The following is a 144,179-nucleotide window of genomic DNA, read 5'->3' on the forward strand; positions in this document are numbered from 1 at the left end:
AAACATCTTTTTAAAAAAGATTTTATTTAGAGAGTAAGGGGAGGGGCAGAGGGAGAATCTCAAGCAGACTCCCTGCTGAGTGGGGCTCGGATCCCAGGACCCTGAGATCGTGACCTGAGGGAAAATCAAGGGTCAGCTGTTAACTGCTGAGCCCCCAGGGCCCCAAACAGCACTTGTTTTTAGCACCCAAAGACAGTATTTTGCTGAGATTTCTTGGTCACCTGTTCCTCCTCCTACTTGTATTTCAACCTCTGCTCCTTTTGTCCCTGTCCTGCTCAATTTTGGTCTCCTTCTCACCAGTTTCTCTTCTCTGGGAGACCCCATCCCAGAAGCCTTGGCCAACTCTGCAGATCAGTTCCAACAGCTCATGTGGCCTGGGCCAGCCAGTTCCTTCAGACCCTCCTTGCACTCACCCACCGCGGGAATCAGATTTCCTAGCTCCAACCGGGTTTCTCTAACGTTCTGTTCCCGGGTCCAGTCGATGCCCTATGGCCTCCCGCTGCTTTTCCATCTTGTGGACTGTGGTTGTCGGTGGCTCGTCTTCACCCACGTATATTCTGCGATTTACGGAGAGTGTCACCCAGATTTGTGGTAGTGCTGGTCCCAGGTTTTTGACTTTGTTATCCAGTTGCTGTTACATGGGGATTCAGAGACGCGAACTATGGCCTTGTTGCCGTCTTCCCCTCCTCCTGTACTGTTTTTGGAGGTTTTCGGCAGTTCCATTTTCAGACTCAGCTTGAGCCCCTGGCTTGCAGGAAGCTGCATGTCTCCACTTACCAAGCCCATCTAAACGTCTGCTTCCTGTTGGCTTCTACCACTGCAGAACTGATCATTTCTTTGCTAAACCGCTTATCACTTAACCATCTGCTTCCTTGCCTGCTGTCTCTTCCTCTGTTAACCTTTATGGGTTTATACGGTTTTATTCCTTTTCTGTCATTTAAGTGGCATTTAAGTGGGCGAAGAGATAAACATTTGTAGACAATGTTTGAGTCACATTCTTAATTTGTTCTAGAACAGGAAACATTCATAGAGAGCTCGAATTTGCTTATGTTCTTTGGGTCTTTTTCAGATTGGCTTTTAATTCTTTTACAACTTTTATGCTGTTTCTTATAACTTAGGTTTTTTGTTCCATTCTGATTCTTTATCCAAGAGTCCTCTATTGTCTTATTTAAAAATTAAAATTCTCCGGATCCCTTTACTTTATCCTCTGTATCTCAGGTCACGCCTTTGTGTCCTGCCAGATCCATCCTTCCTTACCTCCCACTTTCCCCCAATATTTACTTGCACGGCCGGTTCTCTTTCCAGGTACCCACCTATGTCTTTGCAGAGTGTACAGATCACAGACCCTGATGCTTTAGGATCCTACATCAACACGTAAGATTCTAGTTAAGGGATTTTCAGTCCACACTTTAAAAAAGACATAGTAGAAAAACAAGGCTATTTTGAAGTTTAAGAATATTAACAATATAAGTAGTTCCTTTCACAGGATATTGAAAGCAGTTTTCCTTCACTGTCAATCCATAACCCACGCAAACCTTCAGGGGTAACAGAGCACTGTCCCAGGTTGGCAATGATCTTTAACCCTTCCAGCTACCCCTCCCATGCCAGCAACTTTATTTTCAGTTCAACGCTGAAAGAGACAGGAAAGGCAGGGGGTAAAATTTAAACCTTGAGAAATACAGTGATACCCTCCAGGATAAAAATGATTACAGAATTGTGGGCTTTTCATTTACCATCCTTACATGTGACAACATGACAGAAATCTTTAGAGGAGATTTTTATAAATTCCAGAGGACTTGCCCAGAACATCAAAACTTCCAAAAACCATCAAAAATAAAATGATTTCTCTACTTAGCTTCTTACGAAAATATAAAAAGCTAAACAAAAGAAATAATTACATAGTTAATATATAAAATGTACTCTATTTAAAAAATGGCGTATGTCTACGAATTAATCTTTCAGTCTGGTAATCGCTGATTCCCAAACAGCACTTCAAATTGATATTCTCTTGCAGGCAACAGCCTCCCAGCTGCCTGCATTTATTGGAATATTGCTCTCTGAACACGCAGGCATTCAGATTTGTTAAATATATCCTCTTCTGCTTCTGGAGTTAGCTGGATGTTATCTTTGACTGGCGACAGGGGATCTGGCTTCTTACAAGAAGGAAGCTTTTCAGAATCTCTGCAAAATATAATAAAAGGAATTGGTGTTTTTAGGGTACTAATTACTAGAGAATAATCTACCTAGACTGAAGAAAGGAATATGGAGAGCATAAGACCTTTCAGTTTGTCTTAATTTAATATGTGACGCATTCAGGGTCTCCTCTGAGTATCGCTATAAAATTTGAGTTTTGCTTCTTAGTTCCCCTTCCTGCTCCCTGAATCACCTTTCAAGGTAGGTGCAAGGCCACTACTAAATGTGTTCTGGCTAGGCAGAATGATTCCAGTAAAGAAACTTAAGTTCCTTTCTCCTTCGCACCCTTCTCAAGTCTGGCTAAGCATGAACGTTAAGTGAAACACAGGGAAGGTTTAAGCCCTATCTTTTACTCCTCCCTCTTCCAACTTATTTTTTGCCTTGAAAGGAGCTTAAGTCTATAAAAATTCATCCTGTTATGAAGAGAACATAGGTAATTCTATCTCCAGTCAACAAAAATCCAAGTAAGTCTTATTTTCTAAAAGGCATTTAGGAATACAATTTCTCTTCAGTAGCAGCTCTCAAAGTGTGGCCCACAGGCCGCTAAAAACTCCCAAGACCCCCTTTCAGGGAGTTTACAAGATTAAAACTATTTCATAATAACATTTAGGCTTTATCTGCCTTTTCCACTGTGCCGACATGTGTACTGATGATCCGAAAGCAAAACTGAATCAAAGCGACTGGCACTCGGCATGAATCAGGACACCAGCCCCAAACCACACGAGAAATACTGGCAGCAGCTGTGTTCCCCAGTTCCAGGTACGTGCAGTCCCACTAAGAACGAGCAGGGTGATGGGTAGTGTGGGGGCACGTGTTGTGATGAGCGCTGGGTGTTACCCGTAACTAATGAAGCTCTGAACGCTACATCAAACAGTGGCTAACCGAACATACAAAGAAAAAAAGTTCTTGATGAAGTAGTAAAAATCATTAATTTTAATTAAACCTCAACCTTCTTGACTTCTTAGTACTGTATGACAAAATGGGAAACACAACATGAGGCACTCAAAAAAAAACCCCCACAACAAAAAACCGTGGTTATTCAAAGTTAGGTATCCGGCAAAGGGCTTTGTTCTCTAAAATGAACAAAGAGGGCACCTGTGTGGCTCAGTAGGTGGAGTCTGCCTTTGGCTCAGGTCATGATCTCAGGGTTCTGAGATCGAGCCTTGCATCAGGCTCCCTGCCCAGCAGGCAGTCTGCTTCTCCCTCTGCCCCTTCTGCCATGCACATGCTCTTGCTCTCTCTCTCTCAAATAAATAAATAAATAAATAAATAAATAAATAAATAAATAAATAAATAATTGTGCCCAGCACTTATCTACAAAGTGTTTCTGCTCATACCATCTCATCTGATTGTGGCAACATTTCTATTAGGTAAGGTTTAATCCCACCACCCATGTAACCTTCCTTTCCTCTATTCTTAGCATATTTATTTGCTCTATGGAGAAGAACGGGAGAATAAATTATAAGTTGTAGCTACTCTGAGACTAATTTTACAATTTAACAGAAGGAAGTGCTGTGTGGCTCAAGGAAGGCAGATATACAGAGGGTCAGCTCTTTTAAAACAGTGTCTGCCCCATACATTAGAAATCTGGCACGATCATCATATATGCTCAGTGATTTTCCCCATTTCAGAAGTGATGATTCAGGGAGAAAAATTGCTTTAAATCAAGAAATATGATACAGCATTATCTTCCCACCTTCACATCTAAAACAACTTTATTCTCATTACAATCCTGAGACCCTCAAAAGGAAGGCAGGCAAGACACTTAGGCCAGAAAAGGTCACTTAACTATAGAACCCAAAGACAGATCAAGGACTGAGGATTTTTAGTTTGCCATCTTTTCACTAAATGAAGGCATAGACAATGAAGTTAAATATACTTAAAAAGAGTCAGCTAAAGAGAATATACGAAAATAATTCTCTTAGGGTAAGAGAAATCATAATCGACTCCTATGAAAACAGAAAGAATTGGGAAAAATTGAAAGAAATTACAAAAAAACAATAATTTATCCTTAGAACAAGTAACAAGGAAACTCACTTTTTAAATCCAAAATTTTTCCAGAGCTCATTGATTTTTATCTGTAATCCTGGCCTGTTCTCTGCATTATGATGATTTCTCTTCTGGATGCTCGATGGCTTCTTGCTGAGCCCACTGACTCGGGCAGGAACCAGAGGCTTGATCTTGGTTGTAGAAAGACTGTCCATAGAACTAGATTTATACAGCCCAGGAACCTGAAGAGTAAATGCCCCTTTTAATACTGTTCTGTTCAAGGAAGGACCTTTAGTTAATTTCGAATTACTCTCTCCACATTAAAATAGAAAAATAACCAATAAGCAATATATAAATTTTTTTTTCACTTAATATTGTTGATTCTACTTAATAATGTATCTTGGAAAATTCTCCTTTTCACACGTAGAAGTGAATTTTTTTTGAGTAGGTTGTTCAAACAGATGTCTATCGACATCGTGCTTCCTCTACCCCAGGGTTGATTTTTATCCTGTGGGAAATACGGAGCCCTCAACGTTTTGTTGTTGTTCTTTAGGATAGTAAGAGTGAGGCATATACAACAAGGCTTTCAAATTGATGAAATTGCCAGGCGAGGGATAAAGAACAGGAATAGCCACACGTGAAAGATGCCATCTTGTCTGAGGGTATTGGTGAGGGGGAAAAGGAGTGAGCGAGAAATAATACAGAGACAGAAGCATTAGAATTCGGATAGGTACAGACGTGTTTTTCTTTACCTCCCGCAGAAGAAGGATTGAGCTGGCAGTCATAGAGAAAAAGGACCTTAAGATTCTGAAACTAAATGACAAAGAGAATAATATAATCTTAGGTAGCAGATGAAAATAAAAAATGTTCTGAGAAGAACTGGTTTGAGGTATTATAACAACAACAACAAAGGTGAATTTCATTTTAGATATTAAAGATGGATATTAGGGAGCATGACGGAAGGTCCATCTGGGGAGTTTTCACCAAAACAGAAGTGACAGTTAAAACCCTGACAAAAACTTCTGAGAGCAAGAATAATAATAATGGTAATAATAATGAAATGACAGTTTAAGGTCTAGACATAACTTCTTTTGGGAAAGTACGTTCTACATATCCAGTCCTGTCACTGCAAGTAATTCTGGTATCTTTCCCGACTTCTTACTATGATTATACAAACATACACAGTGCGCATGAGCACACGAGTACTGTGAATACTTAAGCAAAAACACTGCACCATACATACTGCTTCCTGTTCTGCCTCTTTACTTAGAAAAAACATGGATACCTTTCCAAGGCAGTGTAGGTCTGAAAAGGCCTTTATACTCAAAGATTTAAAAAAGAGTCTTATATTTACATATTCTACACCTAAATCTTTAATATATTTAGGATTTATATTTTTGTAGCATCAGGTGGGGACCTCTTTCAAATTTTAAAAAAGTTCTTATGCTATTAGAAAAATAATCTGTTCACTATGGAAAAGTAGGAGAAAACAAAGAAAAAAATTCACCTGTATTCCCACCACCCAAGAGCTAAAACCAATTATGTATTTACTAATTCGTTCCCTTATTTTTAGATATTTAGGCTGTTCGCAATTTTCCACTACTGTAACCAATGCAGGATTAAGTATTCATGTACTTAAACTCTCATTATTTCCTTAGACTCGAGTTCTAGAATGCACTGACTGGGTTGAATTATTTAAACCTGTTCAAACTGCTCTTCTGAAATGGCAGAGCAATTTATACACAATTAATTTGAGAATATTTTCTCACTCTACACTCATAAAAATGAGTACAATTAAAATTAAGAATATTTTGTGACAATCTGAGAGGTAAGAAATTATATTTCATTATTTTAATTTGCATTAATTGATTAGTTATGAGGGCCACACACGCTTTTATATATTCATCAACCATTTGTACTTGGTCTTTTGTACTGTTTATATCCCTTGTGAATTTTTGAGTTAGAAATGAGCATTTTCATATTAACGGGCAAGAACATTTAATATAACACATAAAATATGCTTTAACTTGTGAGCTTTCACTATGCAGTCAATGGAAATATTTATATATTTTTTGATTAAAAAAAAACAACAAAAACCTGGCTTTTTGGATATACAGTTTCTAAAAGGTCTTTTGGCAACATATATCAAAGCTTTAAATCATATGGACCAGTAATACCAGTCCATGGAATTCATCCCTATGAAACCATCAAAAATGGTATGCAAATCCTCAGCCACAAGATCTTGGATGCAGTAGTGTCAGCTACAGTAGAACATGTTAGGGTAAATGACAAACGTACGGGAATTTGCTAAATTCATACAATGGCATGTTGCCCAGTCATTAGAAGTAATCTGCGGAAGCACATGGGAAAAAGATCTTTATCCTGCAAGAGAAGATAAGGGTTTCACAACTTCACCACCTACAATCAGGCATAAACATGGCCCTAACAGGATTGAAAGTAGACGTTACTCCTGTAAATAAAAATGCAGGCATTTTAGTTTTTAATTTTGTTGATATTTCTCAGTTTCTGGTAATAAACAGACACTGCTTCTGAGTTAGAAAAAATTAAGTATTTGTTTTACCTTGTTTCCTAGAAGTGTGTCTTTTTTCAAAAGCTGAGATAAACGTAGCTTGGATTCCGGATTACCTTGATTATCGAGTGACTTCATACTGCAGTCAGATTCCTAGATTCCCCCAGATTAAAAAAAAAATTAGATTTTGACTGTGGATTCTTTATGACAACAAACCCATATTCAACAAAACGTGAAACAAGTAAAACAAGAGAATCAGTATAAATAAAAATGCAATTTCTCAGAAAAATATAAAACATTAAGTACATGAGGGGTGCCTGGGTGGCTCAGTGGGTTAAGCCTCTGCCTTCAGCTCAGGTCATGATCTCAGGATCCTGGAATCGAGCCCCAAGTCGGGCTCTCTGCTCAGCGGGGAGCCTGCTTCCCCCTCTCTCTCTGCCTGCTTGTGATCTCCCTCTCTCTCTCTGCCAAATAAACAAATAAATAATCTTTTAAAAAACCAAAACATGAAGTAGATGAAAATAAAACGAATCTAAGTGGAAATGGTGTTTGCCAGCTTACCTCAAGTTTCCTGTAGCTAAAGCAAGATGCTTTTAGCTTTTTAGGAAATTGTATAAAATAAACGCTCTGTTTAAATTTGAAAGCTTTCCTAACCCTTTCAGGAGCCTCTCCAAATGCTGACTCAAGGAAGACAAATCTCCTACTGTAATGTTATTGGTTTACCCAATCCTGGTTGATAGTTTTTATAAATTACTAGTAACAAAAAGTTGAGCCAGTGTGGTCACATCTTTTAATTGTGTAACGTGTTCAACATTAAAGAAAAAAAAAGGGGGGGATCTGCTTTGAAGAAGCAGAGTAATACTGTGCCAAATGTAGTTACTTTTCCCAGTGACCTTGAGATCTCACCTCTGGCTATCCCATCATGTAGAGCTTTTCTACAGATAGAATAATCTGGCTTCCCACAAAAGTCACATAAAAAAGGACAATGAAGGAAGATTCAGAAGACTTTACATTCTATATTCAAGAGAATTAAAAAAAAATTATCTTGGGATTCTTTGCAGTATTATACACTTAAAAATAATTCCAAAATGAAAAATACTTCATTAACTGGCTTGTAACCTTAGGAAACTCATTCCTTGCTCATACCTAACAGTTGTGGTGACTCTGGGATAAATCATTTCTTTTTCTTCCTTTTTATAGATTTTTTTTTTTTGACAGACAGATCACAAGTAGGCAGAGAGGCAGGCAAAGAGAGAGGGAGAAGCAGGCTCCCCGCTGAGCAGAGAGCCCGATGTGATCATGAGATCATGGACCCAGAGATCATGACCTGAGCCGAAGGCAGAGGCTTTAACCACTGAGCCACCCAGGCGCCCCTCTTTCTTCTTTTTAAGCGTAGTCTACATGTCAGTTTAGGGTGTTAAATTTCTTAAAATAAAGGTCATGAGTAAGGTCCTAAGATTAATTCACCTCAAATAGGGTCAATGGACTCAATACACACCGAATCTATGGTTGTTGCTTTTCATAGTCAACTACCAACGGAAGGCTCCACTAGAGAAATATTTTCTTCAGAGCCGTCCAGTAAAAACTATTGTTAAAAATGAAGCCCAATAGTATTGTGGCTTTCTGAAAGATTTTCTGACTCAGAGAAAGATTTATAATTTTATGTTACCCGTTAATGTTATCCTAACAGTTTACTACATCTAGTGGCGAGAGAGAAAAAGTGGTTATCCAGAAGTCAGAAACGTGGAAGCCCAGCCCGTAGCCCGTGAGCTGGGAAGGTTTCTCGGCAAAACACGGTGAAAAGCTTACGAAGTGAAGAAGACGGGAGAAAAGGAGTAAGAACAAACGGAGAGAGCTCAGCAGAGCTGAGAATATTCTCGTAAACAGCTGGGGATGTGTTTAGGAAAGACGTTCAAGACACAGCCGCTGTGGGGGCACGCATGGGTGTGAAGCACAAAATGAAAACGATGGTCTTAAAATGGGGGCTTATACGAAAAAGAAACAGGGGCTTCCGGACCAGTACGGCCGAACTGAAGCTGAAGCGAGGGAAAGGAGAAAGAAAAGCCCACGTCTCAAAAGCCAGCCCGACTCCTCCAAACTCAAACATCCCATGCAATAGATTTTGGATTCCATAGTATTAACTGATTTCTGCTTTCCCCAAGTGGAAACAATTGGTTTTAAGTTAGCTTTTTTTCTTCAGTTTGAGTCCAATACAACTCGCGTCTCCTTTGGGAACTTGAATAAAATATTCTCCTTTGGATAAACACAAGCTATCCTGATTTATTAGATACTCGCCCCGTTCGGGATTCTCCAAACCCTGTCAAGTAGCACCGTGGCTGTGACCGTTCTTAGAACTTGGTGATCGGAGCCGGTGAGGAACGAAGGAAGTATGGTACACCGCTAAGTCTAAGGGGACTCAGATGAAAAGGAAACTATCATTTTAAGACAGAACATCACTGGGACTTATGAGTAGTACTTACTTCAAGTTTTGATTTAGGTCAGACTAAAGGATGTATTTTTTTTTTAGTATTTTATTTATTTATTTGACAGACAGAGATCACAAGTAGGCAGGGAGGCAGAGAGAGAGAGGAGGAAGCAGGCTCCCCGTGGAGCAGAGAGCCCAATGCGGGGCTCGATCCCAGGACCCTGAGATCATGACCTGAGCTGAAGGCAGAGGCTTTAACCCACTGAGCCACCCAGGCGCCCCTAAAAGATATTTTTTAAATAAGAAAAAAACGTGCAAGAATAAGAGTAAATGAAAACACATCTCTAATACTCAAGCTACAGATGAACCCCAGCACATTAAGAAGGCCATTTCCTTATAAGGTTTCAAATGTTATCTGAATGTGAGAGTATATTAAGGAATTAAATACCAGATTTATTATAGTGTGTCCTTCTGCTTACGTCTTAACTGCACACAGCTTGAGATAACCTATCGATGGAGCACACAGTGACTCCAGAAATACAGGGTGAGAGTAAACGTGCAAGAGTTTAAAATATGAACATCCAGAGAAGGCCTTAAGATGAACAGAATGTGAACTTTCTACCAGCAAGATCTAGAATAAAAAATTCAGACAGCCAATTATTTCTAAAATAGGCAACACTTCCCCAATGATCTGATTAACACCCTACTTTCTCTTACACACGGATTTGAAAACGAACGCTTTATAACGTGACTTACCTCTGAATCCGAATCCTTACTAGAAGGCTGAGAAAGTTTTGACGCATTTACACCACGTGGTGAGAATTCTGCGCTTTCCCGAGACTGCGGAGAGCACCCCGCGGGCCGTAAGGGAAGGGCTTCATCACCTGACCCATCGCACTGTAACTGCGACCCAGGGGACACTTCCCTCTGGCCAGGCGGAGCGGTGGGGGGATCGGTCCTCCTCCGGAACCGCTGCAGCGCTGCGCTTGGAGAGGGGCTTGGAGTTCGTGAAAAGTCCCCAAGACTTCCAGACCAACTGAAACAATTTCTGAGTGTCCCCAGAGTGGGTGGTGAAATGGTCCTGGTGAACCTGCTGGTCTCAGGAGACTGAGACTCCCTGTCAGTCGTCCCAGCTCCGCTGTCTGCCGTCGGACCACCTGAGCTAAGGGCTCCGTCCGACCCAGCCAGGGCCCGGCCATCTACACGCTCTGACTCACTTCCTGCCGCCTCCTCTGGGACGGCGCTTTCCTCCAGGCACTCGCTGCTTGCTTCCACGGATACACAGTCGACAGAATCCGGAGAACTGCAAAAAAACCTACCAGAAAAAACAACAGAAAGAACCTATAAATATTTTAGAGCTTTCTCACAAAGGTGATTAAGATTCAGAAAATGAAAACTGGCCTAGATTCTTTAAGAAAAATCAAATAAACATAATTTGGGACGCCTGGGTGGCTCAGTTGGTTAAGCAGCTGCCTTCAGCTCGGGTCATGATCCCAGCGTCCTGGGATCAAGTCCCACATCGGGCTCCTTGCTCAGTGGGGAGCCTGCTTCTCCCTCTGCCTCTGCCTAACACTCTGTCTGCCTGTGCTCGATCTCTCTCTCTGACAAATAAATAAAATCTTTAAAAAAAAAAAAAGAAAAATCTCATAAACATAATTTCATAAATAAAGACAAAACAGATCTTGAAAGCTTAAATTTCGGTTATATGAACATTCACACATTTAGGAATTTATTTACACAATGAATTTGTAGATAGGATTTCCTAAAAGCAGTCATCTCTACATATGTGTACTTGGAACTTGCATATTTCTTCTATACCTAATTGTCACATAGGTCTTTCCCCTCGAACCTTTATTTAATAAACTCCCAGACAGACTAGCAGCTCCCCGAGGACAGGTACCATCCACAGCATCTACACTAGTGGCTAACACGTGGCTGACAGTCAAATATTTGAATAGTTACAGAAATATGCAACGGAGGGGAACAATTTACAACTACTGTCTCTTACTTTGTAAAACAAAATGAAAGAAATTAGCTACTTATTCTTTTTTTTTTAAAGATTTTATTTATTTGTCAGAGAGAGAGAGCAAGAGTGAGCACAGGCAGATAGAATGGCAGGCAGAGACAGAGGGAGAAGCAGGCTCCCTGCTGAACAAGGAGCCCGATGTGGGACTCGATCCCAGGACGCTGGGATCATGACCTGAGCCGAAGGCAGCCGCTTAACCAACTGAGCCACCCAGGCGTCCCTACTTATTCTTTATCTTAGCTTATTTCCTAGTAGCAAATCATCTGGGAACTTGTAGTAGTACGTACTCTACCAGCTTTTAAAATAAATACTCTATAAATTTACACTAGTGTAAATACAGAGTTATGACTTTCACATCTATCATACAATTCTGTATTAATAAGAGGTATTCCTTAGTGTGACAGCTTTAAAAAATCACTTATAAACATTCCAATGTAAAAGAAAGAACAATATCATTATGGAGAAGATGTACTTGGAGAATTCTGAGGTTAAAAAGGAAATTCTCAGGGGTGCCTGTGTGGCTCAGTCAGTTAAGCGACTGCCTTCGGCTCAGGTCATGATCCCAAGGTTCTGGGATTGAGACTTGCATCGGCTCCTTGCTCAGAAGGGAGCCCATTTCTCCCTCTGCCTGCTGCTCCCCTTTTGTGCTCAGCACCCCCTCTCTTTCTGACAAAATCTTAAAAAAAAAAAAGGAAATTCCCAGAGTATATGATCAGATAAATATAAAACCTAAAGAGAATTTACCTCCTTATAAGCATTAGTTCAAATCCAAAATGATAAACAATATTTACTACATGCTGGAGAGAAAAAAATCCTCTCCATCCTTTATCAAATCCCCAGCCGAGGTGTGGGTACAAGCCAGGAAGGAAGCGGGCCATGGCTAGTCACGTTAAGCACAAAACAGAAGCTTCCAGGTCTGAGCACATAATTCATTTTTAAGTAAATCAGAAGCTCTGTGATATCCAAACAGTCTTCCAGATAGGATTTCATGGGTAAGAGAAGTTATAGTGACAGTGTCCAATGTTATAAAATTACTCAGCTAGAAATTTAAAAATTAAAACCCAGAACCTCTCCCACATCATGGCTACTTCTTCCCAATTAGCCTACAGTGTTGCTTAATGGATATTTCTATTTCTAGGTCTCAAAAGATAAAACGGCATGGTCCTAGGATAAGTATCTATTTCCTAAAGAAGAGTTAAAGCAGAATTCCAAAAATGCAGATGGGATGGAGACAACCTTTGGCATATTTAATAGCTCCTATTGCATTACATTAATGTGGCAGGTAATATTAAATGTAAATCACATTACAGAGTGGGTGATGATAAATTCTCGCATATATATATTAGGGACGGGGCACTGTGTCAGGTGCTTGATATAGTTCTGCTGGTCTCCAGAAGAGCCTCCAGTATCTGATCGTTCATATTTTATAAAGAAGCTCAGGGTAATTCACACCCCTCAACTAATTCAGTGACACAGTGAGAATTCACATCCAGGCCAATAAGACTGTTTGCTCCTTTTGACCCAACTCGCTGAGGAAGACTAGGAAACTCTGTCGCCGGTACTAACTGTACTAACTATACCCCCCAGGAAAGTGGTTTAATCTCGCAGAGCCTCAAGGTCATAACCCAAAATAGAGAAAATAATAGTGACCCTGAATATCTTATAATTTTGCCATGAGGAATAAGAAAGTATATTAAACAACTTCATAAATTAGCTAAAAAACTAATTTAATCATATCTAATCATATCTAGTTACTAGATGTTGCTATACCACCAGGTCAGAAACTTCTACATCAGGGGGCGCCTGGATGGCTCAGTCATTAAGCAGCTGCCTTTGGCTTGGGTCATGATCCCAGGATCCTGAGATCGAGGCCGGCATTGGGCTCCCTGCTCAGCAGGAAGCCTGTTTCTCCCTCCCACCCCCCCTACTAGTGTTCCCTCTCTTGCTGTCTCTGTCAATTAAATAAATAAAAATCTTTGGGGCACCTGGGTGGCTCAGTCGTTGGGCATCTGCCTTCGGCTCAGGTCATGATCTCAGAATCCTGGGATCGAGCCCCACATCAGGCTCCCTGCTCGGCAGGAGGCCTGCTTTCCCTCTCCTAGTACCCCCTGCTTGTGTACCCTCTGTCACTGTCTTTCTGTCAAATAAATAAAATCTTTAAAATAAATAAATAAAAATCTTAAAAAATAAATAAACATTCTATATCAAAGACTTACAATTATTATATCACAGGAAACTGATGGAGAAAAAAAATGCATTTCTCCAAGGATCTCTTCACAATTTATCAGTGACACATCTACCTAAACTATAGAGAGTGGACGCAAGCCGCTTTGCATGGATATCCCAGAGTAAGCTTGTGTGGTGACCAGGCCAGTCATGTGGACATAAGCAAACATGGCCCTCATCAGCTGTCCTCAGAGAAGAGCTGGACATCGAGGGACAGAAAAGGGAAATTTTATTTTCATCCACGTGGAAAAATGAAACGCAAGTTCCAGGGATTTCTGCAAGTGAGGAGAGCCAGCTTTCCAGAATGCAGTAACTGGCCTGTTTCAAGCCGCCTTCTCCATCACTGCAGCCTCCTTTCTCAAGATTCCGCTGGTAATAAGCACCTTCAACGAGAGGGACTAGAAAAGGACTAGAAAAGGCCGAATCAGAATGATCATTTAACCAGGATGGGAGTGTTTCCTTGCAAAGGCCTGATGGGAGCCGGGTCTGAAACGCCACCTACAGTGAGGTTCAGCGATGACCGACGGTTGATTCCTTCGCAACCCTCTCCCACGGTCACAGTTAGACTGGCCGCAGCCTGGCGGAAGAACACATCCGTTCTCGGTCTTTCAGAGGAGTTCAGGGGCTGATCAGCTTTCTCTAATGGCCACTAGGTCAGGCCCAAGTAACTTCTGACACTGCAACTTCCTGCTGCTCGGTGTGGTTCCCATCCCCGCCACAGAGGAAGAGCTATTCCCTGTGTGTTTACCAGCCGTCAGGTACTGTTTTAGGCACATTTATGTAGAGTCAAAATGTAATCCTTTCGATGGCCCTGAGGTTGTCCTAACTGTTGGACCCATTTTTCAAGCACCCGGAAATTAACCTGCCTTTGTCAAACATCTCAAATCCAGGTGGTCCAACCCCAGGGTCCCAACTCCTGAGCCCTGCATTACACCGACTCTGAAATCTCATTGCCACTCACAGGGACTACAGAACAGCCGAACTGATCTTCCTGCTCCCCTTTAGGCCTTGTAGAAGCCATCCTTCACGGCACACTTGGAACGGTCTATCACAGACAGGAATCGAATCAGACCCCTCCCCGGATTAAAACCCTCCAAACAGCTCCTCTCACCTCTAAAAAGCCTAGAAGTTCTTTGGCCTGGCTTACAGACCTTCCACGAACTGGCCACCCATTTCGGCTCCGTCAGCGTCCTTTGGCAGACTTCCATTCTGGCCAGAGCAGAAACAGGAGCGGCCCCCACGCTCCATGCCTCTGCCCACGGGAAGGTAGAGGCTCCGATCTTTGTAATGGCACCTGACACCTGTCCCTTCCTGCTGACCTTTCCAACCACACTATCGGCTTCTCAACAAATACTCTCACTTTGTAAGCCAATGCCCAGTATAGTATTAGGTTCTCAATTAACATGAGAACTTCAGTGTCTGTATTTGAGTGTATCTGTAGAACTATGCTGGGGGCGCCCGGACGGCTCGATCCGTGGAGCCTCTTGACTCTTGGTTGTCAGCTCAGGTCATGAACTCAGGCTCCCTGCTCAGTGGGGTTCTGCCTGGGAGTCTCACTTTCCCCTCCCTCTGCCCTTCCCCCCAACTCGCATTTTCTCCCTCTCTCTCTAAAATAAATAAAGCTTAGGGGCGCCTGGGTGGCTCAGTGGGTTAAGCCGCTGCCTTCGGCTCAGGTCATGATCTCAGGGTCCTGGGATCGAGTCCCGCATTGGGCTCTCTGCTCAGCAGGGAGCCTGCTTCCCCCTCTCTCTCTGCTTGCCTCTCTGTCTACTTGTGATCTCTGTCTGTCAAATCAATAAATAAAAATCTTAAAAAATAAATAAATAAAAAATAAAATAAATAAAGCTTAAAAAAAAAAAAACCAAAAAACTACTCTGGCAAATTGTTTTTTAGCTTAAAAAAAAAACCCAGTAGAAACAAAAAGGCAAAGGACCCTCGAAAACCACAGTTTTTCTCATGCGAACTAGAAGTTACAATTCTTATTATCTTACAATTCTTATTATCTCTTAGTATGAAGAGATGTTCAAGAGACCAGAGGTGCATTTCAGTCCGGACTCGGACGACACGTGACACAACCAGGACAAGGCCGAAGCCGGGCTCCACACACACAACCCAGATTTGGCATTTCTGTAAGACAACAGGAATCAGGACCAATGGAGTAGGTGACACAACAGACACACAACACCACGTAGATGAACTGCACCTGCTTCTGGTCCCCGGGACCACAACGGCTCCACTGTCTTCATTTTTCCTCCGTAAAAATGCCGCAAATTTATTTCTTGTTGCAGGTGCTGCGCTCCCGTTTTTTCTAACGGTACTTCCATTCGTCAGGTCGGGCGGGAGCATTTCTGAAGGGTTCAAGGATTTAGGATCTTCATCATTATTTCTCTTGGTCTTCTTCGTCAAGGAAAGGGAATACTGACTCAATAGGTCGTCTTCTGACAGCTCTTCTAAATAAAAACAAAATGGTCTGTAAATCCTTGTTCCGTGGGGAGACGCAGCCTTGACGTTCTAGTCCACACCTCACGGTCCCAAGGACGGAGTCTTACTAACGATGTAGCCCAAAGGAGATACGAGAATGAGTCAAAAAGAACAAAACAAATCCCTTGGCTGTGTTTTACAATTTCACAGATTAGTTAACACTTAATGTCAATTCTTTGTATGATTTAATGTGAAATTACTGAAACCAAAATTTCAGGATACAATCGATTCTGTAAGTCTATACACTTCTGATACTAAAGGCTTCATTTTGATTAAAAAAAATTTAAGGCAATTTATATGTCGATGTATGATTTCCTGTTCGAATTTTCAAAAGCTCCAACACAACCAGCAGCCACTTGCAGACACAACCGCTACATTACGGCCTTGGAAGTGTACGTGGCTGTCACGTGGTGAAGTAATCTGTGCTCTAGTTCGGACCCTCATTACCTTGCTTGAAATCAGTCCCCCTACAACTAATTTTCAGCCTGAACAGCTCCCCTTCACGTGGGCGTGAGTGCTCACTGCCCTTGGAGATCAGTAAAATGGCTGGGGTACCAAATACTACAGACAAGAAGAAGATCCCTTAAATTTAAAAATACAGATTTTTAAGAAGATAAAAATTTGATTTTGTTTATAAAAGTCTTAATTTGTTTATTATGCAGAGAATTGTGAGCCCTTAGGGAAGAACAAACATAAACATTGCAGGATCCTTGGCCAGGTTTCTCCAAGAAGCAGCCCACCAAGCTAACCGCATTTTCCTTCTGTGATAAGGCTGTTAGACTAGTATTTGGGGGAATTCCATGGGTTTAGATGTGGAGCAGCACACTTCGGTGTCTCTCATATTATCCTAGTGGACAAGGTGGAGCAAAGTAACAGGATATTAGTTTCGTGGAACTGCAGCAAATTGAAGTGCCCAGAAAGACCACAGGCGACTAGCACTGCGAACGGCCTGGAATCGAGCCTAAGTGTGCTCAATGTCCGTACCTTAAACATGACATAAGCAAACACGTTTTATTCATAACTCTGAGGAACCAGAAGTCATACTTCTCTCATTTCCAGGGGATACAGATAATGCCCATCTATTAGTAGACAACACAAAGATTTTTTCAAGAAGGGTAGAACAATTATAACGAACTGAATACATTAGTAGAGATGATTTAATCTACATTTAAGTTTAAAAATATAACTGTACCTGCCTTAACAACAACTAGTGGATTTTGATCATAAACTCAGTAAATGCCAGCAAAATAACAGGACTGTTAACAAAAGTTATCTTAGTTTGCAATAATACAAGCATAGTCCCGGGTGCAGGCTGAAATAGTGACCCAATTCTAAATATTTACTGTGCTCTATGGGAAGAAGACTGCATTTCAACAACCACTCACTGTAACAGTCAAACAATTACGAAAACCTGTATTGTACCCAAGCCACAACCAGGGTAGGTAAGCAACTTTTAGCTTGGAAAAGAAATTCAGGACAGTCACATGGCGTCTCTAAATCCACAAAGGGCTGTCAAATAAAAGAGGGAAAAAGCTTACTGCTTTATTTTGTGTTTGTGTGTGAGCTCAGGGCACAAAAGCCATTGATAGGTGACAGTTATAACAAAGCAGACTGTGACATAGAGGACTGAGAGATAAGGAGCTCTCTACGTAAAATGAACAGCTTATCCTAGTGGGAACAGAAGGGATGAAACAAATGTGCCACTGTACTTGCTGCACCAGGCGCTTTGGTGTGTTACTGCACACAGCGTATACGAACATTTGTGAATAAGGCAGTACAGTTCCCATTGCGGAAGAGAAACAAAGATCCAGAGATATCACCAGGGAAAGATTTACGCTCATAAGGAATCAATACATTTTGACAAAACATGAATAATCTATGCCTAAATTTGAAAAATGAAAGCATGAACTAGAAGATTTACAAAGGGTTTGTTTTGTTTTGTTGTTAGACTTTCATTCATTCACGTCTGAAGGAAAGATGAGAGAAGGAACCAGATTACATAGTCTTTTTACTTCTTCTTCTTCCTTTTTTTTTTTTTTTTTTAAGATTTTGTCTATTTGACAGAGAGAGACACAGCGGGAGAGGGAACAAAAGCAAGGCAAGTGGGAGGGAGAAGCAGGCTTCCCGCTGAGCGGAGAGCCCTACATGCGGCTCCAGCCCAGGACCGTGGGATCACAACCCGAGCTGAGGGCAGACGTCTAATGACTGAGCCACACAGACGGCCCTAGTCTTTCTACTTCTACACATCTTCTGTGAAAAAAATAAAACACCTTCCCCCAATACTTAGTATTCCACATGCAGAGCTTCTGTTCAACATTGTACTGGAGGTTCCAGAAGACGAGAAGAAATAAGAGGGGAGGAAATGAACAAATACAAAAAGAACGAGCAAATAAGTGGCATCTAGACTGGACAAGCAGAGGCACAACTCTCTCTATGTGCAGGTGACTTGATTGCAGAATCCTGTGGAGTCTGAGGAAAACACGATGAACTAACACGTGGATTTACAAGGCTGCCAAATAGGACATTAAAATACAAAAATCAATCCTACAGTTGACCTTTGAACAACAGGAGAGTTTAGGGCTGACCCCCTCCAGAGTCAGAAGTCTGTGTCTGTAACTTTTCGCTCTCTAAAAACTTAACAACTTGGGGCACCTGGGTGGTTCAGTGGATTAAAGCCTCTGCCCTCGGCTCAGGTCATGATCCCAGGGTCCTGGGATCGAGCCCCACATCGGGCTCTCTGCTCAGCAGGGAGCCTGCTTCCTCCTCTCTGCCTGCCTCTCTGCCTACTTGTGATCTCTGTCTGTCAAATAAATAAATAAAATCTTAAAAAAAAAAAGTGGATAAAAACTTAACGACTACTGGCCTACTGCCGACCACAAGACTTACTGACCACAGAGACAGCCAAGGAACACATATTCTGTATGTTATATGAGTCATACACCATATTCTTATAACAAAGTGATCTAGAGAAAAGAAATCATTAAGAAAATCATAAAGAGAAAATGTATTTACTGCCCCATATTTAGGAAAAAAATTTCATATATAAGAGGACCTACACAGTTCAAACCCTTGTCGTTCAAGAGTCAACTGGGTTTCTAGCAATGAGTAATTAGAAATCAAAATTTAAAATATCATTTGCAGTAGCAGCAAAAATCTGACACACAGGGATAAATTGGACATTACATGTGTGTAAGACACTAAAAACTGCACAGAACTGAACAAAATGAGAGAAGACAGAGATCAGCAAACTCAATCTTAGTAAGAAGCCAATTCTCCCCAAACTGATCTACAGATTCAACTAAATTCCAATCAACAACTCAAAAAACTTTATTTTTTTTTTCAATTGACAAGCTGATTCTAAAATTTGTATGGAATCATGAAAAACAGAGAGTAGCCAAAACAGCTTTGCAAAAAAAGAACAAACTCATACTTAGAGTACACGTAGACTTATTTTATTTAATTCCAAGATTTACTATAAAGCTACGATAATTAAGACCGTGCTCTGGCATAAAGACAGCAAGAGAGCCATGATACAGAATGACAGAGTCCAAAGCAGACTCACACATATATGTGGTCAAGGTCAACTGATTGTCACCAAACATGCCAAGGCTACTCAAAGGGGAGAGGACAATCCTTTAACAAATGGTGGAACAAGTGGATTGTCATATACAAAAAAAGTGAACCTTGGTCCTTACCTCACACCATATAAAAGAAATTAATCCAAAATGAATCAAAGGCCTAAATCTAAGAGCTAAAACTACAGAAGTTCTAGGAAAAAAAAAAAAACTTAGTGACCTTGGGTTTGGCAAAGATTTCTTAAATGTGAGCAACACTCACTAATATTTCAAAATATGTACAGCAAGCAGAAATACATACCATTTCTTGGTCTCTTCACAATGGATGACTTCCTTGGAAGATTTAACCCTTTAATACTGATCACTTGTTCAATGCCCACAGTACTTGGATTCTCCTTCAATCTTGTAGCATTTGAAACAACATCCAGCTCCAGTCTAGGGCAATAATTCCTATGCCAAATGCTATTAAAATTAGACGACTTTTGACATGCTTTGTCATTCCAACTCTGACTTCTTGACTGGGCAGGCTAAAATAGTAAAAACGGAAAGGATTACTTGAAGAAGGAAAATAGCCAAATCATTCCCCTATCAACATAAATCATAAGTAAATAATTTACTTTTTTGAGCAATTTCTGATGAAATATCTGTTCTCTAATGAGCAATTTCTGATGAAATATCTGTTCTCTAATAACATTTTCTACTTTTCCATTAAATGTGTCTTGTACTCCTGGGTCTGTTTCTTTTCTAATGAAGGCCAAGTGAATTGTTAGCTTATTTCTAAGAAATAAAAGGTGAATCTTCTGAAGATGAACAGTGCAAGAAGTGAAAATACACTTGGAGAAAAATAGCCAGAAAAAATACTTTTAAAATGTGAGTATTATTTCGAAACACAATAGCCACCAGTTTAATAGGAATCTGGAAATCAGCCTCAAAACAGGCACTCACCCTTTACAAAGCACCTGAAGGTCAAAGCCGTAAAATTTTTTATTTAAAGCAGGCAACCATCCCATCTCTAAAACCTCGCTGAATTTAAACCAAAGCAATCTAATTTATTTTTTAAAAGATTTATTTGAGAGAGAGAGTGCACACATGCGTGCTCATAGAGGGAGAGTGAAAGGGAGAAGCTGACTCCCTGCTGAGCAGAGAGCCTGATGTGGGGCTCGATCCAAGGACCCAGAGATCATGACCTAGGCAGAAGGCAGACTGACTAAGCCACTCAGGCGCTCCTAAAATGATCTAATTTAAAACTCTAGTTTCTATTTGATCCATATTTGGTGCCATCTTTAGTGGACAACATTAACAAACAGAAAGCTACTTGGGTCAACACTGAGTCTTGCATAAAACCTTCTCTGAGAATTAATTATTGCCAATAAGCACTGGTAAGCAATCATTCTTAATGCTAATATAAGTTATTTTCAATTACAACAAATTTTGGATGACAATGATCTATTAAGATGATAGCAATGATATTCTAATAGGGCAGAGAGGCAATGGGAAAAATTAGCAAAGGTATAAAAAATGTTGGTACTTAGGGCATGATTCCACTTGACAAAAATCCCACCTACACTTGGAATCTTTATCGAAGCCTCTCACTTAAAGAAAGGATTAAAAAAAAATTAAAACAAGGTGATATTATTCAGGATACACTCTGAGAATTAACAAGGAAGGTAATTTAGAATATTTGAGTGAATGGTTATAAAAAAGAGCTTAAGCATAATAGCTCATGGCATTAGATCCTACTGATGGTTTTACTGGAAAAAAGAAATAGTCAAGTAGAAAACCAGCCTGGGAAGACTAAATTTTAGATAAACAAAAAAAATTAGTTTGGTACAATAAATGGTTCCTACAAAAATTTCTCTGTAAAAGGATGGCCATCTTAGTGAGCCATAACATTCTCCTTAATATCTAGACATATTTAACACAACCAACTATTTTAGAGTTTCTGAGACAAAGGGGCTAGCTTAAGAATCATTCCTGATGAAATTATAATCATAGCAGTAAGTCAAATGTGTAAAGAAGATTGCAGAGTAAACACTTTCCAGTCCCCTTCCTTTGATTACCATCTCCCAAAAACAATAAGCAGACAAATTTCATCTGCAGTAAAATTAGGATATCTGTATGGTCCAAACCATGTGAAGACAGGGTACAGAGAGAATTTTTAAGAACTTAGCAGGAAATCAAGCCCAAGTGTCTGCAGAAAAGAATCCCAAAGGGGAGTCAATCTCTCCTACACAATCATGAGAAAAGTTCGGGGATTTAAGGCACCAGGTACCAGGGAAGCCCCACATGAGGGAGGGCTAAGACAAGGATTATTTGACTTCATGGCCCTTATCTTCCATCTGACCTACCCAGAAACAGCAGGCAGCTCAGAAGATGGGAAAATCCATTTGTCTAAAAAGACAGAGATCAAATAAAAGCACCCCCCAAACCCACATTCCCTAACCTCCTCTCAAAATGCAAACTGCCGTGTATACCCGTGCTAAGTAGAAACCGGAGGATCCCTTTATGGAAAAATGGAACTGTGCAGAGAAAACAAGATCAAGCCAGCTTGTTGGCAACCAGATGACCCAAGAGTAAAGCCCAAGATTATAAGCCCGGCTTGCCCACACAAATCTCCAGCAGCTCCGAGCGTCTCTCAAATAGGAAGAACCAGACAAGAAGCTTCGGATGTTGAAGTCTTCACCATGAAACAGAAAAGGCCAAAACAAGTTGAAAAAAGCCAATTCAAAGCAAACAGAGAATACAAAAGACAGAACATGTGCAAGAAATCGTAATTGATATTCTCAGAGAAATCCATGACATAGAATCTTTTTTTTAAAGCACAATTAAAGAAAGCACCCTTAGATAAGAAGATGATAGTAGAAAAAAATTCAACAGAATTTTCAGCAAGACAGAAATGTCCTGAGCTGCCCAATATGGTTAGCCCCTCGTAAGGTGGCCAGTGCAACAGAAGAAATAAAATTCAAATATTATTCAATGTTGTGCTCACTTCAGCAGCACACATACTAAATATTATTCAATGTGAAATATTTTAAATAGCCACATGTAGCTACTGGCTACTATGCTGGGGAGTACAAAGTTGGAAGACAAACATTTCCCAGAGAAAACACAAGACAGACATGAATAAGACAGAAAAAGTCAAAGACTAGGAAATCTAACATCTAATTAAGAGAGAAGTTCTAGAAAGAGAAAACAAAAGAGAAAAGAGCAACCTGAGCACAAGGTTTCCAAGATTTGAGTTGATGAACAGAAGGTTCTTTCCGAGTATCTTTAGGGATTTGTGCTCTCTTGCTAGCCCGGATTGTTTCAGCTGTCGGTAATGATTTCTTTTCAATGTTCAACTGGTCCTGCTTTCTCACTGGCCAGCTTCTCCAGGCCCACCTTGTCTTCTTTCTCAAGGAACTCTGCTTCCTTCACATAGTGAACACGAGGACACTCTTGGGCCAGCCATAATTAGCCACTCACTCCGCGCACGTTGATCGCTTCAGCCTGGAATGACTCATCTAGCTCATCCTGAAAATCCCCACTGATCTTTGCAAACCCAGGACACCAGTTTCCCTACAAAGAGACAGAGCTTGGCCTGGGATCAGAGCTCCCCTATTTATCAAATGTGTGATCTGGGCATGTTACCTAATCTCCCTCTCATTTCCTCCTCTGTAAAATGGGAATAATAGTGCTGACCTCACAGGCTTGTTGAATAGTACATGAGTGACTACGCGCAAGCTGCTGAGAACAGCACTGAGAATGGGGGTGCCTGGGGGACTCTCTCAGTTGAGTATCTGACTTGGACTCAGATCGTGATCTCAGGGTCCTGGGACGAAGCCCTGCACTGTGCTCCCTACTCAGGGGGAGTCTGCTTGTCCCTCTGCCCCTTGCTCTGCTCATGTTCTCTCAAATAAATAAAATCTTAAAAAAAAAAAGAAAAAAAAGCATTTCTAATGCAGTAAGTGCCCAGTAAATGTTTGCTATTATTACTATGAAGCTCTCTTCCCTTAGTGGAAGTTATGTACTTTCCCCCCCACCCCCACTTTTTTCCTGGAGCCTAGAATACATCTCTATGGCAGAAATTTCCACATTTCTATATATATAAAACCACATCTCCCTCTCCTAGGCAATGAGCACCTGAGAAAGAATTATATTTTAGTTTTCTTTATATTCGAGAGCAATAGCTAACCTATGCTTGTTAAAGTGCTTAACAAATGCTCAGTCAAGAACTGAACTAGTGAGCAAAGGGAGAAAAGACCCAATTCGAGTGACGAGAAAGAAGAAACTATCACTCGGAAGAACTAAAAGCAGCAAAAGGACTTAGCGAGGAAAGAGAAGCCCAAGTTTATTTCCAAGTTTTCTAGTCTGAGAATCGGAGAGGTCATGTAACTGCTATCCATTCCTTCAACAAATAGACGTGGCAAACATACTATAGCAGTGAAGCTCACAAAGCCCTTGCCTTTATAAAAGTTATATTCTGCTGGGAAGGATCACAGAGTGAACTACGGAAACACACCTTAGGCAGAAGTAAGTGCTGAAAAGGAGAAAAGTCACTAAGGAAAGCTGATCAGGAATGACGGGACTGTGGACAGATTTAAAGTTATAGGAAATCACTTATGTACAGATCTAAGAAACATTCAGAACTATGTGGCTGTTACTAGAGATTAGGTTAAAGATGTGCGAGTTCTCTGCGTAAATAAGGCAAAGTCATCAGCACTTACTTAAGGAATACATCGGAGCAGAAAAGAGTAGAGTCCAAGGAAGGAAAGAATGGTGGGGGAGTGCGTCAGGAGGGATATATGCAACTGGGAAAAATTAGAACAGGAAAGGGCTGAGACACAGCTCAGGGCCGATGCACTAATATTTGTGCAATGCTCGTGAGTGTGCAAGAAAACAGCGTTTACTTCCCGTGTTTCTAGGTTTGAACCTTCAACTGCGCCAAATGTCAGAGGTGAAAGGGTGGGAGACAAGAAGAAAGGCATCAGATGCTTGTAGAGTCAGACAAAATGTTCATGTCTAAAGGCCTGGTGATAGATCATGTGGTTGCTTAATTTAAGGAAATTGACCAATATACCTATGTTCTTAGATAATTTCTCTAGCATCAAGTTGTTTTAAACCCACACTCCACATTCTGGGACACAGAAATGCTTAGTTTATATTAAATGAAGATTTGCCTTTAGTCATAGTTCCTTGGGCGCTAGGGCGGCTCAGTCGGTTAAGCACTTGCCTTCAGCTCGGGTCATGATCTCAAGAGTCCCAGGATCGAGCCCCGCATCAGACTCCCTGCTCAGCATGGGTTCTGCTTTTCCCTCTCCCTCTGCTCCTCCCCCTGCTCAAGCTCTCTCTCTCACTCTCTAACAAATTAACTAAAAATCTTCAAGTCATAGTTCCTGAGACATAACTAAAATGTGCTCTTTAAAAGTGAAGTCATGGGGCGCCTGGGTGGCTCAGTGGGTTAAGCCTCTGCCTCTGGCTCAGGTCATGATCTCAGGGTCCTGGGATCCAGCCCCGCATCAGGCTCTCTGCTTAGCGGGGAGCCTGCTTCCCTCTCTCTGCCTGCCTCTTGGTCTACTTGTGATCTCTCTCTCTGTCAAATAAATAAATAAAATCTTTCAAAATAAATAAATAAAAATAAATAAAATAAAAGTGAAGTAATTAAAAAAAAAAGTCCTTAAAATGTTACCATAGCAGTGTCTGGATTGTAGTCATCAATCTGTTCAAAAGTGTTTATATCTTTATTTCCAAGGGCTATTTGAAGAGCTATGGAATCATCAAAATACCTAGGTTGGTAAGATTAAGGAAAAATGCCTTTATTGACAACTGAATAGTAATGTGTAAGATCGAAAAGTGTAGTCTAGGGACATCTGGATGGCTCAGTTGATTAAGGGACTGCCTTCAGCTCAGGTCATGGTCGCAGGGTCCTGGGATGGAGTCCTGCATTGGGCTCCCTGCTCAGTGGGAAGCCTGCTTCTCCCTCTCCCACTCTCCCTGCTTGTGTTCCCTCTCTTACTGTGTTTCTGTCAAATAAATAAATAAAATAAATTAAAAAAAAAAAAAAAAGTGTATTCTATTGTCACTGCGGGGACTGGCTATTTTTGGAAGCAAAGCCCCAAGTCACAGACTTCCTTCCAAGGGGGAAAGAGAGGGAATCCTCAGCTGGCGTGCTCACACATCCGCAGTGCCCTCCTGGGAAGTGGAGCTTGCTGGCCAAGAAGTGCCACCTTTGGAATGTGTAACTTCAGTGACTGACTCAGTGTGTGTTTCAGTCAAGGCATCCTAAGAAATGAGCACATTATAATGGATGAGCCACAGGTTTAAAAACAAATGGTGCTCTGAATTTGCACCAGCACAGTAACTAAAATGAACAAAACATAAGCTTCACTGTATTAAAAAAAAAAAAAAAAAGGGCAAAAACAATTTGTAGGCTTTTTACTCAGTGCCTCACTAAAAATATCACCATAAAAATATGGAAGTGCAAAATTCTACTATTCTGGTTCAGAAAGGATACCGCCCAGCGTAGCTTAGTGTTTCAGGATCAATGTTGTCTTCGTAAGCATTCAGAGGGAGGAGTTTCCTTTTGATGGGATCAAAAACTAGCTGATAAAGGAAGGTATTGTTGGCTCGAATAAATCCTTTGATGTAATCTTCTGGTACTATTATATTCATCTTAAGATAGTGTCCGATTTTCTTGATGACCTAATAATGGACGTAAAAATATTTACTGGTTATCTGCAAATACGAAATTGGGAATGCAGCGTCACCAAGATCAAATCGTTCACATTATAGGAGGCTGGGCAGTCACAGTATCTATTCATTACATCTGTACCGAAAGCCTCTACTAGCAAGCATGGCCATTTCATATCACTAAAAACTATCTCTGTAACAGTATTTTCCTTGATTTCTCTATAATTAACCCGAAGAATGAACCTGTCAGTTACACACCCAGTTTACATTCCCAGGTGTGACATTAAGACACATTCCTTGCCCTCAAAGTCCCGTTCATCCAAAAAGCAAAATACAAACATACAAAACCTGAGAATTAAAAATGAAGCCAACATTCTAACTTTGGTTAGAGTCACGGATGACTAAAGCTGGTAGTGGTTTAAACACTTCCTCACACACTCAAGCGGAGAGCTGGAGAGCGGAGTCTGGCCCTCGAGCCACTGCTGGTCAGTGCCCGTGGCTCCCTTCCCGGCTCTGCCGCTACCTCTCCTGAGGATCACCCGAGCAGAGCGTGGCTCGGTGGCAAAATGAGCTTCTTCAACATATGCTAGGTTTTTTTTTCTTTTCTTTTCTTTCTTTTTTTTTTGAAGGTAAAGATATCAGAGAAGCGACAGAGTGGTGATGCAGGAGCCTCGGTTTTCCGGAGGACACGGACACGTGCTACTGCGTCAGAGGCAGTAGAGAAGAAACGTGGCGGTCTTCTATCAAGCCATGTGAAAGAGATTTACATAAATGTGCAATTCCAGTCATAATTTTCGCCTTTTCAGAAGACAGGGCTCCGTTTCATTAAAATATCCTATATATGCTAACATGTAATGAATTTATTATTTATTATTTTTAAAGCGACATGTAATGAATTTATTATTTATTATTTTTAAAGCGAATTTATTATTCGCTTTAAAATAGCCAACATTTTATCGGTTTGAATTTGTTATAGCAGCAGCTATAACCCATTTAACAAAAATGTTGCCACCAAGAGATTCGAGTTGAGTGTAAAGGGATCCCGACACCAAAAAATTTGAGAACCACTACTACAGAGAACAGCACAGAAATGGGAAGACTACACATTTTAACATTAATTCTATCTAGGACATTTTGTTCTTAAATCTCTTGATATTGGTCTTCATTTTAAAAAGTTGCCAAAAGCAAAATTCTAGTGTTTTAGTCATTTTGTCCTTTTGAGGACACAATATGGGTTATCGACAGGATAAAATATTTAAAATTTATATTCTGAAGTGGTCACCTAGGATGTAAGAAATGCTCCAGAAGTTCAACAGGACAGTGGGTGACTCACTCTTACCTTCACGATGTCTGGATTATTGGCTAATCTTAGCACTTTGCAGGCCTTCGCTAAGCCGATCCCACGCAATGAGGAGAGGTAGTCACAGCCCGAGAGAATGCACATATAGCGGAACTTCTCTTCTGTGAACACGTCCCCAAGCTGTCTGCACATGCCCAGCCGCGCCTGATCAATCTCTAGTCCATTTCCAAACTGATCCATTTTTAAAATCACCTTCAAAAGGAAGGGAAATTTTTAACACTTATAAGGCTCATTTTAATGTTTCATTATCCAATCCACTGTGATATTCCTAAGAATTCTTTCTTGTTCTTTATCATCGTACTGAGAGAGAAGAGAGATAGGCAAGCCAGATAATTAGTGTGAAATCTGCAAATAAGTTAAACTGAAGCATAGACGATGACAGAGAAGGTCGTGTGCCTGGACTCCCTTGTTCTGACTCTGGGAGAAAGAATGCCCTTTCTGCACCTCTTACCTCTGACACCCAGGGTTGTCATGGCAATCAAACAGCAATTCATACAAAAATCCCTTTTTCTTATCCTTAAAGTAATACATGTTCATCGTAAGAAATTTGGAGAACACGGAAATTCAGGAAGAAGAAAACAGAAGTTGCCTGACATTTCTCATCTGTCACTGTCACCCAGCATTAACCCTTTGACAGATCCTTCTAGACATCTATGAAATATACAGATGATATAAACGACATTGGCAGTAACAAAAATGAGATCATTTTGTGGTTTTGTATCTTAATTCCCCCATTACAATATCGTGATAACATTTTCCATTGAACAGTTTTATACATAATTCTAACTGCAAAGCATCTGGTTGGATAAGTTATTTAACTCACCTAATTGAAAAATGTAAAGCATATACGTTATAGCAAAAATAAGAATAAGTCTGGGGCGCCTGGGTGGCTCAGTGGGTTGAGCCTCTGCCTTCGGCTCAGGTCATGATCTCAGGATCATGGGATCGAGCCCCGCATCAGGCTCTCTGCTCAGCAGGGAGCCTGCTTCCCCCTCTCTCTCTGCCTGCCTCTCTGCCTTACTTGTGATTTCTGTCAAGTAAATAAATAAAAATCCTAAAAAAAAAAAAAAAAAAAAAAAGTATACTCTCTACTGAAGAACTTGGGATAAAACAACAAAACCTTCTAACCTTAAGGGCTTATTCTGAAAAAGTGTCCATATTACACAAATGTCAAGCAGCAAAAACTTCATTTTAAATAAAATAATTATTAGCATCATAAGTAGAGGTTAACGGCAAGTGCTAAATAAAATAGTACTTCCTGGAGAGGAAAAACCTCATTTCCTCACTTTACACCACTGCCAACTGCACAGAAAAGCAGCATATAGTAGCTGGGAGTCAAGTACCTTTTTACAGCCGAAAGCGAGGAGGTCAGAGTCCTCTGTGATTATAGCTTGTACAATACCAGCTTTGTTAAGATAGGCCAGCTGCGCGTCTGCTTCGTACGGAGCCACGAGACAGTCTACTCCCTGGGACCGAGCAGCCTGCCAGAGAGGGTCGGAGTCAATCTCCAGCACGGCATCTAGAAAGCACTCGACAACTTCCCATCTCATCACCAGCCCACATGTACTTGCTCATGATATTTTCAGAAATCATTTCCTTCGGTGTAAGTTTTTCTACTTCAAGGCCTAGCACATGTTGAACTAATCATACAGCCACAATGCTACAATCATATAGCCATCTTTTTTAAAAAATCAATGTATAGGAGAAAATACTGCTGTACATTCAGAGGAAGAAAAACAATTACAAGCCAGAAACTTAATTATTTCAAACAGTAGAAAGCTTGCATCTTAAGATGCCTAGGCTCTGAAAGCTTACAGGACATTTGTTTGGAGCTCTGGATATATTTTCCCCGTAAAAACATTTTCTTTTCAGACTACAAAAGTCTATACTACACTGTTTTGATAAAACTACAAATCACTGGGCGCCTGGGTGGCTCATTGGGTTAAGCCTCTGCCTTCGGCTCAGGTCATGATCTCAGGGTCATGGGATCAAGTCCCGCATCAGGAGGGACATCAGCAGGGAGCCTGTTTCTCCCCCTCTCTCTGCCTACTTGTGATCTCTGTCTGTCAAATAAATAAATAAATAAATAAATATTTTAAAAAAACAAAAACAAAAAAAACCCCCTACAAATCACGTATTTATTTTCCCATGTTTACTAAGCCATTTGAACAGAAGCCTGAAGCAGGGGACCTGTGGGCTGGGGCTGCCAGCCGTGCAAAGATCTACGGTGGTAAGAAGCTTCCATGCAGAAGCAGGCTGAGGAGACTAGGGGTCTGAGAGGTCCTGAGCCAGTGAGGCTGGTCTGACAGATCCCATGGCCATCAGGAGTGAGGGTGTTAAGTGTTGACGACTACATGGCAGCGGGATAAGGCTGGCCCTCCAAGAACCATCCCTTCCCTCTCTACAGAAGAAGGTGCCCACCGAGCTCAAATACCTAAAAGGGAGGGCATCCCTTAGTCCTCAGGATTTCTCCCTTGGAGACTGTTGGACTCCTTTGCTCTGTTGAAAGACGCTGCTCTCTTCCTTCTGAGACTGGCACTTCCTTCAAGTTAGGCCTAGAATAATCTCCCTCCCTTTGCTTTCTTGCTCCCCCATCAGTAAATGACTCATAATTAGTTTTGATGAACTTAGCCATGTTACTTTGGCTTTCTCATTTGGCTTACTTTAATAACTTCGTGGGCCATCACATGTGTGATATTGACAGAACGGGTAAAACATTCTCTGGCTTCTGAGACTTTGCCCTCACGAAGAAGCTGCTTTCCCTTAAGAAGATTGGCTTGTCGTCTTCTGCAAGGGGAAAAAAATATCAAGAGGCTGACTCAAGAAACCATAATAAAACGGTAATTCAAGAAATTTTCCTGGGCAGGGGGGTGCAAGTTTGACTCATCTGATAGTGTTTACCAGGTCCCTGAGAACATGAACCCAGATCTTCTGGGCTTCTAGGTAAAAGGAACATAAGTGATTTATAATATACAGGTACACAAGCTTATCCTCAGACTTCCACAGAAATGCTTTATGTCGAAAGAAAATGGAGTAACTAAGACACTTAAGAAAATGTGAATCAAGGCTTTCACACCATCAAAACGAACTTTCAGGCATAAAGATGTCCAGTTATCAACATATGAAGAACTTGAGAAATACTTCCTGTGAGCTTGTGGGATCTACTAGAACTAATTTCAGAAAAACCCAAAGTAACATCTGCGTAAGAACGCTCTATAACAATCAAGAATGTGGTAATCTGTAGAACTAATACTAAATACGGTTAAACAGGGAGACAGTGACAGCACACATTCTGACAATACAGTACTACTAATTTTAAAATGGGAAGAGAGGAAGAAAGAAAGACATTTTAACTGTTTTCAATAATTGTATTGGTAATGGTAGTATCAGTATTTTATTCTTTTGTTGTTTGAATCTATTGTTGAGTGTAACAAAATACTTATTTTGGGATAAGACAAATGAGTCATTATTAGATACTGTAACTTCATCGCCCCTGTGTCCTTGAAAATAAAGTTCTCCATATGGAAGAAAGGAGATAAAGATGCACCACAGCCGTGAGTTGAACCAGAAGAATCAGTCAGAACCCACGAGGTTTTGATCTTTAAGTAAGTGCACGCACACACAAACACACACATTCCCTAGTCCCACTTTTAGACGGGGCTCCACAGATGAAGAGACCTGGAGAAAAGGATTTTAAGTGCCTCTCTCAATGGCACAGGGAAAGCTGATTCTACAAAGACAAAAAGAGTTCATGGGTCAGAGATATATAGTTGTAACTTTTTGTTGTTGTTGTTTTTTTTGCCGTTTTTGAGCTTAGCAAGAGAAAATAATAATCTGAAATTAGAATTAAGAACATGGCGTGGGATACCCAGATGGGATCTGGTTTGGCTTAGTCCCTTAGCCATACTAGCTTGGAACTGTCACCTACCCTTTTGGAACTAACCTAGAACCTACTAACTTTTTATTAAGAGTATATTTAGTAAACTGTCTTTATAATAGAATGTGGGCTCAGACAATTTCAGATATACCTTTGCAAATAAAATTTTTAAAGTTCTGGCTTTAAGAATCAGAGCCTCCAGGGGCAACTGGGTGGCTTAGTTGTTAAGTGTTTGCCTTTGGCTCAAGTCATGATCCCAGGGTCCTGGAATCAAGCCCAGTATCAGGCTCCCTGCTCAGCAGGAAGCCTGCTTCTCCCTCTCCCACTCCCCCGCTTGTGTTCCTTCTCTCGCTGTGCCTCCCTCTGCCTCTCTTCCTCCACTCAAGTACACATGTTCTCTCAAATAAATAAATCTTAAAACACACACACATACACACATACACACACAGTAATGTGTTCTTTTTAAGTGGCAAACCTAAAAAAACCAATGATGTAGTAAAGCTGAATAAATAAAAATACAGTAATGTAGTATGAATGTAGTAACGGTGAATAAATTAAAAAAAAGTAGAAACAGAAAAGTTATGGGTATGCTAATATCAGAATAGACTTTAGGAAAAAAAAAAGCATAACTAGAGATTAAAAGAGTCACTACGTATTGTTTCAGTTACCACAAAAATGTAACTAATTCTAAACTTGAATGCAACCAATAAAATCACTTCAAAATAAACAAAAGTGGACAGAACTAGAAGGTAAAAATGACAAATCCAGTACCAAATTTTAACATACTATTCTTGGTAATTTATGACACAAAACAGTAAAGATACAGATTTGAACACCATAATCAATAAGCTTGACTGACTGGTTTATATACAATCTTCCTCTTAATAACTGGAGAATACACATTCCTTTCCAGCACACATGGAACATTTAAAGAAATTTGTTCAAGTACTAGGCTATAAAGCAAGCCTCAACAAATTAAAATTTAAAAAAAACTGGTATACAGACTACAGCATCAGACCTTAATGCAATTAAATTAGAGAGTGAATAGAGAATCAACTTACTCTCTTCTAGACTTTTCCACTTCCTTTTTAGAAGGTAAAGTACATCCATCAAACACAAGAATGGGCTTGATCCCATGAGAGAGCAACATATTTACAAATTTCATACAAAATCCTACATACCTGTGAAAATAGAGAAAAATGCATTTAGGTGCAGGACACCTTGTAAGGTAATACTCTTGCTTTTTTTTTTTAAAGTTTTTATTTATTTATGTGAGAGAGCACGAGAGGGAGACTGTCCATGGAGCTGGGAGCCCAATGAGGGACTCAGATCCCAGAACTCTGGGATCATGACCTGAGCCGAAGGCAGTAGCTTAACCAACTGAGACCCCCAGGCGCCCCTACTCTTGCTCTTTTTAAAACCAGATGAGACAGATTATGAAAAGAGGAAGTTTTTATTATTCATTTTTTTTTTTTTTAGCAAATGCTTTCACAGGAAATAAAAACTCTAATTTAGACTTGGGTTCAAATCCTGCCTTGGATCCTATGGTCTGTGACAGCTGGTGAGTTATTTGACGCTGTAAATCCTGCTTTTATCTGCAGATGAAAAGGCTTTGACATCTCTTCCAGTTCTGATATTTTGTGCTTCCAAATCTTGCCCTTTTCCCCTATATATATATACATATTTTTTTGCTTCGAAAAATTTCCAATCTACTGAAAATTTGAAAGAATGGTACAATAAATATCGGATTCCTCCAACAATACATGATCGCACCCGAGGTACTTAAAATCAATAAAATATCATCCAATATACAGTGTATATTAAACTTTGTCCAAGTGCCCGGTATTTCTTAAAACCAGCGGTGTCCTGGTAAAGGTTTAACAGCCAGTTCCAGGGGAAGGGGCGCCTGCTCCCTAGCATTTGTCAATTTCCCTGACACGAATATGTTACAATGGTGAATAAACCACCAACGTGGGGTCACCAAAGGCTGGACGGAGAGAAGGTGTTATACAGCAAACTCGCATGAGCTGGCTCCAGCACAACGTTGCTCATCACCCCACCACCCCAACAGTCTAGGGTCCAGACAAGGATCTGTAGCACGTTTTATTCCAGCAACGCAATTAACAAAAAGAGCCACATTACAACTTCCCTCATTTAGAAAGAAAAGGATTCTTTAACTAACAGAAATAGACATAATATTAAAAGATAATCTTTTAAAGCACATACACTCATCTTAATGCAAGACTCATTGTGTGGTCCTTCTTTTTATTTGTAAACCAGCAGCAACAGACACGAATTGGTCTACAGAATAGTGACTTTGTGCTAATTCTGGGCCTACTAGTGAAGTATCATGTAAAAAGCAGGGGAAAGCCAATACAAAACCATAATAAATCTCAAAGGAAATTCACATATTTTTTTCACCAGACAGAACCCAAACATCAGACCCCTGTTGCCGAAATCTTTCCAGGTCAGCGTATTAGATCTATCTCGTTCCTTATAATGGTCATAACGGCTTATCATACACTTATCCCAATTTTCTCACCTTTTCTGGTTAATATCCCCATCCAAAGGTGGATAAGAAAGAAAAAGTAAACTGTATCAAATGTGACTTATTAGTTGCTGTGAGGAAAAAAAAAAAAATTAAAGTCCACAGTACTTTGTAGGAAGTCCTGAAGCTTTTTAGTTCAATAAATTACTACAGAGCAGGTCTGGGGAATGCATCAATGACATTTCTAATAAAGGATGTTTTCCGTATTTTGCACAATTCTTCCAATTAATCAAATCTCAGAATCCCCAAGATTACAAAAAACTAGAGAAAGTTCTTCCCCTGTGAAGAGCTATTTAAAGAAACACTACAGGTAGGGGCGCCTGGGTGGCTCAGTGGGTTAAGCCGCTGCCTTCGGCTCGGGTCATGATCTCAGGGTCCTGGGATCGAGTCCCGCATCGGGCTCTCTGCTCAGCGGGGAGCCTGCTTCCTCCTCTCTCTCTCTATCTGCCTCTCCGTCTACTTGTGATCTGTGTCTGTCAAATAAATAAATAAAATCTTAAAAAAAAAAATAAAAAAAAAAACCACTACAGGTAGAATGAAAAACTTGCAGTCTTCAGCTACCTGCAGTTACTCAAATTCAGTGGCAGAAAAGACATGGACTTTAAAAAAAAAAAAAAAAAAAATGAAACCAGCAGATGGAGTGGCAGCAGGGCCCGGACTCCTTCAGATCCCACATGTACTGTCTGGTCCAGGTCACGTCTGGTCAAATTAATTGGAGAAGAATAAAAGCCCGAAACATTCACCATTCAATAAAGCCTTTCCCTCTTTCCTCCAGGAAACAAACAGCATTAATACATTTTACCTATTTTTCATTGTGATTAAGTAAGTCACATTAAGGATCTGGGAGCCTTTCCTCTAGGAGATAAATTACATATTGCAAAAAAGAAAATTCACAATAGTGATCACATAGCTCTGGTAAATCTCTGCTCTGAAATTATACTTGCTTCTTTTTCTAATGTTTCTATATTAGAAAATAGAGAAGATATTAGTCCATGGAACTTGCCTCAGATGAGGTCACAGTTGTGACTGGATATCAGCAAGACCCACCACTCTAGGCCCCAAGTACAGTAAAGGGGAGTCAGAACATCTCGTCCTTTTGAAGCAAATGTTTGTTTTGCAAACAGGGCTCAGTTTCTTAGGTAAAAAATAAAAGACACAGTCCTTGGTTTTTGTCTCTCGGTGTCTTGATACTACATCCTAGAATGAAGTTGTTCCTGATTTGGCAATGTCGTCAGTTTCACTTCTTGATAAACCAGGCACTGAATGAAAATGATCCCAATATAAGTCTGATTCTTAGTTGGCAAAGAATTAATACGAGGTCCCAACTTACTTATCAGTAGGTTCACCTTTGGCTAGTTTCTCAGCACAAGCAATAGCTCCTTTGTGAAGCCAGCAATACGTATCCACAGCTACTACCTGTCCTTTATACTTCCTCACGTGGATGGGTTCAGAAGCTTCCTTGATAAACTGCAGTAGTCCGTGTATCCCCATAGCGCCAACTATGTGATGTGAGAGGAGAAAGGAAAAACAGCAATATTTAGACCAAAATACATTTACTCAAAAGTTTGAGAAAAATAAGAAAAAGAGCTTGGAAATGGATAGAGCAACTGTTACTGCTTGATATTTGAGAATCACTGCTCTTCAATACGTTAACTGGGCTCCTCTCTGCCTGGAAGTTCCAGTCCACGGGATTTATGCTAATGTCAACTGACAGTTCCACAATGGTTTATTCTTTCCAAGTGCTTTCCCCCTTGGAATCCAGACGTGCATTCTAAGCCTAGGCACACAGCAAGTGCTAAAAGCACTGGAATCTCTCTCTCTCCAGAAAGGCATTGTTAAGATCTATGTCCTTCTAGCCAGGAAGAAGCCTGGAAGTCCTTCTTTACAGAAATTCTGGAGCTGGCTCACGCCTTTCTGAAGCACTACTGCTGACCCTTTGAACAAGGAGGGGGTTGTATGCTTCCACCCCCACCAGCAGAAAATCCATATATGATTTGTGACTCCCCCAAAACTTAACTATTAATAGCCAGAAGCTTACCAATTTCATAAACTCGGTTAACACATATTTTGTACGTTATGTGTATTATACACTGTATTCTTTAAACAAAGTAAGCCAGAGAGAGAAGAAAATGGCATTAAGAAAATCACAAGGAAAATACATTTATAGTACTGTACTGCATTAGTTGAAAAAAAAATCCACGAATCCGTGGATTCTAACCTCACAGTTCTAACCCCTGTGGTTCAAGGGTCAGCCCCACTCCTCAAGATAAAAAGTAAAAGCAATGGGGCTGAACAGCTGCTTAGCATTTCATAACATAAACCCCTCCCAGCAAAAATTAAGTGGGGGGGGCGGGGCGGAGACAAGAAAGAACAGGTAAGAAGTCAGCCTCACCTGGATACTGTATCAAAGCTCTGAGCTCTAGGACAGCAGCGCATTCGCCAGGTCCTGGAGCCAGGTGGGGGGTTCTGGCTCTTAAATACCGCGGGTAACTCGCATGCACGTGTTCTCAAGCCACAGCTGGAGAAAGGCAATTAGCCTCCTACCTCTCAGATAATGCCTCTAAAAAGAGTTTCCTTCCCCTTCGAGGGAAACTGACGTAGTACACACCTTGGGAAACGTCTCCTCTAAGCTAGGTAAATACGCTCGCCTAAACGTCTCCTCTTCAGCGGAGCGGAATGACCCGGGGCCACACGGCGGGCATCATCTCAGGGCGCCTGCCCGCCACACGCTAGGTACGACCACACCGGCGACCTCCCCGCTTCACTCCTGTCCACCGGCCGTGCACGAGTGTCCCGCAAGCCCATTCCAGGAGACAGGTTTCCTTTCGCCTGCAAGACATCAAGAAGAAAATTCGCTTTTCCTCATTTAAGAGTCGGCGCTGCACGGGAAAACGGGGCTGCTAGCTTGGGCAGCAGCCCTGCAGGAGTCCGGCGGGCGGGAGCCTGCGCCCGCGGACCGTCCCGCGCTCGGGGCAGCCTCGGCCGGGCCTGCAGCGCGACTCGGAATCCTGCGGCGGGGGCGGGAAGACCCCGCCGGACCCCCTCCTCCCGGTCCCGGGCGACCAGAGTCCCGAGGGGACGCCACCCTGGGCCCACGCGCAGCCCGCTCCGCTCCCTTCCCGGGAACGGTTCTCCCCGTCCGCTGCAGCGCGGGTGAGCACAGGGTCCGAAACTGCTCCCGACGCCCCCAGCTCACCTGGGCCAGAGCGCCCCAGGCGGGCGGCGCCGAACACCGGGAGCCGGGTGGCAACCGCGCACCGAGGGCTTTTCAATTTGCGCGGGAGAGCCCGAGGTCCCGCCCCAGCGGAAGTGACTCCAGAGCGCCCTCCGCGACGCCGGCTCCGCTTCTCGCGACCTCCGCTTCCGGGACCTGAGTCCCGCTCCTCGCCGGACGCCATGGTGGCCGCGGCTCTGCGACGCCTGCCGCCGCACCTGCCTGCATACCGCGCGGCCTTCGGAAGGCGCCGGCGGAGCTGGAGCAGCTGGCCCACGGGAAACGGCGCCCGGAAGTTGGTCGTTTTCGCTCTCGCCGGGGCTGCTGGGAGTTGTAGTTCTCCGCTGAAGGCGGCCTCAAGTCAGGGCTGCGGTGGTTTAAGGAGCGCCATCGCGCGTTTGTGTGGGTTTTTTAAAACAACCTGAAAGATCACTACTGCAAATTAGTCCCTTAGTCACTGCGGTGTGCACTTGACCCCAAGGCTCTCCAGAGACCCCTGCGCGGCGGGCTTCAGGGAAACAGAAGGTACGGCTTGAGTTATAATATTCTATGGACCCTTCCCGGAGACTTTGGGAGGGGAGAGGGGCGGTTAGTAAGGAATTCAGCTAGGAAGTGACAGAGTCGCTCCTGGACCCCACTCGTGAGCCTTCCTCTCTGCGGGGCCTCATCTTTGTCCCAGAAAGGCTTGAACAAAACACTTAAGTAGCTCCCAGCAGCTCAAGGCCACATCCCCAGGATGCCCTTGGCCACCTTTAACGTGCCTGCCTGATGAACCTCAAGGCTGCGACAGAAGTTACTTTGACCCAGCCAACACCCGATGGCAGGGTCTTGTCTCCCAGAGTCTGTAGGATGGTAGGAGCCCGTCTTCTGCACTCGCTGGTTCACGCTCCCAGGTGACATTCCCTTCTTTTTGTCAGTTTCACCTCCTTGAATCGGCTGAGCCTTCATTCCGCCCCTGCCGCTCCGCCATTCCCTCTCTAAAACAACCCTCCCCCTGCCCACCTCAGTACAAACCAGTTAAGAGCAGGACTGGTGTTCCCTGTTGCAATAGTGTATCACTGATTAAAACTGTCCTTACCGCTTTACCTAGCGTCCACCTTCATTCATCTTTGACCTAAATGGGGTCGGAGGGGGCAGGCTTTGTAGCCAAATAATGAGAATGAGCCCTATGGTGCACAGACTTGAAAGACGTTTCAGACTCTGGTGGTCACAGGGGTGAGGCTTCCTGTCCTCAAGATGCTCTAGACCTTGTATCTGTCCTCTTTCCTTAAGGATATTGTGATAAAGAAATTTGGGGAAGAACCTCAGACCAGACCAGGGAGTGTGTTCTGGGCCCAGGGATGAGCAGGAATGATGACTCCTACTCAAAGTGCTGAAGGGAAAGAAGCTTGTTTAAAAAAAAAAAAAATGCTCCCCATTTCACGATCTGTACGTTTCTCTTATGCTTCTTTTAAAGTCTTTTCATGATTGGTTTAACATCTATCAAAACACATTTTACCTTAGAAATTGTTGGAACAGTGCCACTCTTGGGTTCTGTGCTCAATGGGTATAGGGCTGCCTCCTCCCCAGGTCTGGTCGTTAGAGCTGAGGCTAGCAGAGCTATCTTCCCTTGTGCTTCCAACGGCGATGGGTAGACCGCACCCTGGGCCAGCTTGGAACTGACCACAGGGTTCGGTGTGGGACAGTTCCCAACTGCAGGAGGGGAAAGAGGATCTTAAGTGTGGGCGAGGCGTGTGTGTAGAAAACTGTTCTTATACTCATTGGACTGCCCAGCTGTGGTCCAACCAAGAATCTGCCACATTTGGGGTTCTTAGGAAGGAACCCAGACCTTGGAAAGATGCCCAGTTCCATGGAATCCGTCATGAAGCGAACACAGGAGGTTGCTGTGCTACGAACAGTCCATACCTTTACTGCTAATTTGACTCTCAAGTGTCAGACTGGATTCTCTGCTGCAGCATTTGAAGCCTGGAATTTTAGAAAACACCAGTTACATTTTACTGAACAGAATCTTTTGACTTTTTGGGAGGATAGAACCATTTGAGTCAATTCAGGCACTGACATGTGTTAGGTGTCCCTGTCATACGAGGTGGTATGTGGAACACAAAGAAATTGTCCCTGTCCTCAAGCAAGTTAGGCTCTGATTATACAGGTAAAACATGTATCCTTTAAAAAGTCAAAGAACAAATCATGGTGGTGTGTTGTTAAATTCTGCAATGAGTGGTACAGCCCCGAAGTTCTTAGCTGAAGACTATTTTTTGAAGTTTTCCCTAAATGCACCCAAACAACCTACAATGACCCCTTCACCCTGACATATCTCATGTTCTGTATTTTAATCGATTTTGTCCCTAGATTTAGCAAATACAGACCCAGTTAAATTTGAATTTCAAACAAGCCAAAGATACATTTTTAGTATGTCTAGGCAATACTTGGGACATACTAAAAAAAAATCCATGTTTATCTGAAATTCAAATTTGACTTGGTATTCTGTATTTTTATCTGGAAACCTTACCTTGGGGGCAAGGATTAAGTCTCCTAATTTTCATATCCCTGATGTTTAGCTCTGGTGCTGATAAAAAAATGTCAGAATTTGTGGACTAACAAATGAATGTCTTAGGTACAGCACTATGCATTCTAGATTTTTCTGGGCAGCTCTGATTTTTAATTTGTTGAAAGGTCATGCAATCCCAGTTTTAATTTGGAAAATACTACCTCTGTGGTTATGGAGTCAAGTTTTCTAAAATGCAGAACAGGGGTGATCATTCAGGGCCCTTCTGGGATGCCCCTCCACCTTTGTCTGATTTCAGGCAGGGTGTTAGAGCAACAGCTGAAGAGCATGTGCCCCCCCGAACCCGCACACTTAGACAAAAATAAGCATTTTCCAAGAAAAGAGGTGGAAACGGGTTCTTTTTCTTGGCAGGATGGGAGGCTTTTGCTCAACACCAAATTTCCTTCCATGCCATGGAGACCTGGAACCGGGAATGACCTGAAGTGCTGGGAAGGTCAGCGTTCTTTGTCATAGAGTTGCGGGGACCGCGTTTTCACTTCACTTCTCTGTTGAGCTCCACACGAACGTGTGAGAAGCAGGATGCTTACCGTGTAAGGGTGAAGAGGATAAGCAACAGTGTGGTTGTTGTATAGACATGGAACTGATGAGGGGAACAAAGGCCAAAAAAAAACCCAAAAGAGTCACTTAAATTAAAATCTCCTTCCAGCTTGCAGCCCAGAGACAGATCCCTGAAACACTCAGAATGTGACCTTCCTCAAGGAATTTTTGGCTGCCTGAGGGCCTTTATGTTTAAAAGGAACCTTATCTTTTTTTTTTTTAAGTTATTTATTTATTTATTTATTTATTTATTTATTTATTTGACGGATAGAGATCACAAGTAGGCAGAAGTAGGCAGAGAGTCAGACAAAGAGAGAGGAGGAAGCAGGCTCCCTGCTGAGCAGAGAGCCCGATGTGGGACTCGATCCCAGGACCCCGGGATCATGACCTGGGCCGAAGGCAGAGGCTTAACCCACTGAGCCACCCAGGCGCCCTAAAAGGAACCTTATCTTGGTAGCAGCTGGACCCTCAAAGTCCGGAAAGCCTCGCTTCCTTGAAGACTTGCCCATTCCTAACCCCTACGAATTAAAAAGTCTGCAGTGAGTCACTCCTCATTCCTTGATAACGCTTCCTGCCTACAGGTTCTGTCCGTGAGTAGGGAAGAGGTGAAGGGATAGACAGGAGGGATAGGAGGACCCTGACTCACCTGACTAGGCTCGGAAACTATTCCCGGAGAGGCTGAGACAGAGCTAAACAAGAGCTAAGGGAACAAACCAAGATGGCGGGAGAGTCTCAAGGCCACACGCTTCCCAGTCAGTTCTCAGTAAGACTGTCACTAAAAGCCCTCAGTGGCAGCCCATTTGGGACCCTTCTCACCCTACAGAGCTTTTTCTTTCCTTTCTGTTCTTACCTTCACTTACTAAACTTTCACTTCACTTCACTCTTTTGGGTCTGTGAGAGTCTCTCTTCGACTCCGTGAGACAAGAAGCTTACTGTCCTGCAACAGAAAAGAATGGTCATCAAGGGCTCTAGTTTGCTGACTGAGGAACTTATTTTTAGGTGTCCGTTTTTATAGCCCAATCTGATTTATTTTTACTTCCATTTAATTGTTTTAAATTTTTTTTTTAATTTTTATTTTTTAAAGATTTTTATTTATTTATTTGACAGAGAGAGATCACAGGTAGGCAGAGAGGCAGGCAGAGAGAGAGGAAGGGCGGGGGGAAGCAGGCTCCCCGCTGAGCAGAGAGCCCGATGGGGAACTCGATCCCAGGACCCTGAGATCATGACCTGAGCCGAAGGCAGCGGCTTAACCCACTGAGCCACCCAGGCGCCCCCATAATTGTTTTAAATTATTTTAATTGACTGACTTGTTTTCATTGCATTTTTAGTTACTTCTGTTATGGCAAGTGATACTTACGAAAGTTGCTTTTTAAAAAAAATAAGTTAAAAAATGAGTCAATTTAAAGAAAACCTATTAATAACAGGACAGATGTTTCTCCTTTGTGGCAAATATGAGTAAATGGAGTTTCCCAAACATCTTTAAAATACCCCTCAGCTTTTGTCCCATCTCTCTGCTTCCCTTATGGTAAAATGTCTTGACAGAACTGTCTGGGGCGGGGCGGGCGGGGGAAGAATTGTTTGTTTTTGCTTTCTCAAATTCCTCCATTCATTATTGTGTATTTTTTAATTAATGTATAATATACACAGAAAGATGAACAAATGCTAAGCCAATTATCCCAAAATAAACATAACATGTTACCCCCACCCAGCCCTCCCAGAAGACCTTCACTGGTTACTCACCCAGGTTACTCACTCATCTCAAAGCTTCTAGTTTTTGCTTTTGTTTTGTTTTAATTAGAAAAACCAAAGCTGAGAAGATGCAATCCCCTTTCCTGGTGAGCTTGAGATCAGTCCTACCATAGATAAAAATAGATGTGGCTTTTTTTGACTTGAGTGGGAAGTTGTGGCTCACAATAAGATGGCAGGATAATAGTTCCAAGGTGGTAAGCTGATGGAGGACACTCTTTCACCAGACAGCTCAAAGGGACACTGCCATTGAGAAACTCAGTGAAATTCAACCTGAAACACGAAGCAGATGTCAATATATCAATGGAGTGAGGAGAACAAACCAGTACCAGCCTGCTTAGTGAGGAGAAATGCAAGATGGAGAGGCTGGGCTTGAACAAAGGAGTCACACTGATTACGAGGGGACGAGTGGTCCTTGTGTTGAGAGAGCCAGACTGTGCACGAAGCAGCTGCTCTCAGAATGAAAGAATAATGAATTCGTGTCCACTTCCTGGTCTTTCCGCCTCCGGGGCACTTACTCAGCCAGCAATTCTATTTTCAGAAGCAGAGGATAAACACAGGCTTTAATCTCACCATTTAAAATCTAATAAATATTTTTACCAAACATCTGTGGCCAATTTTCCCATTGTTCTTTTGTACTTCTACAAGCATATTTTATCTCCGTAGCTGTCGTCTGCTGTTCCTTACGTAACACCTCGCTTGGTTAAGAGCTTAGGCTCGGGACCTATATTACCTGGATTCCCATCTGGTCTGTGCCACCCGTGAGCTATTAATCAGCCGACTTAGGGAAAATGTCCTCGTCTCCTTATTTTTCAGTTTATCTGAAGCTGGGGTGGGTAATAGATCTAACAGGATTGCGAAGATTAAGTGAGATGTTGTATGTAAAGCAAATACAATGTCTCAATATTGGTTAAGTGAAAAAAAAGAAGCCCACGACATTTAATAGTGTGTAGTGATCTATACCGGGCCGAGAGCTTTCACACATATTTTTTATTTGGTCTTCACTGTCACTTAGCGAGAGTTCAGGTTTGTGATTTTCACAAAAAGGAAGGTTTTTAGCTCCGTTCAAGGGCTCACATAATAGCATAGAACAAATGGTAGAGTCAGAATATTTTATCTAAGAAGACATTTTCCTCCTTAACTTAATGGCTTTTTACAGCATTATGCTACTTCCCTTTAAAACGAAATTGCTGTTCTCTTTGTAGTTGATTTGGCCAACTTCATTCATAACGGAAGAATCAAAATGAGAGCCCAGGTCTCCTCCTGCACAACTCATCTGAACCTCAGCTTCCCCTCAAGAACTCCTCAGAAGGAATTGAATTGGTGAAATAAAAATTGTTCGTGTGCATATTATCACCCATTTCTGGAAACCTGCCGAGACCTAAAAGACTACTTAGTTAGGTAAGGAATGGAAATTGAAATTCACTGTGCAGAAGTCTTTTTGGTGCAAATGACAGAGACCCAACTTAAACTAGCTCTTGTAAAAAGGGACTTTATTCCCTCTGTTATGGGTTGAATTCTATCCCCCTCAAAAAAGATGATGTTGAAGCTCTAACTCCCAGTATCTCAGAATGTGACCATATTTGGAGATGGGATTATTACAGGGATAATTAAGTTAAAATGAGGTCATTAGGGTGGGATATCACCACTGTGACTGAGGTCCTTATGGAAAGGGGAATGTGGATACAGAGATGTGTATAGAGGGAAGACAATGTCAGAGACACTGGAGAAGCTGGCCGTCTACAAGCCAGGGGGAGAGCCCTGGACACATCCCTCCCTCACAGCCCTCAGAAGGAACCAACCTGCCAACACCTGGATCTTGGACTTCTATTTTCTGGAACTGTGAGATAATACATTTCTATTGTTTAAGCCATTTGGTATGTGGTTCTTTGTTGCAGGAGCCCTGGCAAAGTGGTGCACACTCTTATACCTGGAAAGTTCAGGGGTAGGATTTAAGCAGGGGTGGATCTAAGAGAACAAACGATATCACCAACACTTGACATGAAGTGTTTGTAGACAGGCCGTGTCGTGGGGGCCATCTTGGCAGCTCAAAAGTTAGTATCTAATCACTTTCCACTGGACGAGGGAGCCTTTTCTCAACTGCTTCAGCAAAAGGCCCAGGACAAGGGTTTACTGGCTCTAATCTACCCGGCTTTGGTTATGCCCGAGCCTAGAAAGCAGGGTTGGGAGAAGAGGCATGCCGTCTCAGCGCCACTGAAATCACATGAGCTAAGCGCGGTAAAAGGTGACTTCCAAAAGCGAAATTAATTGATGTTACCGGGAGAAGGAGGGCTAGAGCGCTCAGGAGGCCTGTGTCGCCACACGCACCTGCCTGTGTCAAGCACCTTGCCTAACTGTCCTCTCCATGGCACTAGTTAAGAAACTGAGGCTGAAGGCATCAAGACCTGTTGGCAGAGCTCAATATTTCCAGATGGTTGCAGAGTGTTTACAACGTGTAAGACACGCTCTTAGCTAAGGAGTATGAAGGCAAGGACATGTATTGTCCTTGTGCCCATGGTGCTTAGAGACCAGTGGGGAGATAGACCAAAACGCTGAACGTCTTTCTGTAAAATAAAAGGGACAGAATCAATAGGAAGCAGGAACGTAGGACTATGAAAATCATTAAATCCGCCCAGGCAGGGAGAGGGAGGGGGTCCAGTATAGCAGGTGGGTTGGGAAAGGTCCTACTCACACTTGTCAAAAAAGTCTCACTACGCTTGTGCCAGGTTAATCCGTCAGAGCACTGGGAGGCGGCGATATTATTAAACCTTGCAGAGCCTGGTACCTGGAGAGTATTTATTAAGTACTTATGGAATGAGTGAGGGGAAGAATGAAGTGGGTCTTATTTGAAGAAGCTTTATCAGTTCTGAGTCTTCACCTCTGTGTACATTCCCGGGGTCACCTGTTCATCACATCCAGGCTTTCCTTCCTGCTCACTTCCATTCGTTCTGCAAACAGAGGACTCAAAGCTCTGAAGTTTGCACTGTCCTTTCCTCTGAGTCTTGGACAACTTTCTTCAGTTCTTTTTACCTACTGTATAATGAATCGTCTCCCCTAGAACATTGTTTTCCAAACATTTGCTTTATTTAGCTTTCAAAAGCACCTCAGCAGAACATGCTATAGCTCCCTACTGCTCTGCCTGATTAGTTTTCAGAAGTAAAAAATGTGGTGACTTTATAAAATATGTAGGCCTTCATAAATCTTTGGGTATCTCTCTGGGTGATATATATTTTTCATTTCTGTTCTGCTGATTCTCGATGATTAAATTTCCACAAAGACACAAAGAAGGGTATCTGACTTGTCCCCACACTGATGCCCTCCCAGCCTCCTTGCTTTTTCCTGCCCTACCTTCAGGGATCACTCTTTCCCCCTGAGGTAGGTGCTCACTGCCCTCATACCTTCATGAGAAGAAGCTACTGAGAAGGCTCAGTAGGACCATGCCCACCACCACAGCTGATGATCCCAATGACCATTCCAGAAGGAAATTTGAATTCATTGACTTTCAGTGATTATTTAGGGGTTGGGTTCCTTCTCTATGCACACCACCTACAGCTGGTCTCCAGGCTGAGGTATTTTTGCTCAGTGGGGACTAGATCCTCTGCTATGGAGGCTTGGCTCAAGAATTGTGTCAGTCATAGTGTACCCAGCCCATTCCACTGGGAGTCTGTCTCCATTCGACGTGGACTAACGTTTTCTGCTTCGAAATTCCTATAAGGCAGTGTAGAGTCTACAAATATTTTTGGGAAAAGCATTTCTGGGTTGGCATAACCCAGATGTCATACCCTGATCTCCGTGCCATTGTATCTTTATCAGCCTATCTTCATTAGTTCTTCAAGTGATATAAATACTTCCTCTGAAACTTTGAATTTTCAGGTCTCTCTGTAAGTGATACTGGTGAAATGCTGCTAGTAGCTTTCTAGAAATTATCAGACCACCCGAGAAATCCCTTTTCAGTGGAAACTGTAATGATTCAAAGCACCTTTTGTTTGAAAAGGGCACTGACTTTATCTATCAAATCTTCTCGGGTTGGGTGACTTTTTGATCATGACTGTGAGTGGACCGCAGACCATCTGCTCCCTCTGTTTTACTCGGCACATCCCGTCTCCTCTAAATGAGCTGGTTTATGGCAGGGGTCCTAATGCACCACAAGTCCTGCTCATCTCCCCCCCGCCCCACCATACTGTATATTTTGTATTTCGATCTGGCTCCTAAAGAATAACAACTACGGAAATGCTCCTGGCAATTACCTTGTCATCCTTGGGTAGAATTTCTGCTTAGACCAGATGTCCTGTCCTTCTTCCTCAGATTACCTGTTCGTGACAAGTCAAGATGTCCTTGTGCTTCTTAAATAAATGTGTATTTTCTCATTATAATAGAAATACACATTTTTGTACTGCATATTTTATAGTGACCCTAGGTAAACACAGAAATGTATGGAGAAGGAAACAAAAGCCCCCAGGAAGACTGAAATCCGACTATTCAGAGGTAACTACTGTTACCAGTCTATGTCTTTCTGGCACTGTATATATATATATGTATATATAGTCTCAAGTTCTTCTCATATGTTATCTCATGGGCATTTTCCTGTGAAGTATTTTTGAAAATATCATATTCTATATTTCTTCATTATGGATGAATCATTATGATTGAATTGTTTACCTATCATTGGATGTTTAGCTTGTTTTTATCTTTCCTTGTAGATGGTGGACGTAGTTACATCTTTATCCTCTTATCCCACGACCTCCTTGGAATAAATTCCTTGGAGAGGAATTGCAGGGCTTGATTATCTTGATCTTATTGTCCTTGATGTTTATGGACTGCTCTTCTGCAAATGATTAGCAATTTAAACCACCAGTTCTTTAAAGGGCCTCTTCTAATGTTTCCCCAGCAATGTAGGGTATTTTCATTAAGAGACATTTTGACCACGTGCGAGGTGAAAGATGATATTACACTCTTCCTTTCCATTTTATTTATTTGACTGCTAAGAAGTTGAATATCAAGTCTTGTACGCCTTTTCCTTTTTTTTTGCATTTATTTTATATGCTCACTCATGATGCCCTCTGCTTATTTTTTCTACTAGATTGTTCAAGTTTTCTTTTCTTTTTCTTGTCTTTCTTTTATTGATGTTGGACCTCAAATGTAGAGAGTTGAGGTAATGATATTCCTTTTTTCATGCACATTGCTCCCTTTCATCCCATCTCACTGCCTCTCCCCACACCTGAGAGAGGCAAGCTTCCTGGTGTATTTGTTCATATGCATTGTGAAATACATACTATTGTAGGCATGTATTTCAGATTGATATAAATCAAGTGGTATTAATATTACATTTACTTAGCACAATTTTAAGGATCACCTGTGTTGCTCTGTGTGTATCTAGTACTTTACTTCTAACTGCTGCAGAGTACTGCATGATGGGTGGATATGGGTGTACTCAGCAGGAGGGGAATTGCTCGGTGCTACCGGACGTGACCTACTGCCCACTGCTCCTCAGATGGCTATTCCAGTCTGAATTCCCACCAGCAGTGCACAAAAACTCCTAAACCCCTACATTCTTCCCATACTTACTGGTCACTTTAACAGGTAAGAGTAGTTATTACTGGGGCGCCTGGGTGCCTCAGTGGGTTAAAGCCTCTGCCCTCGGCTCGGGTCATGATCCCATGGTCCTGTGATCGAGCCCCGCATTGGGCTCTCTGCTCAGCGGGGAGCCTGCTTCCTCCTCTCTCTCTGCCTGCCTCTCTGCCCACTTGTGATCTCTGTCTGTCAAATAAATAAATAAAATCTTTAAAAAAAAAAGAGTAGTTATTATTTTACTGTGCATGTCTCCGATTGCTAATGAATTTGAGTATCTCGGTCTGGGTTTTCTCTTGACTAATCACGGACTTTATGCAGTTTTTAAATGTTTTCAGGTTTACTTGGGTTCTTTATAGATATATAAAGATATATGAGTCTCTTCCATGTTTTGCTCTACTTGTACATCATGTTTGTTAGCCGTGTTTCCTCCAGTTTATTTTAATTTTGTTCGTGCTATTTTATACACTCGTCTTAAATTTAGTGGATAGTCAGATCTATTAATGGTATTATGTGATTTCATCCAATATATCTGTGATATTTGGCAAAGTAATTGTTTCTCTTCTGCACTAACAACCTCTTCTACTGTGTTCTTCCCAATACGTCAGCCAGTTGTTTCAAAACGTGTGTTGTCACTTTTGATCCACTAGGGGCCAACACTTCCTTGAAAGAAACTGATGTCCTATCCTAAAACTCATCCTTTTCTCTCTGGAAGGGGGGGGCGGGAGAGTAGTTAAAATAAGCCTTATGTAAAAATAAGTAATTTCCATTTAAATTAAATGACTGGAAATTATATAAAAGAGTCTAAGTAAAATGAAAAGGCTACCAAAGACATAAAAAGAATTCTGAGGTTTTTTAAGTGGGAAAAAACAAAAATAAAAACAAAAACAAAAAACAAAAACCCCAAAAATACAAATAAAGCAGTTAAATTTTATAAGAAATTAACTCAGAAGAAAATTTTAGTTTTAAAATAAAAATAAAAATGTTCCAGCTTCTATTCAAAGTCTACATTAGTTGTTAGTAAATAAGAGGTAGGTAACAAGAAATAGCAGTAATGACTTTTTCTACTTTTCTCTCCCTCTTTGTTCTGAAAGGCCAGGAGGTGGGGCTCTCCCGCCCTCCATATTCTCTTGGCTCCTACACAAATAACCAAGTGGAAAACTATTCTCAAACTAAATAAATCAGTTGTCTTAATTCAAATGAGGCAATCTGTACAAAAGATCCATGCTGACCTTAAAGCAGTCATTGAAAATTGCTTCCTCTCTGAGCCCCATTAAAATTCTTAAATCATGTTTATGACACAGAAGTAGACAAATCCACAAAGGGAGGAAAGGAGGAAGAGAAGACGGAAGGAAGTTGGTTGCATTTATACACACTAACAATAAACTATTCCAGAGGGAAATTAAGAACACAGTCCCATTTACAATAGCATAAAAAAGAACAAAAGACTTGGGAATAAACAAGGAGGTGAGATACACTAAGAAGTAGAAAACACTGATGAAAAAACCAAATGAATAAACAAAGAAAAGGCAGAATCAAACCTATAAACACAGAGAACAATCTGATGGTGAGAGTTTGGGCAAAATGCATGCAGGGAAGTGGGAGAGAGAGGCTTCCAGTTACAGAAGGAGTAAGTCATGGGAATAAAAGGCACAGTACACATGCCTTTTACAGTCAATGATAATGTAAAAGTGGTGTATTGAGACAGGTGGTAGCTACCCTGTGGTGAAGGCAGCATAGTGTATAAGCTTGTTGAATCACTGCTTTGTGCACTTGAAACTAATGTAACTTTGCGTGTCAACTATACTAAAAAAAAGAAAAAGAAAAATATAAAACACTGATGAAAGAAATTAAAGCAGACAAATAAATTGAAAGACTTCATGTGTTGGAAAAATTAATACTTAAAAGGTCCAAACTACCCGAAGAAATCTACAGATTCATTGCAATCTATCAAAATCCCAATGGTACTTTTCACAGATGTGGATTAAGAACAACCCTAAAATTCATATGGAACTGTAAGACACTGAATAGCCAAAATAATTTGAGACAAAAGAACAAAGCTGGAAGCCTCACACTTTCTGATTTGAAAAATATAGTAGAAGGTTATAGTAACTCAAAAAGTATGGTGCTGATGTGAAGACAGACATGTAGATCAACGGAACTGAATAGGGAGTGCAGAGGTAAATGCTCATATATACAGTCAACTGATCTACAAGAAGGTCAGACCACACAATGGTGAGAAGATAGTCTCTCAACAAATAGTGTTGGTAAGATTCGATTTCTATAAGCAAAAAATCAAAGCGGTCCATACACCAAATCAATTCAAAATGGATTAAAGACTTAAATGTAAGACCTGATACCATAGAATTCCTTAAAGAAAACACAAAGGGAAGACTTCTTGACAATTATTTTCTGGTTGACACCAAAGGCACAGGCAACAAAACCAAAACAATCAATGGAGACTACAAACTAAAAAGCTTCTTCACAGCAAAGGAAACAATCAACAGAGTGAGATGTGTTCTACGGGATGAGAGAAAATATTTGTGAACCATCTATCTGATAAATCTGATAATTTGTTTCATAACAAATATGTAAGAATCTCTTATAATTCAATAGGAAAAAACAAATGACCTGATTAAAATATGGCCAAAGGGCTCAAATAGACATTTCTCCATCAAGACATACAAATGGCCAGCAGGTATATGAAAAGGGGCTCAACATCACTGATCTTCAGGGAAATGCAGATCTAAACCATCATGAGACCATCACTGTTTGGATGGCTATTGCCAAAAAAACAAAAACAAAACAAAACAAAAAAAAGACAAATGTTAGCAAGGGTGTGAAAAAACTGGAACCTTATATACTTTTCCATAGAATAGTGCAGCCACTGTGAAAAACAGTATGGAGTTTCCTCAACAAATTAAAGATAGAACTTCTGTATGATCTAGCAATCCCACTTTTGGGTATATATCCCAAAGAACTGAACTACCCCATGGCTGAAATTTTTTCACTGACATTTTAAAATAGGGTTAAAAATTTTAATATAGATCTTGCATGTTTATTGTTAAATGTATCCCTAAGAAGTTAATATTTTAATTGTTGTTGTATATTTCTGGTATCTATTAGTTGTTGTTTGTGCACTGGAAAACTATTGATTTTTTTTGCATTAATTTTGTACCTAAGACAACTTACCAAATTTTCTTCTTGTTTATAATGACTTTTAAGTTAACCCTCTTGGGTTTTCCAGGTATATTGAAAAAACATGTGAGAACAATACATTTCAATTTGATTGTCTTCATTTCCAAAGAACAAAGTAAAAATTTACAAAAAAAAGGAAAACTATGTAACTTTTTGTTGTACATAGAACCATTACTGATGGAATAAACATCTGGGATACAGAGTAGAAGTTAGGTCTATCTTAAAATAATTGGTGCGGAGGCGGTGTGGAGAGAAAGAGAGGGAGAGAGGGAGAGAATTTACCCAGAAAAAAAATGAGTAAGCTCTTGGCAGTGATTAAGAAAATTAGGAAGCCTACCTAATAGCAAAATATGTATAATAAACATGAACAGTAACGGACTTTAGTATCTGTCAAATCTGTTATATCATGGCATCTACATTGAACTTTAAGGCCAAATTCTCCTTAATACTGTGAGTAACATGGTCAGGTCACGTGGCATGTCCTTCAGCCTGCAATAGCAGTAGCTAACGAAAAGTGGGGACCTCTGTCTCCTTTTCTGGTGACAAAGGTGCAACTAATGGACAGTGATGACCCTGACCTGCTTCTTCTTTTTCCCCAGCCAGAGATGAAAGAATTCCCACTGACTCTTAATCAAAGGAAGGGGGAGAGAAAGGATGCGAGAGCACCACTGGATTTAGAGACTCAGTAATGGACTGTTAGCAAAAGATGACAGCCCTCTCGCTGTTATCAGAAGGGGAACACCGAGTGTCTCATCCCTTGTGAGAAGAGTCTGCTTTCGGATGGGGCAGTTACTCACTCTTTTACAGGCTCTTCCTGACTTTGTTGCCTTCCTTTAAGCTGGTATCTCTGCGCTGGCTAGCAGCCTGCTTCCTCCTTGCCAAAAAATTATTTTGGATTCGATTCATGGTTTGCCTAATTTTTTTTTTACACTTTAAAGGAATTGGATACTCTCTTTGTGTGCTAAATAAATTTTATGTGCATTTAAGTATTCTCAGACAGTTCAGTAAATTCTACAGACCTCTTTTTATAAAGACATAACCAACTTGACTGAGAAACAGAAGACAGACCCTGATTATGGAGTTTCCGTTACATGAATGAGATTATATGTTTCATGACACAAATGGGCTCATCTGCTGACTTGTGCACATTAACAGTCCGGTTTGACTTTGGATGTCAGTACATATAAAGGTAACTCACTCTTTTAATGACTTATAATCATGCACTGTATGCAGGTACTACAAGTGAATGGACCAATTCTTTATCAGTGGTAATTTGGGTGGTTCTGGCAAAAATTCATTGCATTTTATACACCAGCCTTTAACCCGTGGTAGCCTGAATGAGAATGAGGACAGTTATACCAGAATCCTGGCTTTGCCCACAGCAGGAGGACTTCCTAGTGGACCAGTGTTCGCTTTGTAGCAGTGGAGCCAAATGAGAGCTGCCAAGCATTGGAAGCTGTGATTAGGGCTGTGATGTTTGGATATGATGGCATTGGTGGGTGGTGTGGCATGAGGCAAGGCCATGAGAGGAGCCACAGAAGTTGGCCTGGTATGTTCCAGTTCCCTGGCTTAGTAACTGCAGCACTGGACAGAAATGACAGTGGCATTTTCATAATCCCGTAATCCCATAATCTCAAAATGGTGGCACGAATGCTGGTCTTACTGACAGTATTTTATATATAAAAAAAGAATTATATGGTGCCATCATATTCCATACTTTGTCATCAGAAACCAATGAATGTGAGAGAGAGCCAAGGACTGTTTGTTCCTGTGTCCTTCCAGCCTAAATATTCTAGAAAAGGTAAACTGGGAAGAAGTTAAAAATTATCCCACAAGAGAATCATCTGTTTCTCAGAAAACAGGTTTGGTGCTCTCAGGAAAGAAAGGGAAAAACGCTAACCTACAGCTTCTTCATCTTTTCTTCCCCCCTCGCCCTACGCCTTCCCTCCCACTCCATTTTCCGCACAGTCCCTTCCTAAGTCTTGATGCTCCCCCTCACCACCGTTCAAATTCCATCAGGGACTTCTGGAAACTGAGCCCAAACTAGCTCTGGGAAATAAAAGGCTCTGAGAACAAAAAAATGCTCACTTCACTAGTAATTTAGAAAATTGGAATTAATACAACCAAAGGGTACTTTGAACAGGCTTTAGAAGCGAAGTGATGTAGTGAGAAAGCTTTCTAGCAAGTCACCTCTATTTATTTATTTACTTATTTAATCTGTTTATTGTTTACAAATTTTATTTATTTATTTGAGAGCAAGGGCGGGGGCAGAGGGAGAGGGAGAAGGAGGCTCCCCACTGAGCAGGGAGCTGGACGAGGAGCTCCATCCCAGGACCCTGGGATCATGACCTGAGCCAAAGGCAGACACTTAACTGACTGAGCCACCTGGGTGCCCCCAAGTCATCTCTATTTAATATAAAATGTAAATGCAGTATAGAACTCTCTGGATATATCTCATAATGTACATACTTCAGAATTTAGGATTTTGAAATACTGAAATAAGGGTGCTACACTTGGAAAAATACCACTAAATACTTGAATTTCCAAAAATAGCATGATATTCTGGCACACCAGAATACAGTTGACTACTGAACAATATGGGGACTGGAGTGCCAACCTCCATGAAGTTGGTAATTCATGTAAAACTTTTGACTCTCCTAAAACTGAACTACTAACAGCCTACTGTTGACCAGAAGCCTTACTGATCACATGAACAGTTAATCAACACTGAGTTTGTATGTTCTATGTATTATATGCTGTATTCTTACAATAAATTAAGTTAGAGGGAAGAAAATGTTATTAAAATCATAAGGAAGAGAAAATACATTTACAGAATGATACTATATTTAGCAAAAAAAAAATTCTGTGTATAGTTGGGACCTACAGAGTTCAAACTCGTGTTGCTCAAGGGCCAACTGAACTCCATCATTTGGAATGATCCTAATGGTCAAGGCTGAAAAAACTGAACAAGGAGGCAAAATACCAGGATAGGATACCAAACCGATAATTAGAACCAAGCCATGGAACTAGGTGAAGTAACACCGTACAACAAAGTGGGCCTGAATTTGGAGCCAACAGACTGAGGCTCCATGCTGGGACTCTTACTTATTGAAGCTGTTGGGTTTTGGACAAGTTCCTTCATCCCACTGGGCCTTAACTTTTTTCATCAGTGCAACATGCACAGTAACTCTGCTCTTCCTCTTCCACAGTGCTGCTGTGACCTAACAGATAATACTGGGAACAAAAACCATAAAAATAAGACCTCAGGCTCTAAGGATGGAATCGTTCTTTATTTCAACATTTTAACATTGGGAAAGAAACAACATGGTACGATTTTGCTCTCAAACTGCCTGAAGTTGACTCCTTTCTTGAATGTTCTCTTATTTTTATGTAGATGTAAATCGAGAGGAAATTTTGCATTACAGGATAAGTTTCCTTCCTCACTAACAAGATTAGCTGGTACTTTTTATGAATATGTGTAATTTTTAGCTATTGTTATCTCCATTCAAAGTGATGTATCCTGAATGAAAAAAGCTGTTTACACCGTCCTGGTTTGGAGGGCCAGATTTGTTTGGTCTGTACATGCAGGATCGTCTCCCTATTATTTTAAAGTGAACCTCAGATAGCATATTTATAGAACCTTTGAATTTGATGTTTGATTAGAACCATCTTTGATTCCTGCATATCTGTCGGCCTTATGTCCTGTGGCTGAGCTGGTCTTGAAGCTTCATTGGGCATGAAAGCCTTTGGCAGATTGCTTGCTTGGAAAGGGAGCTTGGCTCCTTCCTGGCAATCATCCTGTGCTGTCTTTGTTTGGTCCTTCCTTGTTCCTGCTCGCTCTGCCCATCTTTGAATTCTGGTTCACTCAGCCTTCAAGTCCCTAGTTGGTATTTGTTGCCACTGAGCTGGGTTCTCACTACCCCCCCAGGGGTAATTGGTTTGTTGCTCTTCCAAGCTTTCCTGCCTTTGGCTTCCTCAGTCAGTTCTCACCTAGTTCTAACCCCTCAAGCCCCATCCCTGGCAGCACTGGTTCACTGCCAGCTCCAGTAAGGTGAGAAAAGGACATGGATAACATGTGACAGCTTTCTCGCATGTTGGGGTGGTGCTTCTCCTTCACCTGGTTCCTTAAAGTATTCTCCAATGGAGCTCTTCCAGGAAGAACTGGCCAGTCCTAATTTCCATGGTTTAATCATAAAAACTACCGGGAGGAATATGGTAAGTATCCCATTTTGTGTTAAATGCGGTCATCAGGCCACCATCTTGTTTTTGGCTTTACGATCCTCCCAGTTTTCTACCGCACCCTCTTTAGGTCAGCAGCTCTTTCTCTTGATTTGAACTGTTCTGATTCTGGTTCCACACCAAGTGACACTCCAACACCAGGTGGGTGTCCTATAATTCAACTCTATTCTGACACTAGCTATCTGGAGAGTGTCCAATCCCGCAGACTGATGGCTCAGCCCCAGAAGACTTCAGATGCCAAACTGCAGGTCCAGATTCTGTGCTTCTGACCAACTATAAACCAGTGGCTCCCATGAGCCCCTCCTCAGTTTTGTTAAAAAACGAAATTCAACCAAGTAGATTTGAAGATCAAATTGGCTTTATTCAGTGATTCATGAATTGGGCAGGATCCCATCTCACAAGCAAAGGAAAGCTCCAAGAAGCTGTACAAAAAGGAAGTTTTCCAAAGACGGAGAAGGGCAAGAAAAAGGAATTTATTAGCAAGGAATGCAGTTTTAGGCAAGCATGCCCCTTCCTAGACTAGACTAGAAGGGGTCAATCAGATTACCTACTAGTGTTGACGAGGAAATTCCAGTTTGGCTGGTTAAAGGTTATCTTCCTGGAGTCAGGGTAGGGGGGTGGAGGGAGGGGGTTGTTGAAACCCCAGTTAAGTTATATATTAAGTCTTAATTTACTGACTTAACACCATTTTGGGCCTGTACTTTTCTAACAGGTTCCATTATTTGCTAAAATGCCTCACAGAACTCGGAAACGTTTTGTTTACTAGAAAATCAGTTTGTTGAATATATAATCCAGGACATGACTCAGGATATAGGATGTAATTCAGAAAGAGCCAGGTGCAAGAGATGCGCAAGGCAAGGTGTGGGGAAGAGGTGTGGTGCTTCCACGTCCTCTCTGAGCAAATCGTTCTCCCCAGATCTCGTGTTTTCCAGCCTGGAAGCACTCAGAAACCCAAACTTCAGGGTCTTTATGGAAGCTGCATTACTCGGGCGTGACTGATGAAATCACTGGCCCATGTGTCTGAACTCAGTCTCCAACTGAAAGTCAGGGGTGGGAGGGACTGAAAGCCGCAACCTTTCAGTCACGTGGTAGGTTCCTCTGGTAACCAGCCCCTCCCCCCATCCTCAGGGGACCCGGGAACCTTCCAAATTAGCATAACAAAAACACTTCCATAGGGCTGGTCTCTTAGGCAATTGCAAGAATTTTGGAAAACTGGGTGCTGGAACAGGGATAAAAACCAAGAAAGTACTTGTTACTGTATCACAGTATCATGGATTTCAGAATCCATGCAGCTGTCTTTCCTCCGCAAGGATGAGAAGGAACCCGGGAGCACATTCCCAGCAGCAAGGCTGGAAGAGAAGTTGGATAATGCTGGGCAGGCAGCGTTCAGAAAGGCCCTCAAGGACACCCAGCTTCTCTGTCTGTGGATCCTCTCCCACGTGCGTGAGTGACCTCCGGATGTAGTAAATGATGCTGGAGGGAAGGAAGGCTCCTATTTCCAGCTGCACCGGTGGGGCTGTTTTCACTTTGGAACCAACCATTAGCCCAAAGACTGTTCAGTCCTAGATCCCTTGTGGAGCTTAGGCCCACAGGAAAACAAAACGGTCGGAAGGCCCAGCCCCGGTTTAAAACAGCTCGTGGTAGGTCCTGTTCTTCTAGGGGGTCTGTGACCATGCAGGGTGTGGCTGCACGGAGCGCGGGTAGCCTGAACACAAAATTGGGAGGTCTGTAGGTTGAGCTCCAGCTCTCCCCTTCCATTCAGTTGGTCCTAATCCATTCTGCTTGTTCTTTTAATTTCTTCACTTCTGACATGCAGGCAGTGATTAAGCCCCAGGAAGGTATTAGAACACATGCAGGAATAAACTTCCCGCGCGTGACTATTTGCCTGTCTCTCCCAGCGCCCCCTCAGTCCCAGGTTTAGATGCTCTTCTGAAGAGCTCCCCTCAGCAGAAGCTGCTCCTATCCCAGGATCTAGAGTCTCAGAACTCGAACTGGTGAAGGACAAGCACGTTATCGATTACCCGAGCTGTTTTTATTTATCTTTTTGCTATTTCAAGCAATGAGGGAAATGTCAGAAGGAAGGACATGGAAAAAAAGCAAGACAGTTTCTAGGATGTGAGCTTTGTTGGTTTGTTTTCCTTCTGGTTAGATTGCTTGTGTTTATTTTGGCAAAGGGCAGCACGGAAGGAGAACAAGGATGGGGAAATATCGGAAACCATTTTGTATATAACACTGGCAAGATAAGAACAAAGCGGGGTGAATGCTAAGAGAAATAAAACTGAAAAACATAAACACACACACATATCTATATCCATCATCTCTATACATACAAATTATACATTAAGTAACTATATATGTGTAATATAAATTTTGCTAAGCAGTTTCACAGGCACCATGTAATCTGATATGCATAAAAACACTATGAAGTTTGTACTACTGTAAATTCACTTTAGAGACAGGTGGAGTCTCACATAGAGATCTCAAAGAACTTGGTCCAAAGCATGTTTGTGTGGAGCCTGGATTTTAACACGTGGGGGGCTAATTCCAGAACTTAAGTTCTTTACCACGGAAATAAGTCTGAGTTAGTTCTGTGAGTTAGGAAGAGCAGGCACTTACAGTTTCTTTGAGGATACACTGCCACTCAAGATAAGTGTGGGTGGCCAGTGTGATCTTTAGACGGGAGTAGATCCAGACGGTGACTCACCTCCAGAGACAGTCCTGGAACCCCAGGTCAAAAACATATTCTGGGTCTGGGCTGAACTGGCCTGGCATTTTGAAAAGAAGAGGAATTCTATTTACTGTAATGTTTGATGGACAATCACATGATTATCGCCTGTACAGGGGAGCTGGAGGCATATATATTTTTTTTCTATTGTTCTGACTTCTGATCTGGTTTTGCAAATATTATATGCAACATTTCTATCATTCTGCTATTATATTCAGAAGAACATAAATAGTAAAATTAATGAAATCCCTTAACTATTGGTTCAGCATATAATTTTTGCCCAAGATTGTTCTAATAAAAAAAATCCTTGTAGCAGAAACCTTTTATTTTTGTTTTCTCCCCAACATGTTAATCTCCTTTTATTCATGAATGATTAAGTCAGTATGACAGGAAAATAATATTTCCAGGCAGTGAACAGAAATGCAGAAATTGAATTTACTAGCCAAGCACCAAATCTGAGTCATTATACCACAAATAAATTGTGTGTATGCCTGAGCAATGCATTAACTTGTCCTGACAGCATAAGACATTTTAAGGAAATGTTAGGGACTTTTAGTTTATTTCTATTCATTGAAAAATCTTATTTAGGCACCTATGCCTCTGAGCTTTTCTTGCAGTCTACAGCCTTTTATGTAGGAAAATAATTCCAAAAGTAGATATGACATTTCTTTTAAAATCAAGTGCTTCTTCAAACATATTGCCATAATAAAAATAGTAAGTAGTGCAGATGGTATAGGGCTGTAAACTAAAACTTATTTTGACTTAGATGCCACATGCAATCATCTATCTTTTGACAATATAAAACGGGGACTAGCTGCATAAATTCGAATCCTTTTTGTTGGTCCCTTTTACGTCCCTTCCTCTGTTATTTCCAAATACTGGTGACCTTGTATGTATTGGTCTCTACCTGCCTTTAACGTGGTGTGCGTTTCCTATAAAAACTGGATAATGGGGGCGCCTGGGTGGCTCAGTGGGTTAAGCCTCTGCCTTCGGCTCAGGTCATGACCCCAGGGTCCTGGGACCGAGCCCCGCATCGGGCTCTCTGCTCAGCGGGGTGCCTGCTTCCCTTCCTCGCTCTCTCCCTGCCTCTCCGCTTACTTGCGATCTCTGTCAAATAAATAAATAAAATCTTCAGAAAAAATTGGATAATGGCTTTCATTCAGCTTAAAAGTAAGTATTTCTTCCCGTCTTCCCCGCCCCCCCATGACGGCTGTCACTCCGCGTACAGGCGTCCCTTCGTCAGAACCCGCAGGATTCCCGAGCCCCTGGGGCACCGTCCTGACTGCCGGCCTAGCCCCGCGGGCACGTCAGTGCCTGTCCGCGTCCGTCTGCGGCATCTCCGGGGCAGTGAGGACCGTAGAGCGCATCTCCTCTGTTCCCAGGCATCTCTGGTGTTTCTACAGGACACCGGTGGAGCGAACTGACGCCCCTTCCGTCCCTTACCTCGCACTGTCGTCCACGTGAACACCTGCGTCTCGGGCGCCCCGCGGCTTAGGCGGTTGAGCGCCGGCCTTCGGCTCAGGCGATGATCCCCGCATCCGGGCATGGCCAGACGGGCTCCCTGCTCTGCGGCGCCGCTTCCCCGCCTCCCTCTCGCTCTGCCCCCCGCTGTCCCGACTCGTGACCCTCTCTCTGTCACACAATAAATAAAGTCTTAAAAAAACCCTGGTATCTCAAAGAACAATATACAGGTAGGCCAGCTCCTAAATAGGTAAATTAAAATGGGGGGGCACAGGGGTGCCTGGCTGGGTCGGTCGGGAGAGCTTCGACCGGAAGGTTCCAGACCTGTTCTTCCAACCCGCACTCCTGAGGGCTTGTCACCGCGCGGCCAGGCGCCGCCGGGGTTTTCGCCGCCTCTTCCGTGTGCTGTAGCACGCGCACCCGCGGCGCTCACATGTGCACGCGCACGCACGCACGTACTGCCATCACGCATGCGCGCGTGCACACGCACACAGAGCATTCACGTGTACGCGCGCGCCTCACGCCCCCCTCGCCTACCTACCTTTTTGTGCCTTATCTTTCCTTTATAGCCTTTTGAAGTATGAGATTATCTGACAGCCTCATCTTCACAGATGTATTCACGGCGAAGGATGAAAGGCGGTCAGGGCACAGGTCCGTTTGAACATTCTGGCATCCAGAAACAATTTTTTTTTAAAGATTTTATTTATTTATTTGACAGAGATCACAAGTAGGCAGAGCCGGAAGCCGGCTCCCCGCCTAGCAGAGAGCCCTATGCGGGGCTCCATCCAGGACCTTGAGACCATGACCTGAGCGGAAGGCAAAGGCCTCAACCCACTGAGCCACTCAGGCGCCCCCAGAAACAATGTTTTTATTGGATGACCCAGCGGGGCGCCCCACAAATGCCTCTATAGAGCCAGTCCTTTTCTCAAGCTGTAGGTGGGGTTGGAAATCTGGATTTGGGAATGATATGCTTGATTGGATAGTGGAAGACCAGCTTTGACAAACACTGCACACATTTACAGAAAGGATTGATTTGAGGGATGAAACTGCTCACGGCCCGCACCATTAACATGTAACTTGACTGAGACCTTCCTGTCTTGGCCTGAATCATCTGGCAGGGAATCATTTCAACAGTTGATTTTGCTGACCAAGAGCGTATTCTCAGTTGTCATGAGATGTCTGTCCTTCCTTTTGGGGTAGGGGAAACCGATGGGGGTTCAAATTCCAGACCCCAAAGTCTGCGTGTCATAGTCCTTAGGCTCGGAACCCACTTTCCAGATTACATGAGCAAACCCACAATCCACTCAGGACGACCCCCAGCAATACCTCTGCTTGAACACCATTCTGCCAAGCAAAGGCTGGGATGTATGAGCAAGAATTATTTCATCCCAGGCACGTAGAGCCAAATGAATCAACCTCTGCTCTCTTGGATAGAATTTGTGGCTGTCAGTCAGCAGCCTGCTCCCCTGGCCAGGATAAACATTAACAAATTGTCTTTTCCAGGTTCTGTCTGTGTGCTAATGTGCCTGTATAGAAGTTATGGTTACATAAAAAAGAAGAAGAAGAAGAAGAAGAAGAAGAAGAAGAAGAAGAAGAAGAAGAAGAAGAAGAAGAAGTAGTAGTAGTTATGGTTACATTATTTCATTTGCTCATCAAACTTAAAAATGCCTATTACATATTTCTCCTGTTTCCTGTGTTTCCAAATATGAAACGTTTATGTTTTCCATTATTACATTTTCAAATCTAGAATTACTGGTTTGAATACAGTTACTAGTTCTGGGTAGGTACCTATGTAAATTTCAGTTGGCATGCACATATTTATTTCAAGGTTAGTAAATACATTATATGCTCTTATTAAATCCTTTTTGATTTTTGCTTAGGACAAAAGGAAGGGGAGGGAATGCCTGTACCCGGTTGTTACCATGCTGGGCACCTTCCACTCCAGCTTCTGTGGGGGATTCTGGTTGAAGAAATACGTGAGAAAACCAAATCCTGCAAAGGTGGAACAATGGGCCCTGTCACACAGCTAGGAAAAGAGCCAATCAGCAATTGAAACCAGCTCTACCCGATTCTCTGCTGGCTGTCCTGCCTGGGGCTTCCTTTCCGGATGCTTTGTTCCCATGTAGTCTCCCCACTGTGCTCAGAGTTTTGGGGATAATCTCTGTCCAGCAGTTCCTTTAGTGATGTGAATGGCAGCTCTACCTACCTTGATCCCCCTCCCCCACCAAAACAAAAACAAGAGAAAAAGAACCCACTCTGTCTACCTTGTCTGCCCCTCACTCTGCGGCCCCCTTGCTTTCTCTCCCTTTCCAGCAAAGCAGCTGGAAGGGGTTGCCCTCGCTCTGCTCTCTCTGCTGCCCCCCACCCTTGCTCCACACCCACCTTGCTTCTGCCTGCACCTCTCCACGGTAGAAGGTCTCCAAATTCCTCTTAGTTCTCAGAACGTACAGCACAACTTTCAGCTCTTAAATTCTCTGACCTTTGAAAGTGTACAGTGTTGACCAGTCGTTCCTTCCTGAAACCCTCTCCTTCCTCATAGACAAACAGTAGAGCCGTTTTGCCTTCTGGTTCTCCTCCCCTTGACATCTACCCCTGCCTCCGCTCACTCCCAGTCTCTTTAACTTCCTCTTGTCTCACTTGCTCCTTTCATGGGGGAGATGCTTAGTGGTCTCTGCCTTTTTGCTTTCCCTACTTCTCCTTTCTCTATGCATTTGATATTTTTTTTTCCCCTGTGAAGTCTTATCGATGCCATGGCCTCAGCTCTCAAATACATGTCTTCAGTCCCAGACTTTCCTTGTAAAGTACTCACTGGGCATCTCCCAGGGTGTGTCTCAAGACACTACAGGCTTCTCTCCCCTCTCTCCCCATTGCCTTAGTCAGTAGACCCCTGGCCCTCAAACAGTTGGTTGCTCTGTACTTGGTGACAGTGTAATACCTTTAGATTTCTCTTTTATCACTTGATGTATTATAATTATTTATTTATGCATCTGTTCCTTCTGTGGTTGATTAGCAATGAAAGAACTTATCTTCAATGCTTAGAATAGTTTCTTCCATTTTTAGCACACTTTCTGGCCAAAAGTAGGGGCTTAGGAAACATTTTGTTGAATAAATGACTAAAACAGCAGATACGCCTTTACAGACTCAACTGAATCATTCTGCAAAAAATCTGGAAGCACAAGACTGCCTCTTGTTTTCTGTGATCTATACAGATAACCCGAATTCCCGAGATTAAAATGCAGACCATTTTTGTTGAATATTCTAAGCATGTCTCTGAAGAACACTCCTCAGTTCTTGGCAAGAGTTGGTTTTAGTATCTCACCCATCATAAAAAGTTATGTAATCTTAGCTTTGACTGTGATGACTTCATACCGAAACCCACCAGAACACAGTAGAACATTCTAACTCAGATCCATCGGTTCCGTCACAGTGCCCAGATGTCCTGATCATGAGGCTTCATTGCATAGACATCCCCCAGCCTTGCCCACCACATCACCTTCCTTTTCTTTCTCAATCCTCGGTCCATGCTTATAACTATGCACAGCAGATTTGCCTCAGCATCCCTCTGGAAAGTTAGAAAGTTCTTGAGGTTTTAGGTGTATCCACGAGAAGTTATTTCGACTGAATATTTCTTGACCTTGTATTTCAAAGAAGTCTAAAGCTACTAAAGAGATGTTTTTCTCAGTCTCACACAGAATAAAACTGAATTGGACAGGGTCTGACTGAGCAGGTATTTCTGACTGTAGTTCGTCTATAAGCAATAATGAAGCTCCTAGAGTGAGCAGGGCATTGCATTAGGCACAGTGGGTAATAAAATGAAGAAAACATATGCCTCCTGTTTTTAAAGCTGTCTGTACGCTGACTCGTTTAGAAATTGATCGCCAGTTATGTAATGTTCTGAGTTAGTCTTAACAACCTAAACCAGTCTGTACATCACAATCACTTTGGTATACTTAAAATAATAAGAATGCCTTGACTCCACATTAGACACAACCAAGTCAATGTTTTTAGGGGATTAAGCCCGAAATCTGTATTGGTTTTTGCTTTATTTTGTTCTTTAAAGATTTTATTTTTAAGTATTCTCTGCACATAACGTGGGGCTTATGGGTCTCGAACTCACAACCCCGAGATCAAGAGTCACATGTTCGGGGTGCCTGGGTGGCTCAGTGGGTTAAAGCCTCTGCCTTCAGCTCAGGTCATGTTCCCAGGGTCCTCTGATTGAGCCCCACATCGGGCTTTCTGCTCAACAGGGAGCCTGCTTCCTCCTCTCTCTCTGCCTGCCTCTCTGCCTACTTGTGATTTCTGTCCGTCAAATAAATAAATAAAATCTTAAAAAAACAAAACAAAGAGTCGCATGTTCTTTGGACTGAGCCAGCCGGGCACACCTGTATTTTTTTTTTTTAATTTATCAGCAGATTGTAATGCAGCCAGTGGGCTAGGTTTGAGAAACCACTGGCCCATATTTCACCCAAGTAAAACTCCATTGAAATGTCTGCATGAGGATATAACTGGAAGAGCCATGTTAATTGGCCTCTTCATTTTTAGTGACACAATTTTCAGAAACTCAGGCAAATTTTTAGCTTTATAATGTTGTAAAGTGAAAGCTCAGAGAAAGGAAAAATGTAAGTCCATTTTTTTTTTCCCCAAGTGAAATGTCTGCATTTTTCTCTTATGTGACCTCTATATAATTTACTTGTCATGCTGGAATGGTTCATGATTCAGCTTTGCTAATCAGTGCTAATAGGAAGAGCATCTGGCATATTGGAACGGAATTAGTTATGGCAATCATGAAATTCAAATCAAACAACAAATATTAGCAAGTGCTAGCTATGTGCCAGGCAGAGCGTACAAATCACAGATCACTCTTAAAATATCTTAAAAATAGATGAAATGAGCTACTAAGTAAAGGCAGACTATGGGAAAATACTAAGTAACAGTGATTTCTAAGGAGTAGCATAATACCAGGGGGATTGTTATAATAACCCTTCTGAGTCAATCAAGGCAAATTAAATTGAATCCTGTAGTGTTAGAGTTAATGCCATCAATGCTGGTGTTATTCATTTCGTATCTTTAATATACATCAAAATGGAATTCCAGGATCTTCTCAGGTTACATACATTTAGCAGGGTGGGTATTCTTTAGTTTCCCGTCCTTAGGAAGGTCAATTTACTAATTTTTAAGACAGCTAAAAGAATATAGAGGATGGAATGGGAGTTGGAGGGAAGTGTGAGAGTATCCTGACCCATGACAAGTGACTTAGAAGCAGGAACTGAATTACTCCTTTGGCAGAGATGTGGGGTAGGGGAAGAGAAAGCAAAATAGTGAATGAGGTTGGTTTCGGTAGAAGTCAAGTGTGCAGGGAAATGGGGAAGATGTCTTTAGAGGAAGGTAGAAGACAATTACATTTGGAACCCACATGGCATAGTAGGCTGACATTCTAGAACTAGAAAGATTGCTTTACGGTGAGCAGGGAACCAGACAGGGGCTCAATCCCAGGATCCTGGGAACATGACCTGAGCCTAAGCCAGACTCTTAACTGATTGAGCTACCCAGGCGCCCAAGAGGAGCATGTTAACAAAAAAGAAGGTTTTATCAGTTACAACAAATGTCATTCATGCCCCAAGTTCTGTTTTTGGTGGGCTTTGCTTTGGGTTTTGGTTTTTGGCTTGTCGTGATTTTAGTAAGAAAAAAGGAAAGGGTTTTAATTCTTACTTCTTTTCTCTTTCCCCTGGATGCCTATTTATGTGGCAGGATCTAAGGTATTCTCTACAGTTCTAGAGGTTTTGTGAGTCCCATTTCGGGAGGAGGCACCCTCATTTGCACAAGCGTTGGCCACTGACATTGGATTTGCAAGTAGACTGCTTTATTCTGGTTGTGCTGCATGAAACACTGGTCAGCTTTGGGAGAAGGAACTTAACTACTCACCAGCAGAACATCACAGAGACAGACAAAATCAATTCATAAAAGAGAACTAGAGTCTGAGAAAGACATTTGGAAATAAATTTTGTGCTTTTTTATTCTCTAAACAATTATAAAATTCATGTATATGTGTATGTAATTCAGCTGCTTTCGACCTCATCCCATGAAAAGGCTAAATTAATTTATAAAAATACATACCATACAAAAGGTTACCATAAATTACTTAGGCAATCTGGGCCAGAGGACTCCTTGTGCAAGAACATAAATAAGACGTAATCATGTTAAAACAGTTGCTAGGGAAGGATACAGATCTGGCTGTAAACGTTCTAAGCCATCAGAGAAGAAACAATGTTTGCTTACTGAACTCTGGTGTTCTGAGATCAAAGCCGATGAGTTCTCTGGACAAAGCACAGCCTTCCCTCATCCTGAGACCCGAGAGAGCGCTCTCTCTGAGTCTTTGGACGTGTGAGCTGGGGATGCTGGTATCATCTCTGTGTGGCTGTGATGAGTACAACAGAGACTTCCATTTGGCTGTTTAACACAGTGTCCCTCCATTTCGGTCCAAGAAAGTCAAAGTGCCATTCAGTACAAGCAATTCAATGAACGGACAAATAAGGTAACCCGAGTAGGCAGCTTTCAAACAGAATGATAGGATACGAGGGACAAAAGGTGTATTTGAATTGCCTTTCACATATATGGATGGGTGGACTCTTGCTGGGAGGCCCCTCAGCACCAGGCACAGTAAGCACAGGAGGTCTGACCATCGTTCAGTAGTTCTTAAGACATGGAGAGGTAAGCAGGACAGCAAACGCTTTTACTTTCCAGTGAAGACGATCTAGGATTGGGAAGGTTAATTTATCTGATGTCACACAGCTGGACTCTCTCTCTCTCTCTTTTTTTAAAGATTTTATTTCTTTACTTTATTTCTTTACTTTATTTCTTTACAGCTGGGGGGTAGGGGCAGAGGGAGAGGAAGAAGCAGGTTCTCTGCTGAGCAGGGAGCCCAAGGAGGGCTGGATCCCAGGATTCTGGGATTATGACCTGATCGGAAGGCAGATGCTTAACCGACTGAGCCACCCAGGCGTCCCCACAAGCTGCACTCAGAACAGTGACCTCCTGATTCCAAGCCCAGTGCTTTCCGCACTACATTCAACAAGTTCTTACAGGGGACCTGCTCTAGGCCGGCACTGTTCTAGAGCTTGGGGACACAGTAAGTCATGTTACCAGATTCCCTATTGTTGGAGGGGGGAGGAGTAACAGATACTAAAAAAACAAGCAAATGGATATTTTCAATGGGGTGCTAAGCGCTACAGAGAACAGTAAGGAAGACAGACAGCCAGAGCAGAGGGGAGGATGCGAGGAGGGAAGGTGCCGCGGGAAATGAGAATCCTCCAAAAAGAACTTTTTAAAGGTGACGTTTGAGCGGAGACCTGAAGGAAGTGAAGGGCCTGGAGAGGAAAATATTTTCCTATGACGCCAGATATGGTGGCTAAGGTATACAACCCTGTTTTTTGATACTCGGGTATATATTTTTAGACTTATTTTTTTTCCCCATTTAAAAATTGCCCTTGGTGGGACGCCTGGGTGGCTCAGTTGGTTAAGCAGCTGCCTTCGGCTCAGGTCATGATCCCAGCGTCCTGGGATCGAGTCCCACATCGGGCTCCTTGCCCGGCAGGGAGCCTGCTTCTCCCTCTGCCTCTGCCTGCCATTCTGTCTGCCTGTGCTCGCTCTCTCTCCCTCTCTCTCTGACAAATAAATAAAATCTTAAAAAATATATATATATATAAAAAATTGCCCTTGGTGATTATGATCACATTAGTAATTATTATGAGGTGTTCCCAGCTTGGTGGGAGTAAAATCTGCTAGACTGAAATAAATCTAATTATGTCATCCTAAAATGCGGTAAGACATTGCCCAAAATATCCTGGCCACACGCAGCATCAAAACCGGGCTGAATCGGAGAGCAGATGGAATTTCAAGATATTACGGAGCAAAGATAGCCAGAATTTTATGGCCAAGATTGTATCTTCCACAATGAATGAGTCCAAGGATCCATTTCAATTGGATTTTAAAAAGTACAAAACTTCCCTAATCTCAGAAAGTTTGCAGTTGAGTTTAGATGAAAACAAGTGAACGAACAAAGCCACCGAAACACACACAAGTTAATTAAATAATAGCGATTGGCATAGAGCTGAGGCGGGCTTCAGTGGGAGTTGGTAGACTCTTGGACCCTCTGTGGAAAACCCAGCATCTGGAACTGCTCAGGTCCATATTTCTTTCTCATTTTGCCCCACATTGGAGCGTCATAGCCCTTATTCTGTAACCTTGCATGGTGCCATTAGATGGACCGACTCTGTGATAAAGTCACTTCCTTTAGTCTCAGAAACCTTCCCCTTGTCCTCCATTTCCCAGTTCAGTACTTCTCAGCTCTGGCTGCAGCTGAGGGGAAGTCATCGGGGAGGTGAAGCCAAGACCAAGCCAATGACAGCAAGAACGAGACCTGGGTCCCTCGAGCAGATTGAAATGTTCACTCTTAACCCCTTTCCCTCATTGGCTTGTTTTCTGCTGCTGTAATGGTTTAAAACAACACAAATTCATTAACTTACCGTTCTGCAGCCCAAACGCCTGAGGTGGATCTCACAAGGCTAACATCAAAGGTGTCAGCAGGACTGTGTTCTAGAAGCTTCAGGGAGAGTCTGTTTTCCTGCCTTTTCCAGCTTCAGAAGCAGCCTGCCTTCCTGGGCTTCCATCTCCAAAGCACATCATTCCAACCTCTCCTTTTGTTGTCACATCTCATTTGACTTTCACCCTCTTGCCTCCTTTGCGTAAGGACTTTTGTGGTTACTCCGTGCTCACCTAGATAATCCAGGATAAACTCCCCATCCTAGAATCTTTAAATAACCATGTCTGCAAAGTCCCTTTTGCCATGAAGGTGACATAGTCACAGATTCTGGGGGTCAGAATGTGGACACACCTGGGGGGAATTTTTCTGTCTCTCCCACTTCCCCCGCAAGTCTTATATTATGAAAGCTCCCCTAGCGAGTCCATGAGAACAACTGCCCTCGTTTATTTGCAGGATCTCTACAGTTTTTACATTTTTCTAACCAATGATGGGAGAGAGCATAACAGTGATAATAACAAAAGCAATAGTAAGAATAACAATAATAGAAACAGTTTAAATAATGCTTCCTGTGGGTGGGGCTCTGAGCCTTTCCCGAATATTAACCCCCTTAATCCTCACAAACCCTCTGAAGCAGGTACTGTTCGAATCTTGAAATGGGTGACATGACGACTCGGAGTCACCAAGGAGGAGACTGAGGATAATTTTATCTTTAGATAATGGGCAAAGTTTGCAGTGGCAAGGTGGGGGAAGGACCGCCCCTCATTCTTAGGTCAGCTTTGTTTGGAATTCTGGAATTGGGTCCATGCCTTCACTCCAGGCTTGGTTGGGCATGAATTTATAAGATCTTTGGTTGTCACATTCCTCTTTGTGTTTCATTGAAAAAGCTATCTCATTGTCCCAAGAAGCCATAACTACTGAAAAGTGAGTTTGGTGTTGCGAGTAATCGAGGCTGATGTATAAGAATGATAGAAAACAGGACAGGAGTTCCTAGTTCAAGGAAGACAGACTTCAGGGAGAGCTGGTTGTCGTGTAGGTCTTAAGGGTGGCTAAGATTCAGAAAAGTGAAAAGAAGGGTAGAATTTGCTCCAGATCCGAAGAAGAGATGCATAATGTGAAACATGGTTCTCACTATCCCGACTTCCTCTATCTAAACTTTAGAGAAGTTGGAAGTTCATCGAGAGCTACAATTTTTGCCTTGCCCCAAACTTAGCTATCATGGAAATATCTTCATACAGGTATTACAGTGTGAATCCCGAGACTGACCAATATTACTTATCTCTCATTCCTGCTGACCTTCACCCCCCAAATCCCAGCCATTCTGGTCACCTATCCTCGTTTATCCTTTATCCTAGTTCTGTTTTGGGCTTCCTCTCTCCTGGCTTGTCCCCATACTCCTGCCCTACTTGCTAGTCCTTTCCACCAGGCTTGCCAGCTTCTCCATTCAGTTGCAAACGACTCCATTCTCTTAGTACAGCCCAAGGTCAGATGGTGACAAGGACACATTCTAGTCCCCCCTCTTTCTTTTTCAAAATCATTCTTCCTTTACCTTCGTACAAAATGAACTTCTGCCTCAAGTTCTTTTCATTCAAATTCATTTCCACTATCTTCCTGGGTGTCTTTTATATATTGGAAATGTATTTAGTGCACAATGTTTGAATTTCCTGATCTCAGTTTTAATGAACTTTACCTCCACTTTCTTCCAGTTGTCTTTCCCTAGGGTCATTCACTAGACTTCAGCATCTGGATTTGTTCTGCTTCTATAATCTAAATCTTCATTAACCCACTCTGACCAGACCACAACCTACAATGAACTTAGTCACTCCTACTTTTCAATATGCTTTGAAAGTATTAAGTGGTCCGTGGCCACAAACTTTCCTTGGGTTATCGGTACTCTGCTAGCTTCACCATCTTCTTGACCAGCCTCCATACGGTGGTTCACCATAAAATACCACCTTGCCATTTCACCGAATCGCTTGACCCTTGTCCTTCCTTTGTGTTCATTCTCTAAATCCCCCGTCAGACCACAGAGCTTCCCATCTCTGCAAGAGCTTTAGAGAAGATCCCATGACTGTAGTTTGGAACTATTGCCATTTCATATTTTGAACAACTCAGTTAGACCTTCAATGCTACCTGGCATTCTCTTACATTCTTCATCAGTATCCAAGTTTCCTTATTCCTTTTCAACCACTCACTAAAGCCCCTGCTTCAGTTTCACTACTGGTTCTGATTGGCTAATGATTTGGGCCTGGGAATCAAAATTTGATTCTTCTCCATTTCTGAAGATGTGACTTTGGGCAAATTAATTTCTCTAAGCCTCTGTGTTCTCCTACATAAATTTACTTTTAAAAATATATTTATTTTAATTTAAATTTTAGGGAATAAACATACCGTGCAATATGGATTTCTGGAGTAGAATTCAGGGATTCATCACTTACAGTGCTCATCATAGCAGGTGCCTTCCTTAATACCCATCACCCATCTAGCCCTCCATCAACCCTAAGTTTGTTTGCTATCCTCAAGTCTCTTACAGCTTGTTTGTCTCTTCCCTTTTTTCCCCCTTTCCCCCTCTCCATATGGTCATCTGTTTTCTTTCTTAAATGCCACATGAGTGAGGGGTCATATGATAGCTGTCTTTCTCTGACTGACTTCTTCGCTCAGCATAATATACTCAAGCTCCATCCACGTCATAGAAATGCCAAGACTTCATTCTTTTTAATGGGTGAGTAATATTCTGTAGTATATATATATATATATATATATATATATATATATGTGATATATACCACATCTTCTTTATCCATTCATCATTAGATGGACATTTGGGCTCTCTCCGTAGTTTGGTTATTGTTGATAATGCTGTAAATATTGGGGTGCATGTATCCCTTAGAATCTGCATGTTACTTCTATGTAAATTTAGATACTAATAGCATTACTGTATTACAAGAACTCAATGAGAAAATCTATGTCTAATGCTTAACATGGGACTGATAGATAATAAATATTAAATGTATGTTAGTTTTTAATCATTATTCTTCGGGGAAGCTGAGATAAATTGGCAGGAACTCCCTTAACTTTTCTTCCATGATGACTACTATTTCATCTCTGTACCTACTCATTGTTTCCCATCACAGCAGAAGATAAATACTGCCTCTGGTCTAAGGCAAATTTTCCTTTAACAAATATCACAGATACCTCTGATCACAGATCAGATATCTTCACAGATTATCTTCAGTTTTTCTCTTCTGGCCACCCTACTTTCACAGCCAAAAATATATTGTTTTGGAAAACTGATACAGACAAGATATTTCAAAATTCTCAGAACCACAAGGAAGCTGAGTAAAAACATCACCAGCTAACACAAAGGGCTTCCTTCCCATCATTTTCTTTGAAGTCATTGCCAAATTTCACACCACTGATAACTTCTTCCTTGAAAGTCTTGGCTTCTGCGTTCAATTCTCTTCTGATTCTTCTTCTCTAAGAAAGTCTTTCTTTGCCTCTTAATACTGATATTCCTGGGTGCCTGTGTGGCTCAGTGGGTTAAGCCTCTGCCTTCAGCTTAGGTCATGATCTCAGGGTTCTGGGATTGAGTCCCACGTCAGGCTCTCTGCTCAGAGGACAGCATGCTTCTCCCCCGCCATCTGCCTGCCTCTCTGACTACTTGTGATCTCTCTCTGTTAAACAAATAAATAAAATCTTTAAAAAAACCCGATATTCCTTGGAGTTCTGTCTTTAGTTCCCTTGTCTTTTCATCTTATACAGTTTCTCTGATTGACCTTCTCAACACTTACTGATGTGCTTAACACTAAAGCTCCTGATTCCCAAACCTCCCTCTCTCAGAAGAACTCTACCAAATCACGAAACTCTGGAAATACATGAAACTCTGGAAATTAATGAATTCAAAGTAGAATGTGTTTAACACTACAAGGCAGGTTCAGGGGGCAAAAAGTTCTATGCAAGCCAGAGAGAAGGGATATCATTTCTGGTGTGGTCAAGCACAGGGAAAGGATTTATGGAGGAGGTAAATTACCCAAGCCTTGAAATATGGTACTGTTTTGATAACTGGAGATATTTGGTGGCCAGGAGCAAGAGAAAAGGAAAATAAGGGCAAGTTTAGAGCCCACTGGGAAGTGGTGAGTAGCCTGGATTGCCTAAAATTTAGCATGTAGGTAAGACTGAATATTTAGTTTGGGGCTAGACCTGGCCGTGTAGTATTTCTCAAGTTGTTAATGAATGCCCATGAGTTGTGAATGGTGTCTTGGAGAGTTCTATCATTAAAGTAATAATACTTTATATTTCAATTTCCATTTTTAAAAAAGATTTATTTATTTGAGAGAGTACAAAAGTGGGAGGGACAGAGGGAGAGAAGGAGAGAGAATCTCAAGCAGACTCTATGCTGAGTGGGGAGCCCAATGTGGGGCTCTGTCTCACCACCCCAAGATGGTGACCTGAGCCAAAACCAAGAGTCAGGCGCTCAACCGACTGAATCACCAGGCCCCCTCAGTTTCCTATTTTTAAAAGTTAGCAGTTTAATACTTTCTATATTTCTCTTCTTCAAAATAGGATGATTTAAGAGCTTCTGAGTATATATAGTATAGACATGTAATGTTTTGTGAAGGTCACATTGGTTTGGCAAGGATCTCATAAGCTTTTAACATTTTCATATTTTGTTGAATTTATACTCATAATGGATATCGGTTGAAGGCAGGAATTATAACAAATGTCGATGTTGAAATACAATGAAGCAATGAAGACATTAACATTTAATTCAGTAAATGTCCTCAAGGTCATAACTAAATTCACATATTACATCCATTTATCAACATTCTTAAATAGCACATCAATATGTCTCTAGCATTTCAAAGTAGAATTAAAGGAGAAAAAACTTAGTGGTGTTTATAAATATTTTGGCTTCCTTCTTGTTAGAAAGAAGACCCATACACACCTATGATAATGTATTATTTTCAGAGAAGAACCTGTAATTAGCATCCCAAGCCCTTTTCTCATAGCTCATTATTTAGAAATGAGACAACAATTATTAAAAGAAACCATTTTTTTAATGTGTAAGTGCAATAATTCTAAACAAGTCCTGATAGCAGTTTTGGTCTATTTTGGTTGTAATATGTAATTTAATTATTTTTTAAACTTTTCTTGTGAAATATAGCATAACTATAGAAAATTGGTCTAAAGATCGATGGAAAGCTCACATTATCACCACAAGTCAAAAAATAAAATGTTCCTGGCACCCAGGAAGCCTCTCTCATGATCTTATGGAATCAATCCAGGTTCCATTACAGAAAATGATGAAGATTGCTCTAGAATATAGGATTTATCCTTACACAACTGTGGACGCTGGGTGAACAGTTTATATACAACTGTTGCCTCTGGTTCTGAAGGCAGCAAAGCAGATAGTCTGGCCCAGGAGTTGAAGAAGCTGAAGGAGGTTTGGGGTCATGGTAGGAGTGCAGGACTGCTCCATGTGCACCTCTGTCAGTAGGACCAAGGTGAACCAGGAAATCAGGGACAATATGAACTAAATGCAACCATACCTGGTACTCTGAACCACATTTTGTGCATAAATATATATATATATATATATATATATATATATATATATGGTTACTGCTTCACTTTTGCCTTCCATATTGTGCTCGAGTTCAGACAGCCCACTCTAACTTAAAATGATAGAATGGAAAATTCTGGAAAAAGTAGTGCAGATAAGCTAAGTTGACCCAATACAAATTCCCTCCATACCCTCCCGATAAGTACACTTTCCCTCTTACTAAAAGGTAACCAACTATCCTGATTCTTATAGCAGTCACTTCCTTGCATCTCTTTTTTTTTCTTTTTAATTTACAAACTATAATTCATACCTAAAACACTATAGTTCTTTCTTGTTTTTGGTCTTTAGATTTATTCAAGTGGAATCCTATACCTTATGTAAATTTGTGTGTGGCTTCTGCTCAACATTATTATTTGTGCGATTCATCCCTGTTTTGGGTATAGCTATAGTTTATTCATTTTTATTGTGTTTTATTATATGAATACGTATGACAAATTTATTTATCCATTCCACCATGAAAAATATTTGGATTGTTTCCAGTATGGGGATATTGTAAGTAACAGGGCTTTGGACACTCATTTACATGTCGGAGTACTTGCACACATATTTCTGTGGGGAATATAGACCTAAGAGTAGAATTTCTGAGTCATGGAATGTGCATTTGTTCAATGATAATAGATACCAAGTTGTTTTCCAAAGTGACTGAACCAATTGAGACTTCCACTTCTTCCACTAGAAGTATGTAAGAGTTCTTGATGTTGCCTATCTTTGCCAGTACTTGGCATTGTTAGTTCTTTTAATTTTTGCCATTCTGGGGTTTGCATAGAAATATCTAAAGTGGTTTTGGTTAGCATTACCTTAATTACTAGGGAGATCAAGTACTCTTTCACACATGTATTGACTATCTGGATATCCTCTTTTATGAAATGTCAGCTTGTGTCTTGCCTATTCTACTGGAATATCTGTATTTTTGTTATTGATTTGTTGGTGTTCTTCATATATTCTTGATGAAATTCTTTTCTTATATGTGATACTAATCTCAGCCATTCTGTGGCTTGCTGTTTTACTGTCTTAAAGTGTGTTTGGTGAGGGGCACCTGGGTAGCTTAGTCAGTTGGGCGTCTGCCTTTTTGGCTCGGGTCATGGTCCTGGGGTCCTGGGATCGAGCCCTACATCGGGCTCCCTCCTGGGTGGGGAGTCTGCTTCTCCCTCTCCCTCTGCTCCTCCCCCTCCTTGGGCTCTCTCTCTCTTTCAAATAAAATAAAAATTTTTTTAAAAAGTGTTTTTGGTGAATAGGAATTGTAAATTTTAATATAGGTCAATTCGCCAGACTTTTTCTTTGTATTCAGGTACTTTTTTGTGTACTATTTAAGAATTATTGGGACATCTGGGTGGCTCTGTCAGTTAGGCGTCCAACTCTTGATCTCAGCTCTGGTCTTGATCTCAGGGTCATGGGTTCAAGAGCCATGCTGGGCTCCTGTCTGGGCATGGAGCCTACTTAAAACAAACAAACAAAAAAAAGTTTCCCTGTTCCCAGCTCATAAACAAATTATCCTTTGTTTAATTTTAAAGTCACTTTATATTTTGCTTTTCATTCTTAGGATTATCACATGATACTGATTTCTATGCATAGCATGAAGTAGAGTTCATTTCTCATATGTTTTTCAATATTCTAATTCTCCTATGTCTCCCAGGATCATTTATTGAAAAGACATTTAAATACTGTGCAGTCTATGACATAAATCAAATGTCTAGATAGGTGAGGGTTGCTTTCTGTGCCCTTTCCTCCAATCTATTGGTCTATTCTTGTGCCAATACCACTCAGTCTTAATTACTATAGCTTTATAATAAGTTTTGATATATAGTCAAGCAATTCTGTACTCTGATCTTTCAAGAGGAATTATTCTTTACAGTATTGGTTATTCTTGACCTTTTTAATATCATTTTGGACTCTCTATATTCTTAATTAAAGTTTTGAAGAGCTTGTCAATTTAAAATTTTTTAATATAAATGCAGAGACTTGGATTAAGATGGTGTTAACATTTAAAGATCAATTTGGTGGGTGCAGTAGATCACAAAAATTATAGGCACAAATTTTTCCCACTTTTGTATGCATGCCCCTTTGTAGTATTTCTTCATCACCACCTCCTCACTCCTCCACTGGAATTGGGTTTTCCTTGTAACTGAATTTGGCTAATAAAAAGCAGCAGAAATGACATTCTGTGAATCTTCAACCTAGGCTTCCAGATGTCTTGTAGCTTTTGTTCTCATCCTCTTGAAACCCTAAGACTATTTGGTGAAGAATTCTGGCCTAGCTTCAGCAGGAATGAGAGACCACATGGAGAGAGAGGTTCACCATGAGATGTGTGAGGAGGCCATCTTAGACCATCCAGCCATTCACTGGCAGTGACTGACACCAGCCAGGAGATCAGAAGTTCTCAACTGGGTCCAGCCCAAATGACTGACCCACAGAATGATGAGCGGATAAAATAGTTGTTTTAAGCCACTCAATAGTTGTTCTATTTTTTTAAGGTTTTTTTTTATTTATTCGACAGAGAGAGATCACAAGTAGGCAGAGAGGCAGGCAGAGAGAGAGGGGGAAGCAGGCTCCCCACTGAGCAGAGAGCTCCATCCCAGGATACCGAAATCATGACCCGAGCTGAAGGCAGAGGCTTAACCCACTGAGCCATCCAGGCACCCCTCAATAGTTGTTTTAAATAGTTGTTTTAAGCCACATTCAGGGGCGCCTGGGTGTCTCAGTCAGTTAAGTGTCTACCTTTGGCTCAGGTCACAATCACAGGGTCCTGGGATCCAGTGTCCCATCTGGGCTTCTTGCTCAGCAGGGAGGCTACTTCTCCCTCCCCCTGCTTGTGTGTGCTCTCTCTGAAAATAAATAAAATCTTTAAAAATTTTTTGAAAATTTTCAGAGAATTTGAAAGAACTCCATAACAAATACCTATATACCTACCACCTATTTTTCAGCTCACTGATGTTCTCTTCAGTTGACCTATTTTGTCATTATAACCTTTGACTGAATTTTTAATATTGGTAACTATTTTGGGGGTCTAGAATTTTCAATTTGATTCTTATCAACAAATTCTAATTCTCTGCTGAGTTCTAAATCTTGTGTTCTATCTCCAACAGAGCAAGAACAATTATTTTAAAGTGTGTTTGTTTCCGGGCACCTGGGTGGCTCAGTGGGTTAAAGCCTCTGCCTTTGGCTCAGGTCATGATCCCGGGATCCTGGGATTGAGCCCCACATTGGGCTCTCTGATCACCAGGGAGCCTGTTTCCTCCTCTCTCTCTCTGCCTGCCTCTCTGCCTACTTGTGATCTCTGTCTGTCAAATAAATAGATAAAATCTTTTTAAAAAAGATTAAAAAAGTAATAAAGTGTGCTTGTTTCTATTACCTGATTTTTCTGTCAGTTCTCCTTCTTGTTTTGTCTCGTGTAACTAGCCATTTTTTCGTAGTGTGTCAGACATATAATTGGAATAATGAAGATATAATTGAAGGCCTGAAATGATGTCATCTTTTCCCACAGTATTTTACCCTTGCTTCTGCAGGCTCCTGGGGGATCTACCAAATTAGGTCTACCTTAGTCCAATTTCAGGAATTGGAATAGTTGGACGGTGAACTGTAGTCCTCAGTAAAGATCTGTCTACCTTTGTGTCACCCATATTTCTAGGATGTAGTTCTTTGGGGCCTCAACCGAACTGACAGGGCTTTACCCCTCAATGAGGCCTGGATTCCATTCCCTGTCCCCTTGGCCCTAATTACCACTTCAGCTTCTCAGCTTCCTACTCTTCCCTTCTGGAATCAGCACATGCTTGCATGTGGGAAAATTGTCCTCAAAAGCTGGGCTCACCTACCGGAGCTTCAGTCTCCCAGGGGCACCTGGCATGTTCATGCTTTACCACCTTATTTGCATTCGGATGCCTTCATTAACATTTCTTTTTATATCTTGTCCATGTTTTCTAGTCAACCTCAGTGGGAGTGATTGGCCCAAATTACCTTGTCTACCATTACAGGAAGCAGAAATCATTACCTATATTTTAGTAAACATTTTAAACGTTCCACACCAAACATGGTGTAACGAAATATTCTTAATTTATTAACAAGTATAACCTTTTCTTAAATGATTAACTTAACCCATCATTGGATAAATGAAAAGTAAGATAAAATTTTTAAATACATGTGTCATAAAAATTATATTGTTATAATTATAGTGCCATTTCAGCAACATACTAAAATGAAATCACTTATTATATAATATGCAGAAATGTTGAAATATATTTTTTAAATCTTAAGTTCAAGAAAATGTACATGTATTAAAAGAGGTTTGAGAGAATTCCTCAGTTAAAAAGGGAAGGGAATGCAAATTTTTGGTCTTGAGTGCCATGTTAAGGGGATTGAGTATGTGGCAGGCTATTTAGAATGGTCTTATTTTAGGAAATCCATGCCTAGGGATACAATGACCTTTTTTTACAATGTGATTACAAGGAGGGAAATGGAATCATTTTCATAAACTTGGAAGTTTTCTTTCTTGCTTTTAGAATTCTTTAAAAAAATCTTTGGGGCAAGGTGAATAAAGTAGGGTTGAAAGGTACAAACCTCCGGTTAGTTGTAAGAGAAGTAAGTCCTGTTAATGTAATGGACAGCATGGCAACTATAGTTAATAATACTGTATTGCATATTTGAAGGTTGCTAAGAGAGTAGATTCTACATGTCCCCATCACACACACACACAAAAAGAAATTTTGTAACTATGTATGTTGACAGATGTTAACCAGACTTATTGTGGTGACCATTTTGCAGTAAATATTAACATCAGATCATTACGTTGTACACCTGAAACTGACATAATGTCATACATATGTCATTTATACCTCAGTTTTTAAAAAGGGATCTTTTGGTTTGCTTAGGTATTGATAGGTGCTAATTTTCTATAACTATGCTGTTTTTCTAGAGTCTCTTCTTTCATTTGAGTAAATGATTCAAATTATTTTTAATAATTAAAAACGATAATGTTCAATATTTTCTCTTGGAACTTTAGTTTCTTATGTAATTAAAATACATGAAGAAGGGGCGCCTGGGTGGCTCAGTCAGTGAAGCGTCTGCCTTCAGCTTAGGTTATGATCCCGGGGTCGTGGGATTGAGTCCCATATCGGGCTCCTCGCTCAGTAGGGAGTTTACTTCTCCCTCCACCCTTCTCCCCTGCTTGTGTTCCCTCTCTGTCTAATAAATAAATAAATAAATAAAATCTTAAAAAAAAATACATGAAGTAGAAAGTTAAAAGAAAAAGAAAATTAGTAGGAGAAATGATCATGTTCCAACAAGCACCAAAAATTAGCGCCTGCCTAGAAGAAAAGTAAAAATAAATGTAAATGAAGCTTATGTGAATAAAAAATTTATTTTTCCAAAGTTGTTGGGATTTGAAGAATTATAGAACCCTTTCAGAATGGAAAGGCAGAGTCAAACACTAAGGGACCCCTGTTTTTTCTTACTGACTCCTGGTGCTTTGGGTGTATATAACCCTTGACATGGGACTCACTTTCATCATTTGAATCATTTCCCAAAGAAGCTTGGGTCAGTGAATCTGCAGACTTCAATTCTGATACTTTCCTCATGCTTTTGACTTATTTAAAAATCTCATTTATTGGGGCACCTGGTGGTTCAGTCTGTTAAGCATCTTACTTTTAGTTTCCCTCAGGTCATGATCTCAGGATGGCGAGATGGAGCCCCGCCCCTGGCGTGGAGCTCAGCAGGGAGGCTGCTTTAAGAGTCTCTCCCTCTGGCCGCCCCCTTACTTACTTATTCTCTTTCTCTCAGATCAATCAATTAATCTATCTTTCAAAAAGCTCATTTTCTGTTGATCAAATTTAGATGCTTTCATACAAATACAAAAATACAAAAAAAAAAAGTAAAAATACATGAATACCCATTGGTAAAATGAATCATTTGGCCAAATCACTGAAATCAATTAATAAAAGAATTAATAAAAGAAAGCTCATATAACCATTCAAATTCTTTTTATCTGGAGTCATTCCTAGAGGATATGTAAATAACTTCTAACTTTATCTAAGAAACTCTGAACATTTTCTTGCACATGACATTTCCCTAAATGAAGAAGACAAAACGCTAGAGGCTTGCTTGGCACATTTTTTTTTTTAATAATTTTCTTTGCATAATGCATAGCATCTTGCCTCTTCACTGCACATATTTGGATAAGAATTCTGGTGATGAATTAGGGTGAACAAGGGTTGGGGATAGGGGAGGCAAAAAGCTAGTCATTGAGAACTGTATAATTTTAGACCTACGAATGCTATTGATTTTCTTTGTTTCCCTGTGTGTCATTTGACTGATAGTAAACAAGAAATATTCCTATCTGTTAAGTGGATTTCCATGTAGGAAAGAAACTGCACACCTGGCTGCTTGCAGCTTGCTTGTTCAGAGCTGAGTTCCTTGAGTAACCTTCTCCACGGATAGGATGGCATGAGGATAGAGCTATGGGTGATAGCGTCTGGTGGACCCTCACGTTCATCCTGAAATAAAGACTGGAGTATCATTCAGATCTTGCCATTCTTCGTGCAGCTCTGGACACAGCAGCCACTTCCAATTTTCCTCTCTTCACTTGGGGATGGATGGGAAGAAGGAAGAAGCCAGATTTATTTGTGGGACTAAATGTCTTTTCAGACTTTTCCTCCGTGATACCTGTGAAATAAAGGGCATGATAGTTAGTAACTGACATTATATGACAAATATAATTTTTCAGGGTCAAGTTGCACCACAATTTTTGTAAGGATTTTAATCTTCTGAGTAAGAAAATATCATTATTTACTTAACTATCCTGTGTGCCTCCAGGATAAATATGTGGAGTTCCAGAAGGATGTGATAAAAGAGCAGAAGATTTAGACGAACTACTTGACTGGGCAGTTATCCATGCTGGGACTCAACTGCCCAGTCTATACAGGTTTGGTTAAAACAAAGCATATTAGAGAAGTTTGCTAGGTTGTTGTAAGGCACAGAGATGTTCTATGTTAATATCTTCAGAATCCATTGACTTACAGGAAAATAAAATTAAGATAATGCTGATAATGTTGATCATCCCACAAATGAGACCTGAAAATGAGTTTTGAATTGGTTATTTTTGGAACACAGAACTATAAAAAGTTAAACTCCTTTAGTCTAAAAATTCAGAAATTTTGTCCATAATATTCAACTAGTATTTATAGTGTACGTCGATTTGATTTTATGGCCTATTATGGGGAAGAAGAAAAGATGAAAACGGGGAGAGGAAATACAGAGAGTTCAAGGTAAAGAAAAAGAGAGAATGAGCCCCAAGGTCCAAATTCCACCACGTAAAAGTCTCTTTGGCTTGAACACTTACAGGTAACCCCACCACTCTTTCCCTCTGAGACACAAGGTGGGAAACTCAGCCCCCCACATCAGTCTGCCACCAACAGATGCAATTTTCCAAGTGCACTCATGTCTCTCTCTCCAATTCTCTATGCTCATTCTCCCTCACCTCCTCCCGCATCCTCCTTCCACTTCTTTGGTCTCATTCATCCTTCCATTCAGCAGATGTTTTGAGCGTGTGTCGTCTCTGTGTCAGTCTGTTCTAAACGCTGGAATTCCAGCCGAGAATAAGTCAAAGTACCTGCCTTGGTGAATTTTACATTCTAGTGGGAAAGAATCATTACAAATAAATGAGCTTTTCTAGAACATAATGACAGGTAGTGACAGGAGAGATGAAGAAAAATGAACTTGGGTGGGGGGACAGAGAGTGGTGCGAAGGGAGAGTCCTTCAGTGTTATTTGTAGACTCTGTCCGGGCTCTGAAGTCAACCTGGTGTGCTTAGATCCCAGCTCTGTGATTTACTTCTCTGGGGATCTTAAATTACTTATCTTTTATGCTTCAGTGTTCTTGAATATAAAATGGGGAGGTAATCATAACTACCTCCACATTATGAAGATTGATTGAAAGAGTACATATGGAACGTTTGGTTTTGTAGCTGTAACACTAATTTAAAAACAAATGTTAGCCATTTTCACCAGCAATATCAATGTTACAGTTTATATCACCTTGCACCTGAAATAAAATTGTGAGTTTTTCTGTTACTCTTCAAAAAACTAGAATATGCTATCCTGTATACCACCTTCCATGTAATCATTTTTCTATTATTGGATATGTTCTTACAGTTTTGTAAATGGAGCACGTCACAAAGTTCATGTTCTCCCATTCTCTTCCCACGTGTAAACTGAAACAGAACTACAGTTGACCCTTAAGCAACCCCCCATACAGCAGGAAGGCCATGTATCACTTTTGACTCCCCCATACTTCACTACCAACAGCCTACGGCTGACTAAAAGCCTTACCAGTAACGCACAGTTGATTAGTACGGATGCCATATTCTTACAATAAAGTAAGCTGGAGAAAGATGTTATTCAGAAAATCATCAGGAAAATACACTTAAGAACTGTACTACATTTCTTGAAAAAATCTGCATATAAGGGGATCCTCTCAGTTTAAACCTGTGTTGTCCAAGGGTCAACTGTATGTACTATGGTTAATATCTTGTGACTTGTTTAATTCTAAAGCGATTCACAAACCCCTTAAAGACATTAACGGTTGGAATCAGCATTTCTATTATTTAAAAATAATGTCAAAGACATTAAGTGACCTGTTTTGGGACTCCTTGCTCAGAGATCTTTCTCTCCTCTATACTGTGAGCGCCTTGATTTATGAGTGGCTTCTTGGTGCCTAGCACAGTGTAAGGCACATAGTAGGGATTTCAAGGTATTCTGTACATGTGTGCTTCACAAAATTAGAATTTGAACACTAAACTTTCTGAGGTAAATGTATGCCCAGGTTCCTGGAGGTGCTTTTCATGAAAATCGGCATTTAGTGTATATTTCTATATTTGGCTTCCCCCACGATTTCCCCACTTAGGCTGGACTGGGTCCCACAACTGCAGACAGTCGACACAGTGGTCCTTTAATCTACGGCAGTTTCCAGAATTTATTGTTATCTTTTGAGGTGCATAATTTTCCTGAATATGACCTAGTTTTTATTTTGGAAGCATTTTAATGGAGAGATTTTAATCCCTGACTGCATTTAACTCTTCATTAAACCAGAAGGAGAATTTTTAATTATGGTTTTGCGGTCCCTTTTCCGTCAGCAAATGGAGACGTCTACTTCCTTTGCCCTTCTTGTGTGGTTAATGAGCTCCCAGAGTTTAAGCATCTATTAAAACAGCAGCTCTATAAAAAATTCCTTTGCTTTTGGGCAAATACTTTATTATATTTCATGCTTTGATAAAACTAATCATACCGCAATCAGTTCCTGATGATCTCAGTGTACACTGTTCATTATGTACAGTAACCACGATTCATTTTTAATTCCATTTTTGTCTTCCCCCTGGCATTTAAGACATACCTGGCCATCTTCTTTCTGTAACTTGGTTTGTACTTAGAGAATGTAAAGTATACTTAATACCCAATGAGGCAAAACAAATAAGAATGCAAATACAGGCAAAAAAAAAAAAAAATAGAAAACCCAAAATACTTTTTTGACAATCTGTTAATTTTGAAATATTTATACCACTGTGTTTCATTCATCACTCAAAACAATTAAAATATATTATTTTATAGAAAACTGTTCTTTTGCCAAAAATTCTTAGTAGAGTTGAGGATTAAGAGGAATCATTCATACTCTCATTATGTCCTTTAGGACAGACTAACAGTCAAGTTTTCTATATAATTAAATAAAGCAGTTTTTGTTGTGGTAGCTGTGATTGTTATCTGTTATTCTGTTAGGCATAGGCAGTAAGAACTGATTTCATGGGACAGAGGCTTCTAAAAAGTACCGTATATTAGATCTTCTCCTCTTAAGGTTTGATCTATTTTAACGATGGGATGAATGGCCGCAGGTTAGGTTGGGCCCAGACGAGCTTCCTAGAACGAGGAGAAGAGTGACAGCATTTGAACTTTCTAGGTTGCACGGTTTAACAGGATGAGCAGGAAATCGAGAGTCACAGTCCATCCCAGCTTCCCACTTCATTCTCGTGGGATCTTGGCAAGTCACTTACCCTCTGATTAGGCTGCACTTTTTCCCAGTTTTTTTCCTTTGCAATTATTGTGAAAATGAAGGCAATCACTTGTGAAAATGCTCCGTAAACTCTAAAGCATTGTATGTTAGCTACTCTTCTTAATACATGAAGAAACTTGACTTGGCCGGTGAGTCAGAATCTTACTGATATCATGGCTCTATCCTGCAGGTACAAGGATGTCAAAGAGCCCGCAGAGATGTGATGTCACACGGCCTAGCTTTTAAAAGTAGGCCGTGAGTCCAAGTCTTAAATTACCTCTGGAGACGTTTCACTTGTCAGGTTAGGAGGTCCTATTCGATTTTTCTCTCCATTCAGCAAACTCATGATTTCCATCTCACTAAGCTAAAACGCATGCATCCTGGAATATTCATGATGAGGGTATGAACTGAGATAATTTTAGGCCCAGCATGTCTCTGGAATTAATTAATTAATTAATTAATTAATTAACAAAGCAATTAATTAACAATCCAGACAGAAAGGGGATGCACTCTGGAATTCTGGGTACTCACTTTATCATGTTGAACATGACCTCCCTTCTTTTTCCCTGGAATGCTGTTTGCAGATTCCCTTTGTGCTTCTGAACCAATGAGTGGAAGGAATCTCAGGCTGGTGGGGCTTGGTACCTAGAAGCCATAAGTAAAGAGTTAGTAGGACATAATTCAGGCAATTACTTCTATAATGTGAGTTCAGGGGTGGAGAATAGGGGGAAAAAGTTCCAACTGCTTTAAAACATGCCCTCCTTCCCAGATGCCCACTAGTCCTTCCTGACAATTTGTCCTTCTCATCACCTACAGCTTAAGTGTTAGCTCCTGTTATAATGAACACGCTCATGGGAAAGAGAAAGAACATTTTAAGAAATAATAAATTAAGATTAATTAATTATGATTTCATCTTCAGTTTATTATTCCTGGTCAAATTAGTTCTTTTTTTAAATTTTTTTTTTTTATTCATTTGACAGACAGAGATCACAAGTAGGCAGAGAGGCAGGCAGAGAGAGAGGAAGGGATGCAGGCTCCCCACGGAGCAGAGAGCCTGATGCGGGGCTCAATCCCCAGACCCTGAGATCATGACCCAAGCTGAAGGCAGAGGCTTTAACCCATTGAGCTACCCAGGCGCTCCAATCAAATTAGTTCTTTAATTTGACAGAGATTATCTGGAGTGGAAACTGGAAGGGTGACTAAGGAGGAAGAAATTCCGGGCAGGGAGACGGCACAGGCAAAGTCACAGAAGAGGGAAGAGAAATGATGCTTCGGGAAAGGCCCGTAGCATGGCCTGGCTGCAGTGTGAGGTATGTGGGGGAAAATGGTAGAAAATGAGGTTAGACAGTATAGGCAGAAGCCAGATTATGGAAGGTTTGCAGGCTGGGCTTAAAGTGTTTGAATTTTATGCCGTAGATGAACCAGGATAGAGTCTGAACTAGTTTCCTGTAGTGTTCAATGTGGAATGGTAGAGACAAGGGAACAAAGCCATGGACATATAGAACTAGAGACTTCTTTGGGATCAGACCCAGCATGCTCATAGGAGCAGCAGTTGGCTTGGCGATGTGATTTTCTTCAGCCTTGTTTGGTAGCCCAGGGTCAGGGATGAGACATCAGATTCCCCACTGTTTTCTAAACCACCATAGTCTTCGAAACCTCCAACTCACCCTGTATATAGGCAGAGAACCAAAAACAACCCCTGCCTCCCGGTTTTCTGTCAGGAATCCTTCTAAGGCACGTCTTCGAATCTGCAAAATACAAGAGTGAATGTTTAATGCAGAGGGCACACTCCATCAGCAACAAAATTCCTGGGTTCAAATCCTGACTTTGTTGCTTATTAACTGAACAATCTTGGGCAAGTTCTTCCTCTACTGACTACTTACGAAGATCAAATGAAAAAACATACATAACGCGGTGTTACTCATATGTAAGATTTAGTATCGTATTATTATTACTGACAATGATACGTCAAAAAGAAGGAAATGAATACATTTTATACAATTGAAAAAGAAAATGAATGGGCAAAACAAGATTCTGGTAAAAATCAGAGATTCCTAAGAGAAAGGTGTTTTAACTCAACTTTAGCATTGAAGTTTTGCTATTTTACCAACCATTTGAGAAGACGAAGGTGTCCAAAGGAGAAGGAGATCCTTGGGGCACTTGTTTCAAGAGCTTTAAAACTTTGCTCCAGATTTCCCCGAATGTATTTAATGCTTCAGTTAAATCACTTTAGAAGATTGTTTCTTGTTTTCAAATTGGAAGAGGATATTGAAAGTATATGCCAATCTTTATATTTTTAGGTTGTGCTAAATTTTGTATCTGTTATGTGCTATGCCTATGTCTTTGGCCATAAAGAACTTAGGACTCAGTGGTGGGTAGGCAGTAAAGTAACTATACAAATATTTTGGTTCACTAGAGAACACAGGAAATGAATATGCTGGAAGACACAAGGCAGGAGAGACAGGGGTTGTTGGGGAATGTGGTATTAACATTTGTTGAGTATCTGGGATGTAACAGGTGTACCTTTTTCTCAATTAATCCTCACAACAACACTTTGAAGGGCTTTCCAATGAGGAAAGAGATACAATAATTTATCTAAGATTAAACCTAAGTCTGTCACACTCCACATCCTGGTCCCTCTCCCGTCTGTGCTCCTGCCCTCTGGGAGCAGCCCAGTGCCATCTGGACAGAAAGGTGGGGTTGTGGAAATTGTTTCATTTGGAAAAAAGTATTTATCAAATATGAAGTTGATAGTATAAAAGAATAATGACAGAATGAACACCCGTGGACCCACTGCCCCGTTTTACATGTTGAAACAATACCATCAGCTTTGAGGTTCTCAGTCCTTTTCATCTGCCCTTAAATGTAATGACTGTCTTGAATTTTGTATTTTTTTTTTATAATTTTATTTTTTATAAACATATATATATATATATATTTTTCCCCCAGGGGTACAGGTCTGTGAATCTCCACGTTTACAAACTTCACAGCACTCACCATAGCACATACCCTACCCAATGTCCATAACCCCCCCCAACCCCCCTCGAATTTTGTATTTTTAATTGTCTTGCTTTTATTTGTATACTTTTATCTTTTATGATTTTTAGCAATATTTTTAGTTTTGCCTCTCTTTGACTTTTATATAAATGATAATTACATATAGGTATATTTTAAATTAACATACAATATATTATTGGTTTCAGGGACACAGGTCTGTGAGTCATCAGTCTTACACCATTCACAGTGCTCACCATAGCACATACCCTCCCCACCGTTACGTACATGTTCTTAAGCACACTCTCATTCAGTAGCATGTGTCAGACTATTATCCATATAGGAGAGTGTTATTTGGTCCATTTATGTTCACAGCTCCATAGTATCCTAATCTATAAATGTGTTATAATTATGTACCGATTACACCGTTCATGAGCACTTAGGCTGCTTTCCGGTTTTTGCTATTACAGAATACTGCTCTGAGCATCCTTGTACCCGTCTCCTAAGCCCGTGTTTAAGAGTTTCCCTAGGGGATATCTCTAGTGGGCTATACCTATTTTTGACTTCACTGGTTAATGTTAAATTGTTTTCCCAAGTGCTTCGAGCAATTTACACAACTTCCACCACCAGATTAGTGTTCTGATTGTGCCAAATGCACACTGGCCCTTGGTAGACACAGACTTTCTAATATTTGCCAATCTGCTGGGTGTAAAATGGTACCTCCTAATGTTATTGATGTGAATTTCCACCTTTTACCAATGAGGCTGAGCATTTCATCATGTGCTTACTAGCAATTTTTTTTTCCGTTTGTGATCTATTCAAGTATTTTACCATTTTTTAAATGGGACTGTCTTTTTTTCTTATTGATCTCTTAGGAATTCTTTTGTATTCTAGACACTAGTCCTTCATCAGTTACAAAGGTAGGATGGACTTGACAGGCAGAGAAAGCCTTGGATGTGGCAAGGACAGCTCAGGCGAACTAAGGGACAGAAGACAGGAATGCTCAGGAAACAACTAGCCTGATTTGTAGAGGGTAGGGCAACAGTAGGTTAATAATGGGAGATATGTTCAGAAAGGTTAAGTTTGGTTTATTGTGTGGAAGATCTTGAAGAAATCGGCTCGTGCTATATATACTCTTTAGGAATATTAGAAATAGAATGAATAGTGGGATCCATTTCTCCCCTAAATCTGCATTGATGTGTGTCAGTCTGTGATAGGCAGAATCATGGCAACCAAAGATGTCCACACCCAATTTCCCTACCCCCAGCCTATGACTACATGGCCTCAGTTGGCAAAAGGTCACTTGGCAAAATGTGATTAAGGTCAGGAACCTGGAGATGGATTTTCCAGTGGGGCCCAATCTAATCACAGGTATCCTTAAAAGCAGAGAACATTTCCCACTTGGTTGGAGACTTGTGACCCCTGGGAAACCGTCAGGGAGAAACCATATTTTTGGCTTTGAAGACCAAGGAAGAGGGCCACAAACTAAAGCAATGAGATTCTCCCCCTTAGAGCTTCCAGGAAAGGAACAGAGTTCTGGCAACATCTTAATTTTAGCCCAGGCACACCCAGGTCAGACTTTTGACACACAGAACTGTAAGATAATTAGTTTGTGTTGTTTAAACCACCAAGTACGTAGTAATTCCTAAGAGCAGCAATAGAAAGTTAATACACTGGGGAGATCCAAATTCAGGAAAACAAAAGCCAAGAGCTTTCTCTTGTTTGTTTGGGATTTTTTTGTTCATTTGTTTCATGGCTACCTTGGGAGAAGAAAGAGACTTGAAAAACTTAAAGTCATGATCCACTTCAAAGGCCTTGGGAGGTGTACGTTTGAAAAGCAAAGACATTGAGCTCATTTTTTTCCATCTGCAGAAACAAAGAAAACTGTTCAATGCATACCCACATTTTTTATCCTCTGCCTACTAAACAAATATCCATTACATCCTTCTTTCTTTGGGTCCCCGGTTCTCTGGTTCCCATGACACCAGTCCTGATGATGCTATGGCTGCCCTTAAGTCACTCCCTATTTGCTCACTCGAATACCTCGGGCGTGCCTACGGTGTGCTTAGCATTAAGCTAAGACCAGGGTATAGAAAGATGTACAGAACATGGTCTTAATCTTCAAGGAACTCACAGAGTTAGTGAAGGAGATGCATATGACCAAATTAGAATATATAATTTTGAGTACTAAGACAGATGGTTGTGGTCAAGGCTCAGCAATTACCCAAGGGAGAATGACCAACTTTGCTTGGTGAACTTTACCACATCTTGATGAGTCTTGGCTCTATGACACCATCTCTCACGTTTTGTCAAGACTTCTTCTCCAGGGCTCTTGCTGGCTAGCCTTGAGCTCTTCAGCGGGGTTTGGCAGTCACTTGGAATCCTTGTTGATTTTTCTCAAACGGGTCCTGTCTTAATCCAAATTCTATGTGGACTGTGACTCTTAGTTTCTCTTCCTTTTTATTCTACCAGCTGTTGGACTAGATGATGGCACTGAGTGTCTCCAGCTTTGAACCACTTGGGATTTTCCTAAAGGACTTTATTTTAGATAATCCCCTTTGATTCTTCCCACTTTGGGCTCATCTAGTCAGTTTTCCCAGTGCTGATTTATTTCATGTTGCCAGTCCACGTAGGACTGGTCCCCTGAGGTTATCCACCAGGCTTTGCTGATGTTAAACTCAAATGAGCACTGATCTCTTCCATTATGACAAAGATCCAATCACTCAAAACAAGAACTGAACATTACAAAACAACAAAACACCTTCCACCAACTCCCTACTTCCTCCTGGGGAACTGTCCTCTACCTCCAAGCCTTTAAGCAATTCTCGTGTCCCTGAGACACAATCAAGCCCATGAATCACACTCTTATTCAAATTTAGAGCTATCTGACTTCCTTACAAAGTAACCTATAGGATTGTCACCTCATGTCTCCTATTTTTTTCTCAAGCACTTGCTTGTGGCTTTCTTTTTGGCATCCAGGTGGGTCTATCTTAATGCTCATTAAATATCCCCACTTGGATGTCCCACAAGCATTAAGACTTAAACCTGTCCAAAACCAAACTCACTATCCTTTTCTTCAGACCTTTTTCTGTGTATTCTTTTGTGATTTCTCTAAAGTTTAAAATCCTTATGTTGGCCCATACCAAGAGCCCATTGTGATTTGGCCTCTATAAACTTTCCTTGCTCTATTTCCTACCATGTCTTCTTCGTTGGCTCACTGAACTGCCAAGTCTTGAAAAACTTGAAGATGTATCATAGTGTCTCATTAATTAGTGCTTTTCCTTAAATAGGATTCAGCTAAGCAAAGAATACCAAAATTGCCTCTTTGGTCCTCTTTGTTTGGTTACATCCCCTAATTCCTCTGTGATTATCTTAAGAATTAAATTTTCTTAGAAGTACCATTATATTGAACTGTAGTTTTTTGTTTCCATATTTCTCCCCTCCCCTGGACTGTGACATTATTGAAAAGCCTTGGACTGTTCACCTTTGAATTCTCCACATTTAGCCCAGTGTCACAGTAGCATAAGAGTTTAATTCTTGTCTATTCATCTAAAAACAACACAACATGGGGCACCTGGGTGGCTCAGTGGGTTAAACCTCCGCCTTTGGCTCAGGTCATGATCTCAGGATCCTGGGATCTAGCCCCGCATCCGGCTCTCTGCTCCGCGGGGAGCCTGCTTCTCCCTCCCCCTCTGCCTGCCTCTCTGCCTACTTGTGATCTCTCTCTCTGTCAAATAAATAAATAAAATCTTAAAAAAAAAATAAAAACAATACAACACAAAACAAAACAAAAACCAAAAACAATGGTCTTACTTTTGCCGATCAAATACCAGAGGACATTCATATTTTTGCTTCTTCTCTGTGAACTTGTTTTCTTCTTTTATTTCTACTGGATATTCGTTAACATCACATGGCAAAATGAAATCACTTGATTGTGATAGTTCAAACATTCTTCGCTGTCCAAAATACCCACAGTAATGACCACTGAAGGCATGCCAGAGCCTGAGGAGAGGCAAAGGTAGGGAGAAGAAAGTGACTGGAATTCAGTGGAAGTTGTTCTGTTTATTGGATCATTTATATGGATTTTTCACTGATACATTAGGGACTTGGAGCTTGATTCTAGGACTCTTCCTATTGAATACATGAAACTAATCAGAGCAGATCCATTTTTTTTAGTTAGAATTCTAATCTACAACAATTTTAGGAACTGTCAACTTGAGTCTGTACTTATGAAACCCATTCAAGGAACAGATATTTCCTAGAATAACCCTGCTCATTCAAGGTGATCAGAACCCATGCTGGCTGGGTATTAGCTGAATTAGGCCTTTGAGTGGGCTACATCTCAGCTGTTTACCTTCGTATCCATGTCAGAAGAACTTGTGGGATGGGTTTCACACAGACTCTTTTCCTATTACCAACATCCTCTCAACCTCTGTTCAAAACTCCTACTATTAAGGAAACACCATACTAATTTCTTAGCACTGAGCTCTTAAATGGCAGAAGAAATGGCTCCCATCTGTATTCATTATTTCTCCATCGGTTCAGTGTATGAGGTCCCTCTAGCAGGCTACTTGCTTTAAAGTACTACAGAATGTTGTTTGCAGGAGTATGTGCTCTAGGTCTCAAAGAAAGACAAAACGCTATGTGGAAGATCTTTATATCTTGATTTCAACCTCAGAGTAGCAAACAATGGACACAGTCATCATAACCCATGAGGAGGACAAGCTAAATGAGTTAAGAGGTAATTCCACAAAGTCCAAGTGTTTTCGCAGGTCAAGGGGGCAGCCGTTGAGGAGGAGACAGCAGAGGGATCCAGCCAGCACTGCTCACATCTGACAGCATCCTAAGAATGTAGCATAAACACCTGATATCCCCTACATATTTGAATTCCCCAACACTCTATCAACACTGTGCCCTTTCTAGAGACTTGACCAAAGTGAAATGGAGCAGCCCTTCCACCATGGAAGTTAGAGGGTAAGGACTACCTTCAGGACAACTCCAAACTCCCTGTGTTCTTGGCCAGACCTGAAGCAGCTTCTGCTCTCCTTGGTTTTGTGGCATTTGCTCTGGCATGTGGACTTCTCCTAGATGATCGGTCCTGCCTCACAGCCTGATTTCCTGTGCCTCAGATACAGATCTTCACCCCTTCCAGCCTCTGTCCAAGAGCTAAGCCTTTATTACAGTTTTTCCTTGTATAAAATCATCATCTCTTTGACGAGAAAGATTTAGTGTTAAAATTGCCTACCCTGCTAGAGACCAGCAGCTAGTGTTTGCAAAAGGACGGAGCTTAGTTATGAAGAGAACCGTCTCTGAGGGAGCTCTTCATAGAGCTACTTTTTCTGAGCTGCATATCCAGGGAGATCTTCACTTGAAGTAATCTTGAAAGTGATTTCTCTGTGCCAAGGGTGACTGGTCTGAGAAAGGACTGCTTTTAACAACGGGACTGTGTGCACATGTGACATGTGGGGTGTGTGTGTGTGTGTGTGTGTGTGTGTGTGTGTACGTGCTTGTGCTACCATCCCCAATTAGTACTTCTGCTGACAGGTAGCTGAAAATAAGCTGGAACAGAGACCCAAGGGACAGAGTCGTGAAAACCATCTATAATAATGAAATGTCATGTCCTTAACTTTTCCTATGAATAAAACAACAGATTCCCTTTCTGGCTGAGGAAAAGCTCTATTGGACCCCAGGTTGAACTTACCCCTGCAGACTCACCTCTAACTCAACATTTCTAAAAGTTGACCTTCACTCTTCCACACTCAAAATATCTTCCTCTTTGGGCGCCCCCTCTCCTCCCAAATGGTACCAACATTCACTGAGTTGTACAAGCCAGGAGATATTCTCGACATCTGTCGCTTACCTCCCCTTTCAGTTAAAAAGTCTCTGTCTCCCACATTTTACCTCCTAGACAGTTCTCGGACCCAGACTATTTCCTTGCGGCGCAGTTGGGACTGCCCCAGTCCAGGCCACTGCCGTCAGCACGGACTTCAAACTGTTCTCTCTGCTCCCACTTTGCTGCTCTGAAATCCATTCCCTACATGTTATTTTTTAAAAAAATGTAAATCAGATGATGTCAGTCTTTCACTTACAGTCCGTTGGTGGCTGTTCTCTTTCAAGGCGAAGATCCAGATCAGTCTCAGGTGCACACAGGGTCTTTTATACAACGCCAGATACTCCTTCCTTTTGCCTTCACTATGAGCTCTCCAAGACACTTTGAAGTCTCTCTACCTCTCTTGATCATTCCTGACTTTATTCTCCCATGAAGATAATTCATTACCATGATTTTGAGGCATTTTAAGATGAAGCAGTTGGTCTCACAAAGTGTCGTGACGTTTCCTTTCTCTTTGTCAATGGGTGTGTGTGTGTGTGTGTGTGTGTGTGTGTTCAGCATTTTGTGTGTGTAACCTTAGCATTATCCAGGTGATGAGAAACAAGTAGACTTTGCAAAATCAGTCCCATTGTCTGTGAAAACGTTAGCTCACTCCCATTTTTCTCAGCATTAAGTAGCACTTTGCTACTATTTTCTTTGTGACTTTTGACCCTGTGTCTCCCGTGGCCTTCCCTGGGTGTGGGTCTATCTCTCTGAGATAATCATCTTGCTTAACTCTTCTAAACGAGTCCACCAGAAAATACTTTTAATTAAGTATTTGTTATACTTCTAGTGTAGATGAGCAGGGCATCTCATCTCCTTGGGCATGGAAAAGAATTCCAAACCATGGCCATCTTTTCAAAGCCCTTTGTGCATGCAACTATTTGTTCATGTATTTATTTATTTTAATTACCCAATCAAGAGTGTATTCACGATATATACTTGAACTTTAGACCCAAATTTTGATTTCTCATGCTCAAAACCCTAAGTTCACAATATGAAGGTCCATACCTTACTGAGCCATCGATGGAAGCAGTAAGCACCAATTGCTTGTCTTCTATATAGATTACTTGAATAATTTCTAAAGAATGAGCACGCCAGACAAGCAGCTGCTTCAATTTCTAGAGAACAACAATAAAACATATCCCTTGCAATAAGTATATGCTGATCAAAATCCAATCTTGAGCAAAACCATTAACCACTAATGAGCCAAGCGTATGACTGAATGGTGTGGACGTCTGTACAAGATGTCCCTCTGCCTGGTGTCTGCTAATCTGCACATATCCCTGGGAGAGGAAAGATCTTATGTCTTTAGCAATTTCTCGTTTAAGTGAGGATTAACAGTGCCTTTAGTTGAGGATTACAAGATGAGCAGATGAAGGAAAAGCCTTAGGAGGAGGGGTTTTGGGGAGGCCAAGGCAGAGTGGAATCAGGAGCAGGAGGGAGCAGAGATGAAAGGTAAGGACCAAAGGGGAGGCTGGCAAAACTTTCCAGCCTAAAATTTTATCCAGAGATAGCCCTGGCTATTTTGTTCTTTGATTGGTATGTTCCTTCAAGTTGTGTGTTATCCTCAAGTGTAGAACCCTAGATTTGCCAACTGGGGAGCTGGCTCTGCGCCAGCGTCCCCTTCGAGCATGTTCCCTTTCTTTCTCTGATGATCCCAGATCAACATGACTTCTTCCTGGGTCAATTACCTAGAGCATTTGTGTGGCTAGAATTCTGGCAGCTTGGGAGTTATCCTACGAGTCTCCTACTCATTTAGACTCTAACCAAGGCCATACACAATTCCTCCTACATTTCTTGGCTTTCTGACTCAGCTCCCTCAAGTTGTTCTTAGAAAACCAGGGGGAAATCTGCCTTCTCCTACTTCTTCCTGTCTCATAGCTGGTCAAGAACATCTTGGCATCCAAAAGCTCTTTCTCGGCCTTGGGATGGGATTCATCTCTAAGGCGGGTGTTTCTCTACTATGTGCCATATCTACAGTAAGAAATACATTTTACTTCATGATCCAGTAAACAGATAAAATACCTGCACGTGCATTCTGAACGCATTTCAGTATCATTCACACACAGATACTTAGCCTAACCCAGTGCTCTGCACACTGCTATTGTCTAGTCTGTTCTCCTGCATTTCATTCCAATCTATTACCTTTTCTTAATGAAAATACAGTCACCACCCTTAAATTGACTTTATGACCCTAAAGTGGGTTACGACCTGTACTTAGAAAAAAACTGCTCAGGGGTGCCTGGGTGGCTCAGTGGGTTAAAGCCTCTGCCTGCTTGTGATCTCTGTCTGTCAAATAAATTAATAAAATCTTTAAAAAAAAAAAAAAAAGAAGAGAAAAACACTGCCCAAAGACTTTTTTTTTCCTGTAGACCCGTGTATATTATCATATGAATGATCTCTCTTTTGGTGGCCAGATTTTGACTATCTTATCTCTTAGAATATTTTTATTACATGGAGCATCTTTTAAATAATTATTAATTATTAATTACTAATATAGGTATATTTATAATTAAATAATTATTAATTATTTATGAATGATTGATAAAATAATTAACATCTTCCGTATAGACTGACCTATTAGATTTTGGTTGCAATTGTAATCTATAACTGCAATTGGCTTCATTCATGGTACATATGTGCAGAGGCGAGGCCTCCTATAACCAGACTCTGTTGTATATTTGTTTTGTTTTGTTTTGTTTTAAAGATTTTATTTATTCATTTGACAGAGAGAGATCACAAGTAGGCAGAGAGGCAGGCAGAGAGAGAGGGGGAAGCAGGCTCCCTGCTGAGCAGAGAGCCCGATACGGGGCTCGATCCCAGGACCCTGGGACCATGACCTGAGTGGAAGGCAGAGGCTTAACCCACTGAGCCGCCCAGGCGCCCCTCTGTTGTATATTTGTAAATAGGCAGCCATGTATGAAGTGGAAAAATACATTGTCCACATCCAGAAAACGTTGAAATGAGATTGAATATAGAAGAATTTCAATTAAGTGATTAAAGTCTTTGCTTTTAAGTTGGTAAAAATGCTTTAAGTCTAATTCAATATTATGTTACAGCTTTGTTTTTAAGATTTTCCTCTAAATGTAAAGGTCTTGTTTGCCAGTTTATGGAAAGTTCATTTACAAAACTATAGGCTTTGGGTCATATTTTTATGTCTTAAAATTAATAATGGAATATGATATTCATCGCAATTCAGAGAAAACAGATAACTTTCCACCTATACATGGCTCAAGAATGTTACTCGTTTTTGTTCCTCTCACAACATGCCTTGACTGTAGGACAGTTATAGCTGTTGATAAATGAAACTCTGTGCTTGATGAGTTTGAACGTTGGGTTTTTTTTTTTTTTTTTTTTAGATGTTATTTATTTATTTTTTCGACAAACAGAGATCACAAGCATGCAGAGAGGCAGGCAGAGAGAGAGGAGGGAACAGGCTCCCCGCCGAGCGGAGAGCCTGATGTGGGGCTCGATCCTAGGATCACGACCCAAGCTGAAGGCAGAAGCTTTAACCCACTGAGCCACCCAGGCACCCCTGAATGTTGTTTTCTATTTGATAGCAGGGAGGGTTATATATAAGGGAGGAATATTAGATTTGAGGATCAGAAGCCTGGTTCTAACCCCAGCTTAGTCACTACCTGTCTGTGTTCTCCTAGGCAAGCCAGTCTCTGATTTCTCCTGGGTAAAGTGGAGACAATCATACTAAAGTTAAACATCTGAACATTATAAAACTCTGATTTGTTCCTGGAAACAAAAAGAAAATTCTAGGGATCAAATGAAATAATGTTTGAAACAGTAACCATTCTGTGACACTCTGCAAGGAATCCAATCCTCATCTATGTAACCATATGTCACTGCCTATAATCCCAAAGCAAAAAAATTGCTATTTGCTTGCTTTTTGGATTTGAAATACGAATGTAAAGGGAAATAAGCCTAGGGTAAAACAGTCTTCGCTGCTGCAACCTTTAATTAGTGTTGAGTCTTTATAACATATGTAGCTATATTTGTATATCCACATTCGCACAAAAATGCATATTTAAATGGTTATGAATAAGACTGGTGACATTTACATTGCATTAACACTAAAAAGAGCATAAAACATGTTTGAATTACAAGGAGGATTTAGCCTAGATGTGAGGAAGAGTTTCTTTCTTTGAAATTGAGGTATATTTGACACACAATGTTATGTTAGTTACAAGTGTACAACACACTGATTAGACAACTCTGTACATTGCACGGTGCTCACCACGATAAGCATGGCTGCCATCTGTCACCCTCAAAAGTCATTACAGCATTGTTGACTGAATTCCCTATGCAGTACTTTTCATCCCCATGACTTATTTATAATGGTTGGACACTAGATTAGACTTGGAAGGAAAAGTTATAGAATCTCCTTCTGTGGAGATATATAAGCTATATAAACTGACTACAGAGGACCAGACGATGTGTGAACCCTTTTAAGCGCCAGGATTCTGCATAAATTCTCTCAAGTAAGTGGAAACATGAAGATGACCTAAAGCAGCCGATGGCGGGCTCCCTCACTCACTCATCCTCTCTTTTCACCACTAAACCATTGTTATTTGGCACATAGCTTGTTTCTTGTTTCTGTTTTTATTTTAAGTATAATTAGCATATAATGTTATATTAGTTTAAGGTGTGCCATTTAATGATTCAACAATTCTATACTTTTCTTGGTGCCCATCAAGATAAGAGTACTCTTAAGATTCAATAGTATTGGTGCCTGGGTGGCTCAGTTGGCTGAGTGACTGCCTCCAGCTCAGGTCATGATCCTGGAGTCCCAGGATCGAGTCCTGCATGGGACTCCCTGCTCACTGGGGAGTCTGCTTCTCCCTCTGACTTTCTCCCTCTCATGCTTGCTCTCTCTCATTCTCTCTTTCTCTCAAATAACAAAATAAAATCTTAAAAAAGAAAGATTCAATAGTATTATATATGACTCAAGAGTAGGGAATCATGTCTTGTTCTGTCTTTTGTCATATCTAGCACAGAGAAATGGTTAATTAGTATGTGCTGGTTCATGAATTAAACTAAGAGCAAAGTTCTTACCTTTTCTTCATGAGGCGGATCCAGGAAGGAACTAATACTGCAAAGGATAACATGTCCTTCTGTATAAAATGTAAACATTGGAATCTTTAGTTAGATATCATGTTATCTAAGCAGATACTACCCAGACCACCAAACTGATTTGACTTAGGCATTTATAACAGTAAATAAAACACAATCTGAAAAACCAGAAATGAAATGAAAGAAAAAACTGATATCAATATTTATATGTAGGAATCCTGTTTTGTTGAGTATACATGGCAACTTCATTATGACTTATTATTGCTGTGGATACTCAGAGTTCTTCTAGATGTAAGGGTAGATGAAATAGAAATAAATGCACCATTACAGAGAATCATCCTACAGTCCAAATTACAAAACTCGATTTAAAAAAGCAACAAGGACTACATCTACACATATTCAAACTGCAGAAAGAAAAAAAATCTTGAAAGAAACTAGAGGGAAAAAAATAGCTTGTTTATAAAGGAACAATATAAGAATTACATCTAACTTCTCAGAAAGTGTGCAAGCAAGAAGAATGGAATGAAATATTTAAGGGTGGAGAGAAAAACCATCAACCTAGAATTCTGTACCTTGTGAAGTTGTCCTTTAAAAATGAAGGGGAAATACAGACTTTCCCAGACAAACAGAACTTGAGAGAATTTGTTGCTAGTAGACGTGCCTTGCAAGAAATATCAAAAGAAGTACTTGGGATGCCTGGGTGGCTCAGTCGGTTAAGCGTCTGCCTTTAGCTCAGGTCATGATCCCAGGGTCCTGGGATCAAGTCCCATAATGGGCTCCCTGCTCAGTGGACAGCCTGCTTCTCCCTTTTCTTCTGTCCCTCTCTCCAACTCAGGCATGGTCTTTCTCAAATAGATAAATAAAATCTTTTAAAAAATACTAAGAGTTCTTTTTTAAAGATTTTATTTATTTACTTGTCAGAGAGAGAAAGCACAAGCAGGGGAAACAGCAAACAGAGAGAAAAGCAGCGTCCCCACTGAGCAAGAAGACTGATGCAGGGCTCTATCCCAGGACCCTAGGATCATGACCTAAGCTGAAGCCAGAAGCTTAACCTACTCAGCCACCCAGGCATCCCTGAAGTTCTTAAAAGAGAAGGAAAGTGATACAGGTAAGAAATTCAGATTTCTATAAAGAAAAGGAGAGCATAATAAAAGGGATAAGTAAAGATAAATTAAAAACTAACAGCAGTGTATTTAAAGCAGGAACAGCAATAATATATTTGACAATTGTATCTTATAGATACTTGAAATGAATAACAGCTATGACATAAGGGATGGGAAGGAGAACCTAGGAATACTTTGTTATTATAAGGTACTTGTACTACCACTGAGGTGGTGTAGTGTTGTTTGAAAGTGGACATGAATTAGTTGTAAATGTCTATTTCAAACTCTAGGGAAACCACTCAAAAATTTTTAAAAAGACCTAATTGATAGGCAAAGAAAAGCTACGCTAAGAGAAAGTGGGATGATATAAAATGTTCACTTAATGGAGACATACAAATGGCTAACAGACACATGAAAAAATGTTCATCATCACTAGCCATCAGGGAAATTCAAATCAAAACCACACTGAGATACCATCTTACACCAGTGAGAATGGCAAAAATGAACAAGACAGTAAACAACGTGTGTTGGAGAGGATGTGGAGAAAGGGGAACCCTCTTACACTGTTGGTGGGAATTCAAGATGGTGCAGCCACTTTGGAAAACAGTGTGGAGATTCCTTAAGAAATTAAAAATAGAGCTACCATATGACCCTGCAATTGCACAACTGGGTATTTATCCCCAAAGATACAGATGTAGTGAAAAGGGCCATCTGTACCTCAATGTTCATAGCAGCAGTGGCCACAGTAGCCAAACTGTGGAAAGAGCCAACAGACGAATGGATAAAGGAAATGTGGTCCATATAACTATGAAGTATTATGCCTCCATCAGAAAGGATGAATACCCAACTTTTGTATCAACATGGACGGGACTGGAGGAGATTATGCTAAGTGAAATAAGTCAAGCAGAGAGAGTCAATTATCATACAGTTTTGCTTATTTGTGGAGCATAAGGAATAACACGGAGGACATGGGGAGATGGAGAGGAAAAGGGAGTTGGGGGAAATTGGAGGGGGAGATGAACCATGGGAGACTGTGGATTCTGAGGAACTAACTGAGGATTTTGGAGGGGAAAGGGGTACGGGGTTGAGTGAGCCTGGTGGTGGGTATTGTGGAGGGCACGTATTGTCTGGAGCACTGGGTGTGGTGCATAAACAATGAATGCTGGAACACTGAAAAGAAATTTTAAAAATAGATAAAAATTAAAAAAAAACAACAACACAAAAGGCAGAAAGAGAGTTGAAGACAAAACTAAGAACAGAAAACAAGGGTAACAAATAAAAAACAGTAAGAAATATGATAGATATTAATTCACTATATCAATAATCACTTTGATGTCAACAGTCTAAATAAGTCACTTAGACTGAGATTATCAGAATGGATTAAAAGACAATACCCAATTATACGTTGCCTACAGGAAATCCACTTTATACGTAAGGACACATTATAGATCAAAAGTAAAGGGATAGAGAAGGGTTTGCCATGTTAATGCTAATCAAAAGAAAACAAGAGCAGCTATGTTTCAAACAGAGAAGGCTTCAGAGAAAGAGAAATTATCAGGGATGATTGGGTGCATTACATAATGATAAAGGGGTCAGTTCTCCAAGAAGACCTCAATCCTTAACATGCACATGTCTAACATTACAGTGTGAAGTTAGGTGGGTTGAAAACTGATGGAATTGAGAGGAGAAATAGATAATGCCATTTTATTGTTGGAAGCTTCAGCACCAGTCTATGAGAAATGGACATAAGAAATGGACAGGTCCAGCAGTCAGAATATCCATAAAGACATAGTTGAACTCAAAAACACCATCAGTGGGCACCTTGGCGCCTCAGTGGGTTAAAGCCTCTGCCTTCGGCTCAGGTCATGATCTCAGGGTCCTGAGATGGAGCCCCACATCAGGCTCTCTGCTCAGCGGGGAGCCTGCTTCCCCCTCTCTCTCTGCCTGCCTCTCTGCCTACTTGTGATTTCTGTCTGTCAAATAAATAAATAAAATCTTTTAAAAAAAACCACCGTCAGTCAACTAGATACAATTAATATCTGTAGACTGCTGCATCCAACATGTATTAATCTCAAGCTCTCATGGAACATTCACCAAGACAGACCACATTCTGGACAGTAAATTACACCTTAACAAATTTGAAATAATGGAAATCATACAGTGAATGCCCTCAGTTTACAATAGAATAAATTGGAGATCAATAAGAAAAAGAGAGCTGGAAAATCCCAGAATAAGTAGAGATGAAACAACATACTTCTAAATTATAGATCATAGAAAATAAAAAACTCAAGAGAAATCTTTAAATATTTTGAACTAAATAAAAATGAAAATATGACATCAAAATTTGAGTAAAGCAGCAGAAACAGTGCTTATAGGGCAATTTATATGCATATGTTAGAAAAAAAGAAAGAGCTATAATCCAAGCTTCCATTTTAGGACTAGGTGAAAAAGAGTAAAATAATCCAAAGTAAGCAGAAGGGGAGAAATAATAAAAATCCAAGCAGATATCAACAAAACTGAAAAAGAGGAGCCCAATAAAAAAAAATCAATGAAACCAAAAGCTGCTTTTTCTCCTCCCAAGGTTTTATTTATTCATTTGACAGAGAGAGAGAGAGAGAGAGGGACAGCATGTGAGAGAGCAGCAGGGGAGGGGCAGGACCCTGGGATCATGATCTGAGCCAAAGGCAGATGCTTAACGACTGAGCCACCCAGGTGCCCCCCAAAAGCTGGTTCTTTAAAAAGATCAATAAAATTGATAAACTTTTAGCCAGGCTAACTAAGAAAAAAAAAAACTCAGGGGAATTAAGAGGATAATAAAGGAATCTATGAATTCTACGCCTACAGACTTAATAACCCAAATGAAACAGAACAATTCCTTGAAAGACGCAACCTGCCAAAGCTCCCACAAGAAGAAAGAAATAATCTGATAGGCCATATTATTAAAGAAATTAAAGTAATTAATAACATTCCCAAGCAGAAACCATTAGGTAAAAATGGATTTAATGGTGAATCCAGCACACATTCAAGGAAGAAATCTTAATAATTCTCTACAAATTCTTCCAGAATATAGAAGCGAAAGGGAATACTTCTTAGCTTCTTCAATGTGGCCAGCACGCCCAAATACCAAAACCAGACAAAGACATCAAAAGAAAACTATAAACTAATGGCTCCCAAGAACATAGGTACAAAACCCCCAACAAAATATGAGCAAGTCGAATCCAAGATGTATTAGCTCAGGTCATGCCGCTGGGATGGAGCCCTGAGCTGGGCTTCCTACTGCGCGAGCATGCAGCCTGCTTGAGGTTCTCTCTCTTTCCCTCTGCTCCTCCTCCCCGACCCCTTCTTGTGCTCTATCTCTCTAAAAAAAAGGAAAAAATATTATATACAATGGGCAACATTTAAAAATCAACTAATGTAGTCCATCACATCAACAGGCTAATGAAGAAAAATCACATGATCAATCAATAGATATGGAAAAAGCAGTTGATGAATTTCAACACCAATTCATGATATAAAGTCTGTTTAGATATAAACCTTACACCTTTCCCACACAAACACGCACACAAATAAACAAACCAGTTCAAAACAATTCCAAGGGTAACATGTATAAGTATAGAACTAGAAGAAAGTCTTAATGACCTCAGGTTTGGCAATGACTTTTCAGATACAACACCAAAGCCACAGTCCATGAACGAAAGCATTGACAAGTTGGACTTCTTTAAAACTGAAAACTTCCAGGCGTGCTTGGGTATCTCCGTCGGTTAAGTGTTCAACTCTTGATTTTGGCTCAGGTCATGATCTCAGGGTCCTGGGATCAAACCCCGAGTCAGTCTCCCCACTCAGTAGAGAGTCTGATGGAGATTCTCTGTCTCTGTCTGACTCCCTTTTCTGTGCTCTCTGTCTCTCAAATAAATAAATCTTTAAAACATTGAAAAGTTCTGCTCTGCAAAAGACGCTATCAAGAGAAGAGAAAGATGAGCCACAGACTGGGGGAAAATATTTGTGAAAGGCATATTTGATAAAGGACTCTTATCCCAAATATACCAAAAACTTTTAGAAGTCAACAATAAGAAAATAAACAACCTGATTTTAAAAAACAGCCAGAGGGGCGCCTGGGTGGCTCAGTGGGTTAAGCCGCTGCCTTCGGCTCAGGTCATGATCTCGGAGTCTTGGGATCGAGCCCCGCATCGGGCTCTCTCTGCTCAGCAGGGAGCCTGCTTCCTCCTCTCTCTCTGCCTGCCTCTCTGCCTGCTTGTGATCTCTCTATCAAATAAATAAATAAAATCTTTAAAAAAAAAAAAATAAAAAAAATAAAAAAAATAAAAAACAGCCAGAGATCTGCACAGACCCCTCACCAAGATAATAGACTGATGGCAAAATATATATGAAAAGATAATCCCCATTGTATGTCAGTAGAGAAATGCAAGTTAAAACCACAAGGAGATACCATTACAAGGCTTTTAAAATGGCCCAAATCCAAAACACCGAGGACACCAAATGTTGAGACGGACGTGGAGCAACAGGAATGCTCATTCATCTCTGGTGGGAATGCCAAATGGCATGGCTGTTTCGGAAGACAGTTTGGTAGTTTCTCACAAAATTAATCATGCTCTTACTATATGATCCAGCACTGTATTCCCTGGTATATACCCAAAGGCACTGAAAACTGTTTTCCACACAAACACACACAGATGTCTATAGCAGCTTTGTATATTACTGCCAAAACGTAGAAGTAACCAAGATGTCCTTCAGCAGGTGAATGGATGAGTAAACTGTGTCCATCCAGACAGTGGAATCTTATTGGCACTAAAATCAAACGAGATATCAGGCCATGAAGACACACGGAGGAAACCTAGATGGGTTATTTCTAAATGAAAGAAGTCTGAAAAGGCTATGTACTATGTGATTTCCACTACGATTTTCTGTGAAAAGCGAAACTCTGGAGGCAATAAAAAGATCAGTAATTGCCAGAAGTTGGGGAGGAGGGAAGGAAGGATAGGCAGGACACAGGGGATTTTTGCTGGAACTACTCTCTAAGGTATTAGAATGGTGGATGCGTGTCACCAGACATTTGTCAAACCCCGTAGAACACACACGGCCCCAGCGTGAACCACGCATTTTGGATGATACTGACATGTTGTAGATGCTGCAGTTGTAATGAACGCACCACTCTCATGCAGGATATTGAAAGTGGGGGCAACCAGGGGCTCCCTGAGGGGTGCAGCCCGCCGAGCGCCCCACTCTTGCTTTTGGCTCAGGTCTGATCTCAGGGTGCTGCGGCCCCACGCTCATCAGGGAGTCTGCTTGAGATGTTTCCCCCTCTCTTTCTGCCCCTTCACCCCCAACCCCTGCATGCACACTCTCTTTTAAATAAATAAATAAATAAATCTTTTTTTTTTTTTAAAGTGGGGGGGTGGGGACTGTATTAGGGAGGGTGAGGGCAGGATGTGTATGAGAACTCTCTGTAGTTTCTACTGAATTTTTCTGTGAACTTGAAGCTGAAATTTTTTTAAAAAGCCCATTTAACAACAAAAAACAACAACTAATAATGTCCAAGGATTCTTGATTTAAAACAGTGACTAGACAGCAAACTACATAGCTCTGTTAACATCTACAGTAGCACAGAAAAAGGAAGCCTAAGGTAACCTACACGTCTTCTTTAATTATACTATAGCTGAAGCTTGATTGGATCCCAAACCCACCCCACTCTAGTTATCTAGATCACAACAAAAAACAGAAACCTCAAGAAGTAGAAGGACTCTGTGATAACGAGGTGTTCCCTATTAGTAACCCTGACAGAGATGCGGTCTGAGAATTCTGTAGATAATGTCAAATTGTAGTTCTATGTATTTTGCTAGAAAAAACTTACGCTGTAGTAGGTACAGTTAGTGCAAAAATATGCAGGCAAATATTTTTTAAAAGGAATAAATTTGCTTGACCTTAGACTTTTCTTCTGGGTGGCTGTAAACAGAAATGATGAAAGAAACCATAGAGATGGATATATAAAAGAGTTCAACAATAAGGATATTGGAGTATAATAGGTGCTGAGCAATAAAACCAGATAAAATAAAGATAACTTTAAACATATATTGTCAAGTTACTGGTTATACTGAATATAAATATAAAAAAAAATTCTCTATAATTTCCAGAAGACGGAACTAATTGGTGCCAAAAACTGGTTTGTTGGGACGTTTATAAAATAAGTTTTGAAACGAGACCAATGTTCTTTAAGGAGTAGATGTAAAATTTAAATATTAATGTAACAGCAGTATCTTGCATGCAAATCTCAAGATTACTAACTTGGCAAATGATAAGTGAAGGAGTGGGTGTAGAATAGAAGGAAAGGTAAAGTGGGCCAAGCTTTTGTTTAACTGAAAAGATGCTGTTTCAGTATAAACTCTAACAAACTGGGTAGGGTTTTTTTTTGTTTGTTTGGTTGTTTTTTTTTAAAGAACTTAAAATTAAACACTAGTAAAATTTAAAAATGCATGCACACACACACATAATCTTTCAAAGTTGGGAGAGATGAAAAGAAAGAAAAATCAGGATTTATTTTAAAAAATTAAAGAAAATATAGCATTGAAAAAGAGAATTAATTGTTGGGGCACTAGGGTAGCTCAGTCGGTTAAGTGTCCAACTTTTGGTTTCTTCTCAGGTCATGATCTTAGGGTTGTGATATCGAGTCCTGTGCCCTGTTTAAGATTCTCTCTCATAGGGGTGCCTGGGTGGTTCAGTTGGTTGGGCGACTGCTTTTGGCTCAGGTCATGATCCTGGAGTTCCAGGATTGAGTCCCACGTCAGGCTCCAAGCTCCATGGGGAGTCTGCTTCTCCCTCTGACCTTCTCCCCTCTCATGCTCTCTCTCACTCTCTTTCAAAAAATAAAATCTTAAAAAAAAAAAAAAAGATTCTCTCTTGTTCTCTCTCTAAATAAATAAATAAATAAAATCTTTTTTTTAAAAAGAGAGGATTGTGTTACATGAAAGGATCAAGACCAGCTCTATGAGTTGTAACAATCAATATAAAAGTCCCCTATTGAGAATAATCCCTTTCCTAATTAATGCCATTACTCCCCTTCATAATGAAGATTAATGCAATATAACTTCCAAGATTCAAAATGAAAACTTTATACTTTTCCCATATGTAAGGTGAGGGAACAGGAAGTCCTATTTAAAGATGGGGAAAAAAAAGTACACCATTTAAAGATGGAAAAAAAAAATAGGATGTCTTGCTTTAAATAAAGAGCTGGGAATGGACTAGGTTTTCATGACACTCATTCATTGTTCCATTTATTCCGCAAGCCATTCCCAACACTCTCTCACCCTGAAGCATCCTTCTTAGTCTTTTGTCTCACTAAAAGCTCTGCATTATCCTATCTCTACCTCCTGGTCAGGCAGGCGGGGGAGCTTCCTGGTACCGACTCCCTGAGTAGGACTTACCCACATCCCTGAGTAGGACTTACCCACATTCCCGGTCAGAAGTATCCTGCTGCACAAATCCGTACACAGCGACGTCAGAGAAATGGCAGAATGTTTTGTGAAAGGCAGCATATTTTTCAGCAGTTTTCCCTGAATAAAGTAGGATAATAAATTCTATAAAATATTAATATTGGAGTTAAATTTCTCTTTAAAAATTATCTAAAAATTATCTCTACTACTGGAATAGGATTCTCTTCTTTGTGATTAAAAACTAACTGAGATTATCTATAGGGACTTACTTCCTTGAAATGAAATATTCATGAAGATGTAACAACTATGAATTAAGAGCAACAGACTCTGATCATTACAGACCCCTGCTGTACTTGGGGGTGAATCTTAAGCTTCCTATGACTGTTTCCATGCACTAACTGAGACCTCTTTTCTGGGTACATGTTCTCCTTCTAAACAAACATTATTTTCAGGTTTAAGTGTACTTCACTTGTTTCAAGCAGTAATGTTATTACATTTGCCTTTCCAGAAATATCTGTTGCTGAATGTTGGCGCAAGACAATGGGATTGTAAGAGATTCAAATTCAGCAGATTGTTTTTCAGCTCTTAGGATAAGTCAACACCAGGAAGGACTTCCCCAGACACTGTATTAGAGAATAAATATCCATGCTTCGGAAGAAAGAATTTGCACCTGCCACTCATTTCCTGAGATTTACTTGGACCTAATCTTTCTTCTGTTTCTCTCTCTTATTTCAGCATTGCTCCAATACTTCAGTACTCTCAGGGAAAGCTGTTGATAGTTCATATTTTCAAACCAAGGGTTTCCCACTGAGAAGCTACGAGCTACTGATCAACTTGGGAGTTTTGGCCCACAGAGAGCTCTGTTGTTCTGTGTTGCTGGGTCCCACCCTCTGCCATACCAACCAGTTGCTCTTTCTTGGGTTTTGCAAGCCTCTCTAATGACTTCCTTGTCACCAAACTTACTCAAGATCCTTCCTTCCATCATGTCTTTATTGATATTCCAAACTTTAAACTCCACGACACTCTGCTCCAAGTCATTTAAAACCTTCTGGTAAATAAAAGTTCTTTTTTCATGGTAAAATACTTAAGGACACAGAGTACGATGTAATAACTTCTTCCAATAGCTTGGATAACTAAAAATGTATAGATATTCAAACACTTGAGTGTTCTTATATTCTTTTAGTATATCAGTAATATCCTCTAGTATTATTTACATGTCCAGTGAAATATTGAGTGGTGTGTAATCATAGCTCGATTTAAAGAAAAGAGAGGTTAGGGGTGCCTGGATAGTTCAGTCCGTAGAGGATGTGACTCTTGATTTTGGGGTTATAAATTTGAGCCCCATATTTGGTGTAAAGATGACCTAAAAATAAAACCTTAAAAAGAGAAAGAAAAGAAAAATTTGAAATAGTTAACTTAGTAGTTTTGACTTCTTGAGTTACAAAATGGCCTGTTGTAAAGCTTGGATAGCACTTTCAGGGAGCAGGCTGCAAAACCAGCAATTTGGCTAAAAGGTTGAAGAACACTAGAAGTGGATGTGCTCTAGAACCTTAGAGGTTAGGATTCATTGAGTACTACTTCTTATCTCTCTCATTCTCTGCTGCTCTAGGTAAGCAATGGGCCCATCACCTCCAGCTTCCAAAAGCGAAGGTGTCCATCCTCATGAGCAGTGACAATGACAGGGGGCTGAGTATCAATGACACTGGTGCCTGCAGGATGTTTTTTGTCCACTGGCTGTTGCTGTCCCGCTGTGACATCAGGTTGCTCACCTACAGAAAAGTTAATGAGCTACCGTGGGTGTTTGCAATACTTGGAATATCAAATTTTATAGACTATAAAAGAGGATACAGGTAGGAAAATAGTAAACCAAGACATTCTTTTTTCTTAGAAGATGTTTCTGAACCCCAGCAAACTTCACTCAGGGCAGAGGACAAAAAATCATTAACAAACAGAATCCTGGATCACTGGAAAAGCCTGAAAAGTTTATTTTGACCCTATTACAGAAGACTCTGCCCTATATATAACAGCTAAAAGTCCATATACATCCAATGTAAGACTTACACATCCAAAATGGCTTATGAATCAAGTATAAGTTTGAGGAAATGGGCTGAAGTTTCAGTAATGTATTGGGTTTTTAAAAATCTAGAATTAGTATTTAAAAATGGAAATTATACCTCTTAGACTACAGAATCTTACACATCAACATTTAGTCACAAAAAGAATACATTGCAGGTGTGACTGTGTGGCTCAGTAGTTTAAGTGTCCAACTCCTGACTTTGGCTCAGGTCATGATCTCAAGCGTTCTGGGATTGAGCCCTGTGTCGGGCTCCGTGCTCAACATGGAGTCTGCTTGTCCCTCTCCCTCCACTTCTCCCCCAACTCATGCTCTCTCTCCCTCTAAGATAAATAAGCAAAATCTTTTTTTTTTTAATTTTTTTAAAAATTTATTTGACAGAGATCACAGGTAGGCAGAGAGGCAGGCAGAGAGGCAGGCAGAGAGAGAGGAAGGACAGCAGGCTCCTTGCTGAGCAGAGAGCCCGATGCGGGGCTCGATCCCAGGACCCCGGGATCATGACCTGAGCCGAAAGCAGAGGCTTTAACCCACTGAGCCACCCAGGGGCCCCAGCAAAATCTATTTTTTTTTAAAAAAGAGTATATACTGTACCTTCATTAAGAGTATTCTATAACCTAAACTCCCTGTTGCAAAGGAATTGTTACAAACAAGACGGGTGATTTCATACTGACCTTTAACCTCATTGTCGTGTATGCTCTGTTTGCTTCCCTGAATTAGGGGAGAAAACAAGAAAATATTTCTGTGACATTGTAAGGAAATGAGATACATTGGGTGAGTAGATTTTTCAGGGGAATTCACATTCCTTTTTTTAAAAAATTTTTAAATATTGGAGTATAGTTGACACACAATGTTACATTGTTGCTTTAGTTTTAGGTGTACAACTCGCAACTAGACAAGTCTTTACCTTATGCTATGCTTACATCTGTCCCCATACAACGCCATTCTAATACCATTTGACTCTATTCTGTATGCTGTATCTTTTTTTTCCTGTGACTTATTCATTCTACAGCTGGAACCCTCTGCCTCCTCCTCCCCTTCACCCAATTTGCCCATCTCCCCCACCCCTCTGCTTTGGCAAGCACCTTTGTTCTCTGTTAAATTTACATTTCTAAGCATTAGGGTTTTTTTAAGTTGTTTTTTTTTAAATTATTTTTATTAACATATAATGTATTATTTGCCCCAGGGGTACAGGTCTGTGAATCATCAGGCTTACACAATTCACAGCACTCACCAAAGCACATACCCTCTCCAATGTCTGTAACCCCCCGCCACGCTATCCCTCCCCCTAGAACCCCCAGCAACCCTCAGTTTGTTTTGTTAGATTAAGAGTCTCTTATGGTTTATCTCCCTCCTGATCCCATCTTGTTTTATTTTTTCCTTCCTGACCCCCAAACCCCCGCCTTGCCTCTCAAATTCCTCATATCAGGAAGATCCTATGATAATTGTCTTTCTCTGACTGACTTATTTCACTCAGCATAATACCCTCTAGTTCCACCCACGTCGTTGCAAATGGCAAGATTTCATTTCTTTTTTTTAAATCATTTTTTAACTTATTTTCAGCATAACAGTATTCATTGTTTTTTGTACCACACCCAGTGCTCCATGCAATCCGTGCCCTCTCTAATACCCACTACCTGGTTCCCCCAACCTCCCACCCCCCCACCTCTTCAAACCCTTCAGATTGTTTTTCAGAGTCCATAGTCTCTCATTGTTCACCTCCCCTTCCAATTTCCCCCAACTCCCTTCTCCTAACTCCCCACGTCCTCCATGCTATTTGTTATGCTCCACAAATAAGTGAAACCATATGATAATTGACTCTCTCTGCTTGACTTATTTCACTCAGCATAATCTCTTCCAGTCCTGTCCATGTTGCTACAAAAGTTGGGTATTCATCCTTTCTGATGGAGGCATCATACTCCACAGTGTATATGGGCCACATCTTCCTTATCCATTCGTCCGTTGAAGGGCATCTTGGTTCTTTCCACAGTTTGGCGACCATGGCCATTGCTGCTATAAACATTGGGGTACAGATGGCCCTTCTTTTCACTACATCTGTATCTTTGGGGTAAATACCCAGTAGTGTAATTGCAGGGCCATAGGGAAGTTCTATTTTTAATTTCTTGAGGAATCTCCACACTGTTCTCCAAAGAGGCTGCACCAACTTGCATTCCCACCAACAGTGTAAGAGGGTTCCCCTTTCTCCACATCCCCTCCAACACAAGTTGTTTCCTGTCTTGCTAATTTTGGCCATTCTAACTGGTGTAAGGTGGTATCTCAAAGTGGTTTTAATTTGAATCTCCCTGATGGCTAGTGATGATGAACATTTTTTCATGAGTCTGGTAGCCATTTGTATGTCTTCATTGGAGAAGTGTCTGTTCATATCTTCTGCCCATTTTTTGATATGATTGTCTGTTTTGTGTGTGTTGAGTTTGAGGAGTTCTTTATAGATCCTGGATAGCAATCTTTTGTCTGTACTGTCATTTGCAAATATCTTCTCCCATTCCGTGGGTTGCCTCTTTGTTTTCTTGACTGTTTCCTTTGCTGTGCAGAAGCTTTTGATTTTGATGAAGTCCCAAAAGTTTATTTTGGCTTTTGTTTCCTTTGCTTTTGGAGATATATCTTGAAAGAAGTTGCTGTGGCTGATCTTTTGATGGCTCTAAGCATTCATTTCAAAGGTAGTTTTGAATTAATTCTGAAAAAATGTATCACAGAGATCATCATGTTCACAAATAGGGAAACTGTAACCACATTCTTGTGGCTCAGGTAGGGCTTAATGATAGGAGTAAACGCATGTGTAATGCACGCCACGTTCTTGGTGTCTGTGATCTCCAGTTCTGTTGGCGGACCTGTGAGTTAGGCTTTGTTATTCCTTTTTCACTGATAAGAAACAGAAACTCAGAGATTAGGTGATGTCTCTAAAACTAGTCAGAAAATAAAAGGAGCACTTGGATTGAAGTGTTCCGCCTGTCTGACTCTTACATCCTTAAAAGTTTATTCTTGCCATGAAACTAGTGGTTCTAAAACAAGTTTTGCAGTAAAAAGTCTCCTTTAAACAAAATCCTCCCAGAGATGTAATGTGTAAAATCTATAAAACTGGGACTGAGAACAGAGTTTGAAATGCAGCGTGTTACAAGGTGTGCTGTGAAATGTGTTTTACTTTTTAGCTAAAGAGATTGCCTAGAATTGATTTTTATGATTTAAGAAGTGTAAAAGCATCTGTAATTTATTTTATTTATTTATTTTTAAAATTTATTTTATTTAGAAGTACGTGTTGACGATTTGCAGATATGAAAGCCTTGCAAACGTGGGAATGAATGATGAGCACAGTTTAGACATTGTTTTCTAGGAAAACGAGTTTTTACATGCACATGTACACACAGAATTTCCCCACCTTGACCTTCTGTCAAAGGAGGGGTTCACACGGGACAAATCACCATTTCTGAACCAATGCTGAGTGTAATGGGAAGATATACTCTATTTCTTGCTTACCTTGCTACTCTGTGGACCTTTACTAGAATCACACTGGGATGAAGAGCACACAGAGTCCTGACTCGATCTCCTGCGAGGAGAGGGAGGAAACCCAAGGAGGGAAGGTGAAGCTAATCCATCACACCCAAGGTGTGCTCGTCTCTGCTTTAATTTCCGTGGGTTGCTTCTCTCATCATCTGTGGGTACTGAGCCACTTCCTTAAGACACAAGTCATACCTGATACCTTGTGTTACAACGTTCATCTGTCTGGTGTTGCTAGACACTGTTGAGGAGCCTTGGTAATTAAGACTGATTGTTGCTCGGGTCTGGGAAATAAAAATCTGCCCTGTCCCAAAGCTCAGGCTAGATTCAGTCCCAGAAACTGACCCTGAAATGGCAGAAAGCGGGCTGGAGGCAGGTACCTGGGAAGCCTGGCTAATTTCTGCTCCATGGTATTCAGTCCTGGCCTGGTTGTCTCGGCAGTACTCTGCTGGAATGGGGTGGAAAGTGGTCCAGGTTTTGGTGCAGGGGTCGATATGGAACAAATCTTCAAAAATGGTCTCAGAATAAGGCAATTTCAAGTCAAGGGGTAGGGAAGTTTCTATACACAGGCTCACTGCTGCTTTTGGTTTCTTCCTACGAGATATGTTTACAATTATGTGTTGCCTGAAAATCAGAGCTCTCTAGCATATATAAAGAGGACAAAACAAGGCCCTGCTCCCTCACAAAGGGGTGGACACGGCTCAGTTTTAGTAGCTGTTCTGTGACACCAGCTGTCAGGGGCTATCACTTTTACCCAGCAAGTGCTTCCTTCTGCCTCATGTCAATGCTCATAGAACTTGATTTTGGTCACAGTGTGGTCAGGTGAGCATTTTCTGTCTCCTCTACTGATGTTAGAGATTGGTGTGAGGCTGACGTGATAAGGGAGATTTGAACACCGCACCGCAAATCAGATCCCTGGGGACCCCTGCCTACAAAAGACAGCAACAGGGAAGAAAGCTTAAGCCAACTTGTCCTCCCTCAGTAGCACCTTCCTCATGCTGGGATAAGCAGAACTCTTTGGACATCACCTACATACATCTGGGCAGTATTTCTTCATCAGTAGGTACCGAGTTACCTTGTACATTCAGGGTTTCGAAAGAGGAACAGGATGTTGTTAATCCTAAAGCGTTTGGGATCCAAATCAGGGTCTACAATGAAGCAATCTTCAGGTCTGTACCTGGAAGTAAATACACATTCACAAAATAAACACTTACAAGTTAAGGCAACTCACACCACTCATTTGATACATGCCATGATGAGCTGATTAGCTCCCGCAGTGTGGTTGTCATGGAACACGAGAGAAAACCCAAAGGTATAGAGCTGGAAGCTGTCTTCCTGAATGAGGCCCTGTGTTTAAAAGTCTTTTAATCCAAAATGAAATAAAATAAAAATAAATAAAGAAACAAACAGGAGCGCCTGGGTGGCTCAATGGGTTGGGCCTCTGCCTTTGGCTCAGATCATGATCTCAGGGTCCTGGGATTGAGTCCCGCATCGGGCTCTCTGCTCAGTGGGGAGACTGCTTTCCCTCTCTCTCTGCCTGTCTCTCTGTCTACTTGTGATCTCTCTGTGTCAAATAAATAAATAAATAAATAAAAAATCTTAAAAAATTTAAGAAACAAATGAGCAAACAAATAAATGTCTGTTAGCCCAATTAGCTGGTCTAGTCTGCCTAATTGTAGGTCAGAGTGGGCTTATAGATAAGCTCCTCAAAGTGTCAGAAAATTTAAAGAATAGAATTCTACTCTTTGAGTAAATGGAGGGAAAAATTTGAATAAAATAGGGTGACTAACCTCAGGGAGCACAGAAATGAGTGAAGGGGACAAACAGGTAGTTCAAGGGCGATCCTATTCTAATGGCTCACTTCCCATCGACCCAGCTGCCAACGAACCATACACCTTTCAGGGCTGGTTCCCGGGAGCACAGTGATAGTCCCTCAGCTGCCTAGACTGGTACTTCGTGATCGGCTCATAAAGTCACACTTAACCTTCTTTACTGAAAATAGATCTTGTAGCAAAACATTCCTTTTCCTTTAGTGGGAATTGCCTCTGCCAGTTTGCACTGCAGAGTGAGGGAGGAAGGTCCTAGGGAGTGAATCAAGCTCTGAAGAAAGGCCTGTGAGCTTGATGACATGCGGAGCTCGAACTTTTTGGGTTCTTCTGTTGTGTGAGCCGGACAGTTAGTAATCAGCAAGAACAATTTCCAGTTTGGACCCAAAAATGCATGAGCCTTTGAATAGGAAGAGAAAGGCTATTTCTCCTGACTGGTGAAGGGATCTTAGGTAAATCAGAGGTAGAGGTAGAGATGGCTTCCACCACCAATATGGAAACCACCTTCAACTTTAGAGCCTTTTTTACGCTGGGCCCCAGCTACATTCAACAGTTCTGCACTAAATTGGATGTTTTGCAAAATACTAAAGTGATTTTAAATCAGTTATTTTTGTATAATCATCTTATCATGAGAAGGGAATATAATGTATGGAATACTGTATTGTTATTTTTCTCTGACTGGGTGTTGGGTTTGTATGCCTTTCTGGAAAAATGCCTACCCCTTCAACAAGGAGCATCTCCTCCAAGTTGGGAACATTCTCGGGGCGGGGGGGAGGGGGCTTCCCTCCTAATGCTGTGGTAGCAGAACTGCTTTAATAAGAGGGTAAAGAACGGCACAGTGCATATTGGTATGGGTGTCAAGGGACAAGTATACAGTTGTGAGAAAGCCCAAGGGCAAGGTTTGAAAGGGAGGAATGGAAGGATGATAAGAATTCCAGGGGCAGGGCCTCATAAGGGTGGGGCTGAAGTATAGAGGGAGGGGTCTACAGAAAGAGCTAATTCAATGGAAGTTTGAAAGGAGAGTCAATCCAGGGTCCAAAGAGGAAAGGAGTATGTCCCTTCAAAAGCTGGTTAAAAGTAATGACTCAGACTTTGACTTGTAAGGCATTGTAAGTCAAGAGGCAGAGATGTATTCTGCATTTTCCTCTTTTCCCTGTCCTTTCTTACTCTTTTCTCCCTCTTTTACACCTCTTCTCTTCCTCTGAATGCTTAGATAGACTTGATTTTGCTTTTATTCATTCATTAAGGTTCTTGACCATCTTATGCTTCAAAGTACATATTACAAATTCCCTTAACATGGGATGTTCACGCATGGTGTCTGCTTACAGCCCAAATATCCAACTGGGGAGAGCTGATTATTTATGACCCATCCATAGCAAAAAATACCATGTTATATTATTTCCTTTACAGCCAATGGTGAGAACATTTAGAAACGGATAGTGCGGGCGCAGAGGAGGGCACTTGAAGAGCTCAGTTAAGCATCAGATTCTTGATTTCATCTCAAATCATGATCTTGAGGTTGTGAGACCAAGCCCCGAGTCCAGCGCCAAGCTCAGTGGGGAGTCGACTTGAGATTTTCTTTCTCCTCTCTCTCTGCCCCTCCCCCATTTCATGTGTGTATGCTCTCTCTCTCTCTCTTTAAAGAAAGAAAGAGAAAGAAAGAAAGAAAGAAAGAAAGAAAGAAAGAAAGAAAGAAAGAAAGAAAGAAAGAAAGAAATGGATATCAGGGAATGGATAAAGCTTTTGGCCATAGGTACAGGGAAAATCTAATTGGTTGATACTGGTTTATTTAATTGCATATGCCACACCCTTGTTAGCACTGAAAACCCATCTAGAATGCCACTTACCATTTGACTTTGGTGACAGAGTAGATGGTGGTGTCACTGGGAATACAGGAAGAGGAGATACACGGGGGAGGGTTAGAATGGGAGAAAGTTTTGGGTTTTAAGGGTGTTGTCGGTGACCCGGATAGTAATTGCCAGATATGTGTCTTTAAAGCTCTAGGAAGATTAGTGTTTAAGACACATATTTTAACTTTTTTGTTGAGGCTATAAATTTGGATAAGATTCCACATGAAAGCATGTACTAGAGGGAAAAGGGTAAAAGTTAAGGCATCTGAGAGTATTATGAATACTTAAAGTTCATCTTATTCATATAATTCTGGGATTTGGACATCAGGAGCAAATCTCATGAGTGCAACTTCCAGAAAAGCCTCTCTTGAGAGTTATCATTACTGGTCTGCCACTGTTATTTACTGCTTTTTAAAAAAAAAAAAAAAAGTATTGAATGTTACTTTGGCTCTATTGCAGTACAACTTTTATATTGTTTAAGGAAAAAAAGCAACTTACAGTTCTTTGACAGTAAAGTTGATAAAATCCCATAAGATAATCACACCATTTAAGGTTCCAGCAGCAATCAAATTATATCCTTCTACTTGTAATAAATCAATGCAGTTCACTTCCGTACTGATGTCAGGACTCTGAAGAAGGAAGGAAACAGACGCATGGACCAATATCTAACCACAGTACAAATGTTATGTGTACACTTTGTTATTCTACCATTAAAACAAAATATCTTATGATTTCTTAAAGTTACTTAAAGTTACTATTATAAATTACTATGAAATTTAGTAAAATTGTGTTAGTTTTGCATTAAAATTTTTTTAACTTGCTGAATTCATTAAAATAACAAAATATTCTCTTCCATCTACTGACTCCTTCCTCTCAGCCTTGACTTCTTCTTCCTTGACCACCCAACGGTGAGATCACCGTGCCATCCGTCTCTTCCCTTCAGACTTCTTGAAAATCTTCTGCATTGGATGATTCTCCTCATTAACCTCCTTTTCACTCACTGTTTGGCTTCTGCTCCATAGTATACAATGAAAACTTTTTAAGATTCAGTTATTTCTTTGAGAGAAAGAGAGAGAGAGCACACAGCAGAGAGAGGGGCAGAGGGACAGGGACAGAGAGAATCCTCAAGCAGACTCCCTGTCACGTGTAGAGCCTAAATGCAGGGCTCGATCCCAGAATCCTGAGCTGAGATCAAGAGTCCAGTGTCCCTGTGAAAACTTTTTCTATTTATCACTAAGCACTTTCTTTCTTTACTTTTTTTCTCCTTCCTTCCTCGCTTCCTTCCTTCCTTCCATTAAAGATTCTATTGATTTATTTAAGAGAGAGCACAGAGAGGGAGTGGGAGGGAGAAGCAGACTTCCCACTGAGCAGGGAGCCAGACTCGGGGCTTGATTCCAGGACCCCGGGATCATGACCTGAACTGAAGGCAGATGTTTAACTGACGGAGCCACCCAGGCGCCCCCAACAAACTCTTAACTTAGAGAACAAACTGCTGGTTACCAGAGGGGAGGTAGGTGGGGGGATGGATGAAACAGGTGGTGGGGATTAAGGAGTACACTTGTCGTGATGAACACAGGGTGACATAGGGAAGTGTTGACCCACTCACTGTATTGTACGCCTGAAACTAATATAGTGTATGTTAACTCTCCTGGAACTCTACTGGAATTAAAATTTGAAAAAGGACGAGATCGTGCCATTTGAGAATAACATGCATGGACCTAGAGGGTATTATGCTAAGTGAAATAAGTCAGACCAAGAAAGTCTAATACTGTATGATTCCACTTAGAAGTAGAATCTAAAAAACAAATAAACCAGAAGTGGAATTGAGCCTATCAATACAAAGCACAAGTTGAGGGTTACCAGAGGGGGAGGGAGTGAGAAGCTGGGCAAAATGGAGCTGGGAAGAGGGAGACACAGGCTTCCAGGTACAGAAGGAGTAAGTCATGGGAATAAAAGGCACAGTACAAGGAATAGAGTCAATGATGTAATAGCAGTGTATCAGCACGGATGGTATTTACACTTGCAGTGAACAGAGCATAATGTATAAACTCTTAAAATTACTAAGTTGTGGGTGCCTGGGTGGCTCAGTCGGTTGGGCATCTGCCTTCGGCTCGGGTTGTGATCTTGGGGTCCTGGGATGGAGTCCCACGTCTGGCTTCCTCCTAGGCAGGAAGCCTGCTTCTCCCTCTCCTCCCCGATTGTGCTCTCTGTCACTATCTCTGTCTCTCTTAAATAAATAAATAAAATCTTTTTTAAAAATCGCTAACTTGTACACCTGAAACTAATGTAACACTGTGTGTCAGCTATACTCAAATTTATTTTTTTTTAAGGTTTTATTTATTTATTTGACAGAGATCACAAGTAGGCAGAGAGGCAGGCAGAGGCAGAGGGGGAAGCAGGCTCCCTGCTGAGCAGAGAGCCCGATGCGGGGCTCGATCCCTGGACCCTGGGATCATGACCTGAGCTGAAGGCAGAGGCTTAACCCACTGAGTCACACAGGAGCCCTATACTCAGATTAAAAAAAAAAGATTACAAGTGTATTATTCTTGTCACTCTGAATTGCTCTCCTTCCTGAAACTTCTTACTCTCTTGACAACCTTGACATCAGACCCTAATTTTGCTTATGTCCGTATGACCTTTCCTTTTCTGTTTCCTACCTGACAGCCTCTTACTCCGTCAACCTGTTAGATAGGATATGCTGAGAGATTACCTCTAGCCCATTTGTTTTTCTTTTTTCCAACTCTTTTTGGGCAGTCTTGGCCCCTGTGTTTTAATCATCATCCCAAATCTCAATGCCCTGATAATCTAGTCAGTCCCCTCCCATAAGCTTCAGGGTTGTATACTTAGAAATTTCTCACAGGTATCTCAAAGTTAATATGTGTAACTTCTTGCCTCCTTCAAGCACGGTATTTCCTTCCATTTTACAGCTCCCTGGTAGCACCGTGTCCCAGTCTAGTCATTCAAGTTAGCTCCACACTGTCCTGATTCCCTCCTTTCTCTCAGGACCCTCCTCTCTCAGCTGCATGACATCAGTCCCTAATGAAGCCCAAGTTCCGCTACTTTTGCCACCTAAACATTGCTCAAAACCTCTCCTTCCACCCTCCTCACTGTCATGGCCTTACGTCCTTCAACTACAACAGTGGGTTATTGCTTGAATCTCCTTCCTGCCATCTTGTGCCATCCAAAACTGTCATCAAGCACTGGCATAGTCGTATCCACAGCACCAACCTGATCATGCCATTTCCCATCTACAGCCCCTCACTGGCTTTTCCTTTCTTATACGAGACTCAAGTGCTTTAACACTGTGAGCACAATCCAGCCCTCCCTATCTGTCCATCTCCATTTTCCCTCCCTCCCTGTCTTCCTTCAGCCACACCAAGATGCTTCTGGTTATCCCTCCACCAGCCAGGCCCTTTCTCACTTTTGTGACATTTTTCATTTTATCTCCTCCACTTGGCATTCACTTTGTCTTCTCGGTTGCCCCATGAAACTTCCTATCTGGGCCGAGCTAAGTCTTGGTAATTCTTTCCGACCTAATCAGCAATGATTTTTGGGACGCTTATCTGGCCTAATCCTCCCAAGTTCTCTGTTGGGTTGCCCCAGTGGAGTCGAACAGGTCCCACAGCTCAGTAATCTTTGCATTCCCGGTACTAAGAACAATGTAAGCTGCGTAGGGGGTGTTCAGAAAACAGTGCTTCCTAAATCCAAGAGTTTTAGAGAAAGAGAATTTCCATGCACAACCCAATTTTTTTTTCCACTACGTGACTTTTGCAGACTTTCCATCTATATAGTAATTTTATTTTATTTTTTAAAAGATTTTATTTATTTATTACAAGTAGGCGGAGAGGCAGGCAGAGAGAGAGGAGGAAGCAGGCTCCCTGCTAAGCAGAGAGCCTGACGCGGGGCTCGATCCCAGGACCCTGGGACCAGGACCTTAGCCTAAGGCAGAGGCTTTAACTCACTGAGCCACCCAGGTGCCCCTATATAGTAATTTTAAAATACATTGCAAAAAAGGAACTGCTAGAAATGCTAATTATGGTACATACAAAACATAAGGGCTCAAAACTTCAAGACAATTCACATTTTTATTATAATCCTAAAGGCAATTTTTTCATTTATTACTTCAGTAATTTATTACAGATCCTTCTCCCCTTCCCCGCCCCAAAGCAAGCATTCTGCATTACCCATGTAATAACTTGCCAACTGTATCAGATCTGGCTCACTGGGCATTAATCACTGTCCTGTTCTTATTAGCTCTTAACAAGGAACATAGAACCCAATCCAGTGTTTCCGGTTGTGTAGACTTGGAAGAAATGGGCTAGAATAACTGTTTAAGGAGACGCACTCTGTTCTTCCAGCTTCGGCCCCATTATGAGACGATGTTATCATGACACAGTCACTGTATATTTTGCTTTCAAATCCTTTAGCAAACAATGAAACCTACTTAGGATTTAAACTAACTATGAATGGAATTGGAATTCCAGTGTTAAACTGACATTTAAATTTGAGGGAAAATAATACATTATCTCTCCATAGTATGATAAAATAATAGTTTCCAGAGTCGCCTGGGTGGCTCAGTTGGTTAAGCAACTGACTCTTGGTTTCAGCTCAGGTCATGACCTCAGGGCTGTGAGATCAAGCCCCAAGGGGGCTCGGTGCTCATCGGGGAGCTGCTTTCGACTCTTTCCCTCTGCCCCTCCCCTCACTCCTGCTCTCGCTTTCCCCCCTCTCTAAAAGAAATACATAAATCTTTTAAAAATAGTTTGCAGAGTCTTTGAAACAAGTTATATTATTCTCTCTTAAAGTACATTTGTTTCACTAATGACAGGGGCGAAAAACCAGACTTTTTGATTGTTTCCTCTATAATTTGTGGTTTCGTGCATTCTTTGATTTCTGACCACTTATCTTAGTAAAAACTGAGAAGGATGAGCTAATATTAGAGTAAGCAAATGGTGGACAAAGTCTTAAAAAAAAAATCAACCGACGTAAATTTTTTTTTAAAGATTTTATTTATCTGACAGAGAGAGACACAGCAAGAGAGGGAACACAAGCAGAGGGAGTGGGAGAGGGAGAAGCAGGCTCCCCGCTGAGCAGGGAGCCGGACTTGGGGCTCCATCCTAGGACCTGAGATCATGACCTGAGCTAAAAGGCAGACACTTAATGACTGGGCCACCCAGACACCCCTCAACCTAAATTTTTATGAGACCAAAGAGGGCACCTTCCTTATTTCTCTGTTCTTCAGCCTGAAACATGCTCCCAACTTTACCCCTCAGGTGTGAACACATGCTCCAGTCATACTGAGTGGATATAAATATCTCACAAAAAGTCTTACAGATTATAAATTATCTATTTTTTGAAAGAAAACCAGTCGTTTTGTGAATCTTGATGGAACTATATGACAGCATCTACAGAGTCTTATTAAACTAAAATCAAAACTCATGCAATGAAGTCAGGTTAGAGGAAGTATACACAGAAGTCCTTAAATTACAGCAGGGGCATACAGTCAGCAAAATACAGAAAATGTGAGACTATGGCGCCAACTCTCCAGTATCTTCAATAAGTAAACAATAAGGAGAATAATACTAATACTAATAATATAATATTTTATAAATAAAATAAAGGGAAAGAGAGAAATGGAAAGATATTTATAGATTAAAGGAGATTTAAGATACTTTCCATTAAATGCCACAAATGGATCTTGTTTTGATCCTTGTAAACTCTAAAAAAATATGAGGCGATCTAGGAAATCTGAACACGGTGTGATGATATCAAGGACTTCTTAAAAATTATTTTAGGAAAAAAATCTTTAAAAGAAATGGTGTCATGCCTTTTTTTGAGCCATTACCATGTAGAGATACATACTGAAATACTCAGGGATGAAATGGCACAGTATGTGGGATTTGCTTCAAACAATTCTTTTGTGGTGGTCATGGGGAGTGGCAGGAATACAAAGGAGCACACTTGACCATGCACACCTAATTTCTGAAGCTGAGTGCTAGCACGTGGACGTTCAATGCATTATTTTCTCTACTTTTGTGTAATTTCCCATAATAGAAAGGAAAAAAAATCAGGAAATGAAACTTACATTTACACATTGTGAGACGTTTTTCTCTACCAGCTGGACATCTGGGAAAGGAATACGCATGTTCCTGTGTTTAGGAAATGGCTTCAGATGCACAGTGTGATTCCCATCTCGTAGCAAAGGCACCACATTGGGCAGCTCCCAGGTCACCACGAGATACAAATCCTCTTCCTTACCCTTCAATAGAAATACAGCGAGTACATGAAAAAATTCAGTTAATTATTTTATTTTGAGCTGTTTTAAAGATACAGAGAAGCACAGAAAATACAGTGATGTACTGACCACCTGGATATCAAGGTGGTAGATAGATTATCAAATTATCATGATCAAATCTTAAGCCCCGTCTGGCCCTCTTTAATATAGTTTCTGTCTCTTATCCCTTCCCAGAGGCCACCTGAATATAGTGTTAGTTATGAAAATCTTAGTATTTCTACATAAACTTATACATGTATTCCACATATGAATATATCATATATTGTTATATGTATATACATGTACATGGTACATATGTTACGGTATTGCTTTCAGCCTTTTTTTTTTAAGGAGGGGAGGGGTGGAGGAGAGGGCGAGAGAGAATCTCAAGCAGGTTCCATGCCCAGCACAGAGCCTGACACAGGGCTCGATCCCACAACCCTGAGATCCTGACCTGAGCCAAAATTAATAGCCTGATGCTTAACCAACTGAGCCACCCAGGCACCCTGCTTTTAGCCTTCTTACCTTCTTATAAATGTAATCAAACTGTATGAATTCTTCCTTAACTCTCCTGTTTCACTTAACATTATATTTTTGAGATTTATGCAAATTATTACATGGAACTCTAGTTCATTTATTTTTAGCTTCTCTATAGGACTGTACAAATATATTGTACAATTTATTTATCCAGTCTTCTACTACTAGGGTGTTCAGGTTGCTGCCAATTTTTCACTGCTTCTTTTTATGGACAGGTGCTATAGTTTCTGCAGCATGTGCCTGGAATTATTAAATTGTAAGGTATGCAATTATTGGCTTGACTAGATGAGTGGTTCTTCAAAGTAGCATTACCCATTTCCACCCTCATGAGATCTAGATAACAGTTTTCCTTTCTTCACATTCTTACCAACACTTGGTTTAAACTGATGATGATGATGATGTTTTTGCTTATGATGTGTTCAAAATGAGATATTTAAAAATAAAATTTTAAATGTATTGATTATATTAGTCACATTTTCCTAAGTTAGTGAGTTGAACATTTTTTATGTGTTTGTGAGCCATTGGGGTTTTCTTACCTGTCCTTTGTCCATTTTCCTCTTGGGTTGTTTCTTCTGGATTTGAGGGATTTCTTTAGCAATTCTGTTTCCTAATACTTTCTCATTTACCTGGGACACAGTATATTACCTCTTTCTGCAGTGTGTGACTTATCTTTTCATTGTTTTTCTAAGGCATTTTATCAAATGTAATAAAGAGATCTTTGTAATATCTTGTGAATATAGTGTATCTCCCCATATTTTCAGATGATTGTTTATGTTCTCTAGGAATTCTTTCCACAAAATTTTTGCATATTTTTGTTAAATTTACTTTAGGCATCTTCTATTTTTGTTTGCTCTTATAATGTGATCATTCTGTTTTTTAACTGGTTATTATTGTTGAGATGCTATTAATTTTTGGAATTTTAATTTCTGTGTGGGGATAAAAGTCAAAATTTTAAGGTTGGTGATTTTGCTAGTAGAGCACAGATCTTTTAGGTTGAGAGCAGCTGGGTAAAGTGGAGAGAATATTGGTCTATACATGAAGACAACACATTCCCAGTCTCAGTTCTAGCGAGAGCCTGGGCAAAGCATTTCTCTTCCTTTGGGCTTTTGTTTCCTTATTTATTAAGGTTCCTTATTTGTGGAATGAGGACTTCAGTGAGTGGATGGATAAAAGTTCTTTCCTTTTTCAAAAACATGTTTCTAGGTGATCTAAGGTCCCTGTTATCTCATATCTATGTTAATTGAAAAGTACTGGCCAGTGGTCCTCCTACCTGGTGGGTGGGTCTCTGGTTAGAGTTTGTGCCACTTTGGGAGCAGAAGTGTTGAACTTGCAAGTTCAACAATGTCCAGGAAGTGGTCAGACATTGACATACTGAGTAACAGCTCAGCTAAGTTCACGTGCCTCCTTGATGGCCACTATGGCCGTCAATCTTTCTGAATCCATGGGACAGTAAAATTAAACAAACAAACAAACTTTAAATTATTGACTTAGAGTTACTAATATTTAATTTCACCAAGAGAGGACATGGGGGAGAAGGGAACTGGAAACTCTGTTATCATCATTTTATGAAAAGAAAGGCTATAATTTAATACCAACAAGTAGGAAAGATACAACCTTTAAATTTAAAAAGTAAAATTAGCTTTATGAAAAATTGCCCTTATTTTTTTCATTTCAGCCCTAAGTGGTGAAACTTTTTATCTCAGGTTGGTATTGGCAGACAGGCCTTCAGGAATTGGTGCTCCTGGAAAATAGCAGTTGGCATGATGCTATGAACATGAATGACTTTAACTGCCTTGAAAGGAAGATCTTTTGCTTTAAGGGACTCAAAATAGGGCTATAGAAGTAAATACATAAAGTTACATGGATGGAAGGGCAGATAAAAGGAAGTAAGTGGATCTTCAGAATTTGAACTATTTTGGGGTTAATTACTCAAAATCTCTGAACTCCCACACCACTCTGTTCATGATGTTACAACAGTAGTATCTCACCAATCTATGCCTTTTTTGGAAGATTTTTATTTATTTTAGAGAGAGAGAGTGTGTGCTTGCAAGTAGGGGGAGGGGCAGAGAGAATCTCAAGCAGACTCCTTGCTGAGGGCAGAGCCCACCGTGGGACTTGATCTCATAATCCCTAGATCATGGCCTGAGCCGAAATCAGGAATCTGATGCTCAACTAACCGAGCCCCAGCACCCCAGTCTATGGTTTTTATTAACAAGAGTTTGGGGGCAAATTTCTAAAAATTTTTTATACAGGCAGGATATAATTCTGTCTCCTTAAAACTGAGATTGTGAGATGATTATTGTCCTTCTCTTTGGTCAGGACGTTGCACTGACAGGCCAGGCAGTTGATACTCTGCCTTCCCATGACGTGGCCAAAAGGTCAGGACTGAAGAAGTTCATACAATGACATTTGTGACAGGACCAGGCAGTGACACAAGCATCTTTCCAGGACTTGGGAAAATAAAACCAAGAATGTAAGTACAAGAGAGACATTATAGCTCAAGCCATTAAGGACTGGTCTGAGACACTAAGAAGAAATACATAAATTGTATGGGGGCTTCCCCTTACCCATCACGATTTAGCAGTTTCCTGAGTAACAGAATACGACTACTGAAGCAGTTTTTGTTTATTTGTTTGTTCGACGCAGCAGAGAGTCTGGGAAGATGGAGGGTGGGTTTATCTTTCCTGCACTCCACTCCCAGCTCTGACTCTGGGAACAGCTTCTGGAGGCAAACAGAGAATGAAGGCTGGAGTTTGGGGAAAGTTATTATGGTATTGTTACCCTCTGGGCGGAACAAAAGCCTGGGAACCAGGGTGGGAGAGAGTTCAAGGGTAAGCTCCGAACATGGTGATTACTCCGTAAACAAACCTAAATCCCCGGAAGGAGGGGGGCCCAGGGGACAATGGGAAGTATGACATATACCTAGTGTTCCTTGCCACCAAGGAGTTGAGGAGTAGCTGAACAGCTGGACTGAGCCTTCTGTACTTCTGAAATTGGGAGAGACAATGGGAAGCAGGAAGGCTTCTGGCTATGGTCTCCACCAGGGGTGCTGTGCGGACTCTAAACCACCCCTCACTGGGGCACCTGGGTGGCTCAGTGGGTTAAGCCTCTGCCTTTGGCTCAGGTCATGATCCCAGGATCCTGGGATCGAGTCCCACATCGGGCTCTCTGGTCAGCAGGGAGCCTGCTTCCTCCTCTCTCTCTGCCTGCCTCTCTGCCTACTTGTGATCTCTCTCTGTCAAACAAATAAACAAATAAATAAATAAATAAAATCTTTAAACCACCCTTCAGGAACAGCATGGCTGCACACCTCATCCTCTCAGAATTGCCACTCCTGTGTTTATCTAGTAGCCAGATCCTAGTGAGCAGAAAAAGAAACGTAGCTAGGAGGGGCTAGTATCCGGAGAGAAGAACTACAGACAAAACATGCAGAATAGGTCCCTGACTCGGACAGTTGGTGGTGTGTTAACTCGAGCAAAACTGAAGAGTCCTTAAGGAAGTTCAAAACCGAAACAAAACAACAGAACGTGGCCTTCAAACATCCGAATTTGGTTGGTGAAGTGAAGGAGAATTAATTTCTCTTCGAGACTGGAACAAATAGCTTAGAAATAGAGAAAAATATTTCAAAACAGCATGACTAAAAAGAAAAACATAAAGAAAAATATAAGAAATTGAGAGGATAGAGTCAGAAGACCCAATATCCAAATAGTATGGGTTCCTGAATTAGAAAAAGACGCAGATGTGGAAAAGATACTTAATAAACAAATAATACAGAATATAGTACAAAAAATAATAATATAAAAATAATACATATAATATATTATATAATAATAAAAATAATAATACAAAAACAGTTCCTAAGCTGGAAGAAACGTCCAAGACTGTAGATTAAAAAGTCTCCTGTGGAACTGATGAGAAAACATACGCATACAGGCAGAGCCTTTAAGCTTCTGGGACAAAGGTAATGTCGAAGTTTGCAGAGAAAGGGAATAAGCTGTAGAGGAAAAATAATCAGATCCACATTGGACTGCTCACTGGCAACATTGTTAGTAGTATATCTACTGTAATTCCAATTTGAATTTCTCTGATTACTAATGAAGTTTAGCATCTTTGCCTATGTTTATTGGATATTTGGGTTTGCTGTTTTATGAAGCGTCTTTTTAAATTTTCTATTGAACTAATCACCTTATTTATTATCTAAGAACTCAGGATACTAATCCAATTGGTTATTATGTGTTGCAAATCTCTTCTTTAACTCGACTCTTGTCTTGTAACTTTAATTCTGATAACTTCTGATGAAGAAAACTTATTAGTTTCATGTAACCAAATATGTCCATTTTTTAAATAATTAGTGGTTTTTGAGTCTTACCTAAGATATCTTTTCCTCCTGAGTTCATAAAGACAATGTCCTACAGTGACTGCTAAACCTTGTATTGTTTCGTCTTCCCATTAATATTTTGAAGTCATTAATCCACAAGGGATAGTCTTAGACAGGAGAAAAAAAATTACAGTTTTTTCCATATGGATGTCCAGTTGCTCCAAAACCTTTTATTGAAAAATATATTCTTGCCGCACAAATCTGCTATGCCACTTCTGTTGTATATGGACCTGTTTTTGTTCTGTTGTTCTACTTACTTATCTCTGTGCCCAAACCTTCTTGTCTAGTTTTCTTGTGCACTTAATTATCCTGACTCTGGTTTTAGGGAATGTGCCTTTCTTCGGAATGGATTTGTATTTGTTTCTCCCAGGTGCCTGCCAAAACTACCAGTTGTAGACCACCTTAAATCAAGTTTATAGCTGAGATTTCTTTGACCTCCTAAGCATGGCCCATCTAGCCTACAAATGTATATGAGTTCCTACTTGTGGCCACAGTTCTGACGAACAGGGCTTTGTCTCATCTTGCTTTGTTTTCCTACTCTTCTCCCTTCTTTCCTGCTTGGCCCTGTGTAAGGGCAGATTTTCCTGCCTTGCCCTTTGGAAGCTGGTTCCTTTCTTTCTGGTTTACTTTTACGCTGAAAGTATAACTTTTGGGTCCCAGCATATTATGGATGTGGTATTAAATTCTTTGCCTTAGGCAGGCCCTGGGCCTGGACTTCTTGTCCCTCCTAATCAGGCAGGCGTCTCCAAAACTGAATCCTCTCTAGCTTTGGAAAATGCCCTTGGGACAAAAACAGCCATGGTGTTTTAGTTCCTCACTTACCTCTCATTCTCCACTTACAGTAAATTTTTGGTCTGCTCTTTAGTCACCAATCTTGTCAACTCTTTAGTGCTCGTTAAGAGATTCAGTGAATATTTTACTCAGAACTTTTCATTGTTTCCAGTGGAGGGTGGGTCTGAATAATCTAGTTCCTAAGTACCTTATTTTCCATTGAATCTTGGGATTTGGAAGAACTTCTAGCAATGTGGAGCACACAGAGTGTTTCTTGAAGTGTTGAATTTCTCTGAAAATCAGTGGACAAAGAAATCTTCCCTGACTCCTGTTTTGGCTGGGCCGTGCCCACTGCAGTAAATTCATGTGGCACTTGTGTAAGTATTTGTAACACTTGTTATGGGTAGATGAATATCAATCCTTCATATTAAATTATAAGTTCCATGATGAAAGGGAAGATACCTTTCTGGCCCATGAGACATACTTACTAGATGCTCATTGAAAAAAAAAATGAATGAATGAAAGTACATTCACTGAACAACATGTTAGGAGTGATGAGCTTCACTCAGCTGAAAATCCACATACAACTTTTGACTCTCGCAAAACTTAACGATTAATAGCCAACTGTTGACTGGAAGCCTTACTGACTCCCTCAACAGATGACTGACACATATTTTGTATGTTATATGTATTATAAGCTGTATTCTTACAATAAAGCAGACTAGAGAAAAGAAAATGTTATTAGGAAAATCATAAGGAAGAAAAAGTACATTTATAGTATTATAAAAAATCTGTATATAAGTAGACCCACACTGTTCAAACCCATGTTGTTCAAGGGTCAACAGTATTCAAGAAGGTAAGTATGTGAATCAAACCATATCTTATTTTCTTATTAGGATTATTTATTTATTTATTTGACAGAGAGAGAGAGAGAAAGAGAGAGAGATCACAAGTAGGCAGAGAGGCAGGCAGAGAGGGGGAAGCAGGTTCCCCGCTGAGCAGAGAGCCCGATGTGGGGCTCAGGCCCAGGACCCTGAGATCATGACCTGAGCCGAAGGCAGAGGCTTAACCTACTGAGCCACCCAGGTGCCCCAAACCATATCTTATTTTTAATAGGCAAATAATAACAATAAATAATAATAAGACATTAACCATAAATGATAAGTAAGTGTGCATTCAACATTATGCTTATTGTAAAGCTCTTTTCTCTAACAATAAAAATTCCCTAAAACTTTCCAAACACTGGGGCGCCTGGGTGACTCAGTAGGTTAAGCGTCTGCCTTTGGCTCAGGTCATGATCTCGGAGTCCTGGGATCGAGCCCTGCATCGGGTTCCCTGCTCAGCAGGGAGCCAGCTTCTCCCTCCCTCTCTGTGTTCTCTCACCCGCTTGCTTGCTCTCAAATAAATAAATAAAATCTTAAAAAAGAAAACAACAAAAACCCTTCCCAAACATTTACTATTGTATATTTTATAAAAGGTTTCCAGTATTGCTTCATTCTCTCAATCCTCAATCTCTGCACGTTCAGGCAGAGCAAGAAGATAAGTACATGTAAGAGAGATTTTCAATCTTCATCAAGCTCCGTCTATGGATTTCGGAGACTTGGAGAAGCAGAATAATTAAAGTGACAAATTCTGCAGTAAAACCAAAACCAATTCTGATGTGGGAACAGCACCAGGCTGTTTTTTGCAGTCTTTAAAAGAGGGAGTGCTTGTAATAGACATGGTCTCTTCGGAAAAGCATACTGATGGTCAGATGCACTCCGTTGAAGAAAGGAGGTCAATCCATTGTTGTGTTATAGAGTTTTACTGAGAAATTCCTTTCTCTGGTGCTGTTTGGATGGCTCAGACAACACGGGAAGCGTATATTGAATCAGGGATGTTTTTCACTCCTTTTTTCCAGCAGTAGTGCCATCAATCACCTTAATCAATGCTGAAATTTCATGATTGCTAACCTAATTTAAGATTTTCTTTTTTTCTGTTCTCCGCTTTCAGAAGGAGAATAATAAAGTCAATGAGTCCTTGAGCTCCAGGCAGAGAGATCCACTCGGTAGCCAGGATAAATGATCCGGCCTTCATCTTAAATATGAAATAGGCATTAGCATTCTCCGATGGTAACAGACTCACAGAAAAAAATAAATTAGCCTACCTCAATCCTCCCAAAATGGCCCTGAGCAGATTGCATCATTAACCTTAAAGTAAACAAAGCAATTTTGGTGACAAACTGAAAAATTGACTTGAGCATCCCTGAATGCATGATGGGTTCTAAGGACAGAGAGAAATCCCTGCCCCCTTGCACGGAGCCTGCTGGCGGGCAGCTCTGCCGGTGAATTCTCCCTAGATGAGGTTAGAAGCCATGTCAGGGGCAAAAGCCGTGGCTAAGTTTCACCTTTCTGATACCTGTTGCAGAGGTTCTGACGCTTTAGCACACGCTGGGCTGCCCCTGAGATGCTGCCCCTGAGCTGCTAGCCTCTTTTTGCTCTTGGCTTGGACCTGAGCAAGGATGCTCTTAACTAAGAGCCTCCTAGAAAGACCGGTGGAGAGCTGCTATTCTCAGCTGACTGGCAGGAGGAGAGTGAGATGGGACTCCTCCCAAAACTGCACTGATTTCCACAGGAAGAGTGGGTCGAGTGCAAACACAGAGCTGGCACGGCTCACCTGGACCATTTTAATCTTCCCATTGCGCTCCAAGGTGAGGATCAAGTACTGGTGTTTCTCCTGGGCCTTCAGGAAAATCAGGCGCCGTAGCCAGTGCTCTTCCTCCTTCCAGTCCTTCCCCTCCGGCAACACTTTCATCTCCTGCCCGCTGCCGAAGTCCCAGATTTTAATTGTTCCTGAGCACACAGGAAAAAGACTATGTAGATACAAATAACGTAGAGAAAGCTTGCTTTTTTATCTCAGACAAAATCGATCTAATGGAAAGAGTTCTGCCAACAATTTATCATATATTGATTTCCTACTCAGAGTGACCGGTGAGTCTCAGCATTGCTGTGCACAAACTACATTTCTATATGCCTTCGTTTGTCATGGGCTGATAAAAATGAACAGGACAGCAATGTCTTGAAATTTGTGACAGTTTTCTCGACACACTCAGACTCTATGGCTGAAGTGCCTCTTTTCTGTCCTTGTCTCCCAGACCCTCCAGTTTGCTGAACACTCCCCACTATCTTTCTATTTGTCTAATATCGAGCCATGATTGTCATTCATAGTGAAAGCGCAATCCAGTGACATCACTTTTCCTAAGGCTCTGACAGGTTTGATGACTGTTGTTCTTATTGGGTGATAAAACTTAAGAGAATTCTAGCAGGTAGGAATCTATCAAGCTTTGAGTTGTTTTATCGGTTACATGGGAAGAAAATGCAACACGGGTGTTGAGTTTCTTCTTACATGTGAAATCCTACTTTCTTGGCACTTAACTTGGGTCATTCGATTTCGGGGAGCTTGATAAAGAGGCCAGGAGGCGTGATAAATGGCGTGGTTATTGAATGGCTATTTCTAGACCGTGTAGGAAGTCTCTTCACATGGGCTTTTCCAGGGGTCACCTCAGGTTTAGAATCTAGGAGACTGCTCCTTACAGGACTTTCTTCCCTTTGCTTGACCCTAATCCCAACCCCTATCCCCATGCCTTATCCCCAGCTCTACTCCTGCTGGACACCCACGATGTTCTATGTTGCTTTTATTTCCTTCTGCCAGGTTCTCTCTATCAGCAACACTCACAATTCCTACCATTTGTTTGTTCCCAACATCATTAAACACTGACTAAATTCTCCCTATATCCTCAGCACTCCATGAGGAGCTACAAATGCCAAATGAGCGGGCGTGGTTCCTGCCCTCAAGCACTTTATGGTCTGGAGGAACATAGTCATACAAACAATGGAACGAAGGAATGCGCTCATTTAGTCCCAGATATGTGGACCACAGGGTCACAGCCTGGATTTCTCACTGCCTCAGGACTTTGGCAGTTAAATTTAATGGGGCAGAGGGCAGGGAGAAGTATTGCTTAGCTTAGGTGGAGGGTGGGAGGTGGAGAGGAATGAGGGGCACTGCCAGCTTGTGAGCAGAGCTGCTCTGAGAGCCAGAGAATCCTACTTTCCAGGCTGCTCTAGGATGTCACAGCATCTTTGTCAATGACCGCTGAGGAAAACAAACTGGGCATGTTTGAAGAGATTCTAGACCCTAGCACTAACAATGAACTAGGACTTTCTTGCCTGCAAACAGTACTATCTGTCATCTGGATGCATCTCTAAGGCTTATGCCTGATAACAGTTGTGTGCTTTGCTCAGACTTTCTATTATAACTGATTTTCATATGTATGGAGAGCATGCTCATAGAGCAGTTAAGACTACCTTCTGGAGAACTGTCCCGCACGCACAACAGTTGCGTTTACTCACACCCCATCAACTTAGCATTCGTGATTTCATTCCGTGTGTACTGTTATCTGTCACACTTGGAAAAATCAGACTTTCACATCAGGATGTTCACTCCTCCCACCCACTGGCTTCCAAGCAAGAATTTCTTAGTAAATACATCTCTAGGATAAGTAAGCTATGAGTAGTGCACACAAGTGGGTCCTATCGTCTAGGTAAAGCAGTTCTTTCGTGGGAGGTCAGAGCAAGGTGAGGTGAAAAGGGAGGCAGGCTGGAGTGCTTAGTTCTAGAAAGTTCTATGCAGTTCTCCATAGCTTGAGAAGCAGCAAGCGACGGAACACCAACACCACCGAGCCTGACATGCCCCCAAGTTGTTGAGACTCCTAAGTCCCGTGTAGAAATCTGGGTATTGTGCAACAAAGCTGGTTGGATTTTTGTCTGGTCCCCAAATCTACTAAATGTAAACGTCCATCCCTTAGCTGACGGTCCCCAAAACTAAAAGGACAAAAGGCATCCGTGCAACACAATTCCTGCCAAGGTTGGAATGAGATACGCGTGAAAGACTTCCGCGAACGTTAAAGCCATAATACAAATGCGACGTGAGGCATGGACAGCTGGGCCCTGAAGCCCGTTACAGCAGAGTCTGCTGTTGTTCAGCCAGGCAGAGCCGTCTCTCTGGCATGCTGACATGCCAGCCTGCTTCGTGTTCTCTCTGTCTCCAGCCCCCGCAGCAGATGAGCTCCGGGCACAAACTCTCGGGCGCTAACGCAGGGAGGCCCGATTCGGGTTAGGGATCTGACCGTTGTATGCCCCTGTGGCAAACAGAAATCCAGTCTCATCAATCGCTGCTGAAGTCAGTTCAACACTGAAGCCATGAGGGTCTAAAATCTGGTATATTTGGAGGCCGGTCTCGAGTTCCCAAACCTGTAGCAAAGAACAACAACAAAAAATAAAGTCATCCAGATACCCTTCGGCTCTTACAAAAATTTTACAGTATTCACCACAGCCTCCAAATTGGTGCTGTGCTCTTCTAAAGTCTTTTCCAACATCCTGGCCTGAGTGTTGGTTTGCCCGAAGAAAGTTCTAACAGATGCAGTGCTGTTGAGTCGTTCCTGGGAAGCCCGAGCGTGTCTGCTGCGTACCTAGGCGGTGGAGACAAACGGACTATTCCGGGCAGCCTTGGCCGGGGAGGAAGTCGCCAATTTTGCTGCTGTGAGCATGAAACAAGATTAGCAGCCAGATAGCGATGTGACCATTACAAGTACAGCCGACAAAAAAAAAAAAAAAAAAAATCAAACTGGATTTATTCCCTGTTGATACTCATCCGAATTAGCCAGGAGTCCCAGGACAGAATGAGAGAACCCTGAGGAAGGGGCTTATTGACCTTTTCAAGAAGTGTTCTGATGAGGGGCACGGGCCTCGCTCTTGGAGGGAGGGAGGGAGAGAGAGAGACTTCAGAGAAGGCTGTCTGTGTAATCAGGCTGGGTATAATCAGAAAAATCCAGAAACATGTCAAGCTACATCATTCTCTCTCTTTGGAAACACAGTCGAGGCTCTAGACCTTTAGCCTTTCGGTCTAAATCTCTCCTTCTTCATGGATCTGCTGTGCTCACATGTAAACCAGACTGTCAGTGAGTAATGAAACTGCACTGTCAGGACAGACGGTCACCCTCTGGGTCTGTGGGGCCGAGGCAGCATAAGCAAAGGGCCAGAGATGAGAAGGCACATTGTCCCTCCAGGGAGCTGAAAGACAGCCATCGCAGCTGGAATCAAGGAGGGAGAACAAGACCAGAGGGAACTTGTGGAGTCATCCGGAGGCCAACCAAGGGCCCCTGACTGACCTGATTGAGGCCAGTCTGACTCAAGAGCCCACGTTCTCAACCTCTGAGTGCCCCCAGTGCAGACAAGGTCCTTAAAGGAGAAGAGAAATGAATGACACTGCATGAATGGGTCTCAGAGGTCACCCATGTTGTGGCCTGAAGTATGATCTCTCTTCAAGCAAGCAATCAGGTATGAAAACTCACCTAGATGTGAGTTGCCCGCTTCTCCCCTGACAGGAAAACCATGTCCCTGCTAGACGTCAGTATTTCATGAAAACGGAGTAGGTTTTATTCCGTAGGCTTATCAGAACTAGGTGACCGTTAACTGAACTCCCAGATTTTGGCCTGAGAAAATCTCCAGCAGATGAGCAGAGAGGGTCTGGGATTGAGAGGGGACTTAAAGGGTCTCTAGAGGGTCTCTCTACCGCTCCAGGTGTTTCCTTTCGGAGGGCATGCATGAAATAAAAGGATGGACCTTTGAAGCAAACACTGCCAGTCTTCACTGCTAGATGGCTTCAATGGTCGTAATTACTGACGCACTTAGGATGGCTGCGTACCGGGGCCTCTGGGGAGCCCGGTAGTGTCAGGCGGTGGAAGCACAGGAACAGACACAGGGAGCTATAACAGGCCAACCTGGGTACACACCCCAGCTATGATGCTTACTAGTTATGCAATCGGGGGCGAGCTGCTTGATCTGCAGGAGTCCCTGTTTCCTTATCTTTAAATGGAACCCTTTATCTGTCCACGTGGAACCAGTATGAAGATTAAATGAGATCATGGATTTAAGGCACATGGCACATATCCTGCACCTATGGGGTTATAGTAAACATTATAAATTTCTCTCCCTTCCTTCTTACCCTATCCTCTGCTCATAACTCAGATTTAAAAATCTGTCAATCTATCTAATCTACCTATATCTATCTATCTAATCTATCCATCCACCATCCATCATCCATCCTAGTACTCCTTCCTTGGTATATTTCCTTTAAAATTCCTATTCCAATAGTAAAAAACTAGCTTTATTTATTTCACTGAGGCTGCAGTTTAATAGCAAGCAGTCTGAGCTGGCTTAAAATACTTGTTTTTCATGTGTTCGTGAATGTTTAAAAATAGCTGTACTGTCGATCTCATCACACAGGCCACTACATTTACTTAATCACACAAAGCCTTCCCTGTCAAAAGAGAACATTCTGCTTTGCCTTTTTCTTTCTGAAGAGCCAATATACACTCACCTTAATGATGGACTCAGAACAGAGAGTAAGTACTTGGTGAAAATATCTGTTGTAAAGCATGACATTGATTTCTCGTTCATGAGTGTGAGGAATCTGTTTTGTATCTTGTACCATCCTGGTCAGAGGGTACATGTCCATAACACTAGATCCTGGAACATAAAGAAGATTGTCACAAATACCCAACATTAGAAGTTTTGAAGCACAAAGGATTTTACCCAAAGAGTCATGTTTGGAAACAACCCATCAGCGAGGTTAGTAATATCGATTCCTAGGATATCTAATGAGGTGAAGATACGCTTATTTTTTCTAAAACATTTTTGACAAAAAAAGAAGATGTTATTCAGCAAGAGAAAAGCATTTGTTGAGGCTGTCATTAATTTTCAAGTGCAGGCCATTGGATTTATCGATATCCTCTTTCCGGTGATCCCTCTTTTTTTTTTTTTTTAGTCTATATTTTTCCTTCTTGAGAGTGCCTGCCGCATGCCTCTCCATCTGGTGTCTAGTAATTACGGTGATGGTCAGCTTTCTGCTGAAGGTAAGCTTCCTTCTAGTGATTGGAATTTATTGTTAGCCTTTCCCGGCCAACAACTGATAAAGCACTCTGTAAACACAGTCTTATTAAATGTAATGAATGAGAACGGTTACAGGCCAGGGCTTGCAACATCAATATTAAATAAGATCAATTTCCAAATCAATGTGGGGAAGTAGGTGGAGAGCAGATATACCTCATTTGCATTTTCCTAAGGGTGCTGGTTTGGTTTTACTGGGACACTACAAATGGCAAACGTGATTTAACTCTCAAAATCAACTATGTATTCTGTGTTGGTGTAATGTCTCGATATGTAAGAAAGAATCCCAAAGCATTTTAAAGATCAGACAAAATGAAACTTCTCTGTTTTACTGTCGTGGAGATTAAATTATCAAAGGTCACTTTGTATTGGGTTTCTCACCATTTTCCAACCTTACCTGTAGGAAAAGGCGCCCCAGGAGTTAACGAAGCCCTTTTCTAAAGCTGCTTAAACTTTAAGATTAAAATCTGTTCGTGTGTAGAGAAGGGCTTAAAAAAGTTTTTTTGGTAATATTTCTCAGTTCAAATATTCTAATATGGAAATATGAGAGGAATGTGGAAGCCAGATGACCAACACTCAGAGCTTCCTGGTAGAGCTTTTAACATTATATTGTGACTAGCTTTATTCAGAACCCACACCAACAAAGCTAGATCTGCTTATGAACTAGTGGTAATCCTCTGTGTTTTCAGCACTGCTGTGGAAACAATGCAGTTACAGAGAAAGAATGTGGTTTCAGAAGCCACATGATTTGGGATTGAACCCAGCTCTACCTTTTAACCTGGTGGGTTTTTGTTGTTGTTTTATTTATTAGAAGGAGATCGAGCATGTGGTGGGGTGGGGGGGAAGGAGGGAGAGTGTAGGGAGAGAGAGAGAATCTCAAGTAGAGTCCGCACTGAGCATGGAACTCGACCTGGGACTTGACCTCACCACCCCGAGATCATGTCTTGAGACGACATCAGGAGTTGGATGCTTAACTGACTGAGCCACCCAGGTGCACCGGTCCTGGTGTTTTTCTACTGGCCAGCTGAACTGCTTAATACTGAGTGTCAGTTATAAACTAGGAGAATTAATAATTCCTACCTCCTGTGGGGGTTGTGCAGGTCAAATGAAACAAAGCACATGAAAGCACTTTGTAAAAGAACTTTCCAAAAGGGTGTTGTTGTAACAGAGGAATGATACAAACGACAGTGACAGTAACAACAGTATATTCTACAAAGCATTTCCAGAATGTGATGCTGCTGTCATCACGGTTTAGGTGACTATGGTGGCTTCTCTGAATCAAAGCATGAAGTAAAGTCTGGGAGATAAGCTTCATGTAATTCTGATGTCAAGTTGATGGCAGCAGTCAATGTAAGTGACACACAGAGCTGTATGTTTTTATAAGCAAAGTACTAGCAAAATTACATAAAACCGGAAGCAATCATGATTTCCTCCTCCTCCTTTTCCTTCTTCTTTTGTCTTGATACTCGAGTCCTTAGTTATTCTGGTGATACATAGGTTGGAAATGCTGAGCCCACTAATCAAACATGCAAGTAAGGATACTAGGAGAAAATTTGCTTGCAGTTATTAGCATGTTATTTTTGGAAGAGCTAATACAGAAGAGGAGTGCTTACACCTAGAATTAAGTTCTGTTTTACAAGATGTAAAATTATCTATCAAGCATGAAGTGCTAGTTCACTCCTAATCCAGAAAAAAACCCAAACAAACCCAGAGTTAAAAATAATTATGTTCTCCACTAGCAGAGATAGCACCAACCATTTCAAATGCATGTCTCCTGCATGTCTCCCTGCCCTAATTAATCCCACAGGAACTCAGAACAGGTGGTCAGTGGGAAAGTGCTTAGGAAATGCATTCTGGGCTGGTGTTCCAGAAGGAGGAAGTATTGGTAATAGCATTCAATTTTCTTCTAAGGCCTGAAGGCATGCATGTGAGCTGTGTTTAATGTAAAAGCCTAACAGAACGTTTTGTGTCTTTAGGAAGCGTGTTTTTAAGAGGCAACAAATAAAGGAGGCAACAAATCTGTTGGCATCATGCTGTGGAACTGTCATTTGGGACTCTATTTTCTCTCCATTTTATGGTCTAGATGCAAAGGCAGGTGGGGATGTCAGCACCTTCTAACTGTCTCAGTACCAGAATGCATGGGGCCAAACTGCCCCGCTGAAGAAAGGGGGCATGGATGCTGGTGTAGTCCCTCAGAGACGGCTCATATTCCAGCTCCCAAGAGTCAGACGGAGCTGGCTTTGCCTTTTATGCAGCAACACATCACATCCCACTTCTTGCTTTGCCCAAGGCCATCTTCCGAGGCTCAAAAACTTAGAGCGCTGACCTAGTTTTTCCAAGGAAGTGCAGGTGCACATTTTGTCTACCCGGCCATGGAAAGACAGGAAGGAGTGGAATGGAATGAAATATCTACTGTGATGAATCACAGTTAACACATTCCCCTTCTGCTTCTATTTTTCTTCTAGTTAGTGCTCAAGTGTTAGTTAAAAAAACGCTTGAAGTCAAGATGGGAGTTTTGCCTGCTGTTAATTGGGTACACTCACCTGTAATAAGCATGCCATGATTGGAATCGTACACCATGGAATAAATCTGCATGTCTCCTGGTCCCCCGTGGCTGTCATGGAACACTTGTAATAGCGAAAGAGTCTGTACATCCCACACCCTGAAAACCTGGGAGAACAAAGAACATAGTTCACCACTTTCACACCGTACGTTCCCCACTCAAAGCAATGTAGGTGAAGGATTTCCAAAGCCTACAGTATGAGCTTAAAAACTTGCAGCAAACCCTATGACTCTGCAATTGCACTACTGGGTGTTTACCCCAAAGATACAGATGTAGTGAAAAGAAGGGCCATCTGTACCCCAATGTTCATAGCAGCAATGTCCACAATAGCCAAACTGTGGAAAGAACTGAGATGTCCTTCAACAGACAAATGGATAAAGATGTGGTCCATATGTACAATGGAGTATTATGCCTCCATCTGAAAGGATGAATACCTAACTTTTTATCAACATGGACAGGACTGGTGGAGATTATGCTGAGTGAAATAAGTCAAGCAGAGAGAGTCAATTATCATATGGTTTCACTTACTTGTGGAGCATAAGGAATAATTTGGAGGACATTGGGAGATGGAGAGAAGTGAGCTGGGGGGAAATCGGAGGGGGAGATGAACCATGAGAGACTGTGGACTCTGAGAAACAAACTGATAGTTTTGGAGGGAAGGGAGGCTGAGGTTGGGTGAGCCTGGTAGTGGGTATTATGGAGGGCACGTATTGCATGGAGCACTGGGTGCGGTGCATAAACAAGGAATCTTGGAACACTGAAAAAAAAAAAATAAAATTAAGATGTTAAAAAAAACTTGCAGCAAGTATGATTTATCTGATGAGCACACCTTTGCTAAACTCCAATTTGGTTCTTGGTTCAATGATTGTTAATATCGAAGAAAAATAGAGCAGTGATTAAAAATTTGCTTAAAGGAACTGGATTTTTTTTTATCTTACAGAGAAATCTGGTATTTATTATTCTTTAAGAATTTGGAGGATTGATCATGACTTAGAGTTCAAATGAAGCCACCATTCTCTCTACACTAGAGATTGGAAATTAGAGAGACATATTTTAAGTGGAGGGTTTCAAATTGCTCTATTACGACTTAAGAAGATAGAACATTGGGGTGCCTGGGTGGCTCAGTTGGTTGAGCACTGAACTCTTGATTTTGGCTTAGATCATGATCTCAGGGTCCTGAGATCAAGCCCTGTGTCAGTCTCTGCACTCACATTGGCGCCTGCTTGAGATACTCTACCTCCTTCTTGTCTGTCCCTCCCTCCAATTGTGTTCTTTCCATAAATAAGTAAAATAAATAAATAAATAAATAAAATCTTTAAAAAAAAAAAAGATGGAACATCTTACTGAATGAGGTTTCTAAGAGCTTCCCCCTCCTCCTGCCCAGGGATTTAAGAAATTCAGAAAGTAGTTTTTAGGCATGGCTTAGATATAGTAAGAGTGTGGGGAAATAGATTATTTAAACTCTCCAATTACTTACAGAGAGCTTGGGTTATTAGACTAGAAAAAACAGCAAAATACAAATTCAACAAAAGTAAGTCAAGTTGACCCTTGGTCACTTGAAATATCTGGTCCATCTTAGTCTTCTCCACTATTCTGTTTTTGTAAGCAAGTTGTAGCATGATTGACTTTCAGAAAGAAGCATGATTTGATAAAGGTGATGTTTTCTAGCATGCATCCTTAAATAATATTTTCACTTTATAATAGTCATCATTATCCCATTAAATTGGAATATTTGTTGAATAAATGAGTGGTCATTGTAGAACTAGATATAAAAGAGTAATTTTGTTAAGAGGGAGATACTAACTTGTTTGAGACCCTTGTAATCGAGTTAAATGAGTTCACACCTCACTGTTGCAAAGGCAGTTTGATTCTTTTGTGTAGACACATAAAGATGTCTAAGTCATGTGATTTAGGGAGTGTTGGTGAGGAGTTTGGCCTCAAATGCACATCCTTGGTGGGCCAGTACTCAGTACTCAGAACCTGTACGGTTGGGAGTTACCTCCTTTGTTCTAGTCAAAATGCAAATTGGGGGTAGTAACTTTTGTGCCATAGGGTAAGTAAGTATTACGAACTATTTATAAATTTAGGTTCTGAGTCCAGATGAGAGACAAATAGAGGAGAAGAACCTGAAAGTAGAATCGAGGAGTTCCAAAGAAAATTATCTCAACTCAAACTGTCTCTGATTGTATTGCTTTGGCTAATATGCATTCAGGGTTGGCAGGCATTTTGCTATATGCATATGCTCTGAATGGTGGTTGCTGGAAAGAACAAGGGAAAGGGCAGAAGAGGGGTCAGTTCTAGCACATCACTTAGACTCCCGGAACCTCAGGTTTCTTGTTTCTAGAGCAGACATACAACACCAGCACTCTGTTCTTCACTGAACTGACGGGAGGTTTTAAAATCCGTAATGTTTTCTGTAGAGTAGTACTAATTTCTTTTTTCCTATTTCTCTCTTCTTCAGTGTTTGGTGCTTTAGGTGTTTTATGTGATTTTTAGGGGTGACTGATGGGCTAGCAGATCTGCCACACTTGTCCTCGGGTCCCACGTGTCACCTCTGTTACTAGTCATACCAATCTGCTCCCCATTTCCAAAACCCTTCTCATTCTGGTCTTGGGCATACCACCTACCCTTCCTATCATCTACAACTGCCTTTCAATATCCCCCACTGTGTAGTGAACTGCTACATTTCCTCAAATCTCTTATAAGGAGAACTGAGGAGTCACAGCTCAAAAAGTTTGTGCCTTGATGTGCCGTTTCTTCTCCAGACACAGAGAAATAGTAAAGAATATATAAGAAAGAGAAAGCAAAAAGAAACAGGAAGCCTTTAAAGTAAGACACATATCTCTATAAATAGATCCAAGCAAGAGAGATGCAGGAAATGAAGGAGGGGATGCCTCAGGGGGCTGTGTCCTGGAAATGACTGGGCTGGGACAGCAGAGAGCAGTCCCAGGCAGAGGGGACCAGAGGCTCCCAACACTCCATGGAAGAACATGGAGCAGCTCCCCAGTTCAGGGCAGTGAGACTGAGGAGTTAAGGCTTTACTTCCATCTGGAGCTACAGTGTTCAGAAAGCTGTGAGATCCGTTAGTGAGGAGAACACTGCCTTTGACCAGGAACTAAACCAAGACTACTTCTGACTCAGGAACTAGACCTGTTTCTAGACTGCTGCCCAATGGGGCCAGATCGGGGAAGGTTATATATATGGAAGACGGAGCATGAAGACATGTGTAAAAGAAACTGTAATTTTCAGAAAAACTGAGAGGAGGTTATCTTCATGAACTTGAGCTGAAAAACATGTCTTCAATAAGCACAAAAAGCATGAACCATAAAATGTAGATTCATTTCACTGAATTAGAATTAAAAATCTCTGTTTAACCAAAGCCACAATCACAAAGCCACAAGGGGTAGAAACAAGTCCAATGTTCATTGGCCAAGTTGGATACACATATCTTGTGCTTCCAACAGAATCGCATGTAGCAGTTAAAACAAGTGAACTAGACCTATATGTAAAAACGTGGATTAATCTCAAAATACAGTGCTGAGGGGGAGAAAGGACATTTCAGTAGGATTTATTCACAGAGAACACTGAAACATACAAAATAAGACTATCCACAGTTGGAGGACATCTATACATGTACTAATGGTAATAAAACATAGTGCTCGTTCTAAGTTGAAAAGTCCAAAAACTCCTCTCCTTTGGACACACCTTCCATTGGTCACCCTTCTAATTCAGATGTCCCCCCTGCAGATGCCCATACTACCCGTCTACACGTGTAGCAATTAGCATTTGTTAAATGACGATTTGCCAAGGGGCTTCTCTACTAAACTGTACTCCCTTGAGGGAGGAACATATGCTATTTGTTTCCGCAGTATCTACGTGTTCTCTTTAGTTCGACTGGTTATTTAACTGGATTTGGGTCACCTCGCTTGCTTATTCCCTGTCTTGGTCCAGGACCTTGTACAAACTTACAGAGGAACAACACTGCATAGACAGAACTCACACTGTAACTGGATAAATCAATTAATAAACGGGATGGCATCAGCAAACAGAATTCACTGAGTCTGTTTTTAGGTGGTCTTCATACGTTAGCTACTTTGGAGGAAAGGGGAGTAGGGATAGGAGTGAGGCTGTGCTGATTCTAGCCCTGTTCCCTACTCATTTCCCTAGTCCTCCTCTCTACTCATCTCCCTCAGGGGTTGACAGTGTTCCGGTCGCTATTAGTGCTTCAAAGCCTGAGAGACAGAGGGGAGCGGGGATTAGGAAGGGCACGACCTTTGTGAGAGAGACATCATTGCTGTAGAAAGAAAATCTGAGAGGACAGGTGACTTCCACCAAGGAAGCTCTGTGTGCACAATGGAGTGTTTGTTAATGATAAATTAAATATTATGTATGTGTAAAATGGAAATTACAAAAGATATTCACCTCCTAGTGGCAGAAAACTAATGATTTCCAGACAAATTGGGAATGCAGGAGTTAGGAGGAAGGATTTTTTTTTAACATTGGGAAAAACTCAGCTGAAACACTGTAAGGCTTTGAGAATAGTTATCCATCCCTAAATATCAAAGAGAAGAACAATAGAAAGCCCTCCCCTGAGGATTTTTTTGTGAGGGATAATTAATAAACAATGATGAAGTAAAAAAGTTTGAAAACTCTACGTGTTTCTGCGCCAGGAGTAAGAGGACTGTTAGGATTCAACCAGGTTTCCTGGCTTTTCTTGAAAACTCAGTACCAATCACTAGTGTCCAAATGCATTAATGAAGTGCTCTTTTTGGGGCTTCTGGGTGGCTCAGTTGGTTAAGCGTTTGTCTTTGGCTTGGGTCATGATCTCAGGGTCCTGGGATGGAGTCCCATGTCAGGCTCCCTGCTCAGTGGGAAGTCTGCTTCTCACTCTCCCTCTGCTCCCCACTGCTCCTATACTCTCTCTCTCTCAAATAAATAAAACCTAAAAAAAATAAATAAAGGACTCTTTTTTTAAAATCTTGGTGGGTATTATTATAAAGTGACCTAGAGCAAAGTATCTGATGTGTAGGAGTTGGCCTGAGATACATAAAAAAGGATTGTAAAAAGGGGCAAAACTGACATGACATGCACAATTCCTTATACGGCAAGTAATTCTGGAACGCCGAGCTAGGTGCTACAGAAGAAGAAGATCAGCAGAAGCACTATTACAGCCGTTTTTGAACAGACCTTCGTCTGCTCAGGAGCATAGCTACAACGCAAGGAATTATCATGCACTGTAAGAGTTATTTGAGCGGAAGTTTGAACACTGTGCTAAAACTTGTATTGGCAGAAATCTTTAGACTTGCACTATCATTTAGATAGCGGAAAGGGCATGCGGAATTCAGCATTTCTGATTGGTCAAGGGAAGCTGGGCTTTTGCCAGCCTTCCCAACTTTACCCAACGACTACAAGAGGTTAATTAGATTTTAGACCCCAAATGAATCAGATTAAGGCTAGACGACTTTATGTTGAAGAGCCTGAGGACAGCTGCTATTATGACTCTTCTGAGGGCGACACAGTATTATAGACACATTCGGAATTTGAAAATAGATATGCATAACAGTGGTACAGATGGTAGGCATTCAACATTACTTGTGTAGGAATTCAATGCGAAAACGTGTTTTTTAAGCTCTTACAAATAACAAGAAGAAAAAAATTTTTTGCTACGTGGAATGAAAACTGTTAATTTGGTTGTCTGGTTCTCACATTTCTCCTGTGTGGTAACTGGCAAACAGAAATGAAGGGAAGCCAGCCAGGATGCCTTTGAAAAATTAACTTTTTAATGACCAAGTTATTAGATGTGCTTAGTAGGAAATTTCAAGCTGTACAAAAACCAAAGTCCCCTTTCACACCTCCCCCCTCCTTCTGAGCTCTCCAGTTCTACTTCTTAGGTCAATCTCTGTTGCTAATACTGCCTCTGGAGATGGACAAGCTCAGCTGAATCCTCCTCTATCACTCACTAGCTGTGTGACCTTGGGCAAATTACTAAACATCTCTGAGCCTTAGTTTTTACATTTGTAAGGGAGATTATACCAGAACCTATCTCATGCAGTTGTCACAAATATTAAATGAGGTCACATAGAGAAAGAGTTTACATCTACGTGAGGGCACATTTAACTACTTAAATTTACTTCATTCTTTATAATGGCTGCATAGTATTCTGCTGTATGAGTGCTTCATAATTTATTTTAGTTAGTCCCCAACTGATGGAGGTAGGCTTATTTCTTTTATTTTCTTTTAGCAAAGTAATAGTGATGCAAAAATTATATGTAATTTTTGTACAGTAGTCTAAACATACCTGTTTGATAAATTCCTAGAAGTGGCATTTTTGTGTCAAAGGGTATGAGCATTTTAAGTTTTGCTAGCTTACCTTCTGTGATTACAATTTCATGCCTTCTTGATTCCGAGCTGCAAAACCAGCTTGCATAATTAGCTCCAGTTCTTGAGGAGAGCTGAACCTGATGTTTTTGTCTTTACTAGGTTTTGCCATCAAAGATTTTTGGCAGTTCTGCATTATTTACTCAACGAGGTTTTTAACTCCTTTTGGGCAGAGATTACATGAAACGATGTCCGGGCA

At 41.1% G+C, this 144,179-nt stretch overlaps 2 protein-coding genes and 1 long non-coding RNA gene across 9 annotated transcripts in view; all 3 read right to left on the reverse strand.

Annotated features, from left to right (window-relative positions):
- Positions 1 to 1,876: 1,876 nt before the first annotated feature.
- Positions 1,877 to 37,119, reverse strand: EXO1 (exonuclease 1). Of its 5 annotated transcripts, none has more exons than XM_032862927.1 (14): positions 37,096 to 37,119; positions 35,230 to 35,398; positions 32,413 to 32,532; positions 30,138 to 30,261; positions 28,818 to 28,955; positions 27,454 to 27,666; positions 25,939 to 26,126; positions 25,114 to 25,210; positions 19,747 to 19,972; positions 15,593 to 15,839; positions 9,894 to 10,452; positions 6,764 to 6,865; positions 4,231 to 4,424; positions 1,877 to 2,181 (listed from the first exon to the last, which is right to left on the reverse strand). In XM_032862927.1, the coding sequence occupies exons 2-14, from the start codon at positions 35,388 to 35,390 to the stop codon at positions 2,040 to 2,042; spliced, it is 2,511 nt and encodes an 836-aa protein (XP_032718818.1). In that variant the 5' UTR covers positions 35,391 to 35,398; positions 37,096 to 37,119; the 3' UTR covers positions 1,877 to 2,039. The 5 variants fall into 5 exon arrangements, with proteins under 5 accessions (XP_032718818.1, XP_032718819.1, XP_032718816.1 ...); XM_032862928.1 differs by lacking the exon at positions 37,096 to 37,119 and adding an exon at positions 36,508 to 36,627 and having other exon boundaries at positions 15,593 to 15,836; XM_032862925.1 differs by lacking the exon at positions 37,096 to 37,119 and adding an exon at positions 36,508 to 36,626.
- Positions 37,120 to 60,598: 23,479 nt separating this feature from the next.
- Positions 60,599 to 61,683, reverse strand: LOC116870885. Its single transcript, XR_004383310.1, has 3 exons — positions 61,536 to 61,683; positions 61,064 to 61,145; positions 60,599 to 60,670 (listed from the first exon to the last, which is right to left on the reverse strand). It is a non-coding gene; the product is annotated as an uncharacterized LOC116870885 (long non-coding RNA).
- An 18,077-nt stretch (positions 61,684 to 79,760) lies between these two features.
- Positions 79,761 to 144,179, reverse strand: part of WDR64 (WD repeat domain 64) — a 137,587-nt gene continuing 73,168 nt past the window's right edge. For all 3 annotated transcript variants that reach the window (XM_032862931.1, XM_032862930.1, XM_032862932.1), the window contains 18 exons: positions 137,583 to 137,709; positions 134,471 to 134,619; positions 132,219 to 132,342; positions 129,710 to 129,885; positions 121,180 to 121,353; positions 115,593 to 115,723; positions 112,494 to 112,595; positions 111,398 to 111,467; positions 108,580 to 108,616; positions 107,464 to 107,603; positions 105,849 to 105,954; positions 97,269 to 97,327; positions 93,213 to 93,322; positions 90,146 to 90,334; positions 88,093 to 88,198; positions 85,006 to 85,086; positions 83,870 to 83,983; positions 79,761 to 79,963 (listed from right to left, as the gene is read on the reverse strand). In XM_032862931.1, the coding sequence (XP_032718822.1) occupies positions 79,880 to 79,963; positions 83,870 to 83,983; positions 85,006 to 85,086; positions 88,093 to 88,198; positions 90,146 to 90,334; positions 93,213 to 93,322; positions 97,269 to 97,327; positions 105,849 to 105,954; positions 107,464 to 107,603; positions 108,580 to 108,616; positions 111,398 to 111,467; positions 112,494 to 112,595; positions 115,593 to 115,723; positions 121,180 to 121,353; positions 129,710 to 129,885; positions 132,219 to 132,342; positions 134,471 to 134,619; positions 137,583 to 137,709 (2,079 nt within the window). In that variant the 3' untranslated portion in view covers positions 79,761 to 79,879. The remainder of the gene's footprint in view (positions 79,964 to 83,869; positions 83,984 to 85,005; positions 85,087 to 88,092; positions 88,199 to 90,145; positions 90,335 to 93,212; positions 93,323 to 97,268; positions 97,328 to 105,848; positions 105,955 to 107,463; positions 107,604 to 108,579; positions 108,617 to 111,397; positions 111,468 to 112,493; positions 112,596 to 115,592; positions 115,724 to 121,179; positions 121,354 to 129,709; positions 129,886 to 132,218; positions 132,343 to 134,470; positions 134,620 to 137,582; positions 137,710 to 144,179) is intronic.

This window comes from Lontra canadensis, unplaced genomic scaffold, assembly GCF_010015895.1.
Source record: "Lontra canadensis isolate GAN:19392208 unplaced genomic scaffold, GSC_riverotter_1.0 scaffold24, whole genome shotgun sequence".
Classification (NCBI taxonomy): domain Eukaryota; kingdom Metazoa; phylum Chordata; class Mammalia; order Carnivora; family Mustelidae; genus Lontra; species Lontra canadensis.

Excerpts from the sequence above, each read along its gene's own strand:
- EXO1 (XM_032862927.1), bottom strand. The coding sequence starts at position 35,390 with ATGGGGATACACGGACTACTGCAGTTTATCAAGGAAGCTTCTGAACCC. Across the intron at positions 32,533-35,229 it reads AAAGGTGAACCTACTGATAA|GTATGTAGGATTTTGTATGA; the intron begins GTAAGTTGGGAC and ends CTATTTTCACAG. Across the intron at positions 30,262-32,412 it reads GTGGAAAAGTCTAGAAGAGA|AAGACGACAAGCCAATCTTC; the intron begins GTAAGTTGATTC and ends TTCCCCTTGCAG.